The 107,174-nt window shown below is 49.6% G+C and overlaps 2 protein-coding genes and 2 long non-coding RNA genes across 9 annotated transcripts; 1 reads left to right on the top strand and 3 right to left on the bottom strand.

Moving 5' to 3' along the window:
* Positions 1-357: 357 nt before the first annotated feature.
* On the bottom strand, positions 358-8,993 carry NEIL2 (nei like DNA glycosylase 2). Of its 3 annotated transcripts, none has more exons than XM_075086555.1 (5): positions 8,382-8,993; positions 5,130-5,332; positions 3,761-4,092; positions 2,144-2,340; positions 358-1,687 (listed from the first exon to the last, which is right to left on the bottom strand). In XM_075086555.1, exons 2-5 carry the CDS (start codon positions 5,265-5,267, stop codon positions 1,371-1,373), a joined length of 984 nt encoding a protein of 327 aa, XP_074942656.1. In that variant the 5' UTR covers positions 5,268-5,332; positions 8,382-8,993; the 3' UTR covers positions 358-1,370. The 3 variants fall into 3 exon arrangements, with proteins under 3 accessions (XP_074942656.1, XP_074942658.1, XP_074942655.1); XM_075086557.1 differs by having other exon boundaries at positions 5,130-5,315; XM_075086554.1 differs by lacking the exon at positions 8,382-8,993 and having other exon boundaries at positions 5,130-8,168.
* Positions 8,994-9,404: 411 nt separating this feature from the next.
* On the bottom strand, positions 9,405-41,490 carry GATA4 (GATA binding protein 4). Of its 4 annotated transcripts, none has more exons than XM_075086550.1 (7): positions 39,537-41,490; positions 19,813-19,982; positions 17,637-17,717; positions 17,030-17,155; positions 15,745-15,832; positions 15,333-15,475; positions 9,405-14,044 (listed from the first exon to the last, which is right to left on the bottom strand). In XM_075086550.1, exons 1-7 carry the CDS (start codon positions 40,060-40,062, stop codon positions 13,862-13,864), a joined length of 1,317 nt encoding a protein of 438 aa, XP_074942651.1. In that variant the 5' UTR covers positions 40,063-41,490; the 3' UTR covers positions 9,405-13,861. The 4 variants fall into 4 exon arrangements, with proteins under 4 accessions (XP_074942651.1, XP_074942652.1, XP_074942653.1 ...); XM_075086551.1 differs by having other exon boundaries at positions 19,813-19,979; positions 39,537-41,196; XM_075086552.1 differs by lacking the exon at positions 17,637-17,717 and having other exon boundaries at positions 39,537-41,187.
* On the top strand, positions 40,555-44,522 carry LOC142054251 (uncharacterized). Its single transcript, XR_012659468.1, has 3 exons — positions 40,555-40,663; positions 41,478-41,635; positions 43,836-44,522. It is a non-coding gene; the product is annotated as an uncharacterized LOC142054251 (long non-coding RNA).
* Positions 44,523-65,445: 20,923 nt separating this feature from the next.
* LOC142055698 (uncharacterized) lies at positions 65,446-72,056 on the bottom strand. The gene is made up of 3 exons (XR_012659996.1): positions 71,969-72,056; positions 70,455-71,102; positions 65,446-68,000 (listed from the first exon to the last, which is right to left on the bottom strand). It is a non-coding gene; the product is annotated as an uncharacterized LOC142055698 (long non-coding RNA).
* Between the last annotated feature and the right edge of the window lie 35,118 nt (positions 72,057-107,174).

Below are 107,174 nucleotides of genomic sequence, written 5' to 3'. Positions count from 1 at the left end.
GTTTATGGTTGGACTTGATGATCCTGGAGGTCTTTTCCAACTTTAATGATTCTGTGATTCTATAACCCCATTAATTGGATTTTTCAGCAATCCTATAACCCCCAGTGTGCTGCAGTTCACAGGGGAGAGGCTGAGGTCTTCAACTCTAGCATTCCTAGTAGATTTGCAATCCTCCTTTAGATCCAATTCCCATGAAAAGAGTTTTCCTGCCAAGCCACCCATACAGCTGAGGAAAGCTGCTGGTCCCCTCCTCTCAAGGGCAGCACCAAATGCTAGAGTTGCCCTCTACATCTCATTTTTTAACTAAAAATTTTTCAACCAAGAACCAGAAAAGACACACAAAACTCAAGATGAACATCACCAGTTCTAACTCCAGTTTTTATTTTTCACATTCAACAACCTATTATTAAATTAAACCTAGACCCAGAGAGCAAGGACAGCAGCAGCTTCTGCTTACTGCATAGACACACAGAGCTCAAACAAAGGACCACATCCCTATTTCCAAACCTTTCTGCTTTTAGGTTATTTTGTAAGATCATGAGTTTTATGCAATCCCTGTCACAAACATTGTTAGACACCCCACAGATCTGGCAAGGCTTGTGATCCCAGTTGTAACCAGCAACTTGACTGAGCCTCACAGTCCCTCCCCTTAGGGCCACCCCTATAATCTGTTAAAGTTTTTTTTTTTTTAAGATCTAGAGATCTGGAATTGGCAGTTTGCCACAAAAATCCAACCTGTGGGGGCAGAGACCACGACAGGCAGGCAGAGTTGAGCTCCACCAAGCACTGATGAGGCTTATTTTCGCCCCTCAGGAGGAGGCAGACGTTTTTGCAAGACATGACAGAGGGAACAGCCACTTGCTTTTAACCACACCTAAATCGCAGCCCAGCACGCAGGTACAAGCAGAGGCAGGATTGTCTAGTACCAAATTAATCAAGCCATTTAGGCAGAGGGACACACTCCTTTCTGCTGACTCCACCATAAGCCATTGCACCCGCGCCAGCATCAAGGGACAGGATTACTTCAGACCACAGTCATCACCCACTCGACAACCCACGCTTCCCATTCCCTGTAGTCGGAACAGGGGGACCAAGGCACCTCAGAACTGGTCAAACTATTTACACTGTTAAGTCACGGTGACAGAAAAAAATAGACATTTACAACCGCTTTCCTTTTTGCACCCAGAGGCACAGAGTACTTCAGTGACTCTGTAACCTCCACTGAGCACTTAACTCCGCCAACTCACTGCCCCTAAGGAGGAAATTCAACAGCCTCAAAGAAACCATGAAGCACTTTTCAGGACAACTCGGAGCGTGGTTCTGAGGCCACCTAGACACCCTCCAGAGAAGGGGGAATGCAGGAAGCCAGGTCATTCAGTGGCTGGGGCGGGATCCCCATCCCCTGACGGCACCACAGGCTGGCACTGAGGACACCACCACGTAAGTCTCTTAAAGCCACCTGAGGCTCCAAGGGTTCCCTTCATCACTGCGTGCCCAAGGGGACAGTGCTCCTTCTGGTAGATCTGAGGGTGCAGCCCTTTGCCACGCAGCTTGATGTGCAGCCAGGCTGCGCTGAACTGAACGGCGCAGTCAAGCAGGCGCTCCAGATCCGGGAGCGCCAGGACAGAGCCTTGTGTTAACGGATGGATCTTGGCCAGGTACAAGATCTCATTCTTAATGATGTTCCCTGGAAAGGGTCAGAAATAAGGAGATAAGGGTATTTCTTATCAATAAAGACCTACAGCTCCAATCACTATGACTTCTGCCTCAAGTATCACAGCTAGCAATGCCATTCCCCATACAAGTAAGTAGACTTCCAGTCCAACCCCAGCTCTAAGAAAGTCTCTTCCCACTGACATGGGAAGTGGGAAGCACACCTTCCCTTCTTCTACAAGTACAAGGCGATCCATAGTCACACACGAAGACAGTTCGCTGTGCTCACATGGTGCACTCGAGCATCTGCAGCCTGTGACTACTGACTGCAAGCCTTGTCCTCAGCCAGATGACCACATACCCTCAGCTGGATCAACCAGAAGCCACAAGGCTAAGGAGCAAAAGGTTCAGACACACAGCTCTGGATCTGGAGACATCCCACCCACCTTCCTTCATTATATTTGCTCTACTACTATGCCCTGGAACTCACCCAGTCCTGAAAAATATTTTTGGTTTAAGAGAGTGTGGCAGATGGGATCGGGTGTGCGGAGGGCATCCAGTGCCCGGCCGCGGTGGAACTCCACAGACAGGATGTCGGAAGCAGGATCAGCCCTCGGAGATGAGCACCAGTGGATCCGGCAGTTATAGAAGACGAGGAAGCCTCCGCTCTCAAAGTGCAGAACCAGCCTGAGAGAAGCAGAGAAGTTAGACTCACGCCAGAAACATCCCTGAACCACTTGTTATATTCTGCTCTGGCTGAAGGACTTGCACAGGAAGGAAAGAGCAGAGAGAGGCAGCAGCGTAGCAACGGAGTGAAAAACCACTGGAAGGTGAGAAGAGAGCCCGTACACAACATAAGCTCAGGCAGAAGCACAGAGCGAGACATCAGCCCATGGAAAGCCTGTGCCTACTCGTTCTCATGAAAGCCAGGGAGACATCCTGAAGTACCAGTCCCCCAGCCCGGTACCTTAGTCCAGCTGTCCCTTCCCTGCAGCTTATCACTACCCACGCTTGCGTGCACAGGGTCACAGCAGGCACTCCGACACACCAGGTCACCGCCTTAAGGCAAGGGAGCTTCTTTAATGATTTCAGCCAAGCAACTTGGTTGTGAACCCACACAACTTGTGGGCAATTTTTTCTTCTGCTGCCCTGCGGACCCCAGCCAAGAGACAGCAGCGGGCAGAGATTGGTATCAGCATCTTAGCTCTCCCCAGCAGGCAAGCCAGGTGACCAAGGGCTCCAGCAGTAGGGTCCACAGTCACAGAATGGCGGGGGTTGGAAGGGACCTCTGGAGATCATCTCGTCCACCCCCCCTGCTTGAGCACACCCAAAGCAGGGGGCACAGGACCATGTCCAGGCAGGGTTTGAGTATTTCCAGGGAAAATATTTCCAGTCAGGGAAATATTAGTCAGGGAAACTAATGCTCAGGGTAGCACAAAACTGACCATGTCTGAAACTATTTGCATTGAAATAAAGCAATCTTTCAAAAGACTGCAGGATGGGGGAGCGGGGAGTGTGCCCTACCAAGCCCACCGCATACACACGGGCCAGACACCCACCTTGTACATAATTAACCACTCAGGTTAAACAGCTCACAAGAGCAGAGTCCACACTGTCTTCCAGTATTCACCCCTTCGTCATTCAGCATGACTCCAGTGGGACTTAGGACACAGACCGTTGCCTGTGTTTTCAACACACTACTGCCCTTAACAGCATCAGTCCAACCAGCAATTCCAGCTGCCCTAGACATATGCTATTTACCCAAGGCTTTTTTTAAAGGTGTGATTGGGAGAAACTGGTGTTTTCAGGGCATGGTTCAGTCTGGCATCCTAAAAATTCTCTCTTTGAATAAAAATCTTAACTGAGCTGGTACTGTGATCCCCAGGCTGGCAGGCAACACGCATCCCACAAAGCGCATTGTGGATTCCCTTGCTGAACACACCCCACACCCACTCATGCCATCTCTCATGCCTACTTATCTTAGGAATTACCAGAGAAAAGACAGGGCTAAGAGCATCCCCAGACAAATTTAGTCTGAGACAGAAGAGTGCCTCTCCAGAATGAGAGGCAGGGAGAAAGCAGGATTTGTGGGGACTCAAGCAAATACCTGGGTATAGGGTCTTTCCAGTCCCCCCTCTTATTGGCTTTGTTTGCTCTTGAGAACTCATTTGCCCGAATGCTGCCAAACAAGCCGAAGTGGAAGCGTAGCCAGCTGCCAGGACCCTCTGCTGCATCTGGAGCTTCAGACCTGGAGCGCAGGAGTCCCTGCAGCTCCTCCTCCTGGGGGCGTGCCTGCGGACCACAAACCTGTTCCTGCCCACCCTGGGCAGGAGAACTTGCCCCACTAGCAGCCTCTCCTTGCAGCACTGTCTCTTCTGCAGTTGGTCCTAAGGGACTGTCAGCTGCCACAAATGCCAGGTACAAGTTCTTCCCATGAACCTGAGAAAAAAGGTGGGATATACTGAGGACCCACGTAACCTCTGGCTGTTTCCATATAGGTGACTATTTTCTACAACCTTTTTTCAGTAGAAGGCACCCTGAACATGGGATTCATTAGCATCTGAGCCATGCCCATCCGAGCCACAGTCATCCCCTCAGCATCCCTTCTCTGTCTACATGAAGCACAAGGTGTTCAGGTGCCACTCCAGCGTGAAACCCTCTCAGAGGCTCCTCTCAGGCCAAAGAGACATACCAGGACAGACACTCAGGGTTTCAAAGTCTGTCACCACAGCTTCTTACTCACCTCCCCACTTTGTGCTGGCCTCAAGTGTGTCGGGCTAGGGTGACCTAACTCAAGGGTGGCTCTGAAGCCACAGGCTAGCCACAAATAACTGTTGAGGCGCTCACATCTGTGTCCCCAGCTGATACTATTGTGTAATCAGAGGTGAGGCTGCACCAGCATTTGTTCAGTCAGGGCCACATCATCACCTGAAGGACATCAGACAAGCGAAACCCCCAGCAGGACTGAGCCAGTGTGACTACTTCACCAGTGCCCACAGCACAGACATTTCAAGGGAAGCAACTGTGCAAGTTCCCAGCTGATGGAAACAAGGCTGCTGCTTCTGACATCCACATGCTGAAGACATCAACTCTTTTCTTCTACAAACAGCCCTCACCAACACCAATTCCTCATCCCTTGAGAGGCACAGAAGAGTGCATTAACATGACTGTCTCAAAACTGCAAATAATTCCGGGCATCTCTGTGTCTAGCCACATCACTGTGGCAGCCTCTCCCCACAGTAACCTTGATCCCAAACTTTACAACACAGAGCGGTACTCCAAAACGGGTATTCACATCTCTTTGGCCACATGCACCTATTTTGTGGCTATAAACAAAGCCTACAGTCCACCTCAAACACAAGCTTGATGCCATTTCTCAGGCTCTGCACCTTCTGTAATCCAGATGCAGGACAACGGTGGTTTGCCTTAGACTTGCCTGGTAATGGACCAGTAAATTCATCTTTAGTACAGCTCACCTGGGAGTCATGGAGCCTCAGGGCATTCAGGTCATTCACGTTGATCTTCCGGCTGCTTCCCCCCACCTTGGCCACCACTTGTCCTACAAAAGGGGAGGTCAGCAACTGGAACTTCCTCACTGATGGGCCCTCCGGCATCGCCAGCAGATGTTGAGGGAATAGCAGGTCCTTCTAACTCTTGGTGCCCTAGACTTGAAGGAAAGCTGCAACTCAGAAATATACAAAACCAGTCAGAGGCTGAGCTCACCACAATCTCCTCACCCCGGTTTTCCTCCTCAAGTCCCTGTGGCAAAGTCCATGGAGAGAATCAGGTTCCTTTCAGGCCCTGGGAGGTGGGGGAATTCCCATCCTTGGGGACATTCATCATTCAATCAAATCAGGCCCTGAGCAACCTGCTCCAATGGTAGTTTTCACCCCACAAAAGCAGGAATTTGGCCTGGGGATCTCCAGAAGTCCTTTCCTACTGCAGGTTCTCCAGGAGTCATCAAAGACCTTAAATTACTCTTTAGTACACCTCTCCTCAGCAGGAACGAGAGCTCATCTAATTCCAACCGTTCCCTCAGTCACAGCCTTGACGTGCCAGTACCAGGGAGGAACACAACCTTACATAGAGGTTCATGAGCCAGAACCAGTGCAGGCCACAGTGAGCCATCCTTTTCCTGATGCAGCCACCAAGGCACGCACTGCTCCCTCATGGGCACCAGAGTTAGCTCATCCCCTCCCCGTGCTTTACCAGCTGCTTGCCCCACTGACTGCGATGGCCTGGGGCCAGTTAGAGAGCGTTCATTGGCTCCACGAGCAGCATCTGGGATCAGAAGGCTCTGGATGAGGGGGAGGTGAAGCAGCACCATCCTACAGCATGCTGTAGTTCCCTCCAGGAAGTCACCCCAGTACATAAGGGGTTATTTCTGGCATGAAATCCCAGCCGCATGTCACTTGCGGCTCTTCTGAGGACTTCTGCCACGACTGAGTGTACAGGAAAGCAGGCTCCAGGACATGGAAATTGTGGTTTGGCTTTCATCCCACAGTGCCAATTCCCCCTGCAGACTAATCCCAGAGACCAGCACTGACCAGAGGCTCAGCTTCAAACTCCACAGCAGTCAGTACAAGGCTCTGAGCTACCTGGCGCGGCTCTGAGATAGCTTGATGTGAAAATCAACAGTAATCTTGTACATGGTACCCCACCAGAAGAGGCATTCCCACCTCATGCTAACATCTCAGCTTCTCCGCGGTCTGGGCTAGCTCAGATACAGCAGCCCACACTTGCACCAGCTCAGAGCGACTGTGGAACCAAAGCCTTCAGTGCCACACACTCCTGCCACAGCAAGGGGACATCCTTGTCCACTGAAGCTTTTAGCCCAGAAGAGACATTTAAGCCAGCAGCCGCCTCCACGGGGCTGTGAACAGCAGCGAGGTGTGGACACGTGGACATACCCTCTGGAGGAGCAGGCAAGGCAACATGGCTGTGAAAGCCCTCCTGTGCTGCAGCACAAACCAAATCCCTTTCGGAAGAGCTCAAGAGGAAAACGTGTCAGGGGACATTACCTGGATCCAAGACATGAAACTAAAGATATTAATTGGTCATACAAATTAGCTTTACCAGGAGTAAAAGACTGAACTTTATTCCTGTGTCTCCTAGGGCATGGGAGAGTTACTCACAGGCCTGCTCCAGTTCACCTAAACAGGCCGCACAGTGTGTTCAGACTCTAGTCAAAAGCCAGTTGCAGATCAAGAGTCAGCCAAAAAGATGCTCCTGGTACCAAAGGCACCAGCAGCAACCTGGATCCCTGGGAGCGGTGTTTGGCCACTGGACACAAGGGGCCTGCCCATGCCCCAGGCGTTTGGGTCTTCCTCCTGACTATCCAGGCACTGGCTCACGTCAGGCAGCGTGGAGTGAGCCCAGGACAGCTCACACAGCCCAGAGCTCAGACCCCCAGGAAGATCATCACCTGCAGAGCTTCACAGCTCTGATTACTGCTGATTCAGTTCACAACAGGCTCGTTGTGAGAGACAAGCGCTGAGCACTTTGTAAGGTTTTAATGCACACACTTCCCCAGCTGTAGCCACTCTGGGACAGCAGGGTAATGCTCCTTTTCCAGAGGAGAGGCTGCCCTTTCCCCCAGGGCATCAGAAGGGCCAGCATCTGCTCCCCCTGGTCTCCCCACTCTCTCCATGGACCTCCATGCTTTGCCTCTTCATTCCAAGCCTACTTCAGTCTCTTCCAAAATGCTCCCTCCTCCAAGGGAGAAGAGGAGGAGAACAAGCCCCAGCCCTCTGCAGGGAATGACACCATCTCCCCAAAAGCATGACCAGGCACCCCAGAACCTGCCCCAGCAAGCCACCTGAGCAGGTGCCACTGCAGGCCTGGGGCAGGGAAACAGGCCTCCAGGAGAAATCCTTCCCATGCACAGGCTCATTTCCAATCCCTGTGCTCAGACACAAGCCGAGCACCCGCACCAGGACATAACGAGTGCAAGGCTGCCAGATTCATCTACCTCAGCCCAGTTTTACCTGCACACCCACATGGCCTGCTCACCTGCACCCAGGGATTGCAGCCCTGCTGCAGAGGAAGCCCTGCCATGGCTTCACGCCCCAGCACAAGGCTCCTGCAGGGATTTCAAGGCACAGCCCTGACCCTCCCCATGCAATTGCTGAAGCACAGAGCTCACCACCTCCTCACAGTCAGCCAAGCATCAACTTGCAGCTCTCCAAAACAGCTGACCCCCAAGTTCCCCACCTCGCCCCATCTTCCTGGGGCAGCAGAGGCAATCTGCCTGCACCAGAGCACTGGGGAAGGAGGAACCACCCAACACCCTCACATGCACTGCACAGAGCCCCAAAGTGGGCACCCATCACACACACACACCCCCCTTGAGCCCCACATCCCTGCATCCAGCCCTCAAGCCACTGCCCTTCCCAGGCTCACCCTGGGCATACATCTGGGGAACAGAACCATACAGCCTTTCTTCCCTACTTCATTATCCCCCTTCCGCTCCTCCATGCACCAAACCTCTTCCTCTGCCCCCAGTTCCCCTTCCAGTGCCCAGCCACCCCCCACAGCACCTCTACCCTCTCCCTAACCAACCCACCCACTCTCAACAGCACCTTCTACACCCAAAACCCTTCCACCCACCCACCCACTTTTATAGGCAAGGAGGACCCTCACCCCCCAGCCCCCCCAGATACCAGGGGAGCTCCCCAGGTGGCTGGTGTGGGAGGAATGGTGGGGTTTCAAGTGCTGGCTACACTCACCAGTTGCACCACTGTTCAGGGGCTGGTTAGACTGGGAAGGAAGCTGGGCACCCTGCGAGGAAGGTTGGGTGCTCGTAGGAGGACTGTGTCAGTCATCACTGTCCTCTGCAAAATACAGCCCTTGCCAGAATCAGGATTCTGGTTTAAGGGCGGTGCCTCTCAGTTCAGCTGGAAGCAATTAGGCTGAACAAGAGCTTACTCTGCAAAACTGTGTTAGTGAGCAGACCAAAAAGGTAAGACATGATGATGTTAAAGTCTCCTAGGGAGCTTTTCCCCTCTCTGCTGTGCTAGGGGGATTACCTACTGCATGGCAAACATATTGGGTGCTTTCCCCCTTTTATATTAAAATCATAGAATGTTTGGGTTGGAAGGAGCCTTAAAAATCATCTAGTTCCAAACCCCCTGCCGTGGGATACCTTCCACTAGACCAGGTTGCTCAAAGCCCTGTCCAACCTGGCCTTGGAATTCTCCATTGCTGGGTCTGTCATCCTGCGTTGGCCATCCCAGCTCCTACCTACATGGAATCATAGAGTCATAGAATCGTTAAGGTTGGAAAAGACCCTTAAGATCATTGAGTCCAACCGCTAACATGTCCCCGCTACATGAAGGGATTCTGTGTGACTCCGGGGCTTGGAAACAACCTCTGGTCTCCTGCAATGACTCATTGCTTGGGAGTCCCCAAGTCCGAGCAATTACTTTACCAATGATTTTTACATTTTTTACCTCACATTAGAATCTAACATTTATTTGGAAGAAACATTTCAGCCATGAGGGTGGTCAAACAGTGGAACAGGAGGTTGCAGGATTTCCACCCTTGGGGATATTCACCACTTGACTGAACAGGGCCCTGAGAACCCTGATCTAGCCCCTTCTGATTTAAATTACTCCGTACTTCCATTGTTAGGAGCTCCCTAGGACAGGGCCCGCTGCACCACTGCTTCTCCAGGTGCATGTCATATGTGATCATTTACCCCCAGCCCCCTCCAAGAAGCCCGCAAGGGTAGTCAGAGTCAAGCAGCAGCCTTTAGGTTTTATTATCATTTTTTTATTTCCATTAGTTCTAAAGGTGTAGAAGTTATGTGGATTGGTAGCCATACTACTTCTTAATATATATTTTTTTACATCTTTAAATAATTACAGCTTGTTCAGTTGGTTGGTTTCCCTCTCCCCCTTACAAGTAAGTGTCTGTTTCCATGGGACCTTCCCAGGTGACCTTGGAAGCTTCAAACTTTATACATGGGGAGAAAAAAAGCAAAACAAAACACCACCCCGATGTAGTCACAGCTTCAGTGTTACATTAAGAGTTGTCGATCGGTTTTAAAGCTCCCTTACAATATTCCTGAGCTCCTCCTGATTGCACCATCGCCATCCAGCCCGTAAGATCGCAAGTGAAATACAGATCTCTTCTGATCAATTTACAAAAGAATAACTGGAGTGGATCAAGGTATTGCACTTGTACAGAGAGGAAAGACATTTAGAGATGGTTAAATGCCCCCTCTGTCTCCCCGTCCTGGTTCTCATCCGCCCATCTCGCTCTGGTGGCCGCTGAGCCATTGCAAAGCTCTGGTTTGGCACAACCAAACCTTGTGGCGCAAACCTTTTGACATAAAAATTTGCATGTGTGATTGATGATGATCTCTAAGGGAGCAAGTCCCGCAAATGCATTTATATACATGCCTAAGTTGTTTTGCAGGACTGCGCCCTTCCCTCTTACTCCTCAGGGCAGGGATAGTTCTTGGTCCTACATTTGTGTAGGGCCTGGCCTGGTATGGTCCTGACTAGGTTCTCCAGACATGCTGCAATGAAATAAGTTATTGCAGTAATAGCAAGAATTATCTTTCCTTAATGAGTCTCTAATAACTGCATCTAATCTCATTAACAAAGCAGGCACTAAACGCCATCATGGGAAGGAAAGCAGAACTCAGATGGAACCCAGAATTTTGTAAGTTGCCCCTCTTGCTAGGATGAACTGAGCCTCCTGAAACTGGCAGCACTTTTATCCTCTCATCCTGTGAGTATCCCTTCATCTGTCGTTTCTGGTATCTGTCACCCTGCGTTGGCTGTCCCAGCTCCTACCTACATGAAGGGGCTCTGTGTGACTCCGGGGCTTGGAAACAACCTCCGGTCTCCTGCAATGACTCATTGCTTGGGAGTCCCCAAGTCCGAGCAATTACTTTACCAATGATTTTTACATTTTCTACCTCACATTAGAATCTAACATTTATTTGGAAGAAACATTTCAGCCATGAGGGTGGTCAAACAGTGGAACAGGAGGTTGCAGGATTTCCACCCTTGGGGATATTCACCACTTGACTGAACAGGGCCCTGAGAACCCTGATCTAGCCCCTTCTGATTTAAATTACTCTGTACTTCTATCTTTACAAGCTCTGTAGAACAGGACCCATCTATCATGGTGTGTTTGTACAGCACCTAGCATGATGGTGCTCCATCTGAGGTCAGCCTCTTGCCATCCTGATATCAGTGTTGGCTGGAATATGGCAAACGCTCCTGGATCGACAATATCTCTACAGCAGTTTTGAGTGACTGAAAAGAACAACGGAAGCAGGTGCATCTGGACATCTACTGCTTAAGGTGCAAAAGCGGGGACAAAAGAGCCGATTTCTACTACTAATGAGAGCTAACTTGTCCTCACAGCCCCCAGAGCCTCACCTTTTGAAGGCAGACATTATGTTCTGTTATCAGGGTCCTTCTAAATGCTCCTCACTGTGTTTCAATAATTATTTTTAAGGTTTTGAGGAAGGCTGAGAACCAGTTCACTCATCTCTATCATTTAGAAAACACAAGGGAGCATAAGGCAGGCTTATGTCCTGCAGGGGTTTTCCCCTCTTGCACTGCAAGCAGACTCCCTTATGGCATCTCAGCGTGTGTTTTAAGGGCATGAGAAAAATTCAGCCAGGGAGTTTAGCTCTGAGGGCAGTAGGAGGAGTGCAGTAATAAGGCGAGGTGGACAGAGCCTCTGGGAGCATCCATATGGAAAGAGAAATGGGGCATGTGGTTGGTCTGGACTTTAGCTCCCCCCTAGGAGGCCAGCTGCTCCCCTCTCTCTCAGGTTGTCCAGAGTATCTCAATATGTAGGTATCTCAAATATGTGTGTTGGACAAGTGGCACCTTTGTGGTGCATGCTTCTCTGTAACAGACAGGAATTCACAGCCAGATCCTCAGAGAGCTCAACTGCTGTTTACAAGGAGGAGGCTGGCTGAAGACCTGCATGCCTGGGGAGAAATACCTTTATATTTCCACCCCAAATTCATATTTTTAGGTGCAAGTTCTGGTCTTTTCTCTGCAGCCTAACAGGCCTGAGCAGAACCACAGAATTTCATTTATTTTTATTCATGTTTCATGAATGTCTTTTTCTTGTCTGTAATTAACACTAATGAGGCTAGACCCTGCATTCGCTCATCAAGACAGAGTAGAAACTCTGGAGCAAACACCATCCTGCTATTCCCATGGCATCGCTGCCATGGGGTTTTTCTCTGGGGGGTGCAGAGGCTCTGTCACCCCTCCAAAACCCTGCAAAACTGAGTTATGCAGAGCAAGGGAATGTGGAAGGGTCCAGGTCTCTACTCTGACTCCAGTCTCAGTCTTTATCATGACCAGTCCAGTTGAATCCTTCTCCTTAAAGAAGCTTTTCCACCATCAGGAGGAAAACAGTGAGTTCAAACAAAAACAATAAAATGCCATTCTTTTGCTTCAAACATGTATGTGGCTTTCCTCTTCGCCAAGCCATGTATCTTGGTGTTTGGGTGGAAACACTCTGAATGTTAAACAGTGGGAGACAGAGGATAGCACATTTGGGAGGGATGCACAATCCCTCTTCTAGATTTTCACTTGGTAGTTCCATACTCGAGTTCTGGATGCAGGGAGGAAAGGGAGGAGCTGGGAAGGCAAGAAGAGTAACGGAGTTTGGGAGTGGACAGAAACAAGAGTGGAGAATCTTGTAGGATGAGGTCTCCCAGAAATTCCCCTCCTGGACAGGCAAAGCTGTCCCTCCTCAGAAATGTTGATGAAAATGTCATGGCAAGCATCTGGTGAAGCACTTGGATGGCACAAAGGAGCTGTGGCATCTGCGATGCTGGAGGTTGTTAAGCACATGCTAGAGAAAGAGCAGTCAGAGCGAGGTTAGGTAGAATTGATACCTTTGGGAAAAGGGAGTGAGTCGGCGAGCTCTCAGCATCTCTTCCAACTCCATTTGCCAGGATTCCCTGGTCTCTGAGAGCCTTACGGGCAAGAAAAAACACAAGTCTTGTTTAATACTCATGTACGAATGGAGTTATGCTTCTCTTGCAGGCAAGCAAGTCTATGCACATGTTTGGTAAAGAAAACAGCCCCTGCCTGCCTCTGTTAGAGGCTGAAGCCTTTGCTTGTTGCAAAGGGTGAAATCCTAAAGGTTTAGATGTATGAAACTGCCATGAGCCAGCTGTTAGGGGGAAAGTAGGAACTCAGAGTACAGCCAAAAATGGATGACAATCAGATTTCATCAATGACATCAAAACCAACATAAAAGTATGCAAAATAATTAAATTAACTGTCTCAAAAGCAATGGCACAGCAGTGTTAGAAGAGCGTCTTTCACTTGCTGTGCTCTTGAATAATCTCTAAGCCTGGCTCGTAACTATCCATAAGGGAAGAGCCCAGCAATTTTCTCCAGGATATGATGACCAAAGTGGGTCTCCTCTACCTGCTTCCAGAAGGTTCGTCCTTCCAAAATCCCCCTTTGACTTTGGACAGACCTTCTCCAGGCTCAGCCAACAACCTTTGGGAAACACAGTCCCATGATTTTGTAATGATAAATAGGAAAGGATTTACTGTTAAATACATTAACTTTTCAGACCACCTAGGAAAATGAAGACAACGCTCTAGTCGTGTGAGCTGAGGATGTGTGTAGGGGAGGGTCTCTTTTTTTTCTCTGCCCTAGATCATATATAATCGAGTAAAGCCACCACAACGTGTCTAGTGAAGTCTGTTCAACAAACTGTTCTGGAACTGGCTCCATTTGGTGGAAGATCACTGAATTTGGGTAATGAGAAGATGGTGGCATTTTCTTCTGGTCAAGAGAAGAACGGATGGTGACAGAAGAAAAAAAGAGTCTCTGTTCCATTATTGTCTGAATCTTAAATGCCAGATATTTTTAAATAAACAAAACTCAAGAACTGTATCCATCTTTGTGTTTCTGGCTATTTCATAGAAGGTGGTGGCAATCAAACAGAGAGGCTCATTTAAAGTGGGGAAAAAGGCTTCAAATCCATTAGTTACTTTGGGAGTTGAGTCTTCTCTGTTCATTGCATAAGAGCTCTCCTACACCTCAGAAAAATCCTCTTTACCTCTTTGCTGGAGCATCTCACAAGAGGAGAGAAGGCAGGAGAGCAGGGGAGGTGGGAAACAACATTGACTTGATGATTACGTGGCATCTTCTTCATCTCTCAAACAGATCAGCCTGAAGTCCATGGATGGAAGACCAGGTTATGCAGTTATGATGTCCCCATGGTTTTCAGCTAACACGAGGCTGTTCCAGGAGTCCTGTTTGGAGCTGTTTTGAGGAGACTGGCTGATAGCTGACTGGTAAGCCTGCGGGGAAAGCTTCAGAGCTGAAATCGCAGGGTGAATAGATGATCCGTGTCCAGACATGGCAGAGACTGAGAATGCCTATGGAAGAAGGAAAATCCTCTTGACAAAGCTTCAAACCATAGAGGACCCTATGAATCCCTTTGTGGGGGCTGGTGCTGTTGTGATAAAATGTCTGTGGATTTGCTGTAGAGCTGCACATTGCAGCTTATGCATGATACTTCGGACAGGCTCTTTCCTGCGTGTTCCAGACCCTGTTCATTCCTATTTGTTCCTAGCATCGGCACCAACCCTGATGCTATTCAAGAAGCGCTTGGACAAGGCCCTCAGAGCCATGGTGTGAATTTGGGGTGTCCTGTGCAGGGACAGGAGTTGGACTCGATGGTCCTTGCGGGTCCCTTCCAACTCAGGACAGTCTATGATTCCTGCATATCTTGTTCTCATCTAAATGTCAGAAAAGATCATTTTACCTCCCAAGGCTTGAGATTTCATTGGCCTTGGGCTCTCCAAGCTTACAAATAGCCTCCTGTGGATTGCAGGGCACATAACAGTGATGCAAAATGCTTCAGGTGCGGGATCAGTCCAGCACAACACTCAAACACATATTTTTTTCCTCCAGGAATCATTTTGTTTAAACACTGGAGGTCCCGTATGAACCCAAAAGGAGAGCAACTATCCTATACCTCTGCCTCTTAATCGTGCTGTGCTATGGGGATCCTTAACCAAGGCACAGTTATTAAACCTGCGCAGATCAGCTTCCAGATCCGGGTGTTGCTCAGCAGGATACACACCTTGTGTGGATGCAGTGCTGGTCCCAAGACATCTAGTGGTGGATGTGGTACAGAGCACACCACCTTACCCTGCAGCGCTCTGCCATCGTGCTGGCTTGCTTTACCTTTGCAGGGACTCAACTCAGTTAGATTTGGGTTGTGTGAGTTTATTCTCCTCACACTGCATTTCTCGTATTGCTCAGCCCACAGCCAGCCAGTGCAGAGAAAGTAGGGTAATATTGCAATTTTTTCCTTGCTCAAGACAAATCAAATCAAATTACACGAAGAGAACAGGCATTTTCTTGCTATGGGACATATATAGCTGCCCAACTAGAAGGAATTTCATGTTTTCAACAAATCTGCTACTTCTTGTTGTCCATTCAGAACTGCCACACATGATTAAAAAGCTACATTGTGCTATAGACATGGTGTCAAGAATGTGGGGTTTTGCCCCATCCCAGGGGATCGATCCCTCACTGTGAACTCCTAGACCCCTGGGTTGAAAAGAGGCAGCCTTTTTCCACAGAGGATGTTCTTCTCACCATGCCTACTGTCCTAGTTCCCATCTTGGTCCCACTGCCAGCATCTCCCCTCTGTACCTGAGAAATTGGGCTGGGGTGCCCGTAATGAGATGAGAGTCCAGGTTCTGTTTTTATGGGGCGCATTTCTTCAGTGGTCGTGGCGCTGCTGCTGCTGCTGGTGGAGCTGGTGGTCGGGGTAAGACTCTCGCTGCTGGAGGGACCTGTGAGAAAGCAGATGGTAAACAAGGCTCTTTCCAGAGACCTTTCAGCGTAGAGCTGTACCCACCCACACAAGGTTAGTGTAGGTAAAAGTAATTAAAAATAAATAATCGTAAGGGCTTTGTTGCTGCTGAAAGGCAATCAGACATCCCCCATTTTTGAAGAATCAGCCCATTTTGTGGCTGGGTGTCTGACTCACAGGACATGACGGTCAGAAAGACAAGTGCACACATGTATACACGTACAATAAGCTCCCTCGTTCAACACTTACCTGCTGGCATCTTTGTTTTGTTAAGGTTCTTTGGCTTGCGCTTCCTCGTCTGAATGCCCTCTTTTCTCATTGCTAAAGGCCTTGGAACCTACAGACCCAAATATAAAGGCACATTGGTTTCTGTATGTCCATAAAGTCATCTAGGAGAACAAGATTCCAGCTCTACCTTGTAGGCTCCATGAAAACCAGTTGATTTAATTGAAAGCAACAACAAGACAGAGGCCAAAATCACTGGCCAGCACTACTGTGTGACGAGATGTGTCAAAGCTGCAAGATGTGCATCCAGATGGGAGTAAATAGGGTTTTGACAGCACAGGTATAGAGTGTTTTAAAGCCAGAAGGGAACAACAGCTCATCTGATTTACTTTCCTGTTTAACTTGGAGCAGAAGACGTTTTTCTGGCTAATGCCTGCTTTCTGGAAAGGTACCAATCCTGTGCGGGGAGACCTCCCTTAGGAACTGATCCCACTGAGGTAGTCATCCTCACGGCTAGAAACACGCTGGGATTTATAGGAATAATCTGTTGGATTAGGGGAGGTTTCTCCTCATCCACCTGACTTCCAGCTTGGACCTGTCTCTCATGAATGCTCTTCCATCTGCCCTGAACCACTGGAAATCCTGGAGAGCATAGATGTGTATAAAAAAACCCCCTAAGAATAGCAACAAGAAGCAGAACGGGGGTTTGCTGCTAAGCAATCACCAGGGTGTTGAAGGCATCTCTCTCTGCAATGGTGGGTGGCCCTGTTGCCACTGACTGGTGGGAGAAGGACTGGAGATTTGCATCTCGAAGTCCTGCTATGCCTTGGACTCCAATGGGACTCTTCTAGATATATCAGACATGACATACATGCCTGAAGCCCCCACTGACAGGAAGAGTCTATCTGGACACCCGTGCAAGAAAAGTCATCGATCACTCCCATGACAAGTCTACAACCAAGTCTTGGCTGGGATCGCACATCCCGTGTGGAAGGGCAAAGCCCTTCTTTGTGCTTCTGACTCAGATTTTTCACTAAAGTGATGGAATTTAGGTGGGGAAAACCTGGGCCTTGTTTTACTGAGTTTTAAGACTTGGATGCAGGGTAGCTAATGACTATGTGAGAAATGCCCTGCATGCATTGCCCCTTGCCAGTATAAAACATGATGTAATGTTGAGGGGCACTAAAGCCCAGAGGGACAGCAGGAAAAACGGCTCCAGGAGAGCACCAAGTTGTGCAACGAACCCAGTCCCCAGCTTGGTGCTATCGATACCCTCCCCATAAAGAGTAAAGATCAACGAAGGCATTACCCCATGGAGCTTCATGTAGAGGCCGCAGGCATTACAGACGGGCTCTCCCTCGGCATTTCTGCGCCAGAGTGTGGTTGTTGTCGTGTGGCAGTTGGCACAAGAGAGGCCGACGCGGCGGGAAGCCGACTGCGAGAAAATGCAGAGGAAGAAAACACATCAGCCCTCCACTGCTGCCACTGGCGGCATCTCAGATCCCAACCAGCTCGCTGCAGCATGCCTCAGGTTTTCCTCTCCTCGTGCCACTCTTATTTCTCTGCCTTTTTCTCTTCTCACCTTGCTGCAGTGGATAACACGGTTACCTTTTTCTTCCCCTCTTGCCTTTCGACTTCTTCTCCACTGTCTTTCCACTGCCTCCTGCCTGCCGGCACTATGCAGGCATCTCAGCTGCCCTGGGCATCTCAGCTGGTGCCAGAGACATCTCCTGAACAGAGCCCCAGATCTCCAGCGGGTCTGGTAGCAGCTTAGAGACCCACTGCACCTGCACACACCTACAGTAAGGTGTCTGGATCTCAGACCAGCCTGCCCTTTCAGGCCCCCAAGCCCTTCACCTTCCAAGCATCATGGCATATCCCAAGAAAACTTTATCAGTGCCATGAATGTTACATACTCCTTGCTGGCTTTGCGTGATGTTGCTCGTGAGGCTTGAGTGGGAGATAAGAAAAAGAGTGCTTCCAGCAGCATCGTCTTCCTAAAGATAAAGAGGGATAATTAATAGGAAACCACACTAATGAAGCAGTACAGGGAACAGGCCTTTTGAGGTTCCCTTTCTGGGTCAACTGGTTTAGCCAGGCTCAAAAGACCACAGGAGGAAGACACTGGGCTTGAAACTATAGAAAATACCAGTTTTGTGCTTGGAAGCAGAGTGGGAGGTGAGGGAAGAAAAAGCCACACCTACACCTGCATGACGCTTCCCAGCATCTTTCAAAGCTCAGGTCTTAAGAGGCTGAGGATAAAGCCTGGAAGAGCTGGGGTCAAATTCTCTCTTTGCTTGCTGATAAACTGGGGACTGAACAGAAGTGCTAGAACTGCGTGAAGATGCCTGTTCTCGTCGTCCCTGATGAGGAGCCTACAGGGAGGAAATCTGGTGGTCTTGGACATTTACCCAGCTCTGCAGGCCCAAACAGCACAGCTGGCAGCTGTGGAATGGGGTGAAAGCCTGGGAGATGAGGACCCAGCAGCTACCAGGGATTTCCTCTGTGACCTTTGATACAGCTTCCTTTCTGTGTCTTCCCCCTCATTATAAAACAGGATCAGTTAATCTACAGCAGCAGGACAATAAAAAGTGAAATTCAAGTACTTCTTAAGACTTTGAAAGCTGGAAACCCGTTTGGTACAGAGAAACCAAACACTGCTTTAGTTGTAGCCTCAACATGCATTAGCTTCAATCATTGGCCTTTGGAAGCGGATGGAGAGTTAAAAGAGACCTTGCAGCAAAGGCAAAGGTCTCCCCTTGCCAGGCTTTCTGGCATATCTCAGTCTGCGAAAAAAGGGGTTACAGTGACAGATTAAATCAAATCACTTATACTGAATATATTTATTCAGTTAGACCAATTGTCATTAGTTTAACCACACCCGTACATTGCATCCCTAGACGCATTCTCCTTTTCTTCATGGAAATTCTCTTCCAGAAGAAAAAGCAGGAATTTGGCCATTTTTTGCAAGATTTCCAGATTGCCATCTGCCCAGCCAAGTGGCAGGAACACATGTACAGACCTGCAGAGCTCATGCCTTTATATTTCACATGGGGTTTTCCAAGCTTTACTCCAAGGCTGTGCAGCGTTAAAAGCACACATTGCTGCTTGCTCTGAAGGACCAAGCCTGGTACCCAGTGGGCCATTCCTGGCTACAAAGATGTGCTCAAAGACAACATGGAGACCTGCAAATGGAACAGGACAAGGGCCTGGGTGCAAGGATGCAGAAACTGCCTGGCTCAGACAGTGCAATATCTAAGCAGGGGTTTTCACAAGAGGGCGCTGGGTGGCTGTGGCTGGTGGCAGCACTCCAGCTCCCGGTGTCATTTTTGACACTTGCAGGGGACGGCTGGGTTTGAGCACAGACAGGTCTGGGTGATGAAGGTTGGGGATGGAGCCTCATGGAAGACAAGGAGTGGGGAAATACGGCCCTGAGGCATGGCTTGCTGGCTCTTTGGTGCCCCACGTCCCTGGGGCCCAGGCTACAGAGACTTTCCTAAAACCCCTCACCAAAATGAGAAGGGACAGGCAGGATATCAATGCTGAGATGTTCCCATCCCCTAGGTTCCTCAGGCATACCCCATCCTGACCCCACAGGCTTTGGGATGCCCTGACCTGCCCCGTAAGCTCTGTTTCAGCTCACCCAATGGAGCCGGGATCAGGGTATCCAGAAAAGGTGGCCAGTCACTGTGAAGCGACCAGAGAATAAGGACCCTGAGGGTAAGAAGAGATGCACTGGTGGTGTGGTAGAGCTGGAAAGGGTTTCCATTCGTCTTAATATGCCTACAGGGATACTAAAGCAAAGACTGGCTTTTGCTAAACCGACAGCACGGTACTGCCCCTGTGTCCCACAGCCCCTTCCACTGCCTGGCCTGGGCGTCTGCAGAACTGGTCCGCACAGTACAAGGACTTGGAGTGTACCAAGCACAAGGCAGTCTGGCTTATTTTGGAAATCTGGACCAAAACCACCTAGGCTGGGCAGATGGGGGCCCAAGGAGTTGAAACACCCCTGGCATCTTAAAAAGCTGAGGTCTTTCTGCCTCGTCCTCACGCACAGCTTTGCCCCACATGCGTTGTGTGATCTTGACTTACCAGCCTCCTCTGAGGTTTGAACAAGGGCCGGTTGATGCCATTCATCTTGTGGTAGAGCCCGCAGGCGTTGCAGAGGTAGTGTCCTGTGCCGTCTCTCCTCCAGAGCGGGGTGGACATGGCCCCACAGTTGACACATTCTCGCCCCTCTGAATAATCATCAAAAAATTCTGCTGCCATGATGGGAGAGAAGGTAAAAGACTTGGTTAATTAGGCAGCTGTACATTTAATTTCTGGTCTGGTTCTCCGTATTTGAGCCCAGAAGTGACATTTCAAGAAATCACAAACATTCTGGTTTTATAGGGTGCAAGAAACAGCTCTTCCTTTCTCAGGGAAGCCCCTGGGGTTTTTGGGAAGAGGAACCCCTTTCCCTGCCATACAGTGTTGGCTGCAGGACTTCTGTGGCAGCAGGGATGTGCTGGGACACAGATACAAGGAGACAGAAATAGAAACCTTCCCTTCTGCTCTGACGTTATCCAATTTTCAAGATTGGACATAGCCAGGGCAAACAGATTGGGGCGGGCGAACAGCCGTGTTTCCAATCAAGACAAATTACCCACGACCACAGACAAACACAAGCCCAGACCCACGAAGCAGAACTGCCCAGAGATCAGACAGCTGCCCGAGCATCTCTCAGTGGGGCTCAAGCAGGTGTGGGGAGGGAAAGCCATGCCGTGTGCCCTGCTACCCCGCAGGACTGCTCCTCACCCAGCCCGTGCCAGCTCCCACCCAGCCCTCCGGCAGCGGGAATGGCTGCGGAGAGCCAAGGGGGAGAGATGTTCACGTGCCTTTGCCCTGTTCTTTGCACGAGAAGCATCTCCTGAACTGCAAGAATCCAAATGTACAACCCCGGTTCAGGCTGTCAGCTAACAGGCGTCACTGGGCATTCACAGGTGTCAGAGATGCAGCTTGTGATGCAAATCTCCATTGTGCTTAATGTCACTCTGCAGGGCTTGATGCCTTCACCCACCACGTCCCTGGTTCTCCCTCCACCAGGGCCCAGCTGCGGCTGTGATGTGAGGGTGAGGACAACCGCCCTGGGCTGGGTCAGTCCAGTCCCTCAGGCTACGACAGGTCCATATCATCTGCAAGGCAGTGCAGGCGTCAACACAACACACCTTGACTGCATCAGCGTTTGGAAAGACACAGGTCAGCTCACCCTTGGATACCATGCCCTCCAGAAGCCAAGAACTTCGCCTAATAAGCATCAGCTCTAGGCCTTGCTGAGATGCAAATATAGCTGCATCCAGTTGGCATGGTCCTGAAAACGTGCGTTCCTAATGGTGATCCCACCTGGAGAATATCAGGTATTGAGTTCAGCTTGTAGGTGTATTTCTTCTGTTACAAAACCATTCCTTACTGCACATGGACAGGTTCTTGTTGTGGACACCAGAAAGGGAACACTGGATGGAAACATAACTGGGGAGAAGAACTAAACTGCAAATGACAGCAAAGGGGTCCACTACTTAGCGTAGGCTGGGAATAAACCAGGCTGCTGAAAAAAATTCCCAGCAAACTGCGGCGCGCAGGAGACCTGTGGAGGACGGCAAGAGATCTGCATCAGGACCTTCAGCCATTACAGACCAGCGTAACGTTAACTCTTCTAATGTTATTGTGCAACTTGCTATATTTTGTGCTTGTTCGCCTGCTTGTTATACGATATCTCAGCTTTCTGCTAGAAGGTAATAGTTCCCCAAACAGCAAACCAACAAAATCTGGCTTCTTGCCAATCTGTGTCTCAATCCCATGTGCATTCGCCGAGATCTAATAAGGGTTGTGTTCAAACATCAGCCTTATTTTCTCTTCTCTCCAGACTATTTCTGGAAAATCTGTAGGAAACTACATAACCATGAAACAGCCAAAGGATTAAAGAATTACTAAAGTGGCGCTAGTAAACAGAGACACAGAGAAAAAGATTCACGTGAGCCCAATCCTCCCTAGAAAACCAGTCTAAAAATGGCAAGAGATTACACCATGTGATGGCCATGGGGAAATACTAGAAAACAGTAAATGAGCATACCCAAGGGGTTCTGGAACCAGAAAAGAAGGAATCCAGTATCTTCTGAGAAGTTTAGGAAAAATCTCATTACCTTTGAGCAATTCTGTGGTTTAGGAAAGATGGGAATCCCTCCAGGTGAGTTTTGTACACGTGGATTTGGTGATACTGCAACCATAATGCCTCACTTTCCCCTTTAAAATCACCATTGAGTTGCAGCCAAAATCTAGATTAAATAAACTTCCTTTGGAAAAAGAAGGGATTAGAGCAGCTGGTCAGGAAAGAACTAATTTCCTTGAAAAATCTCAAGAAAGAAAAACGTTTCAATATTTTTTTTTTCATCTCAGAAGTTCTTGAGGTATTTGACTATTATTTTCCAAAGAAAAAGCCAAGTTACTTTCACAATATTTTTTGTCCTGTGATAAAATCCCTTTTTCTTTGAAAATACTTCAGTACAATGTTAACATAATCCAAGGAGGTTTTAGCAGAGCAGAGGTAGTCCAAAGGTAACAGTTAAAGCTCTTGACTGATTTGTGTCTGTGACTAATTACAAAATGTCATCTTTCCTGGAGATTTTCCACTAGAAAACCAAAATCTGAAAGTTTTTACTCAAAGAAAAAGGAAAAAACTCCCAAGGTTGAACTAGATGATCCCTGAGGTCCCTTCCAACCTGTGATTCTGTGAACAGTCCCTCAGAGCTGTTAAGAGTTGGACTAGCTCTTGAATGAGAAGGTCCCTCAAAATGGGTATGATAAGAAGAAATGTCAAGTATGGGTATACTTCTGGTTTTAGAAAAAACCCAGGGGATGTGGGGTTGAAACCAGGCAAAGTGAAAGCCTCTTGTTTTCTGACAATAATCAAATTTGCTACTGAATATTGAGTGCTATTTCCTAAGACTTAGTGTGACACCCAGCTCCACTGTCCACATTATTTTTACTGTTGGTTTTAATCAGACACCCAAAACACCAGAACAAAGCAGTCTGGAGACCTGCTCTCCTTTTTCATCCAGATTTGTTTGAGCTACATCCTTCACTACTTGTTTGGTTGGTTTGGGTTTGGGGTTTTTTTTTAGTTTCCAGGGGATTTGGACTGGAGCTTCTCTCTTGAGGGACTTTCACTGGTTTAAGTTTCCAAAAGTCCTCTTCTGCTTCCATAGTAATAGCATTTGTGTGATCTTCCCCTCTCAGCTGCAGACGAAGGTGATCCTTGTGAACAACAATAAACAGGAGTCACTGGTGCTTGAGACAGGGAAGGAACAGACTTTGTTCCCAGGGCATGCTGAGGCTCCACGCAGTGGGTGGCTCTCCCTAATCACAGCCCTCATGGGGCGATATCAGATGGGTGCGTCCTGTGTGCACCACCTAGTGCTGAGTCAGAAGATGAAATCTGTGGAGTGCAACCTCATTAACACCATTCCTGGAGCCCCGTCAGAGCAGAGGGAGCTCCTTGACCTCAAGAGATCTCACCTAGAGGAGAAATTTCCTCCCCTGCTTCAAAGTATGCTTGATGATGGCGAAGGATGTGTCTTGGACACTACTGGACACTGGCTCAGAGAAGATGACGTAGGCTTAGTGCATGCTTTTTAGTGAACAAAGGGCATTTGGGCCGCAGTGGAGAAGTAGAAGGCGAGGGACTGGATTTCTTTCTACGAGAGGTGCTATAATTTCACAGCATCACAAAACTCAGGGATGAAGTTCCTGAGGGGAGCTCTCTGAGCTGACCTGGCCACACCGCTAAGGCATCCCAGCTGCTCTTGAAAACGTGAAGGTCTACAAAATAACGAGGAAGTATCACCTGAAGAGCTGCAGCCCATGCATTTTGACACGGGTGTGTGTCCAAGACCTAGGAAACCCAAACGTTCCCCGGGCTCAGAGCCCACAGGAACCGTGATCCACTGGCAGGGTGAGCTATACTGGGCATGGAGGTCACTGGGCCTCAAGTGCACTGATTGTTCAATTTGCCATTGTTATTAATAACAGGGATTAAGGAGGGTCCCCAGGAAAAGGCAGCAGAGTGTTTTCTTGGCTTCTGTCTCAGGGCTGGAGCTCTAAATCCTGGCATTATGAGATCCCCTGACACTTATTCCTTGTACTTAGCAGCTGAGAAAGGAAACGTTTATTCAGGCAGCAAACTGTCCGACCAGCTCCCAGAGGCCCCTGAACAATGCCGGGGGAAGGAAAGGCTCCCCCAGTCACACTCAGGGTAATAATTTCCGTTTTGTGGCACAGGAGCCGCTGCCTGATAATGGAGATTTATGGGTCCATCCAGTGACCTCTGTAATAGCCTTTCTGCTGGAAAGATTTACTCCCTCTCCCAAAGCCAGGTATGGCCACAGGGACAGGGTTGAGGAAAGGATTATGTCTGCCAGTTAGGCTGAGAAGGACACCTGCCCTGGCTGGTCTAGCCTCATGTGTGCTGAATGGCTTCATCTTCCTCTTTGAACATTCAGCTCCCCCAAGGGCCTTTGCCCAGCCCTTATCTTGGATATTATCAATCTTGGGATCAGTCGCAAAAGCAGATCATGAAATCTCGCTGAATGACCCAGCCAGTGGAGAGGAGGGATTGGGTCTTGTCCCTGTCCTGGTCATCAGCTTGCTGTGTAAAAGTAGATCTTTTTCCCCTCACACCTATAGTTTATGAGTACTGCAAGGTCCCCAGGGCAGGAAATGTCACTTGTGTGTTGCACAACAGTCTCCTAATCTTGGGTGAGGCCTTGAGCATGCTAATGTCAGAAATACTTTCCACAATGGGACATTCAGTCCCCAGGGAGCCAGGAACAACTCCTAAGTGGGGCACTGGGGTCTGGTAGGGGAAAAGCATTCTTGGATATGGCCCTTCATGGATCTTAGTCATTGGGAGTGGTCCTTCACATTGACCACGGAGGTCAGAAGAGATCAACTGGTACAGACAATGCAGGGCTCAACAAGAAAGCAGATCTGAGCGCCGCCAGCCAGCCCACACCTACAGGCACATTTTCCAGCATGGCTAGGACATGACAGCATCTCTGACCAAGGACATGGCCCACCCAAAGTCTGAGGACTTTTGCCTTCCCAGCCAGGAGAATCAGATATGCTGTCACAACCAAGTCAGCTGGAGATCAGAGGAAGGTTGCCCAGGGCTTAAGTCTGAGGAATAGCTTGACCTGCCTTCTCTGGGTCTTTCCACCAACTCTGCAACCCCCAACTCTTCCAGCCTGACAGCATGCCTATTCCTAGGTCCAGACCTTCTGGGTTTGTCTGGGCTTTTCTTTAGCAGCCCGAAATTTGTTAACCTTGGAGAGATCATCTTGAACACATAAACAAGACAGATCAGGACCCGAAAGAATAATAACAGTAAAAGCACCTCTGATAGAGAGATTTTGAATCCTTCAGTTCAGAGCCAACAATCAGTTTATAAGTTTCTGTTCCCAAACTTGCCTCTAGAAGGGGACTAAGAGCCCTCCCTCCACTGGTTTGGGTCAGATCCTGTTGCTGCACGAGAAACAACAACGAGGTTGTCTACCTTCTGCCCTCCCGTCCTCTCCCACCTTCCACCCCCTCTGGGTGAAGAGGAATGGAAAGAGACTTCCATTAATATAGCACTGGAGTTTTGTTTACAGCCAGAGGGATATTTAATATCAACATTTCCCCCTGCAAAAGCATCTTCTCAACCCAATGAAGGAACTCAGCAAAGGAGAAGCTGTCCTTCAAACACAGCCAGGCACTTACAGGCTCTAAACAGACCCTGAGAGCAGTTTTCCCCACAGAGAAGCAGTTTCCTAAAACAATTTGTTATGATAAGAGGTGAGAGCCACGTTCCTGTGCATACACGAATCTCAAATGGACTCTCATGGGCACTTGCAGCTGAGGCACAGGACATTGGCCCCTCGGACACATGGACACCCTGGGATCCCACCCAAGGCACCCTCACCTACTGCCTCAAGGGACAGCCACAATAACACAGCACGGGGAAACAGGATTTGCCGTTCCCAGCTGCTCAGGATGGTTTGTCCCAAATCCCAAGATTGTTTCCATTAAAAAGTGACGGTGTGGAAATCCTTCCTACAGTTCAAGCCTTTAGGGTTCCTTTTAATAAGTGTATTGCTGCAGCTAGTGGAGCTGGAAGTCACATCTTCTATTTCTTTTGAATATGTAGAAATTCTCCCATGAATTGCATGACTCCAGAAACTGAAGTTTCAAGGAGAAAAACCCACCAAAAGGTTCCTGGTCAGATCACAGCAGTTAAAAGTGCTGGTTGGTCCAGTACCATAGCAGAGCAGGGCTGAGCTGGAAAGGAAGGCAGCAGCAAAAAAACACAAGGAGAGACAAAAGTAGAAGGGGCAGGGAGCAGCTGTAAATAAAAAAGCCCAGATTTATTCATGGGAGAGATTTGTAGCCAAAAGAAATCTGTCAGTGAGCCTTTCCTTTTTCAGTGGGGGCATCATCAGCTTGACACACAGACTGGGATCAGAAAGCCCACGTGCATTATCTTACCCTTCAGCTAATGGAGCTGAGGACATTTCTGTAAAAACAGGTCCTGCCCATTGGCTCTTGCCCCGCTCTCCCTTCTCTGCCTGTTTCTCCCCTGACAGAATTTGGGGGAAGTCCATCCAGGGCCCCACTACTTTAGAGACTAACGGGACCTAGGCATGGGGAGAGCAGGACAGTGCCCGTTTGAGTAATGCCCATCGCTGGGTTGGGAATGTGGCTCCCTACTCTCCTCTCATCTGGATTAACAGAAGATATCACCTGTGTGATTGCTGATCTGCAGGAAATGGAGAAGCAGGTAAATTCCCTACGCTTAGCGAGAAACACAATTTCAAGCAAAAAGCATCATTATGCAGTGTCACAGAAAAGGGTCGATGCTGTCCCAGAATATTTTGGGGTTTATCTGACACGTCTACGGTGGAGAAAATGGTTGATTACTCAGGTGGCTGCCTAAACCAACTAACTTTCCCCCTGCAAACCTAAAGACCCTACTTATTGCTTAGGAAACATTCAACCTACAATCTGGCTGAGCCACACGCTGCTTTCAAAACGGCAAAGAAATATGTTTTTTCCTTGCTTCATGAAACTCCACAGCGAGACTGTTCCTGTGCAACCCGTCCCAGGCCAAATGTTTCACGTCAAGGCAAAGGAACATTGTGTCCCTCCCTTGCAAAGCTCCCTCCTCTGCCTGCGGCAAGCCAAGGTCTATGGCACACCCCACTGCCAACAGCCGAGAATACTCCTTTCCTTCACGGCTATGTTTTCCCTGGTTTGAAGGACAGTGGAGGTAGAAGCAGCCAAGGGACCAGCTGAGGTCACGTGCAAGAGGGACATGATGGGAAGGTTAGTCAAATCCTGAGCCTGGATTTGAGTTCGGTCTTGGCTCTGCAGTAAGCTTCCCTTGAGCAAGGCTTTTCATAGAATCATAGAATGTCCTGAGTTTAAGGGATCCACAAGGATCATCAAGTCCAACTCCTGTCCCTGCACAGGACAACCCCAAGTTTACATTTTCATCTCCTTACAACACTGTTCTTCCTCCGTGAGAAGGAGCAAAGGCTCTTCTCTGCTCGTTGGAGGGGGTCAACAGGGCAACTTTCAAAGGCCATAGTCATAGAAGTGGAGACAAGCAGTGGATGGAAGGAGGGTTCGTGGAAACAGGCTGGATCCTTCTAGAGCAGATTCAAACAAACTCCTGTTTTGGGAAAAGGGGCAGGAGATGGTCCTGGGGGACTGGCCATCCTCGTTGCTTGGAAAAGCATTGACAGCTCTCTGGCACACCAGAGCCACCAGACCCCAAAATGCCAAGCCCAATGGTTGTACCACAACTGAGTGGAGAGACTGTCAACCCACACACTGACGTACTATGTCCCACATCCGAAAGGTACACAGTTGGCTATACAGGAGACAGGCATGCAAACACCCCAGAGGATGTAGGGTGCTTTTGGTCAGAGCTCTTGCTGGCCACCCCTCTGATAGCAACCTGGTGTCCTGCAGCAACTTCTGCTGACTGTCAAGCTGTGCGTGACTGAACTCCAAGGCCTGCTTTCTTTTGCTGGGATGCATGCCTGATCCCACCCACCAAGGTGACCTCCCCTTTCTTACTCCTACTTACAATTCTTACACTTTTAAATATCTGGGGCTCTTCTGAACAACAGAAAATTCCTCTGCTTGTCGATTGTCTAAATATTTTTTAACAAACCTTAGATTAGCACGGAGAGCCCAAGGAATGGCCAGGATGGGGCCATCCACAGCCTGGGGTCTGCTTGGCAGGAGGCACCTAGAAATGGTCTTTCTCTCTTTTAACAAAGGAAAAACAGCTACAACATTATCCTCCTTGAAATATATCCCGTATCCAAATGGATGTGCCCTACCAGAGGCTCTTTTTTGATGACTGCAAGGGAAGAGTCACAGAATCACAGAATGGTTTGGGTTGGGAGGGACCTCTGAAGATCATCTAGTCCAACCCCCAGATCATCTAGCCCACAGTGGGGAAAAAAATGTAGAGGAACAGGAAAGCTTGGGATTTGCAATCCCATGTTCCCACCTGGGTAGCTGTTTCTGAGTCCGGCACAGGCAACGGATCACCTCCGACGTGGGCAGCCATGTCTGATGTTCCCGCAGGGGACCACAAGCAGGTGTGCTGTGGAGGTGTGCCAAGCTGCTGGTCCATGGCTGAGCCATGGGAACTGGCCTTATGGTTATTGGGGAATCGGTGGATTGGGGCCAGTTTCTGGGAAACTGGTAAACCCTGACCTTCAGCCCGGAGTCTGGCCGTGTTCAGGTGCTCTCGGACCCCGGTCTACAGCCGTCACATCCAAATTACTTCCCAGGGCTTGCACCAGGAGATGCTTGGGTCAGGCTGAGATGGTCTGTGCCTGGACCATGCCAGGGGCCATGCTAACAATTGAAGAGCATGGTCTGTTGGGTTCCCATGGCTGGCATCTGGCACTAGATCATTACCAAGCATCAAGCATGATGCCATCATCAAGCATGACACAACCTTCACGTGCTCTTGGCCCACTCAGGCTCCTACAGAGCAGCTGATGAGCTAAAACTCCTTAAACCATAGGAACCCAGTGGTTTGTGGTGTACATCCTGTCTGATGGTGACCATCTGTCTGTCTGCAGAGGTGACTACCAGCACCCAGGTGGACCAAAGCCAGGCCCAGCTCTGGGCCCAGGGAAATTGGTGCTGTTTGGGATCATTAGAAGGCCATCAGCTAGCCAGATGTATGCAGACAACAGAGCCAAATTCTTCTCGATAGTGGGAGAAGGCACAAGGGGACGCAGCACGCACCACAGGCTGGGCAGTAGGAAAAGCATTTTTACTAGGAGGTGGGGGGATTTCCATCCCTGGGGATTTCCAGGCTTTATCCAGGTAAAACCTCAGCCACTGCTAGTGGTTCTACTGCTTCAAGCAGGAGGCTGGACTAGAGATCTTCCAACCTGCATTTCTGCAATCCTGCAACTCTGGAAATTCAAAGTTGGTCTGTTCTGTTTTTTTCCCCCAAACTGATGCAGATCAGAAGGAAAGACATTTATCCAAGTCAAATGGGCAAAGTCCTGCTTGAAGGAATACAGTTAATTGTATGATCTTAAAGGTCTTTTCCAACCTAAATGATTCTATGATTCTACGGTTATTATCATGTGTGTGTGTGTGTTATACATGTGTATGTATATATGTACATATATTAAAATGTATTTATACATATATACCATGTCCTTAGGAACACCATTTTATCAAGCTAGGAGTCATCTCTAATCAACTGACTTTGCTTTTGGTATTAGAATTATTATTCTATGGCTATCCAGAACATGACTGTATAGAACCTTGTATATATATTTATCATAGAATCATAGAATCATAGAATCATAGAATCGTTAAGGTTGGAAAAGACCCTTAAGATCATCGAGTCCAACCGCTAGCCTATCACTGCCAAGCCCACCACTAAACCATGTCCTCAAGCACCACATCTACCCTTCTTTTAAATACCTCCAGGGATGGAGACTCCACCACCTCCCAGGGCAGCCTCTTCCAATGCCTGACAGCCCTTTCGATGAAGAAGTTTTTCCTAATATCCAACCTAAACTTCCCCTGGCGCAGCTTGAGGCCATTTCCTCTCATCCTATCGCTTGTTACTTGGGAGAATATAAATGTAACATGCACCCGCACACACGTATATAAACACTGCACACACTTTATATGTATAAAGCATGTATATACCATGTATAGGTGTAGATGGTTTAGTGGTGGACTTGGCTGTGTTAAGTTTACGGTTGGGCTCGATGATCTTAAAGATCTTTTCCAACCTAAACGATTCTATAATTCTATGTGTAGGAATATATGAAATACGTAGGGTATATACTGCTCGGCATGTCTAAGCCCTCTCTGAGCATGATGGCACTAACCAGTGCATATCCAACCCCAGTCCCAGTTTTCTTCAGCTCATTAACTTGGACAGAGGCTCTGACTCCAATTTGGAGGTGTTGCACTGATAAATACCACTCAGAGGAGTTACACCAAAATAAGTTAGGCCAGCTCCTGGCCTCCCTACAGGACGCCAGCCAGGGACAAACAAAAAGGTGTTTACTATGGTTCATCACGTTATAGGGGACAGTCAGTTTGTCTAACCCCTGCCCTTCTCTTTTCCTCTTTTATTAGTTATTCTGAACGTTAAGTCAACTCACCCCCTGAGCAGGGTGGGAGGATGGAGCGATTCTCCCAGCTGCCGATAAAGCATCTGCAAAGGTCAGTTCGCACAGAAACTGCAGCCCAGGCCAATAAAACGGCAGGTACCGAACTTATCAGGGCAACATATAACTTGCAGTTTTTCTAACTCAATTGATTGGACTTTTTATCTAAAATAACAGGCATTATAAGATAGGCAACAGTCAAGATAAGGAAGAAAATTGAGTAGGTCTTGAATAGAGATCAGCTTGGGGACAGGTTCAAACTCCCACACCTGCCCCGGAGGAATCAATGAAAGTTTCTTGGCATTGTCCTCTCGTTTTGAAACGCTGCTGAAGTTGAGTGAACTTTGAGACTGTGGCGTTTATTCTGTGATTATAATTAACCTGCTCACCCGTTGTTATTGATTTTGTGTGAAGGGAGGTGACAGAGTCTGACTGGGATGTTGGTTTAGGGATAGAAATGGTTGTTGGGGAGGGCAGGCAGCGGCGCAGGCAGCGGGGCAGGCAGGTAGCCCTTCCAGAGTGAGACCCTTCCCCAGCTGGGGGCAAAGGGGAGGGGTACAAGGGGGATTTCACCCTCCTGCTTGTGGTCCTGCTTGTGCTGGGATCTGGGAAAACCCTCGAGGCCACACCTTCACATCCAGAGGATCAGGGTAAATCACAGCCTCGGCTATCTGCCCCACTGAAGCAATGAAGGATCGAACGTGGGAAGCCCCTGGAGAAAAGCCTCGCTCGTAGCCAGGATCCAGGGCATCCCCCCAGCCCAGGGCAACGTGAGGAGGCAACACCCCCCAAGCCAGCCGCCTCTCTCACGCCCCACATCACCAAGGCATATCCCAACTTAGCGTCCTTCCCAGCAGCCAGTCCCCTGAGCAGCCAGCCCCTGGGGCCAGCACACCCTTCCCAAAATAATCTCAGACATCTGGGGCCAAACATGTCATTCGGAGGAGTCCTGATGTCTGGGGCTCACCGCCTTGCTGATTTTTTACAGCTCCAGTGCTGCAAGCTCTGAATATTAAATAAGGAAGGCTCCCTGGCTTGCAAACCTAAGATCCTGCCTTGGAAACTCATCGGAGTTTAAATAATAAATACTAGAGGAATTTTTTTTTGTCTCTTCTAGAGTTTCAGCATGAAGGAATAAGGGTTTCCCAACTTTTCTCTTGCCCAGAAAAGCTGGTCCTTTCCTTCCTGCAAAACCAGAGCCTGACGTACGATAACATGACTCCGGAAGCTGGAGCTTGATGGAAAACCTAGGCGCACGGAGGCACGACGGCAGGCAACAGCCGGAGGCAGCCAGCTGAGAAGCAGACAAGAGGGAGAGGTCTCCCAAACTGTTCAGAGATGTTTGTGGGGCCAAAGGAGACAGCCCACTCCCCCGGCCCTCGAGGCCGGAGGACAACCTGGAACGTGCTTAAATATTACAGACATGGCCAGAGAGCACCGCGCAAGCAGGAGCTGTGAAAAAAAAAAGCAAGAATTGGCAAAATATTGCTCTGAGGGAGCGGCATGGTCCTCTTCTCCCCCGCTGCTCCATCCCTGCTCACAATCTCTTCTGCTGGGCTCGGGTTTTAAGCTTTTAGAAGAGCCTGACGGCGACAGGCCCCCAGCCCCACCCCGGCACCCCATAAATACGCCGCACTGCAGCTGGAAGCACCGAGCGGAGGAAAACGGCTGAGCTTTGGGAGGAAGAAGAGCAGGCAGCGGCATCCCACTGTGGGTCCTCTCCTGAAATGCTCCCCCAGCAGACACCGACCTAATTACCAGGGATTAGGAGGAAACATTTCCAGGCAGCAATTCTGTTATCCCAGATTCAGAAGCATCCAGTACCAGTCCCTGGTGGAGACGGGAGATGAGCGCCTCTGCGCTGCTCATCCGGCTGCCCTCACCCCACCTCTAATGGAAAACTTACTTTCCCTTAACTTTCCATGAATTATTTTTTTTTCCTCTTTCACAAACAAAATGAATTTCTGAGTCTCTCCCAAGGCTGGCGTGAGCTGTTCGAGCCCAGCTGGCTCCGATAAGGGGCTCACCAGCTTTACAGGTCACTAAAAAAATAATTTAAAAAAAAATAAAACCGACCACAAACCCCTTCATGCTGCAACACATAAACCAAGTGGCCACTTTCCGGAAAGGAAAACGAAACATCCCGCTGGATTTTGGGGAGCTTTCCTGTGCGATGGGCTTCACCTCCCCGAGAAAACCTGTAGGTTTCCAAATATTTTGCGTCGAGCTGCGTTTCTTCCCCATGGAAGGTTCTTGCGAGGGCCTGATCCTGCACCGGCTCCTGGCAAGCCTCCCGTTGCTTTAGAACAGGGACGGTTTCGGCTCTGCGCAGGCAAGGTGGGTTTTTTTTTGTTTGGGTGGGTTTTTTTTTTCACAGCCCGTACTGAATCTGCTTCATGGCGAGGGCCTGATCCTGCAGTCCTTGCTTGGGTGAAACAGCAGGATTGTTCTCAGAAAGACAGAGAAAACAGCAGAAGGACATGGGAAGGACCCAACTTTGCCCCCTCCCCAGGCCAAGGGGGCATCCTACAGTTAGGTGTCCACCTAATTAAGCAAAAAACCCTCAGTACCAGCAAATAACTGAGAAAAAAAAAAATCACCGGGCGCTTTTTGGAAAAGAAACGCAATATTTTATCACTTACAGTTGACGCTGCCCCAAACTTGGCTTTAAAACCCAGCCCTTGCCAAAACCCAAAAGCTGAAATGTTTCAGCCTTGATGGCAGTGTCAGATCTATGTCCAGCTTCAGAAATCTCTGCCCAGATCTTCTCTCCTAGCAGACCCAGCGCCTGCCCGCCTGCGCTGTTTTTATTGGGATGAGAAAACCCAGCTTATCCTATTCAAAAAGAAATCAGCACCGAGTGCCCCGAGTGTTTAAAAGGGTGCAACAGCACGGGGAATGCTGCACACTCGCGCGTACCCTGCAGCAAGTGACCTTCTGGAAAATTGCAAGGGATCAAAAAAAACCCCCATTTCTGCCATTTGAGAGCTTCCGACGGCATCGCTCGGCGCGGCAGAAACATGGGGCTTCTCAAAAGAGCCTTGAATGCCACTTGTACCAGCCGCTGCGAAGGCAGTGATGATGATCGAATTATTTTCAAGCGCTGTCACGCACGTGTAAGCACCCATGTATAAAGACCTCACTGCTCAGGCACGGCAGATAATTGGGTTTAATTTGTCATTACAGATGTATTTACAGCTTGGACCGGTCACCGTGACCGATGATGTGGGGAAGACTTGTAAAGGCCAGAGAGATTTTAATAATTTGCCGTAATGCTGGACGTTATTGTAGCCAGCTGCAAGGTTTTTGCCCCACAAAGGGGACCCACAGGGGTTTTTTCTTCCCCGCCACCAAAATAAAAAAAAAACTCAGTCCAACATTATAATGAAATTTGCTCTTATAATTCAGGTTAATTTTGGAGGTAAAAGCATGTTCTCACATATTTCCTCGGTTATTTAAGCAGCATTTCTCACTTGCCCACCAAAGGCGTATTTACACCTTCCTGCCAGACAGCAGCATGAATTCGGGATCCATCAACAAGGTGAATATTTGGCATTCCCAATCTCCTTTTCTGCAATCCTCCAGGCATAATTACACGCATCCCCCTCCCCGCCAAAGCAAGCTGCACCCGTAACAACCCAACCTTGCCATTACGGCTGAAGGGTTTTGGCAGCATAATTGCGTTATTCGGGGATCACAAGTCCCCGTAACACGGGGCCGGCACGGCTGCCTCAGCAAAAAAATCTGCATTTCTGCCTCTGCCCTCCCAGCAGGAGCAAAACCAGCCGCTTTAAGCCCACGATTTGAGCTCTCGACACAGATCCCCGCTTGGTTTTGCAGGCAGCGGTGAGCCCCAAATGGGAGGCAGACGCTTTGTGAAGTCTTTTTGTAGTAGGGTTGCGAAAGGTTGGAAGGACCGGAGATGTTCAGTGCCTCCCCCCACATTCCCCTGCCTTGTGCCCCCCCCTCCCCGGAGCGTCGCCGAGCAGGGGGAGATCCTCGAATACCCCATTTCTGCACCTCCTTTTCAGTAAGGAGATTGTAGGGAGGGAAGGACACACCGGGTTGGCATGCGGAGCAGGGAATTTGGGAACAAAACCTCCCAAAGGAGATATATTATATTTGCACCCCCTTTTTTCCTACATGTGCAAAGCTCTGTGGGGTTCGAGGAGCAAAAATTTCAGCCCAGAGCCCTGTGCCGATGAGAAACAAGGTCTCTGTAGGTTTTGGGGCTGTACTATCAGGGTTTTTGAAATTGCATTTTCCTTAAAATCGCATTTTCCCACCTTTATTTTAACAGCCCTGGACACACACCCTCCCCAGGAGCAACCGGCTGCTGCCCTCCGGGCACAAAACTTGCTCATCTCACTGTGCTGCTGCTTTTTTTTACCCCATTTGGGATTTTATTTGCTGGTTGGTGCTTGGTTGGTGGGATTTTTTTGAGGCATCCTTAATTTTACAGCTACTGGGAGCAAAATAGTTTGTCAGTTCAACATACCCAGCTGCGATTGGGATAACCAGCCCTGGGGAGCCCTTCTCTGCCGGCTGAGGCAAGATTTCTCCATCATCAGAGAAACACGGAGGCAGCAGAATCGGGTTCAGTTTGCTTTGGGAAACACCAAATAAACCCTCATCTCTTTCCAAGGATTTCGCCTCTTTCCCCAAAAAATGATGGAAATAAAGAAAGAGCAAAACAGAGGCTGTCTCTTAAAAAAAAAATCACTGTTATTTTTACAGGGACAAAGGCACACACGTGAGTGGGTGTGTGGAGGAGAAAAATAATTAATCCTGGCTTAATAAAGTTGGAGATTCAGGGCCGCTATCCGCTGCCTTAAATTTTACTGCTTTACAAAAATTCACAAGCATTTATAATGTATTATATACCACACCACGGCTGTTCTATGCAACACATATGCATTTGTATTCGGTAATAAAGTACAGTTTTCAATGAAGGAAGGAACTGTATTATTAATAGGGGTGATATAGTGCCCGCGATGGTGATTATTATTAATCACCATAACTTTTATTATTATTATTGTTGCTTTATTTATAATTTAAAATACGCTGCCTGGGGTCTTTGGGGGGGTAAAAACCAGTTGTGTGTTTGAGTTCGATCTTGTATCACCTAATTGTGTGCGTTCCATCCCAAATCCCAGACTAACCAGTGACAATTAAATTAGGCGGGAGAGCAGAAGGCGGCTTGAAACCCATGGGGGGGAACAAAGCCCTGGGCCAACCTTCCCCGCCGCGGAGCCGAGGTGAGAAATGCAAAGCGGGATGTAGCGTCCCGTGCAAAATGCAGGCACGTCCTTGGGTCCCATCCCTGGCTCCTACGCTCCCATCGCTCCAAGGGCAGGGAGAGCAGAGATGCTGGGCTCCCCCCATGGCCCGCTGCCCCACGGGGAGCAGCCACCTTGTCCTTAGGTGGGTGGGGAAGGTCAGGGGCTGCTTGTAGGGCAAAGGATTGTAACAAATGCCGATGAGTCACTGGAAATGCCGGCCCCGGGGATGCTACGGGGCAAATCTCTTAGCATCCCTATGGGAAAACTTAAGATCTGGTTCACAATCTCTCCCCCACCAGCAACAGAGAAGACATTTTCCAACCCCTCGTCTGCTCCAGGCTTTGATCTTCCCAGAAGCTGCTGCTGTGTTCAAACAGTGCCTGTTTGAGGAACCCTGATTTCAACTTAAGTCAAAACAGAATGCAAAGCACCCATCAGAAATGCCCACGCTCCCTCGCCCGGATTTACTCCCAACCCATCAAACCTCCTCGATGCCACAGCAAAAGAAAAACCCTGCTTTTCTTTTTTTTTGTGAAAAGCAAAATTACAGGGGGTGAGGACGGCAAACCAGGATCTGGCCTTCCAACCCCAGTCTGGAAACATCCAGGAGGCAGCAAGCGGCGGCGGGCTGGATGCGCTCGGGCTCCTGTGCCGCCCTCGATCCCCACTCCCCTCGGCCAGGCCAAGGGGGACGGGGAGAGCTGCTAATTCTGGGACAGATTTCAAGCAGTTTTTGGCTCTGGCAGGGAAGTCTCCTGAAAGGGGACTGTGCAGCGGGTCCTTTTCATGCCTCATTAAGTCGGGAATTCACTGTAACCCCATCCCAGGCAATGCCTGGAGGCAAGTTCACGGCCTCGGCCGCAGGGTCTGATCCTGCCCTTCAGGGTAATGAAATCATTCGCCAAACTTACACTGAAAAGCCCAAATTTGGCATTTTGAACTCACACCAGGGAAAGTTTTTCAAATAGGCCCATGTGATTTATGCCCCCATCCTTCCCAGCCCTTTATACCACAGAGCTGCATTGGCATATTTTAACCCAGGCCAAAATTCCTCTTATCAGGGACAAACGTGATGATCTTTATTTCTTTTAGTGACATTTTATTTGAACACATTTTCACTAAACTTCTTTCCCCAGTGCATTGCTTTACAGCGGGGGAGAAGTGCCGTGCCCAATTGCACAGACTGCATGTCTATGTCTGCATATTCAGCTACACCTGCACAGACATGATCTTCATTATTAAAAAATTATAATACTTAATATTCTAATGATCCCAGGGGTGCTCTGCAATTAACACTATCCCAAGGTGACGGTTCTCCAGGAAGCAAAATCACTGGAGGGAAATGAAAGCGCTGCAAAAATCACTTGGTTTAATATAGCCTTGCGTGAGGGATTTTGCTTCCAGCACAGGATTCCTCGATGTGCAGGGAATAAAAATATCTTTAGCCCTAAGGAAAGGCAAAGGAAGGATTTCACCATGCCAGGGACCGCTCAGGTGCTGAGCCAGACTCCGATGGGTTATTACAGGAGGTCTGTGACGGGTGCAATCCACGATGGTGTTTCACTCCTACTGAATCTTTCAATGCCTTTGATTTTTCAGCCCAACAGGGCTTTTCACCCTTGCTCATAAAAAAACCAAACCCTTCTCCCCAGTCAGGAACCACCAGCCAGCCTTTACGTGCTTCACACAACCCCCTCGACACCCACAGCCTGTGCAAAGCATCGCCCCGGCGTTGAGAAGGGCCCGGCTGGGAGCAACCCGGCAGCGGCCGCGTCCCGACTCAGGGAGAAGGGAGAAAGGGGCAGGTCTGGACCTTAAACTACTTGCCAGGAGAGCTGCCTTCCCAAGAATCCATTTTAATCCTGAATTTAAAATTGACCAGCTTTCAGGCAGGTTTGGTTTGGGTTTTTTTTAACCAAAAACCAAGCACTTTTTATTTAAAACCCGAGTGCTTTTTCCACATTCCAGGCAGGGGCATAATTAGACCCACACTAATAAATCCTCCGGTTTCTGCCACCCTGCCCTCGGCGATGCCGGAGGCGATACCGTGAATCCAGCACCCGAATCAAGACCTGGCAATGAAAAGGGGTCCCGGCTCCTTCCTCCTCTGTTAGCGACCGCTAATGTTTTCCGGACTGGCTCAAGGCATCCCCCCTTCCCAGTGCTATTTAAAAGCCTGGGTAAAAACCCCTTTTTGCCACCAAAGTGCCGGCTGCGAGACCTGCAACGCAAACCGCTGCTTAACGTAGGGCTTGAAACCCCCAAATCACCATGCTCAATCTCGGGCACCGTAGGAGCTGCCGGGTATTTCTACGATTTCAATTCTTCATCTGCATAATTTTGATTTTAAGTTCTTTTTGTTACCAAGAGCCCTTTAGACCACTGCAAAAAGGTGATGTTTTTGCAGAGGAAGAGATGGCGACACGGTACTGCAATACAAATGCGCATACGTCCTTGTTGATAATATTCAAGTATTATTTGATTATTTGATTCCTCCTGCTTTTTCCCCATACTTTCCACCTTCTCAGGGCTCCCCAAAAACATTGCCTGGTTGGCCAAAACTTTACCCTTAAAGATAATCAGTTCCCCATTTTAGGCAGCTTTGTAACTCCCAAAGGAAAGCAAAAGGCATTGGCAAGGCCAAGCCTTCACCGACACCCAACTTTCCTTTCTTTAATGTCTTCCAAAACTGCTAAAGATGAAGCAAATCTTGCTAGACACGATGGAAAGTTTACCCTCCAAAATTCAGGTTAAAGAACGCAATCTTAAAATGTATCCGCAGACAAATTCGAGACATTTTCTTTGTTAACCCAGACCCCGAAGCCGACAGAAATACCTTCATGGAGAGAAGGCGGGGAGGGAAAAAGGGTTTATGAAACTGCGACGGAGAGACGTGCCCCGCGCTTCTCTCCCCCTTTCTCCCGCTTCTGCCACACAAAAATATAAAAGCAATATTTTAAGCCATTCAGGCCGATTTCTGGTCATACAACCCAGGGGCCCTTAATGAAATGAAAGGCTCCGAGGTCAGGATTGGCACAAGAGATCAGGGCTGAGATTTTCTGGGACATGGAGACACCATCTCGCCCAGAGCTGGGTCATTCAGATGTGCCCGCGAGTCCCCCAAAAAGCATGGTAATAAATGTAAAGGCATTTCTTTTTCTCCTTCTCCCCCATCGGCACCAAATTTCCCTTCGCCTTCCCCTTTTCTAGCCTAACCGACCTCTCAAAATACTAAAAAAAGGACGTAACATAAAACTGCGTAAAGGGAAGATCTGGGATTCGCAGGCCAGATTTTCATTTTCCCCATTTTCCAAACAAATTTCCCCATGTTACACCTAAACCAAGCTCGGGAAGGGGCTGCCTGCACGCCCACGGTCCTGCACACCGCAGCCCTCCCCATGGCAGCCCCCGAGTCCCCACGGAGCTGTTTGTGGAGCCAGCAGGCCCTTGCGCGGGAGCTCGGCACGTCGTTTCTTGCCACTCCAGGCCTACCCTAAATTATATTTATTTTTCTGAAATTGTGATCCTTGAGGCTGTTTTGAAATGACGTTTTTGTAGAGAAGGTGCGTGTGCAGGGGGGCAACCACAGCACGGCCGGGACCCCCACGTTTTGCAGCCAGAGACGCAGCTCCGGCAGCGACATCCCAAATACGCCGTATTTCTCCCTCCTGCCCTCCCGCCTCCTCGCCCTACCCAAAGAGGGGTGCGAATGCCAAAATTTGGGGGGCGGGGGGGGGGGGGCGGTGGGGTGAAACCCTCCCTCTCCCATCCCAACCCCGGCTGCGCTCACCTATGTTGGTGTGCCGGGCGGCTGCGGGCGTCCCTCGGCTCTGCAGGTTGTGCAGCATGGGGCTGTCAAAGGGTGAAGAAGTCCAAGACGTGGCCATTTCGGGGCTCATATACGCTGGGTAAGGGCTGGAGTAGGAGCTGCCGAAACCCCTGCCGTATTGCTCCCTCCCGTTAGCAGAAAGGTTCAAGGAGCTGCTGTAAGCCGCCGCGGCTTCCCGGGAAGAGGTGGCGGGGATGGGGGTGCTGGTGGAGAAGGAGAAGCGAGGTGACACGGGCGGGTGAGAAGATCCAGGGTTGTAAGCGGCGCTTTCGGCTCCGGGTTGAGTCCAGATGGAGTGGCTGGAGACGGGGCTGCCTTGCTGGGAAGAGCCGCTGCTCTGGAGGTACGGCAGGCTGGGGAGCATGGAGGTGACCCTCGTGGTGGGCACGTAGACGGGGGATGCTGCGGCCGTGCTGTGCATGAAGCCACCTGCCCCCTCGTACGCCGGAGGACCGGGGTTAGCTGCCATGGCTAAACTCTGGTACATCTCGCGATGGGCCCCCCCAAACCCCAGCCAGGTCCCCGGTCACAATCCGGAGCGATGAGGAGCGGGTGAAGAACCCCAGGCTCCACTTTCCCCTGCAGTGAGCGGTGGCCGGAGCGGTCTCGCGTGGGTACAGCCTTCCAGCCAAAACCAAAACACCACCAGTGATGCAATTTTCCTCCACCCCCCCCTTCCCCACCTCCCACCTTCCGCACCTTCAGCAGGTCCGGCCGCCGCTTCGAGACCCAAAGCAAGAAGTCCAGGTCCCTCCGGAGGAGAGATTTAGCTCCCGCCTGGATTTAGCTTCTCCCACCGGGTTCCATCCATCACCTCCCGCCCCCCCCCCCCACCCCCCGATGGGGTTGGGCTGCTTAAAACCCTCGGTCAGTCTCCTCCCCGCCTTTCTTCAAACCCCCCCCCCCCCGCCCCGTCCAACAACTCCCCCGGGGGAGGCAGGGGGAGATGCGGCCGGGCGGGAGATAAGGAGGTTAGAGCAGTCCCGGGGGGCGGGGAGGGGGGTGTCAAAGGGGGGGTACACAGCCGGGAAGGTGAGAGACAGCGATGCTCTCTCCAAGGACCTGGAGCAAAAACCTTTGTCCCGCAGGTACGATCGGTGCTTTAAGTTGTTAATGGCCTCCGAGGCCGGCGTTTGATGTGTGCTGGGGGGGGGGGAATTAAATTAGGCAGACGGTGGGGAAAGGAGGAGGAGGGGGGCTGGCTCGACCCTCCCACCCTGCGCCCGCCTCACGTGTGTCTGCAGCCCCCCCAAAACGCCGGCCACGGGTGGAGTGGGGGGTGCTTAAAAAGGGAGGGGGGGGGGGAAATTACCGCCGCATCCCCCCATCAGCGCTACCCAGCCCCACTCGCAAGTGGCAGCACCCACACAACTCCCCTTCCCGGGTGTTTTTAATCCATCTCCCCCCCCACACACACGTCTCCCCGCTTTTCCCGCGTGGGGGGGTGGGGGAAGCTGGAAGTACAGCAGGCTGACCCACTGGGGACCGGGAACGCCGTGGGTCGGGATGGAGAGGCGTTTCTCAGGGCTGGGTGGGCACGGTGGGTGCTTTTTCCCGTGGGGGTTTGGTTTGTGATTTGCGCTCCTTTGGGTGGGTGGCGGGGGGTGGGTTGGGGTGGAGGGGGTGGATTTCGGGCGCGGCACAGGCCGTCGTGCGATGCCGTCGTGGCCTTGCGTGTGGCTTGCGATGCCGAGACCCCAAAAAGCCACTTGTGGAGGCGGGGGTCAGGGTGAAATACCCTTCCCACGGAGGGTCTGGGAGCGGGGTGAAATGCTCTGAGACGCTGTTTTCTCTGCAGATCATGGAGGGATCCTAGAAAACCATCTCACACCCGGAGAAAGGCTGGATGGGGGGTAGGGGGGCGAATTATGGCCGGAGAAATAACTCTTGGGACTGATTTAGATTTAACCAGCAGATTCCCCAGGCTGAACCCCTCCGCTGGGCTGAATTTAGCAGCAGAAGAGATAACCCGGAGATAAGGACTGATACCCGGGAGGACAGCGGGAGACCGGCAGGCGGCCGAGGAAAGGGGGAGAAGCCGGAGGCAGCGTCAGAAAGGGGTAAGGATGGAAGCGAGCCGGGAAGAAGGGGGTTTTAAGGGAGCTCTGCTTCCCCCCAAAACCCAGGGGACGGAGGAGCGGCTGGTGCGTGTGTGTGTAACCGGCCTAGGATGGAGCGTTTCCATGGGATTCTCCAAGGAGGAGCAGGATCCATGGGTGGGGGTAAAGGAGTGAATTCCCCTCCTGCCTTAAAAATAGTAAAAATAAAATACTCGACACCCCCAAAAAGCAAAATCGAGTCTGTTTTCAAGCCCAAGGAGACAATAGGAGGAAGATTTCAGGGTAGGCCCGTGGGAAGGGGCTCGCCGGGGTCCCGGCGTGACAGCGAGGAAGAGGAGCGAGGGGACAGAGAAGCGCTACCCACCTTCGGTGCTGGGGGGGGCAAGGGGTGGAGGGGGGGGCAGGACACCCCCTCGCTGCGGGGAAGGCAGAGGGCTAAATGCCTGGCTCCTGCTTTGCAGGCGGGAGTTAGGGGCAGCGGGGCTCTCTCTGCCCCCCCCCCCCGCTTGGCTCCCCAGTATGGCCAGAATCCCCAGTCCCACTCACTGACTGGTTTGCCCACGTCACGTGGAAATGGGCGGTGATGGGAGGAAGGTGGAGGGGTAAGGGGAGGGTGGCTGGTATCTGTTGCACCATTAGCCGGGCGCCAGGTTTCATTGCCGTTCAAGGAAAAAAAAAAAAGGAATAAAATAATAAAATCAAACCACCACCCCAGGCACGGCCGCACGGCCGGCCCACGCTGCAGGCAAAGTCCAGCCCTGCTCCGCACCTCCCCACGCACCCACAGCGACACCCGCGCCCGGCTCCCAGAAATAAGAAGGGGTATTTGTTGGGGGGGAGGACACATACGCGACACCCCCCGCCCCCCCCAGCTCCCCAATCCCTTTGGAGGCAACCCCCTCTTCCGTGGGGGTATTGCACGGGGGGGGGGGGGGGGGGGTTTGTCCAAGATCCTGCCCCAAATCCGTCATGGTCCAAGCAGAGTGAAGAGGCTGCAGCCGCTCTCCCCTTCACCCCAGCCTGTTTGGGGGTGCCCCCCCACCCTAAACTGGACACCCATCCCTTGCCCCCCGCCACCTCCCCGTGCGCTGCAGCGGCCACCGGGTCTAAAGGGAGAGCCCAGGGCTGGGTTCACCCCTCTGCAAAGTGGGATCCCACCGGGCACAGAGCCCACGGAGGGGGGACTGAGCCCCCTCACCCCCCCTCCCCCTCCCGGGGGAGCATTTCGCCCATTTCCAGCCTCTCGTCCTGCGAGAGCCGCCGGGGGGTTCCCAAAGTCCTGCTCCCCAGGAATGGCGCCTTTAATATTTCCTACACCCCGGCTTCGGGGATCCCCTTGGAAATTTGGGGGTCCTACCCGGCCGGGGTGGGGGTAGGGGGAGGCCGGCCCTTTTGGGACTCGGAAAGAAAAAAATCTCGGAGGACATTAAAAATCTCCGTATGAAAGAGGCAGGGGGAGAAGGGGGGGAAAAAAGGGGGGGGAGAGAGTGTTGATTTATTAAAGGGGGGTGCAGGAGGCGAAGGGAGAGGTTGGGGGTTCCCCAGGGCCGGGAGTGGGTCCTGGGGGACGCGGGGTCCCCCTATCCTCCACCCCGGAGCCTCCCGCAGCACCCCCCGTTACTCCGGGGCACCCGCGGTGGGGTGGGGGGGACATAGGGACCCTGACACCCCCCCCCCCCCAAAAAGAGGGCTCCAGCCCGGCGGGGATGCCTGTGGCAGAGGCTAAAACCCCGGCTAAAAGCTAAATCCTGGCAAACCCCATAAATACAGGCATGAAGGCGCTTATAGGGACGTATAGAAATACAATTACAGGCGCATAAATACGGCACGGAGAAATACCGGCAACGGTGCGGCTGCGTGCGGTGCAGGTATTTGTGCTTTAAGCACACGGGGAGAAACCTGTATTTATTGCTAAGTAGGTAGTTATATACATACCGATACAACCACCGCATGTAGGTGGGACTTGATGCATGTTGGACGCTCACGGGAACGGGTGTTACATATAGACGTGTATGTACTCCCATACCTAAATACGGTGTAATTTCTACCACGCTGTATACATACGTATATATACAATATATATGTGTATATATATAAATAAGCTTAAGAACATAGCGCTATCGGCTTGCAGAGAAAAAATGGAGAATAAAATATATCGATGTCTTTTTATTTTTTATTTTTATTCCTTCTCCCAAAGCAGCTGCGTATCCAGATGTGCTGGGCTTCGGACACGCACCTCCCTCTCCACTCCTTGCAAAATCTGTGGCGATTTTTTTTTCTACCAAAGCGACGTTTTGCTGAAACTTCGGTGAATTCCTACTGAATATCGGCGCTTTCTTTATTTAAAAAAAAAAAAAAAAAAAAGCAAAAATCCAATTAAAACCAATTAACCCCCCAAGCAGTTTCAGCAGGAGCAGAGACGACTTCAAGACTTCAAGGACCTGCCTTGGGTTTTCCTTTTCCAGAAAAACAGCCCCTCCCTCCGAAAAATAATCCCGCGGTCGGTTTTGCTTGTGCATGGCCGGATCCAGCCTCTTTCAGCGGGGAAATACCGGTCCTTAGCACCGAGCATCGCGTCGCTGGGGGGAGGGGGGGTCCGCACCCCGAAAAAGCTGAGCCAAGCCCCAGCTTGCTGCAAAACCAACAGCCGGGAGGGTGAGGATGGATTTCGGACAAGTTTTTATCCCGAAAAAACAGCAGAGGATGGGATACAGAGGGCAAGGAGAAGAAAAAAAATCCCTGCTCTCCACTCGGAGCCTATTTTTTGTCCGCCGCGGTTAAACGAAATCTGGCTGAAAATAACCCGGCGGAACAAACCTCGGCCTTTCCACTCTCCTTTCCAGCCCCCTTTTCTCCCCCAGGGAGGAAATAAGTCCATACGATGCTGGGTTTTCTTTCCTTTTTCCGCGCATCGAAGTGAATTCCGCTGCGATTTTCGAGTTAAAACTCGATAGACGCACCCGCGAGTGGCAGCGAACAACGAAAAAAAAATATCCCATAGGAACTGGGGGTGAGGGGAGGGAGAGGGGGAAAGAAGCGGATTTAAAAATTTCTCCGTGGGACCGTGTGAAAGTTGATTTTTTTTTTTAAATTACGAAAAAGAAAAAGGGGATGGGGGGAAGCGGCGGGCAAGTGGGGTTTTAGGAGAGCAAAAGGCATAAAAGCAGGCGGCGGCTGCGGTACCAAGGGTGCGGGGGGTGTGTGTGAGAACCTTTTTTTTTAAAAAAAATACTATTTTAATTATTCCGTGCCTTGTTTGCCGGCCGGGAAGGGGTTTGGGGAGGGGTGTGTGTTTGTCCGGGGGCCATCCCGGGGCAGCGGGGGCCTGCAGCTGGGCTATTTTTGGGGGTTTTGGAAAGAAGAAAAAAAATCTCCGAAAATACCAGTGCCCTCGGCTGGGTGGCATCTGCGGGCGGTGTGTATCTATAGGTGTATCTATAGGTGTAGGGGGTATGGAGGTGCAGCCGGCAGGGTCTGCACGGCTCTGGTTTACATTAGAGCAGCCGGTGCGATCTGGGAGGTGGGAGCGGGGGGGTCCAAGCCGGGGGAGGAGACCCCTTGGAAACCCCCTGTTTTTGGGGGGCAGCGAGGCAGGACCAGGGGGTGCTGCAAACCTGGAGACGTCCCGGGGCGGCACCGGGGGGGAGCACCCCTTCCTCCCCCCACCTCCCCCCGCCTTCCCCGGCCGCCTTTGGGGGGGTTTGGGGATGGGGCGGGGGGGGGGGGGGAGATGCCGCTCCTCCCGGAGCAAGGGGACGACCCCGGAGCATCAAACCCTGGAGGAGCGCTGCTGGGGGAAGGGATGAAGCAGTCCTCCTCCCTCCGGGGGACTGATCCCGGCTCCCCACCCCTCGGTGCCCCCCCTCCCCCCTTAGCCTAGTGCTCCGGGACCACCTTGTGCCCCTGTCCACAGACACGTGTCGGGACGTCCCGGCCCAAGGAAACCCCACAGGAGGCTGTGGGCAGCCAAGCCTACGGGGGGGAACACACCAGCGGGACACCCCCCCACCCACAGCCAGGGGAGCATGTGGTCAGGAAGGCGTCAGAGCTGGAGCAGGAGCCCTGCTTTTGGCTTCCCCCCCACGACTTATCAAAGTCTCACCTTCAGAGACACTTTCTGAAACAAATGTCACATCTGTTTACAGGACGACAGTGGGTCCTAAAATGCTCCCCCCTCCTCCCTGCCTACATCCCCCCCCAAAGGCCAGGTACTACCCCTTGGGAGAGGGGTGTCCAAAGAGCATCACGGTTCAGGGATGCTCCAGGGGCATTTTAAAATCCTTTTTGACTGCCCTCTCCCCTCCAAAAAAATATTATATTATGGCTTTTTCTTTTTTTCTATTTTTTTCCCCCCAGTGGAAATAAATACAGATGACTTCCTCAAGGACAAAGCCATGGGACACAGAGGTGCATGGAGCAGCACTTCATGCTTCGATGAAGCAGTTTTGGGGGGTGGGAGGCTGAGAAATGAGGGTCAGCGCCATGGTGATTTGGGGAGAGTCGGGATCCCAAACCTACCCGGAACCGGGATCTTTAGGGAAATGGGGGCTGCAGGATGAGAACACGTGTGCTGGATCACACCGTGCGTGATGCCACGTGTGTCTGTGCCATCGCGTGTGTGTGGCGGATGCCTGCTGCAGGGGACAGAGGTGTCTCAGGGAGGGCACTGAAAATACAGCACGGATCGGCATGCTACACTCCTGTTCAGCTTTATTGCCAAAATCAGGCAAATTGAGCCTAAAATCTCAGCCTAAAATCACATTTCCCGCCGCTGCCCCCCCGCGACGTGAAGAATGGCTGCGTGGGAACCTGCGGGCGCACGTCACCAGTGGGTGGGGGGGATCCCCCGAGTCTGCCGGTGCGGGGTTGAATGGGCGAGCATCACTTTCAGGGCCAGGGCATCCCGCCGGGTTCCTGTTGCCTACTCGCGCCGCCATCCGCACGCGTGGTTTTATTGTCAGTATGTCCAAATACCGCGGGGCTTTGACCTAATAACAATAAAACCACATGGGTGGAGCATGCCTGCGGTAGGCTGTCACCCCACGGCTGTGAAATCGCCTTCCTGGGGGCTGGGCACCAGCCGGCTGCTCAGGCCGGGGCACGGCCACTCACGTCCTGCTGTAATGGCAGTGGTGATGGAAAGCCCCTTCCCACGTCGGGGAGGCTGGAAAAGCCTCCTGCATCAGGCAGAAGGCTGGCAGAGCAGAACCTCAGCCAGTGTCACTACCAATCCACCCGTTTATCCATCTATCCATTTATCCATACATGCATATATCAGTCTATCCATCTACCCATATATCCATATACCTGTCTATCCACCTATTCACCTACCCATTTATCCATATACCCATATATCCATTCCATATATCCTTCTATTCATCCAGGCATGTTCCCATATATCTATGTAACTTTCTAGTTATTCCTACATCTATTTGCCTGTTTGTGCCCATCTACTTGCCGAAATACCTATTTATTTATCTATACACATCTACCCGTGTGCCTTTATCTCTCTTACTTACGTGTCTGTCTGCCTATGCCTAGTCACTCTATGTCCTTATCTGTTACTGCATCTTCGCGTGTGGCTGCATCCGTGTATCCCTCCCTGCGATGCTCATTGCGCTCTGACCCACGCGGCTGTCAGCACTACCCCCGCTATGGGGCTGTCGGGGCCCTGAGGCCCATGGGGCTCCCTACACCCCCTGAAAAGTGGTGCTGCCTGTACCCCCCTCCCCGATCCATGGCTTCCCAGACCCACAGGGCAGTGTGCGCCCCCTGACAAGTGATGCTGCCGCTACCCCAGGCCTGTGGGGCTGCCTTCGCTCCCAGCCTGTGGGCAGCTTGGCCCCCCAGGGCTCACGGGGCTGTCTGTGTCCTGACCCACAGGGCTGCCTACACCCCCGATCAATGGGGCTGCTGGCACCCCGACCCACAGGGCTGCCTGCACCCTGACTTACAGGGCTGCATCCCGGACTCCCGGCCGTACCGAGCCGTGCCGTGCCATCAGCGGTGCCGTCGGGGCGGCGAGGCCGCGGCTGTCAGCCCCTATTGATGAGGTGTGGGCTGATGGCGGGGAACGGCGGCCGCCAGCTCTGCTCCAGACTCCCCGGCGCTGGGGTCAGCGCCCCGGCCAGCCCCGCCGCCGCCGGGAAGGGAAGGGCTGGACTCGGAGAGGATGCTCCTGCTCCCCCTCCGAGCATCACGCACCGGGCACTGGGCTGTGGGAACTGCAGTGGTGGGGAGCTGGGGTTGGTTATGATGAGAAAGCACCAGTCCTGACCCAAATCCTCCACCCCTGAATGGCAGATGTGGTGTCAGGATGGAGGCGTCGTCACTGATTTCCTTCTGGGCTAAAAAACCCATCTCTCTCTCTCTGCACTGACACACCAGGAGGTCGCACGGGTCTGAATGAATCCACCTATTCTGGAGAGGGAGAAAAAAAAAGAAAAAGAGAAACAAAAGTGAAACCACAAAACGAAACAGCAGTTTTTCATACTGACGCTCAGCGCTCCAAGAACTGAAGCTCCAAGTGCCAAATCCACGTGAAATGCTCTCACATGAGCAAAGGACAAGTAGGGTTTCACGTGCAGGCAAGTGCTGGCAGGGCTGAGCAGCAAAGCAGGAGGTTGGTTTGACCTTGGATAGATTGCCAGTCAAAAAACACAAAATATTGACGATTTTAAAAGTGGAAAACTTGAGGAAAAAAACCCATAGAAGTATCTAGTCTTTTTCAACAAGTATAAAAAACCCCTCTGGTTCAGGATGAGCATGTGAGTGTGTGATAACAGAAGCAGCTGGGAACTTATTGAGAATCTTCCTGACTTTACCTGGATCTGTCACAGATGAATTCCCCGAGCTTGGGACACCAGGCTGGGACCCAGGAGACACTCACACAGCCTCCCCCAAATCCCCCGGCCTCAGCTTTGCGAAGGAAAGGAGGCCCCAGACCCCTGCGGGAATCGGGGACCTAAAAGCCTCAGACAACGTGGGAGGTGTTAGGGTAACTGCACGTGGGAAACCTGGGGTGAAGGTGGCGTTTTGTCATCTGCGGGGAAAAGCAAGAAAATCCACAGCGCACTGGAACCGTAAAAGGTAGCGTAACGTGAAAGTTCGTTTTATCCCAAAATGATATTGTTATCATTAGGCAAAACTCCAGCGCAGCACACTGCGGAAAGAATCCTCAGGTATGTCAGCAAATTTATATCTAATTAGCCCTCATTCTTAGATCATTAACACAGTTTTGATATTATTAATAAACAGTAATATCTGTTAGGCGATGCGAATGTTGCGCTGGTGAAAAGATGTGCTGACAGCATTGCAAGCAAAGGGGCTAAAGCAGACTCCGATTTGGTACGTAACAGCAAAGACATTGCAAAAGCATGGGCTGGAAAAACGTGTGTCACGGCAGCGTCACCCTTGCTGGTACCCAAGAGGCAAAATGAAGGGTGGCTCCTGTGCTCTGCGACGATACCTCCGAGAGAATCATCGAATCACAGAATGGTTTGGGTTGGAAGGGACCTTTAGAGGCCATCTAGTCCAACCCCCTGCCGTGAGCAGGGACATCTTCAACCAGAGCAGGTTGCTCAGAGCCCCGTCCAGCCTGGCCTTGAGTGTTCCCAGGGATGGGGCATCGACCGCCTCTCGGGGCAGCCTGGGCCAGGCTTTCACCACCCTCATTGTGAAAATTTTTTTCCTTATATCCAGTCTAAATCTGCCCTCCTTTAGTTTAAAACCGTCACCCTGTCCTGTCACAACAGGCCTTGCTAAAGAGGCTGCCCCCACCCTTCCTACAGCCCCCCTTCAAGCCCTGAAAGGCCGCAATAAGGTCTCCCCGCAGCCTCCCCTTCCCCGGCTGCACAACCCCAGCTCTCCCAGCACGGCCTCGCAGCAGGGGGGCTCCAGCCCTCGGAGCATTTCTGTGCCCCCTCTGGCCCCGCTCCAGCAGCCCCGTGTCTGTCCCATGCTGAGGAGCCCCGAGCTGGAGGCGGCGCTGCAGGGGGGTCTCACAGAGCGGGGCAGGGGGGCAGGACCCCCTCCCTCGCCCGGCTGCCCGCGCTGCTGGGGATGCAGCCCGGGGCACGGCTGGGGGTCTGGGCTGCGAGCGCACGTTGCCGGCTCCTGTCCAGCCTTTCACCCCCCAGCACCCCCAAGTCCTTCTGGGCAGGGCTGCTCCCCACCCCTCCACCCCCCAGCCTGTGCTGATCCCGGGGGCTGCCCCGACCCACGTGCAGGACCCTGCACTGGGCCTTGTTGACCCTCCTGAGGTTCTCCCAGGCCCACCCCTCCAGCTTGTCCAGGTCTCTCCGGATGTCATCCCGTCCTTCTGGTGTGTCGACTGCAGCGCCCAGCTGAGAGGCAGCTGAGCTTGTGCTTGCTTCTGTCGATCAGCTGTAGCTCCCTGGGAGTCGCTCCTTGGCCACAGGAGAGCAAAATGAGGCCAGGTCATGTAATTTTCTTTTTCTTTTCTCTTCTAGAAAGCATCCCTGGACAGTTTATAAAGATTACCAAGTTAAGCCTCACAACAACAGTGAGGGGTAGGTAGATCGTATTATCAGGGAAGACAAGGGAAAGAGTGACTAAGAGGCTTGCGGGGAATAGCAGATATAGGACAGGACCCATCTCTCCCAGAGCACTTAGTCCCGTGCCTTAACGCAGGATTATGTATTTTTGGCAGAACAGCTGCGAAGTCTCACTGTAATGCCAGCGCAACATCAGAAGCATCAGAGAATATTCCAGTTGTTAACACCCAAAGATACGCAAACCACCGTGGAGGAATGGCTGCCTGCACCCACTGAGGGCTCCTCTGCAAAACACATGCTTTTGATTTACTGTCCTCTTCTGACATGCAAAAAGGACGATTTTTAGCACCTTCCCGTACAGGCTGTGGCAGAGCTGTACGTCTGATGTTCTCTCCAGAAAAACACACATGTAGAAGTAGAACTCATTAGGAAATGCATTTTTTTGGTTCAGTGGAAAATCGTCCCAAAATTAAGAAAAATGTGTTTCATCTGGAAGAGGCAGAAACACAAAATCAGCACACTGGAAGGTTCAATATTTTTTGTATCCGGATGAGCAAAGCTCCGATGTGTAATAGCTTTGCCCAATTATTTTTTTAAGTTTAATGGAATTTCATTTTCACTTTTGGGTTATTGGTTTGATTTTGGTTGGTTTGCTTGTTTTAAGATTTGAAGACATTCCCGGATGAATTGCTGTTTGAACTCAATAAAAGGAAAAGCTAGGCTTGAACTGCTATAAGGAAGAAGTTTAAACATTTCTAATTGCTTTCAGCTACGTTTAGCATTGAGGTTTTTGCTCTTGAAAGGATAGGAGCATGAATTCCGATGGGCTTTACTAATTTTAGATGAAAAAATTTTGAAATATTTTCCTTAGTTTCTAGTAAAAATGTATTTCCTCTTCCAAAAGTCTTCATTTTTGGGGTTCATATAGAGAATAAAGAACATTTTAAAAATTCTGCCTTCGTATTGCATGCCTGCAAGATGAAAAAGCCTTGGCTGTTAACAGCGTGCAGTGGGAAAGACACAGAATGGGCAAAAGATGTTACATTTTACATTGTTGCAGGCAAAAACCAAACACACAAACAAAAAACCCAGCAGGGGACCTTTGTTGTTTAACTATTTATTTCCTGGTTTCTCATCTTCCATGGAAAATGATGTTAAAACTATATGAGAGCCACAGCTGTCCACCTCAAACACCGGGGTAACACAGAATTCTTCAGTGTTTTCTTTCTCTCTTGTTTGCGTAGGGTGCAGATTTCTATCATCACCCCTTGTAGATGCTTCTTATACTCACCTGTTCTTCGAGCAAATCTCAGCATCGTAGCTGGGTCACATCAGCCCTGGCCTTAAGGTTTTAGGGGAGACGCACTTAGTAACAGAGGTTTTGCACTTTGTTCTGCACATCTTCATATCCTGTTTGGAAAAAATCAGGTTTTTTTTCCTAGGGCACCCTAAAATCTTTCATTTTCCAGTGACCGGTTGCGTGAAGAGCATCTTTGAGCCGTAGCTGCGCCTGTCTTGTTTCCTGCCTTTTGTCTGTCCTTGCTATTTCAGCCTCAGATCAGAGGCGATGTGAGTTAATATGCCATGCAGAGCCGTGCACATCTGATGGAGCCTGGGCGCTGTGCTATGGGAGAGATGCCTGGAGAATCGCTCCCACCCTATCTACTTCCTTCAAACACTCAAGGCTGTGGGCAAAATTCAGGGGTTATTTGTAATCATGGAAATCTCTCTGATCCGCTCCTTTCCTCTGCTGTCCAGATAGCTCCTGTGAATGAAAATGGATGTTTGGCTTTCATCCTCAGCTGAACAGGATCAAATCCAGCCACACACCCCCGACATCTGCAGCAGGCAGGGACCACGGCCGAGGTGCAGCTGGTGCAAGCAGGGCCAGAGTCAGGCTCCGTATCTTCCAGTGCTCATCCCTTCCCTTTCTCCAGGGGTGCATAGACAGAAGCTGATGGAGTCCCATCACATGTGGAGAGCAGGAGATGGTTGCATCTAGTAGTGGTGTGTCCACTTTGCTCTGCTATTCACTGGGAGGACGATCTCTCTGCTAAGGGCCTCCTGCCAGATTCTGAGCCAGGATGTCTCACAGAATCCCAGACTGGCTGGGGTTGGAAGGGCCCTCTGGAGCTCATCCCGTCCCACCCCCTGCGTGAGCAGGCACCCCCAGAGCAGGGGCACAGGGCCGCGTCCAGGCGGGGGGTGAATGTCTCCAGGGAAGGGACCCCACAGCCTCTCTGGGCAGCCTGTGCCCCTGCTCTGGCACCCGCACAGGGAAGGGGTTTGTCCTCATGTTCAGGGGGAACTTCCCATGTTCCAGCTTGTGCCCGTGGCCCCTTGGCCTGGCGTTGGGCACCACTGAAAAGAGCCCGGCCCCATCCTCCTGACACCCGCCCTTCAGATATTTATAGGCACTGATGAGATCCCCCCTCAGCCTTCTCTTCTCCAGGCTGAACAGACCCAGGTCTCTCAGCCTTTCCTCACGAGGGAGATGCTCCAGCCCCTGATCCCCTTGGCAGCTCTCCCCTGGCCTTGCTCCAGCAGTTCCCTGCCCTTCTTGACCTGGGGGACCCAGAACTGGCCGCAGCCCCGCAGGTGTGGCCTCACTGGGGCAGAGCAGAGGGGGAGGAGAACCTCCCTCGCCCTGCTGGCCACACTCCTTTCCATGCACCCCAGGACACCGCTGGCCCCCTTAGCCCCAAGGGCCCGGTGCTGGCTCAGGGTCACCCCGCTGCCCCCCAGCACCCCCAGGGCCTCTCAGCAGAGCCGCTCTCCAGCGGGTCCCCCCCAGCCTGTGCTGGTGCGGGGGGTTGTTCCTCCCCAGGGGCAGGGCCTTGCACTGGCTCTGGCTGAATTCCCTGAGGTTCCCCTGGGCCCAGCTCTCCAGCCTGGCCAGCTCTCGCTGGGTGCCAGCACAGCCTCTGGTGCATCAGCCGCTCCTCCCAGCTTGGTTTGGCCATACTGGAGCAAGGGTGCTGGATATCAGCCGTAGGGACAACCAGACAGACATATCCCAAACTCTTTGTGGGAACACGCCACAACTGTTCCCACGAGGTGGTTGGCTGCTGCCACTGTGAGTTGGGAGATGGAGTTTAATAGGATGGATGTGGCCACCTGGGCAAAACCCAAGCCAGGCTTTGTTATGATTTACTTGATGTTTCTGACAATGCTGTGGCCAATTCCCTTAACTCTGCTCCAAGCTGCCCAGGAGCCTCTAAGCAAATCATGTAGGCTTAATGTGCCTCTGCAGTCACTCCAGAGAGGTGGGTGCTTCTCAGGTGGAGGAACTGCCCCTCTCCATTGGTTACTGACAATAATTTAGTCACCACTGGGAAGTGTCTGAAGAAAGTCCAACTGGGCCTCCAGGCCAGGTCCTCCTCCTCTGAAAGGGGCTTTGTTTCCTTTTCTTGTATGAAGTTGGCCACCAGTGTTAAACACATGGTGGAGGGTGAGGACAACTTCAGTTGGTGATGGATTTTTTTTTTCCAAAATTCTTGGCCAATTTCACATTTTTTATGTTTGAAAAAAAAAAAAAAAAAAAGAAAAATAAAAGAGGTGAAAATATATAGATGTTTTCCCCATTTTTATCCATTTTTTCCTAGTTTCTTTTTCCCCTGCTTTCATTCTTTTCTCTCTGCTCCTGGTTCAATGTTGGAGCCCAAATGCCTTCCATTGCCATTTCTGAAAAAAAAAAAAACAAAACACACACAAAAAAAAAGAAAGAGCAGTATTTGGGGGAGAGCTCTGCCCTTCAGATTTGGCCTGGTTTGGAGCCTGGATCAATGAGCTTCTACTTTTACTTTTTCTTTCTTCTTCTCCACTCTATTCTCATCCTATCAGATGAATCCTGATCTCATCAAGATTGTGCTTATCTCTGCTCCATTGACTGGAAGAGGGCTGCTCAGTAAATAAAGCTAAGCAAATGGTCACGTCTTCAAAAGATATCAGGACTTTAGATGGAAGGGTGTCTCTAGCCGAGGCTCCTGTATTTGGCCATCAGCACAATGCCCTGACTGGGCCAGTCCTTTACAGCACTCTTGGAGGATAAGGTTGTCCTTAAGGCTTGGGAAACCCCAGCTCAATTCTCAACCATCCTGAGACCTTGGAGAGGCAACCGCACCTCTCTCGGGACCTCAGTTGCCCGTCTTTCTTTTAAAATAGCCTCATGGGGTACAAACAGTGAATCTTTGACTGTGACGTGCTCTCCATGTCGCCAGGCTCTGAGATGGCACGAGCCGAGGCGACGTTCATCCCAACCTCCAGCTTGCAGACAGGGGAGGGAAGGATTTGACCATACAAACAGAGATTAGACCATTGATCAAAACAATTCTGAATGGGGTTATAGATAGGTCTATCAGCGGCTAGAACGTGGTGCCCTCCCTACAAAATACAGAGGGCTGATGGCTCGGCAGTGCCGCTGTTGCGGTAAGACAATAACGTTGACCAAAGGAGTTATCAGGGTTGAGGACAATGCGAGGACAAGAGCAAATACTGGACATCGGCATCACAGCGAAGGCTTTGGGAGCCCGTGGGGTGATGCTATCTCGCAAGGCAGACCCTGGGAGCTGCTTTCTCTGCCCAGCGGTGTTGGGAGGGGATTGGTGACTGCGGTCATGAAAGACTGAGGGTACAACATGATGGTGCTTGGGCGACAGCATTGGAAAATCAGTGTGAAAAGCAGATGCCTTGGACTCTTTCACCAGCTGCACAGAAATCATCGGTTCTCAGCCCAACTTTTTGTAAGTTTGGGCTGGGGAAGTCTGTTGGAAAACAGGCTTGGTGATATCTCCATGTCTGTAGCTTCCCTTTTAAAAATGAAACTCTGTCAGTGTGCTGGCTGTATGTTTGTCCAGACAGCGCTTAAATTTACTAATTATTTCAAGCCAGGTTTGGGAGAGGGGTGGAGACCTGTAGGTAGGGGTAGGGCTCAGTACAGGTATCAGGATTCATAGCCTCTGGCTAGAAGCAAAGCTGACCCAGGAGCTGTTTGCATGTCTAAGCCATGGACAGGCTGCAAGACTGGCTAAAGGTGAAGTAGATGTTCCGGTCTGTGGAAAATCACACTATTTTATTTCCCCCCCTAAATGAAGGGATTCTAGCTTACCCATGAAGAGAAACCTGGTCTCTCAAGGTGGTGTTTTGAGACAACTAATTTGCACCTATTTCCACTGAGGCTATAATTAAAATGAGATCCCAGAGCTAAGAGCTGTCAGCCAGCCCCTGCGAAGTTCACACATTTAAATGTTCCCATCAAAGCGAAAGGAACGTCCAGAAACTTGGCAGTAATTGGATCACGAAGTGCAAGCTCCTGTGATTAGATCAGGAGTGCTCTGCCAGGATTATACTAAATCAAAAGAAATAATCAGACAGCTAGAAAAGGGAGCAGCTCTTCATTTAAATGTCATTAATTCCCTGTCCACTTGGCAGACCCCACGAATTATGCATGTAAAGATGTGGAGGTTACTTCTGGTGAGCACGGGCTATTACTGCAGTAAGAAAAAACCTTCATAATCCACACAAAGTGAAGAAGCAAAGTCCGTGCTCCAATTGTTCCCGATATGCCTTGTCTAAAGAAAATATTGAGCTGCCTCATGTATTTTCTATTACGGTCGGCAGGTTGCTGCTCGGCTTTTCAGGGTTCCTGGGTCAGCTGAGATCCTTCTCTGCTGGCCAAGCCGTGGCATCCCCCAAGGGCGAGAGGAGGGAGATAAAGGCATTGACGGGGTCGGCTGGACAGGCTCATGCAGAGCTAGAAGAAATACTACAGAGGAGTGACCATATTATTTTTTTCAGGATAATCTAAGGTTGCTCAGTAAAGTTTTTGGGGTCTCCAGCTTGTGCTCGGCTAGATGGACGGCTTTCAGCTCTTACACTGATGCTCAGGAGGAATTTGTCTAGAGGTAAAGCCACATGCTTCCTGCATAAAAAGAATTTTACTAGCAAATACTGGGCATCCTCACGTTTAGCCCTGCTTAGCTGTCACTGAGGTAATTTTTCACCAATGATAATTTGTTTTTATCTTCATCTAAACCAGGTAAGTCCTGATGATTTCTTGGCAATGCTACCTCTTGGAAAGATGTACAGCAATAGAATCATAGAATCATAGAATGGTTTGGGTTCGAAGGGACTTTCAAAGCTCATCCAGTCCAACCCCCTGCCATGAGCAGGGACATCGTCAACCAGAGCAGGTTGCTCAGAGCCCCGTCCAGCCTGGCCTTCAATGTCTCCAGGGATGGGGCATCAACCACCTCTTGGGGCAACCTGGGCCAGGGTTTCACCACCCTCACTATGAAAAATGTGTTCCTTATATCCAGTCTAAATCTGCCCTCCTTTAGTTTAAAACCATCACCCCCTGTCCTGTCACAACAGGCCTTGCTAAAGAGGCTGCCCCCACCCTTCCTACAGCCCCCCTTCAAGCCCCGAAAGGCCGCAATAAGGTCTCCCCGCAGCCTCCCCTTCCCCGGCTGCACAACCCCAGCTCTCCCAGCCCGGCCTCGCAGCAGGGGGGCTCCAGCCCTCGGAGCATTTCTGTGCCCCCTCTGGCCCCGCTCCAACAGCCCCGTGTCTGTCCCGTGCTGAGGAGCCCCGAGCTGAAGGCGGCGCTGCAGGGGGGTCTCACAGAGCGGGGCAGAGGGGCAGGACCCCCTCCCTCGCCCGGCTGCCCGCGCTGCTGGGGATGCAGCCCGGGGCACGGTTGGGGGTCTGGGCTGCGAGCGCACGTTGCCGGCTCCTGTCCAGCCTTTCACCCCCCAGCACCCCCAAGTCCTTCTGGGCAGGGCTGCTCCCCACCCCTCCACCCCCCAGCCTGTGCTGATCCCGGGGGCTGCCCCGACCCACGTGCAGGACCCTGCACTGGGCCTTGTTGACCCTCCTGAGGTTCTCCCAGGCCCACCCCTCCAGCTTGTCCAGGTCTCTCCGGATGTCATCCCGTCCTTCTGGTGTGTCGACTGCACCACCCAGCTTGGTGTCACCTGCAGGCTTGCTGAGGGTGCCCTCGATCCCACTCTCTGTGTCATTGTTGAAGATATTAAACAGTACCAGTCCCAGTACCGACCCTTGAGGGACACGAGGCGTGAGCCTACCCCTTGTGCTACATATCTGTGAGGGTTGACTTTGAGCTGAATTTACAGCTACCTTGTCTTATCCAAGCAAGTAGCCCCACAGAATCACATGGGAGGACTTGAGAGAGCAAAAGTTGATAGCGCTGAGCACGTTGTTTGGGAGGTATCACCAGGTGGTGCTGTTATATACTTGTCTTCTGGCAATGTGCGAGCAAGTGCTCGGTCTTAGGAAGATATATACCTTGACAAGGTTTCTTGTACCAAGCTTTGTGTGTCTTAGAGGCAGAGTTTCCTGGAGCTTGGGTGGCAAGCCACACTTGGGTGGCACTGGCCACACCATCTGAGTCACCGTAACTTTAAAGAGGTCCAAGCCCTCAGTTCCTCATTAGTGCATTGTGGCAGGTAAGCGAAGGGATGTTGACCTGGTCACAGGCACCCTAAAGTAGTCCTTACCATAGCCTGAATTTATGTAGATGTTGAAGGACTGGGCCTCTAAACCTGTTGGAGCAGGAGAGACCAGAGATGTTCTGGGCCGTAAGAGTTCTGCATGGTGTAACCTCCCCAGCAGGATATTGTGGTTTTCGCCAGAGTTTTTCATGACAGAAGCTGAACACACTTTCTACTATGAGGAAGGTGGTTTTATTTTTTAAAAAACAGAAAATCCCCTAAAATCCCATCTATTTCAGTTTGAAAGCAAAAAGTAAGGGAGTTGCTGTCAGCAGAAGGCTCATTCATCTTAAAAGAAAAGACATTCCGGCCAAATTAAATAATAAAAGAGGCGATAAAACCCACCTGCTTTTTAACTCCAGGTTCCTGTTTCTTTTTAAATCAGATCAGTGTATTAAAGATATTCAGACTGAGAATTTTTTTTGTGGAATTATTGGGCCAGATCTGTATCTGTTTCAAATGGGAAGAGGCATGTAATTCTAATCACCGTCATTTTATGATGCTGCACATCCCTTTTCACTAGCCAATCTCAGAGGAAGCAGATTTCACTCCTGTTTTACAGGAGGGGAAATCAAAGCAGGAGACTTTCCTGAAGTTCCCCAGGAGGTGAGCGAGGCAGCTGGGAGGACAAGCAGGACTCTGCCTGTTTGTTACTCTGGGCATGAGATCATGCTTCAAACCAAGACCTCTTGGCTCCCTCAGAGATGGATCTGCTGGTTTCCACTTCCTGAGATTTATTGGCCTCCTGGTCTACAGGTGAACACCGGCTATGCAAGAGGATGGACTAAAAAGGAGGAAGGAGTTCTAACAAACTTCTGGGCACTCAGCACCATCTCAGCCCCCACAGCTGTCCCCCAGTGGATGTCCAACCGTGGCTGTGTTTCACCTCTGGCAATACCTATTTTGACACTTCTCTATAGGCAGAACTTCACAGTGGCATAATGCAGCTCATGCAGTCTGCCATAGAACTAAAGATATGTTGCCCTCTCTATTTTTGGAAAACCTTGGAAATAACAGCTTCTCCTGAGACCCAGTGTTGAACATCCATACCACCTTTGAAAATGAGGCTGCTGCAATTCCCAGCTGACTGCAGAGCAGGGACCTTCTTGGATAGATGTCTGGATCCTGCAAGGAAGGACCTCGAATGTTTGGGGTTTTTTGTTGGTTTTTTTTTTTTTTGCTTGGTGTTGCTGGAGACAGCAGGATGCTGCAAGGAGGTGGGCTACAAGTAACCTTAATAAAGGCTATAGCAAAAGAACCTTCATGTGACCAAAAAGGACAGTAGCTAATTTGGTTTCAAGGGCTCTAAACACTTCTGTGCCTACCAGGCTATTCTTAATTTAGGGAATAGACATGTAAAACAATGACAATGCAAACCTAATAAACCTGGCTTAAGTGAGAAGTGCAGCTCTTGGCTAACTCAGTTGCAAAGTCTGGGATGCACAAACACAAAGGGTGTAAGAGGGTGATGATACCTTGAGGCAAGGGAGGACTCGGAGGGAACCTGGAGAAAGGTATGTGAATAACTCTGGGACAAGACACTAATGAAAAATCCAAGGATAAAAGAGGTTTCTTAGTTAAGGGCTACCCTAATTAGGCACAAGTATTGCTCTCACCATGGCATGAAGAGGATCAGTTTGAAGTAGGAGCCTCGGTTGTGTTTGGTGCTGGGCAAACATATCCTGCTCCCCCAAAACTGGCAACCTCTATAACCAAGGTAGAGACTTTGATGAAGGTGGAGAAAGAGGTGCAAGTAAGTGGGTATTTTTGCCCAGGACTAAGCAATAAGTCAGTGGTGGAGTCAGGGAGGGAGCTGAGGGAGCTTGGCTCCTGCTGTTTGCACCAACCTGTCTCAGGAGCCAGAAACAAGTACTGACAGTAAATAAGGAACGGGATTGGTGGTTTTTATTGCTTACCTTTTCATGACACCCTTGGAGGCTCACACATGTGAAGGGACCTGGACCTTTTCATGGAAAGAACTGTCCCTCCTCCACAGAGGTCATACTGCAACCACTTCACTGGGGTTTGTAGGAGATTTTGGGAGCCTCCACACTAAAAAAACCACCAAGATATCCAGAAAAGTGACCTATTTTGTGGCTTTCCTATTGCTGTTACCCCTGTATGGTTGGGTTGAGAGTGACAGGCTGTTTTTTAACAAATCTTCCCAGCATTTCCATGCAAGCCCAGGGGAATGGTGGGAAGGCGAGCTGTAAAATGGCATGCCCTGGCTGTCTCTGAGCTCCCAGCCTTTGCCTTGGAGTTAGATAACAGTAACAGCAGATAAGAGGAAAAGCGGTTCTTTAATTCAGCCAGAATTTCACTTAGTGTGAAGGAAAATGTCTAGTGAGAGAATTAAAGTAAGCCAGGAAATAGCCTCTTAAACCTCAGCTCTCTTGTGCTAAAAGTATATTTAGCATTTTATATACATTCATATCTATATATCTGTCTTTCTCTATACCACCATAAAATCCCTGTCTTCTAGCAGTGTGGTGGCCAAGAAATTCTTTTAAACTCATAAAACAAGCCAATACAACACTACCTCTTCAACTATGTAGGCTGGAGGGTTTTTTCAGGTCTCTCCCAATATCAAATATTCCTGGCCTCTGAGGACACCTGAGACCAACCAAGCTGTGATCTTTGCTTGCCAAGAGGTGCACACCCAACCCATATCTAGCTCCACAGAGAGGGGCCTTGACCAAGCATGGCCAAGTCAATGTTTCAGGGCATGCATGACCTACTTACTGCACCCTAGAGTCCAGTACTTGGATGGGGGGACTCAAGCAAGGCTCTACCTTGAGCAGAAGCTTTTGGGGAGGTTGAGGAGAGACAAGGCTTTGAGTCTTACTCTTTTTGAAGACCTGGATCCCACATCTGGGAAGAAGACTTTATCAACCCTGTTGCTCCTCTTATTTATCCAGTCCTGAGTTTTTGCTGGCAGGAACCAATGTTCCTCTCATCTGGGCAGTGGCATAGGATTAACGTATGGGATATCACTGTGGTTTGGAGAGATGTGCCATGAATAGCCCTTTCATGGCAAAGCATTGCAAATGCCCAGCTGGGAGCTGGCAAATCTTTGATTTTGGGAGGGAGATACATCCAAACAGCCTTTTACAGTCCTTGTATGAGATCTTCCCAGTCTGCATCTCACTGACTGATGGTCTTCTAGCCCCTCTACCAGCAGTTTCTGAGAGATCCCTGCAGTCCTGTGCTGCTGCCCACCCCTCTGCCACTCCAGGGGTTTTGGTGGGGCCCTGGCTTATGCCAGAGAAATAATGAAAAGTTGTAGGCTGATATTAAAACTTGGGATGGAAGCAGAAGAGAACATCTTGGTGCTAATGACTGACTTCCACTCTGCTTCTCCACTTGAGGTTCCTGGGCATGGCTCTCCTAAAGACATCAGGCAGAGAGTGAGAAAAAACTAGGCAGCATCTGGGGTATTCCTTATCCAAAATGAGCATTTTGGTTAGTGATTTGTATTTCGTTTCTTCAATCCTCTGGCCCTCAGAGCCTGCAGGTGGGAGATTCAGGCTCTTTACGGTCTTCCCTTCTTTCATAGAATCATAGAACTATTAAGGTTGGAAAAGACCTCTAGAATCAAGTCCAACCCCCAACCCAACACCCCCAGGCCTCCTAAACCATGGCCCCAGGTGCCACGGCTGCACGGTGTTCGAACCCCCCAGGGACGGTGACTCCCCCACCTCTCTGGGCAGCCTGTGCCAGGGCCTGACCGCTCTGGCAGGGAAGGCATTTTCCCTCATCTCCAACCTAAACCTCCCCTGACGCAGCCTGGGGCCGGTTCCTCTCGTCCTGTCACTGGTGACTTGGGAGCAGAGACCAGCCCCCCCCTCACTCCAGCCCCTCTCAGGCAGATGCAGAGAGCGAGAAGGGCTCCCCTCAGCCCCCTCTTCTCCAGGCTAAACCCCCCCAGCCCCCTCAGCCGCCCCCCAGCACACTTGTGCTCCAGACCCTGCCCCAGCCCCGCTGCCCTTCTCTGGACACGCTCCAGCCCCTCAAGGGCCGTCTTGTCCCGAGGGGCCCAAACCTGAGCCCAGCATTCGAGGTGGGGCCTCCCCAGGGCCGAGCACAGGGGCCCCATCCCTGCCTGGCTCCTGCTGGCCACACCACTGCTGACACAAGCCCGGGGGCTGGTGGCCTCCTTGGCCACCTGGGCACTGCTGGCTCGTGCTCAGCCGCCAGTTTTTTTTTCTAGTTATTCTAGTTATGGAAGATCAAGTGCTCTTATTTTTGTCAGAAGTAAAGCACTTGTCTCCTGGGACACTGGCATCTCATTAAAAGTGGTATAGGCCAAGGCAGGAGCTCTGGTGTCTCTTCTGAGAAGTCCTGCTTCCTGGCAGTCAACAAATCCTTTAGTGGGCTCCTTTTCTGATTTGTTTTTAGGTTGCAGACTTATCAGGCTTTGAGGTGTCTTAGTATCTCTGTCATCTAGTGCAAAGAAGTCTTAATGTGCTGAGGGTCAGAGATTGCTGCTATCGTACACGCATCAATAATAGTTTGTTTATACTATAAGCATGAAATGCTGCTCACTAAGATAAATAATTATATCAGCAAAATAAGGATATGGTAGCACCTCTTTGCTAGACTTTGCAGTCTCCACCAGTCTTGGCCAAGGATTATGCTGAACCCGAGGTGGGACTTTGGGTTTAACTTGGGATTTTTCTTCTGTAATTTCTTCCCATCACTGTTTGAACGCACATTGACTTTTAGCATCCGCAGCGGCCTGTGGCCACCTCCGTTAGACTGTAGAGAAAAGATGCTTCCAGGCAGCTTGTTGCAACACCTGGGGGCCAATGCAAAACCAAGAGACATTCTCTCTGCACCTAGCAAGGAAAGGTAAAGTCGAGCTTGCCTGTGAACTGCTGCTGAGATAGCAGTTCAGTATCTAAACAGGTAACACCCAATTACAACAGAACTGTGTTGACTTACACTTTCCCTTATCAGAAGAATCAGGTATTCATGTAAATCACAAAAGAGTTTGATGGATGCCAGTTCACAGTGAGTCCCACACCAAGAACAAGAGCCTAGTTAAACAAAATGTATGTTGCTCTTATCTTTAAGCTGTGACTATTGGTATGAAATAAAAAACTATAAAAGAAAGTGCCTTATCATGGGGGCTATAATTCTTTAATGTTCTCCAGGGGCTGTGCCTGTGCTGGAATCAGACCCTTGGGACCACTTTCTGAACCCCACAGAAGTAATTTTCTCGCAGACAGATGATCTTTCCTTATCACGCGTTGTCTTGGCAATAAAAAAGTCTCTTTCTTGAGATGCATGTTTAGACTGAGCCTGGTGAAAAAAAGACAAGGAAAAGAAGGGGCAGCTAAATTGGTCTTAATTCTGATGCTTGCCTAAAAGTAAACAATGAGGTCCAGGGACAATCTTCATTAGACCCTCCTGGGCCTGAAAGTGTGGTGTGGAAAGCACATGTGGTAAGTAGCCTTCAGACAGCTGTACCGGAGACTAGCTCAGAGCCCGGTCTGAACGCCACGGCTAATCAGACTTTCTTATCACATTTACTGGGAGATGGGTGATGCCAATAAAACCAAGTCAGGCTGAGTGCACTTAGTGGAGCCAAAAAGCCAATTGTTAATAGATGCCTACAGCTCAGGGAAAGCCATCTGGCCCCCTCCGCTTTCCTGCCCCTGTCCTGGTGGGACCTCAGATTTGGGTTAGATTTTGGTGAGCCCTGCCAGGAACGATGGGCTGGACACATATGATTTTATTGGTATTTAGCTGTATTATGGGGTGTACAGGTGCTCTATTTGAGATCAAGGCCTTATTAACGTGACAATGGTCCAGCCACCTGGGGCCTCCGAGGGTGACAGTAAAATCAAGCTGGTGCTTTGCACTGGGGGAATGCTGAGCCCTGATTTTCCCAAATATGGAAAAATAAAATGTATAATTTGTGGCAGTGATGGACAGTGTTTATACCACCTTCCTCCAGACTGAAAATAGTAGCTGTTAGGAGGTATCTGTGGAAAAAGATGAGAACAAGGTGAGCTTGTAGTGATTTTCCCCTGGTACCCCCCCCCACCCCGCCTCTAGAAAATTCAGGTGATGGATGTCTAGAACCAGAATTGATATAATTGTGTTTAAATCCTTACCTGATATTTTCCCCCAAGAAATGCCTGTGTGTCTAAAGCCTTGTCTGCTTTTACATCCAGTAGTTTAACAGGGATATTTACACCTTACTGCAACACTTGCCTTCTGAAGGACACAGTCCCATTTTGGACATCTTACAGCTTAAATGAATATATGTCTTTTTAAAACCTGATAATTCAAGCTGCCTAGCTAGATTGATCAACACATAGATGAATAGATCCTTAAAAAGCAGCACCAAAACTGCAGGACCCAGATGTGAATGGTAGGTAGAGTTTTCTAGCTGTACACTCTCCCTGCAGACTCGCAGACTCCAGCGAACGCCTCCCACATCTCCGCAGCAATCAATTCCCCCGCCGGCTCCAAGGGGAGCCTCCAACACCAGGTCCTTTGTCCGGCAGTTTTGAAGGTCCTTCCTTGTGCCTGTGTGAGTCTGAGCATGCAAAACACCTCGGGGTCAGGCTGCCTCCCTCCATGATTTGTATCCAGCAGAGGCATGAGGTGGGAGAGCCTTTCCTGGTCCAGCTGGTGCTTATTTTGACGGAGGGGCTGCTGTGTTAGCAGAGGGCACAGACCTCGGTTTCCCCAGGCAGCCTTGAGTGCCTGACATGGATATAGGTTAAGGGCTGTGCTTTTGAGAAGCAATCATTTTGCACTTTCACTAGCTGCTTTCTCTTTGTCTTGCTGATGCCCCTCAAGACCGTCATCATTTCTGAACCCCAGTGAAGCCCCTTTATCACGGGGCACACAACAAGCAAGTGATGGAGACTTTAAAGTTGTTCTTGGAGACAAATAGCAGGGCTGTCCTTTGGGCGCACCAGAACAGGAGGCCAGGTGGCATCTGCAGAGGCTTTGCAGAATTATTTCCAGTCACTGAGGCCCTCATTTGTTGGTATGCTTGCTACCATTTGAACCTCCCTCCCATTTCACTCCATCACTAGATCAGAAATCCGGTTCCCACATGCAGAGACTTGGCGAGCTCAAGCCATCAACCTGCAAAAAGGGGACCAGGAAAACAGCTGGTGGAGAAGGTGTGGGCTGTGAGTGTATGACCATTGGCATGAGAGGGAGATTGGCTGCAGGTGTGCAAATACAGCTCATCCCTGGCATCTGCTGGGAACAGAGTTGAGCAGGGACCTGCTGCCTTTATCTCTTGAACTGCTGCTCCTTTGCCCTGGGGATCCAAATGCAGTGGGTCCAAGCACATCCCAGCTAGCCTGGATGGGCCCCACGCCACGGGGAATGAGATTCCTCAAGGGATCTCTACTTGGCAGCACTGTGGTGGGATGCTGCTTCCCACAAAAACATATTTGCACCCAGTCCTACAGAAGTACATTCCTCTGGATGCGTCTGTACCCACCACAGGGTCTTGTGCCAGCACATCTGCACCATCTGGGCTCACATCTGCCCGGCAGCATCTGCAACAGGCAGCTGTCGAAGCTACTGCTCACAGGGGCTAAGCTGCCTTTATTGCAGGTCACACACCCTCTCGAACAACAGTGGATTTAGATGCCATAAAACCCGTGGTCTAACACACCCTGGGAGTCTCCCACCAGCCCGTATGTGTAGCAAAAGCATCCTTCATCGTGCTGGCTGAGGCGGTCTTGCTCGGGATCCTTTGCCAGCAGTGCTTCATGTATTATTCGGCAGCTGAGAAAGTCACAGCAGCCCACGGCCCCGTCTCAATCCCTCTCTGCCATTCGCACGTGTCACTTCTGTGGCCGCCTGGCTTTATTTTTCTGGCAATGGAGGCAAAAATAGCTCATGTAAAAATTATTTATTTTGTATTAATAGCTCGGAGTCAAAGCCTGAGCAGACACTTGGAATAAACAGGATCATTCAAAATACAGTTCTTTCTTTGAAATCAGAGCTTTGCTCTGACCCTGGGCTTTCCAACTAAAGCCAGAAAACCTGTGTATATAGAATCCCTTAATTTTTCCCCCCTGTTAATCCACAGTACAACAAGCCTTGCTTGTAGCCAGAGGACTTTGACCAGGATGATTAAACCAACAATTCATTTAGGTGGTCCAATGCGCGGTTGTATAGGTGGTCGAGATGTAAAATAATCCTCCCTATCTGACCAATAACCCCCTTTGTACTTCCAATCCAATTTCTATTCAAGCACATCCCGCTTTTTCTCGGCCATTCCTCTCCTTTCATCATTTCCCCTTTCAAAAATGTTTTTTAAGTGGGGGCAGCTGTTGGGTGAAAACATGTATTTTGGAAGAGATTTTCTGGACTTGTTTTCTTGAGAAGGAAACAAGGAAAACCAGCACTTTTGGGTTTTGTTTTTCCTTCCTCTTTCTTTTGTTTTCTTTTACTCCTTGCCCTGCACAGTCAGTTTTCCACCCTCATAAAAGGAAGAAAGAGGGGAAATAAAACCACGAGCGAGTTTCTATTTTTATCTGTCTTCAGCGTGGATTTTCTCTCTTCCCCTTTTTTCCACCATATAACAGAAATATTCCCAGCTGAGGATTAGAGCACCTCAGCGCATTTACATGATTGTGCAACGCTGAGCACATCCGTTAATGTATGCAGCTCTCTAATGGTGGCTGGCCCTTGCTACTGATGGATTAATTAAGGCACAAGGGGGAAGAATCATCTATGCAGGGGTTAATGCAGACCTTGAGAAACCCGGGTTCAAGGCCACAAGCTCCTTTACTGGCTCTGAATCATCCACATAGATCCTTTTTGTCTCATTTCTTTGTGAAATGGGGGTGGCAGCCCAGACCCTGTGGCTTTGGCAAAGAGCAGTGCATGGGATCCTTGGCAGAGTCTCGAACCATGACGATGCAGCCTACAGCGTATCCGCAGGCAAAGCAGAGGCAACCAGGCAGGGATGCTCCCAGAGCAGCCCTAATAAACCTATCCCATCCTTTTCCCTTTGCAAAACCCTATTATTCCACCTTTGGACTGTGATTAAAAGGCTTTTAAGGGGCAAGCGCTGGCTGTGCCTATCACTCTCCCGCCACCCCGCAGCATCTCCGATGAAGACGACTTCTGTGGGATGAGCATCAGGCTGCTGAGCCTTCACACTTGCTACGGCTCTTGGAAAACCTCAGCTAGCAGCTTTCCCTATCCCAGAACGCTGTTATAATCACACGTTGTTCCTGGTCTCTGCCTCGTCGTTTAACAGCACTTGGAAAATGTCAAATGTGGGAGTCCGGCAGCCTTAGGTTAGAGTAAAAACTCCCAAACATATTTGGAGGGCTGCCAGCACTTTGCAAACCCTCTGCAAACTCAGATAAGGGGTGACCTTGCAGCCTGCGTGCTAGGCCAGAAGTTTATAAATTCTCCATTTGCTTGGGTTGAGCTTTCTCAATATTGTGATCATCCTGTCCCCTTCCAACGTCGGCCGGTGCCGCGGGTTGGGAAAACAACATGCGAAAGCAGGGGCTGCTGGCGATGGTGACCTTCGCTGAGACATCCAGCATTCAAGGTGGAAGAACCCGCTGGAAATGTGACGTCTAGAGCTGGTGGGGACAGGACCCCCCCCAACGCCCCGTTTACGGGGGGGCAGAAGGTGCCTGGGGCTGGATCTGTCACGGCCGAGTGAGCAAACCCAGCGCCCGGCTTTGTTTGAGCTGGAGGTTACAGACATTGGCCCCAAAACCTGTTTGGTTTTGCAGCAAAAGATGGTCCTAAAAGCACGGTTGGGGAAGGATGGCAATGCTGCTTGGTGAGGAGGGGGAGGAAGGGTTGAGTTTGGGGTTTCATTTTGAACTGAAATGAAATCTAAACATTTTGAAATTCTTCCCCAAATGACAAATAATGTCAAATACTGAGATAGCACTGGGCTGGATTTGAGCCGCGAGGCACCTTCTTATATTCCTAACTTCTGATAAAAAGGATGGAACAGAGTCAGGAAAACTTTCCTCTCCTTCCCCTCATTATTTTTCTTAAAAAAAAAATAAAAAAAAAATACACAACCTCTGTGAAATCGGCAACGTCTCCTGAAATGTTCCAGTTTGGATGGGAGAGCCTTTCGCAGCAGGAAATGTTTCCCTCCGGGTTTTCCTGGCCAGCTCTGGCCGACTGCACGTCCCCGACTCACTGCTGTTGGGCTGGGGGTCCAGGCTGAGCAAGGCAGCTCAGCTCAGGGGTGGGTAAAGACCCCCTCCCAAAATCAGCTCTCGGGGAGCTGGTACCCCGGTGTGCAGAGAAAACAGTTTGAAGTCCCAGTAAGTAGCAGGGCTGATTAGCTCAGAGGCAGGACAGTACCTATATTAATTAAAGAACGTGGGTCATTAAGACAGCATTGTTAATTTGCATTTTTCCCTCTTTTATCCTTTCCTTTAGACTCAAGGCTTTCTGGTAAAACCTTTGCAGGTCAGTTAACCAATATTTATATATTTTTGGTCCACGAATAATTTATGAACTCTTTCCCCCTGTATCCTTTCCCTTATATCCTCACTGCATGGTTGTATGTGGCTGAATTAGTTCTCGCCCATCCATACATCACCTAGTGAATTCAGGCTCTTTTGGGGCCTGTTTGCAGTTGGTTGGCAGATCATGCTTTGCTACTTACAAACATATTTGTTTTCGCTCCAGGTCAAATAACTCATGTGAAAATGTCAGTGTTTGAATTACCTGTGAACTATTTACCCCCCAAATCCCACCAGGGACCCTCCGAGCTTCCCAGTGCATGGCCAGTCACCTGAAACACCACGAAAGGGTTAGCATAATGCAGGATAAATGGCCAGAAAAGCATCCAGGTGGACTTTTGTTTGCTTTCACCTTTGTAAGAAAATTAAGAGCTGTTTTCCTGAAAAAAATTGCGGCTCCCAAAACTAAGCAAGATCAATGCTTTTATGGGAAAAAATACTCACAGCCATCTTTCTGGGCTGCTCGGCAAGCTAGACCTTCCCTGCTTGTCCTTAGCTCCTCTCAGTATAAGAGTTTTTTGTTTGTCTCCAAAATTTGAAGGAAAACCCTGCTGTTACTACGTTTTTAGCTTCCTGTTCCTTTTTCCACTGCGCCCTGCGGATGGCTCCGTGTCTTAGCCCTTTCTGGGCAAAGTGCACATCCCGAGCTGTGCATGGGGATAATAACCCGCAGGCTGTCATGACATGGAAACAACCTCTGCCTGCATTTCCTTCAGGAAAGGTGAAGAAAAGACCCAGCCCCTCTAACGCCATATCCCCAGCTGCTCTCATCCTGGGGGTGGGGGGGCAAGGGGAGATGATGCAGTTTAAGCACTCAAATACACCAAGTCTAGGTTTTTAATTCCCTTGGGTCAGGATGGTAAAGCCATGTTGGGTAAGCACTGAGGGTCTCCAAAAGGGAGAAGAGACAATCTGACAATCTCTGTCCAGACCACGCAGCAGACACCTGCTCCTTCCCTTGTACAAACCAGCCTGCCTTGGTCCCCCATTTTTTCCTTCTTCTTTCTCCCCCCTTTTTTCTTGTCTCTCCTCCCTTGGGCCATCGGTGGAGCATTCAGCAGTTAATATCCTTCTGTCTCCAATTGAGCTTTAAGAGATGTAACATTTGATAAGCCCCATTTAACTTGGCTGTACTACATCGCTTAAATAATTCAAATACAGATTGCCCCTTTAGAAGGATTTCTGCTTTATTGACCCTGCTGGTCATGAGTTACCAGGAAGCCAGGGAGGGACTTCTAGGGCTGAAAGCCTGGAAAAAAAATCAATTCCAGCTCTTTAGTGCCCCAATCACACCCCATTATTCCCCAGTAATCGCAGACCTGCTTTGCTGTTAACTCTTTGGGAACAATATGGCCTTTGATGGGAAGAGGGAAACCAAGGAGGGTTTTCTTTTCTGGCTGGGTCCTAATCTGCATGAGCAGTTTCATGTGTTTATCACTAGGGTTTGGATGAATAGTTTTTTATAGGTAGAAGTGTGAAATTGCTTGATGGGTATTTTTTCCCCTTCCATTTCTTAATACCTGGTTTGCTGGAGGTTTGTTGGACTGCAGCATTAATAATGCATTTTTTCCTTTTGTATCTCTTTCTCTATGTGCATTAATTAATCAGAAATAAGGAACGGGATCCTGTAATATGGTTATCCCTTATATAAATGCTTGTTATTCATGTTTGGGCCCCGTAGAGTCCCTTTTCAATGGGTGCTGCACAGTCACGTGGCAAGTCCTATGCAATAGGTTATGGAAGAGCAAGAAGAAAGACTACATCAGCCAGTGGGGTGGCTATGAAGAACTAGGTCAATGTAGCCAAACGGATGGTCTGGAGCATGTGATGTTCACACCGCACATATTTCAGCAGGGATTTCCTCTGGGCCAGCCCTGCTCTGGTCTCATAGACAAAAGGACCCCTTAGCAGCTGTAGTCCATCTTTTGGGTTAGTTTCATTCAAAAGGAATCCAGGTTTTTAGGAACAATCGGATCTGAGGGGTAATTTTTCAAGGCTCAAAACAGAGACTAGAGTGTGGTGATGCTTCAGAAATTAACAAAATCAACCCAAAAGATGTGCTTGAATCTTTGACAGATAGAAGAACCCCAAATTTTGCATGCCTAAAAATTCCAGCTAATCGCAATGTCCTTTGTCTCCATCACTGCCCTTAACACGTGAAACCTGCCCTGATGAGAAGGGGGCTGTTGTCCTGGCATCTTTGGCTTGTGAGAGCCTGGGAGCCAAGCCTGGGAGATATAATGAATTAAGCTAGGAACCCAAATGCAAGTAAAAACACTCAAAATCCCACCTCTGGGGTGATGCCTTCCGTCTTCATTCAAGCCCCTTCTTCAGCTCATGCTCCTCCTCTTGACACAAAATAAACAGGACAGGATCCAGGGCTAAAGACTTCTCAAGACATGACGCATAAAAATCTGTCCTTCCTTCCTGGTGCAGGAGCCTAAAAGTCATCCACCCCATCATCCAGTCTGATATGGCCTGCGGCAAAAGACACAGCCTCACCCTGTCACCCAATGTGAACACATGGCTGCTGGTGGTGGTGCTGGGGGAGGAGATGCCAGTCTGGGTAGAAAACTTCAGGTGATGGGGAACTGACCACACTTACTGAGGCTGCTCAGTCCCCACCCCTTTTACAAATGGGCACCTTATCGCTGGGCACTGTTTATCCAGGAACAGGGCACAGAGGACAGGGAGGAGCAGCACCAGCCGCTGCTCTGGGTCACCACACCAGCATCTGCTCAGAGTCCATCTCTAGGTTGGGTGGCTTCTTGTCCCATCTGCTCCTCCTGGGAGGCCAATGCTTCACTCCTCTGTAGGTTAGAAGCTGTCTTCTAATGCCCAGCTGACATTTCCCAGGCTCACTTGTACCTTGGAGCACTGCAACATTCCTGGTGCCTTCCTGAAGGGTCTCTGGTGTCTGTCTCTTTGGTGATCCAGCCTGTGGATAAACAACCCTTCTGGATTTTGGGGTGTTGGCAAGGGTGAGGTGACATCTCAGGGTAATCAGTGAAGTGATGTGCATCCTGGCCAGGCTGCAACATGTGATGTTTTCCTGGGGTCTCTTTGTCATGAGGGTCTTCCAGGGGATGATACAGAGCAGGAGCCTAACTTGGTGTGCTAAATTGCCCTCGGGAGCTGCCACTGTCTATTCCTTCACCGTAGGGGGCCTACAGAGACTGTCTGGCTAATTTAGCTGGCTAAATAACTGTGAACAAGTCAAAAGCCTGAAAACCTTCCTCAACTTCATGTTTCAGGGCTGGAACACACTCTGCCACGTGGCGCTGAGACTAATAGACTCAACAGTCAGGCAAGAGGGGGGCTGGTTTTGCCATGGAGACACCAAGCTGGGGTAAATCCTGCCTGCTGTAGGCTGCAGCAGGGCCCTTTGCCTGTGGTGCCATGTTCCCAGGTGAAAGCTGGTGATGAAGAGTGTGACTAGTTAGTTCTGTCCTGTTCAGAGTGGAGATTGTCCTGTTATGGATGTCTACAGCAGCAGAGGAACTGTAGCCACAGGCTGCTTGGGGAAGCTGTAGGACAACCGTCATGGTGTGAATGCAAACAGTGCCTGAAATTTGAAACAGAGGAAGAAAAGTTTGTGATAATTTTTCAGGGCCAATGATTGGGATTTTCAAGGCATTTTAAGGCGGTTAAATACTTAGCTCCCATTGAAAAGGGGTGTCTTCAGATGCAGGTACAAAATTAATTCCCTAAGCAGTTTGAAGCGGATGGGGGATGTCGTTTTAGAAAAGCCCTGGATGCAAAGCAGGGGGATGGTATCTTAACCAAAGTTCAGAGAAGACTTACCCCTATCTCTGGCTGGTCTGAAGAGGACTCCCTGGACGCTGATTTTAGACAAAGAAGAGCTATTCTCACCTCTTCCTCCCTCCCTGACCTGCAAAGGGTTAAAGGGTGGGGGAGCCCTTTGATTAATAGATGTCGTGTGAACATGCACATTTGCCTGTGACTGCATTCCTGGGGCTTTCGGCTGGGTGATAAGCTGCGACCAAAGTCCTCCGGCTCTGGGCAAGGAGAGCAAACAGGGCCCCAGTGGAGCAGTTATTAATTCCAGTCTTGCATCTCCCAGGGCTGTCTCTCAGCAACGGGACTCCTGGGCGGCCTTTCACACACCAATCGATACAGCTTGCCTCTCCCTTTACCCTCTTCATCCTCATCCCCCACTTCTGCATGCTCACCATGGTCCCTTTCTGTGCCAGGACCCCCAGCTCCAGGATCCTTTCCCAGTGGCAGCACGGGAAGGGGAGCATGATATTCCCTTTGGGGTGATGGAAACAACCGCCAGCACCCAAACTGGTGTTGTAGCTGTCCCATCCCACCATGACCCCTATGGGTCTTGGTGTGGTGGGGAAGGAACCAAAAAAGGGGAAGTCTGCAACAATATCTCCAAAGCGCATATCTGTCCTTCTGTACCCATGAAAGGACACACCCTGAGAGTCATTGCTTTTCTTCAAAATACACTTATAAAACAAACACACCTGATTTAGAATTTCTTTGGCCTCAAAATTTCCTTTTCCCTTAGGGCAGTTTCAAATTGATTTGAGCCACGAGTTGTCGTTTCGAGTCCAAACTTTGACATATAGATGCTGATTGAAAACTAAACTCCTTTCCCTATGTGAAAAACTAAACAGACTGAAACAACCTGGACCTTTCAACTTGCTTGCCTTCAGATAGGACATCGTCATACTTGTAAACCGGCTTTCAAGAGGGCATATGTTTAGTGGCAATGATTACTGCATGGAGAATTTCTGCTAGCCCTGATTTGGTGTACCAGGGCAAAAAGTGGATTTCTGGTTGCTGGTGTGTCTCCTAACCCCACAGCTGTTCTCAGGAGCCTGGTGGTGGCGATGCTTAGACCATGAGGTGTCTACTTCAGGAAAATTAATTTCTTGAGATGGCCCAAGACTTTCAATAAAGGCTTTGGGGAGATTTGACTCCAGCCACTTCACAATTTCATCTCAGGACAGGAGAATGTATTTGGTGCTGTATGACAATAAAATGTTTTTAAGGCAGGCCAAGCTGATCACTTCCAAAATGAAGTCAGCTTTTAAGTCAGCCTGTTTTCCATAAAGAAGGCAATTCCAGATTTCATATGGAAAATATGGTAAATAATGGTAAATAATATGGAAATCTTCTAGCTTCACACAACATCATAATGGATGCTGTAGTCACACATATGCAGGCAGAGGTCATGGAGAGGTAACACCTGCAAGCGCCGGCACCTTTGCTCTGTAGAAGACTTTTCATTGACTTTGACAGAGACTGGACCAGCTGTCTGAGAACACAGAAGAGGATGAAGGTGAAAAGAGGTGGACTTATACCAAGGTATAAGTCACCTGCATAGCTGAAAGGTGTCTTAAGTGTTCACGTCTGAAGTGTTTTTAATCCTTGAGGACAGAAGCAGGGATCACACCACAGTCTGCTCCAAGCCACAGATGCCCTCCCTTTCTGTGGCTCCTTCAGAGGACGTGGTATTGCACAGGATGCCAGGACCACCGGACTATGAGAGGTTTGGGGGGAGGCAGCCAACATGCTTTAACATTTGGTCGTAAGCAGCAAGCCACAACCTGTCACAGCTTGCAGGTGAGTGGGGGACTGGAAAAAACTGGTTCCTCTGCCCCCTCCCCAGCTAACATGGAAAAAACCAAGAAAGATGAGAAAACAACACTATCACCAAGAGCGTTGGGATGGGAGACCTAATATAAGCTGCTGCTTTTTTGACAGGGTGCATGTTTCCTTTTAATTTTATTTCAGGACAGGCGGAAAAGGTAAAAGTTCATTTGGGGCTCTGAAATCTGGAGACCATTTTCAGGTAGGAAAGCTGTTCTCTGGCTATTTATTCGCAAAGCGGTAGGCCCTTGTGCCTAGCCCTGCATTGTCATGGTGAAACATTAAAATGAAATGTCCAAAGAGTAAAAGCTGATCCCTAAAATGAAAGACTGAGAATTAAATGCCTGATTTGGATTGTAAAGGTCTTCAGATCTGTAGGATGAGAAAATTGACCATTTTGACCAAAAATTCCATCCAACACTGAGAATTTTTACAGGATTCACTGAAAGAAGTATATTTCTATATAAAAGTATAATAATAACAACAACAACAATAATAATAATAGTAATAATGATGCAGCTAAATTAACTGGCTTCCTCCATTTAAAAAAAAACAAACAACAAAAAGAGTAGTTTTGTCCAAAAATTCCCAGCAGGCTCAAGTTAGGCCTATATCTGTGGTAGCAGATATGAAAAAGGCATACTGAGGTCATCTAATCCAGGGGCCGGAAACCTTTCAAGGGTTGAGTGCCAGACTGTATTTTTCTTCCCCAGCAGAAACTCAGCAGTCTCTGTCTCTCTTGGAAAAGGGTGAGCTGATGGCTGGGATCTTGGCTCTCAGGATCTAAACTATCTGCAACAGCCCAGCTGCACTCTCCAGGGTTTATCCTTGTAGCTCCTCTCGCAACATGTGTATGATTTAAATGGTTTTGGAGCTGGCTTCAAGCTCAGACCCAGTGGTGGGGTTTTTATGTGTAAACAGACCGACAGTGGGAGTAGGCGGTCAGTAGGTCACCACTGTAGGCGATGGTCTGAGCTCTTTGGTGGCTTGCAAGCCTTGAGCTGATGTGGAGACAGCTATTCTCAAGTGTAACTGGAGGGATAAGAAGAAAGGGAAAAAGCCAAGCCTTTGCTAGGTGAAGATCCATGATAACAATACCATGCTTAAAATGGGCAAGAGTAACCTTCCCTTCTGCTTAGTCTGAGGCCTCCCTGTGCTGGCAGAAGGGGATGGAGGGAGAGATTGAACTTGCAGGATCAGAAACCTGCACTGGATGCATCCATTGGAGAGGCGTCCATAGGCTACGCTTGCCTGAGCTCCCCTTAATAGTCATCAGACACCCAGACCATACAGGCAGAGCAGCAGATCAACTCACCCTAATCCAGGCACCAAATTTAGGACACCTTTTGGATATCCCCATTTAATACCCGCTTGCTGGACAGAAGGGCATGAATTACCCTATGTGGGCATCTTGGCTGCTGTAGTGCATCTTACATGAGGACAACCATCTTTAGCCCTAAATTTAGGTTCCTGAATCTTTCAGCTGAATCCCATCCAGGATCTTTGCAGGAGGATAAACACCATGCATTTCTCTGCAGATAAAGAATATCTCCCAATGGGTTTTGTACTGTGAAAGGTAAAGGGCTTTCCATGAGAGCACAGTACCCCCACAGTCATATCGATAAGGAAAGCTCATTGACTTCAAAAGTTCTTTGAGGATCTGGTCTGGAGACTCACATGTTTCGTAACTATTTCTGCTGAAGCATTTCCAAAACACAACACTCGGCATCTGCGAGAATTTGAGACCAGACCCAGGCTGTTCTGTTTCCTGAAATCCAGAATCTACCCCATATCCCCTATCCCTGCACCTCTGAAGACTGTTCCCCAGCCCTCAACCATGTCTGCAGCTAACACAACACAGCTTCTACCTTTCAAAGCCTGATCTAAGGACCAATGAGGTCAGGGGAGGGAAACAGCACAGCACTGAGGTCATTTCAGCTGTAGTTTGAGCGCTTAGGCAGCTTTGATCATTTCAACAAAGAAACATGTCTCAGGGAGCACTTCCTCTTCTGGGCTGCGGTTCGGCACTGCAGAGCCCCTCTTCTTCAAGTAGTCTTGAATCAAAGGTGACATGGTTTCTTCTGGAAGACAGGAGCTGTTCCAGGGACCCTTTCTTTCCAGAAGGGGTGATGCATTTGATTGCATGGAACGGTCCTTTCTTCATAGAAAATTTCCTGCAAAATCTGTAGTCAGTAAAGGTTTCCCCATGGGAACAGAGGTGTTCGTTCATTGCCCTGGTGGTGTTTCAGAGAAGATAAAGAAGTTCTCATGTGAACATCTTCCTGGAGTTTCCGTACAAAGCCAGACATCTTCTCCTGCTCTGTCCTGGAGGCCATCAGTGCTGGGAAACCGCAAGCCCTGATCCATGCCAATGCATGCAGACTGTGGCCTATGTTTGCCTCAGTCAATGATAGACAAGAGGAACCTTCAGGGGCTGGGAACCTCCAGGAGTCTTGAGGGAGCATGGGTCAACCTCTGAAATATGACTTCACCTTGATTGACTCAGAAGCAGCCTTTAACGCTTCAGGAGCACTTACTGGAAAATCGTCTTGGTCCTTCACAAGCACACCTCTACAAACCATGCAACTGGGGCACAAACTGTCCCCCTAGCAGTCCTGATGAGCAAGGTGGGCTTGAGCCTCCATCCCTCTCTTCTTCCAAATGGAGGGGACTTTCTGTCCTTCCTTGTACACCCAGGTACTAAAGCCAAGCACTATGACAAGAAAGTACCTTCCAGCCATCTAGCTGTTATCAGAAGCCAGGCTCAGGCTGGGTCTTTCCATTCTCAAAAGAGCTTTCAGCGGGACTGACATGGGGGGCTCCTTCAGTTGGTCAGCATCATGTTATTGAAACAGAGAGAGAATAGGTAGCATCAGGATTCAAGAGTCAGAGCTCTTTAGTTGACAGGGTCTCTTCCACAGTCTTCCACCTTCAGCAGCTTTGCCTGGACATCTTGGCTTCTTCATAGTCATGTAGATGATGGGCCTTCATCCTCCCTTTTGCACTCTTCAACCTTTTGGGTTTTCCTTCTACCTTTGAATGATGAGGAAGTGGTCCCCAAGTGTCCAGACTGGTAAGAAAGCCTACTAGTTTGGGGAGAAGAGAAAGATTTTAATCAGAATTTTTTTCAGAAGAAAAAATATGTAAGAAAACATTGTTGAAAACAAACTCTCTGTTTACTTTGCACTGAAAGTCTCCACTTTTGGTGAAATAGAAGGGTAACCTATGAAGTTTTTTCAACCATATCTGTTTCTCTATCACTGGAGTTTCATTTTTTCTACCCCTTTGACGTGAAATATCCTTGTAGCTCTGCTCCACCTCTAAGTACTTGGATGGGAGGTAGCATCCATTTCACAGCATAAAACCCATGGTCTGCCCTTACACTGGGGTTTTGGCCAGGGCTGGTCTTGCACCAGCTGGGCTGTGGCAGGCTCTGAACCCCTTGTATTTCAATGGAGGTGTGAGCAGACATGAACAAAAGGACCAGGGCTGGTTCCTGAGCGTGTCCTGGGTTCTGTCTGGCTGCCCCAGATTTTCACTGGGGCACAAAGTCTTTGCAGCACCCACACCACAAGGATTCTCTGGGACCTGTCTGGCCAATGATTGCAGTGCCGGCACTAAAAAAAGACCTCTCAACTTAAAGCCAGGCCAGCACGTCCGCTGGAAAAATGACATAACCCTGTCGCGTAATCTGGAGTTCCTCCTTTGGAGCAGCCTTGCGGGCTGGGGCCATGTGAGAGGAGATCAAAGGGCAGCACAGGAAAATGAGAGCAGAGCCCATAGAGAGAAAAACACCCTCACTTGCCGGCTGGCGGACTAATCACAGCCCTCGGCAGGCTTTGGGAGTTCCCATTCACAGGAGGGATGGAGACAGACATCCTTCTCTGGCTCCGGGCACCCAGCTGGGTGTGGGCATGGCGTCTTTCTCTGCGCCTCTCCCACCTTATCATTCAGACTACTGTGAGATGGCAGCTTGAGATGAGAACCGGCCTCTCTTGTGCCTGCTGCTGTTCAAGCCCCATGGAATAGGTGATCTTGACAACCCAAAAGAGCTTGGGAGACTGCAGTTACCCAGGGCAGTGCCATCAGCATCCCCTCCCTTGCATTTCTCCATCTGACTTCCCACCCTTCCTGACCCAGGGAAAACACAAGAGATGAGTGAGATAGTAGGAGGGAGGTGAAACAGCAGGGGAAAGCCGCTAAAATTGATGGGTCCCATAGCATCATAAAATCGTTTAGGTTGAAAAAGACCTTTAAGATCATCAAGTCCAACTGTTAAATCCATACCAGGAAAGGTGGTGCTGAGGGACCTGCGCTGGGAATATGCTTACACACAGAGCCTGTCAGCCTGGACTGTTGACGTCCTGTGTCCTTGCAGCCGTGGGGCATTTGCCACCACCTGTGCCCCCAACCATGTCCTCCCACCCCAGCTCCATCTGCCCACCGGTGCCCACCCCGGGGGATTTGCACTGCCCAGGGTCTGTGGATTCTGACCCCTGACTTGCCCGCTGCCACTGGAATTCCCTATCGCTCTGTGACTCAGCTGACAGAAAGGGAGACAATGGCATTTTACATCAGCCCAGGCTATCAGGAGCCTGCCTTATCTGAGCTGTGTTTTTCTATTAGTCTAACACTCCATTGTGCATCCCTTTATCAGCTGCAATGTTGATGTAATGCTGGCTTGGAAGTGGTTTCTGCATCCTAGCACTAAGACAGCTCACTTTTATTTTGGGGGGGAAGGGGAGGGCGCGAGAGGAGGGTTTATCAGGATTCTCAGGAGATAGGAGCCCTTCTCCGGCAGGGAGCGGGGAGGGAGGGCTGGCTGGGTGGTGGAGGGGGGCTACCAGCCCGAAGTGAGCAGACTATTTGCAGCCAGCAATTTATTGAACATAATTTCTTCTCCCCCCGCCTTCAGACAGTATTTTTAACAAATATGCTCACTTGTCAGGATAAATCTCCTCTCTGGTTCCTTCTGCAAGTCCCTGAAGGTGCAGACCTGGCTTTCTGCAGCTGGACTGGCCCGGCTGCTGGTGGGAGGGTGAGCGTGGACTTGTCCTGCACTGCGGGTCATCCCTAGCAGCACTTTCCCGGACAGCTTTTCACAGGCTGATATACTAGTTCAGCTCCCACTGTGGCTTCCCCCCAGTTATTTTTTTCACGTCTCTAGACATCTATTTTCAAAAAACAGCCAGCAGCTTAGCATCCTTAAGTGGCTAATGGCTTAAAAAAATTCTGGGGTTAGATGGGAAGGACAAATGAAACTACCTGCACGAGGTAATTACATGACAAGGCAGCCTCATAGGCTTTGCTACCTAAGGTTTAATCCCTCAGGACCCACCTCCATTACCGCAACAAGGGCAGTCACTTCAGCAGCTGCATGGGATGAAAGAAGCACACTAAATTTATGTTAATGCAGCAACGTGAGGTATGTGGCCAGGTAGGATTAAGCGTGTTAGGTTTAGCCTATCCAGCAGCAATGAGAGCAGCAATGGGGTTATCAGCCCAGGGCACAGCCCATCTGGAGCCATACCTGAGCATCATCCCTGAGTACTATGGCCTGATTTCACGTGGCAGCCCTGCTGCGTGACCATCCTTCAGCCAAAGTGAGCAGCACCAGTATTTTCAAGCCCACTGTAACCCCCTGTTGGAGTGGTCTCTGGTGTGAGGGGTGTGGACCGCATCAGATGCTCTCTGCTCCTCCCTTGATGGGATTTCATGCTTATCCTTTCTGCCTGACTCCGTACACAGAGGTAGGATCAGAAGATGTTTGCAGACACATGTGCCAGCTTGGGTTTCCACAGCTTATAATGAACTTGCTCATTTCTTCTTTTGCTTTGCTCAAGCCCAGTAGGCTGGTGAAGAAGCTGCAGCTGGGATATGTCCTCATAAATTATGTGTAGCCACTTGTAGAAGCCATACAATAATTAATGTGTTATTAATAAGAACCTGGTATGACTCATACTTTGGCTGTTTCACTAGCGCCTGGTTCACAGTGTGACCAAGCAGTGGGCAGCATTGATTTTGGACTTTGGGTTCAGCTACTGGGTGACTCATTCTGGGTGAAGGACTGTATTGCGTGGCTCTAGATAGGTGGCTGCTGCACATCCATCACTCCAGGGGGTCAGCAGCTCTGGTGTCAGCTCAGCAGGCTTGTTTGATGTGGAAGGATAAGCAATCATATGTCTCACTACAGAACCCTAAACTCCTAGAGTCAGACTCAAGGCTTTTCTGTGATACATAGGAAGTCTGTGGAGCTCCAAAATGCTACTCAGGACCCATTTACATCCCTTCAGAATTTATCGTTGAGACAAGAGGAACTTACAGTGAACTGCAAATACTAACCCCAGGCAAACTCTCTGCACATGTGTAAGCATCCTCCTCTGGGCCGTTGTCTAGGGTGTGACGGATGTGGCTCTCCCACTGCAGTAGTACTTACCCAAAACATGCTTTCCCCAGAGAAGGTGGGTGGTACGTACATACATACACATCTTGCAGCACTTTTCATTGAGATCTGGTGTTGGAAATTACCTCTTAGATGGTAATGTGTCCTGTCTGCCACTGAGACATGAACAGCAGCACTTTTCAGCCACACTGAACAGGCTTCAGCCTGGGACTTTTGCATTTGCCTACCCGTACTTTTGCATCTGTGTTTGCATACCCCAGATGACTACGCTTGCATGTTGACCCCTGGAGATGTAGGAAGACAACAGAATGTTTTACTTGCAATGGAGAAACCAAAACAGATCTTTCTGAGAAGACCTTCAGTTAGTTTGATTTATTGCTCCTTTGTACAGGATGGCACTCATCAGATTAGTGGAAGTCCCACTGAGATGGGGACTCAACAGACCTAGGTTCAAACAGAGTGTCTAGCTGTCAGTGTCTGAACTGCAGATGAAAGGAAAGCAAGAGTAGAAACAAGAACCATGGTGCACAGAAAGAATCATGGTAAATGGTTACTGCCCATCTCCAGCCACATCTATGGTTTGAATTTGCTGTTGTGTCCTCAGGCCCCAAATAAAAATGTGGAAGTCCTCATGCAATGGGGCGCAGCAGCCCTGGAGAGTCTTGGCTCACAGAATTCCTACCTGGACCAGCCAGCAAAGCTGTCTGTGCTCTCACTTCTTCCTCTTCAGCCTCTGGCTGCCCACGTTGGGGCTGGCTGCTCTCTTTGCTGGGCAAGTGGCTGCAGTTTTGTCTCAGTCATCATTTCTATTGTTATCTGCCCATTATCTGATCCTCTCCCAGGCCAGGCCAGGAAACATCCTTCTGTCTCTGTCTTCGACGGCGCTCCATCCTCTTCCTCCTTGGAGAAGACAAAAGCAAAACAAGCGCATAATGAATCAGACATTTCCCTTCTCACTTTGCCCCTTACTTCCCCCTCTCATTTTTTACACGGACCAATTTCTGCCTTTTCCCTCCTGTTTGTTTGGGATGTGGCCTGTGCAGTTCCCCTGCGCTCAGCATCTCAGGGAGTCTGGCCGGCTCCTTTCAATGTCAGCAGGAGTTCAGCAGCGGGTAAGGCTGATAGGGCTCCTCTGGCCCCCACCACGTCCTCAAACCTAACGTCTGCAAGAAGCTTGGCCTTGTGACACCAGGGCACGGGATCAAACCATGCAAGCTGAACTCCAGCCCAGCTAGAGGTTCATGAGGGTTCAGAAAAGCAACTGGACAGTTGGGTGGAGGAAAAACAGTCTATCAAGGGCCATTAAACATGAGATCAGCTTCATTCAGATCAGGATGTCACGTGGATGTAACTTGCAAGAGGCTGGAAGAGGGTGTTGGGGAAGCATTGCTCTGTCCTTGCTTTGATTTTGTATTCTTTCATTGGCATTGCTGGAGGTGAGGTGGGTCACCCACTTTTACGCACTCTAAGGGTTTTGTTTTGGCTGCAGAACAGGATAGTACAAAGCTCTGCCTGTGAACCCAGCACTCCTTGGCCTGCAGCGACCTTTCACATTTGCTGTGTCTCAAAACAATGTCAGGTCCCACTTCTAATGTTCTATGTGGTATGCGTTGCTTCAAAGCCAGGGTGGTCCTGGTCTGCCCTGGACTTGGTCATGGTAGCTGTCTTGAGGACCTGACAAGAAAGGCACACTTGTGAGGCATCGTCGCTCACCTAACGCATCCACCAGTCCCTATCTGAGCAATGTCTGCCTCTCCTTCAGCTCTCTCCACTACTCAGAAATAATATATTTTGGCTTTTCTAACTTTTCTTGGGGGCCAGAGGCAGAGGAAGGGCTGGAGGTCACTGCAGTCCAGGGTCAATGATGCTGTGGTCAGGCAGTCCCTACTCATGCAGATCATGCCTTCCGGGTAGGACTTAGGTCTTGGGAAGCTCAACTGCTTGTTGAGAAATTCAGCTGTTGGTTGGTCATAGGCAAAGGCCACGGCAAAGACTATGTCAACAATGGTGTGGGTGGCTGTGGGTCGGTGCCAATGGCCTGGCTCTATTTCCTTGAAATAGGTGGAAAGAAGAAAATCTGCAGGAAAAATTCCCATTTCTGAAAATTTCCCACTCTTCTCAGAAAATGAAGGTGAAAAGCAACACCAGCCCCCTTCCCAGACATACAAGTTTCCCCAAATAGATTCTGTTGTCAATTTTTTACTATGATTTTTTCACTGTAAACAGGAAGGAACAAATGAAGGTATCAAAAAGGAAAGATTAAACCATCCTAATTTCTTTACCTTTATAAAACCTCATGGCTCTTTTGCTGTCATTTCTAACCAGGCAACCTATCTTAAATCAGAGAGGTCTTTTCTCCATGAATGCAGACATAGGCTGTTGCTAGACACTGGGAAAGCCACAATGCTGCTTTAAAGAAGATACTGAAAAATTAGAAAGGGCATGGAATAAAGGGCTACAGAAATTATCTGAAGAGTGAAGAGAAAGCCTTAGAATGACAGGCTCAGAAAGCTTGTTCTGGCCAGCTTATCAGAAAAGGAGATGGAGAGGTGACTGGAGAAGAATTGCTCAGGGAGGAAAATGCCTGATGCGAAAGTTCTCTTTAATCTAGCAAAAAGTGGCCTTCCCATGGCTGCAAAGCAGAGCCAAACCACCCAGGCTTGTGGTTACTGCTGAGGGTAATTAGTCAATAGGCTACCCAGGTTCTTCACCCCTGGATGCCTTTAAATTAAGAGCAGATGCCTTTCTGGAAGCAATGTTTTTGCTGAGTGCAAGCTGTTGTGTTACGGGCGGGAGCTACATCTGAGTATTATACTTACAGTGCTGCAATATAAAGGGTTGAGCTATATGGGACGGGAGACCACGGGGGCCTGGAATGCTGTGTTTTATGGAAGGTGAAGGGGGATTTAGGAGAAGGATGTGGGCAGGTTATTTTTTTGGTACGCAGCTGATGGATGGAGATTCCAGCTGGATTTGCTTTGGCAAACCTGGAAGGACTGCTGAGGGAGACCTGGCACCTACTCGCTGGCCGGATCGGTAAGTGCTTACAAGAGCTTATTCGTGGTTGTGAAGCTTCTGCTCAAGGTAAGGTTAAAGGCTCAGCAAATCAAGGTGATGGAGGAACCAGAGTGAGAATTTTCACCAGGAAAGCTTGGAGTAATCCAGTAAATGTTTTCTTGTGCTTTTATACTGCTGTTATTACACTCCTGGTCCTGGTGGGTCTGCAGTTCATAAGCAAACAGGAGGGCTCTGTGATTGAGCACCTCCCCAAAACAGAATTGTCCTTTCTTTATTACCCATTTTGTTCTTAATTTTTTACTTTTTTTTTTTTTAAAAAAGGCATATTTCACTCCCAGCTACTTCATTATCAATATGCAGTGTTCTCACTGGGCACGATTTGCAGGACAGACTTTTGCCAAATATGTTGCTTGGAAAATGCGTTTCCTGAGCTCTGCCTGCCATTCTGAGCAAAACTTTTGATGGATCTTCACAGGGGAGAGCTGCCAGCAGCCAAACAGGGTCTAAAAATACCATTTAGACTATGGGCTGCAAGGTATGACCTTCAGGGGTGCAACTTGAGCAAATCTTCTGCAATGAAGGAATAAAATAAGAACAGCACTGAAGGACATTTTAACAAGTAGGGGCCCTTGAAAACCTCAGCCAGTCCAAACACTCTTCCCTTGGCTGGACTAGACCTCCATAACCTTTCCTCTTTGTGCAGCCTGTTCTTGTAAACCACTGGTGATGGAGACACTGTTCTTCCTCTCTACTCTCTCCCTAGACAGGCAAATGGGGTACATATCGCGTTTACCCTATGTCTTATCTTTGAGCTGAACACTCCACGTCCTTCAACTGCTTCTCATTGTCTGTGTTTTCCACTCCCCTGCTCATTACTGTCTTCTGCATTCTCTCACTTGCTCGCATATCCTCATGTGATGCCCCAAGCTGGACCCTGTGCTCCAGCACTGAGCAATCTGGATGTCCTGTATCCCAGGTTATGCACCAGTTACACTTCCCAGTGTGGAGTTAACCTCCTTTGCACCAACTGACTCATGCTCAGCTTCTGATCTGCAATGCAGTTCCTCTTCTGCTCCTGTTTGTTAGTCTATTGCCTTGTGGTTCACCCCCATCAGTCCTAGCTTGTTGCGTGCAAAATCTCTTTACTAAATCCTCCTTTTTCCCATGACACTTCAATCCATGGAGATTACCCTGTATTCTCACAAATACTCAGCTTCCAGCACAGAGGTCTATACCAAGAAGCCGATGGAAGCACTGTGCTCTCTTCTTGCTAAGTTTCTGACACCCGCAGAACTGGTGGTGACCCAGACCCTTTGGAAGTCAGACTGGTCATCTCCATACGAGATGGAGGTGGGCTCCAAACCCACGGAGGGCATCAAGTATTTCATGCCCTGCGTACACAGCCTTCAGCATGGCAGGGAGGGGCTGTAGGCTCTTGCATATAGAGATGCCCTGATGCACTTCATTGCATGGCTGAAGAAAAGAAAGCCCCTCCATTCATTCCTTCTAAGCAGGTTTTCCAGCCCCTCCTGTCTTGACCCTGATTGCTTATCAACTGGGATATGTTTATCCTAAATCTTTCTTTCCTCCTTTTTGTGACCCCCCCTCCACCTCTCCCTCTCCTGCTTTTTCTCCCGCTGTTTCTCTCTCCCAGCAGCTCACATGCACACCCCCTTTCCAAGGCCAGGGCTGAGCTTGCAGAGGAGTGGAGCTTCAGACTAAACTTTAATTTGCACGCTCCCCCTTTCAAGGGCACAAGGCATTTTTCTGGCTGTTGTTGTTTTCCACTGCAGAACTGGAAGGTTCTGGTTTGTGCCACTGTTGATTGAGACAACACCAGCATAATTACACCATATTCCCTCCCTGTGGAATTTAGCAGAGACCAGCTCCTTTTATAGCCCAGCCGGAGCCCCTCCAAGGGACTGCTCCTGCACCTCAGATATTTTACACTCTCTGTCCCTGGGACTGACATGAAAGTGCTGCAGCCTTGACCTCAAGCCCCGCAGGTCCTTTAAGTGGTTCCTAGAAAACCCTCCTGGCGCCTTGCCCATGGGGTACAGTCACAGCTCTGCCCCGGGAAGGCAGTGCCAGGCATTGGCCCATGTGTCTGCAAAGTCTCTGCTGCTGCGGACACTGTGCAGAGACCAGGTCCTTAAAAAATTGATATTATGGAGGATCTAGTGTGACTTCCCGTGGAGCTCTGCATGTCTCCAGGAGCTCTGCATGGCTTCCACTTCCTAGGTAATTCGCAAGCCCTTTTCCTTAGTATAGGTTTTACCCAAGGAGTATCCATACCATCCCAACCACTCTTGCCTGCAGGGTCCCTGCAGGGCCAATGTAAGGATGCAGATCAGGAGATAACCTCCCTGTGATGGTCTCCTTCCAAAGCAGTGGTGGTGGTGGGGAAGAGGCAAGGTGTGTGTTGAGGTAGGAGGAGTCTTGCACTGCTGTTGTGTGAGAGATGCTTGTGCTGTGGGGAATCTGGGCCTCTCTGGCATCCTAGCAGTCAACAGCAGTGCCTGGTCAGGCTGATTAAATGGAAAGAAGGGAGAACAGCACACACCACTCCCACCCCCCTCCAGCCTTTCAAACCCAGCTTTCAGCCCAGATCACTTGGAAATAACAAAGTGCAAATGAGCATCTTCTTCCCCCATGAACCTCTGCCTTATTTTGTATTTTCATCCTTTCTCTATCTCTGAGAGCCCATCCTCTTGCTGCGCCCATACCTCCTGGTCTTCTCCACATTTCCAACTATTGGACAGCATTAGTAGAAAGTCAAGTGCGTGCAACTCCTTCCCAATAAATGTTTCACAAAGGGGACTGGACACTTCATAGAATCATAGAATATTTTGGGTTGGAAGGGACCTTTAGAGGCCATCCAGTCCAATCCCCCTGCCATAAGCAGGGACATCTTCAACCAGAGCAGGTTGCTCAGAGCCCCGTCCAGCCTGACCTTCAATGTTCCCAGGGACGGGGCATTGACCACCTCTCGGGGCAACCTGGGCCAGGGTTTCACCACCCTCATAGTAATTTTTTCTTTATATCCAGTCTAAATCTACTCTCCTTTAGCTTAAAACCATTACCTCTTGTCCTGTCACAACAGGCCAGGACCTTTCTATAAAGTCTTCCCCATGACCTTTCTATAAAGTCTTTCTTGCTCCTTCTGTAAAGACACAGTCTTACTGAGAAGATATCCTGGAGTGTTTCTTTTAGACTCACAGAAGCAGGGTATTACAAAATCCCTAAAGGGTCTAGGAGATTGAGACTGGATGGAAAACAGGGAGTCTTGTTCTCCTGCATTGCTTGGATGTTTTGGCTTTCTTCAGCCCAAGGTCTGTGGAGTGGGGACAGAGTAGTTTAGGGTTATCCGCAGTGTGTCTTTGGTCCTGACCCTGCCTTCCTCAGGCAACCAGTTTGCCAAGCAAGACGTATTTAGTTACCCACTGGGTAGAGTGTTAGTTTGGGAAGTGTGATGGGATTTAAACTCCCCTCCTTGCAGTGTCTCATCATATGTCCCCTCAGCTGTGAAATAAAGACTGTGTAAGAGTGGGATGAAAAGAGCTGAGCTTTATCATGGACAACAAGAACAAGTGAGTTTCTAATCTTGGGAATGAGATTATCTTTCCCGTCACAGGACACAGCTCTACTAATAAATTAAACAGTGCCAAGCACAGATAGTGGAACTTGATTGTCTATGTCAGCACGACACTTGGCACAGTTTTGACCCTAACCAACTAGGGCCAACTTAAGCCATCAAAAATCTGCACAGGGCAATGTCTTTCTCCTCTGAGAACAGGGATGATGCTTCAGTTGAGGTTCAGGTGGAGGACCCGGTCTTTTGGGGTGCCCCATCTGAACCTCCTCTGGGTGCAGTGAGCATGTGGCCAAAGCACAGCTGAGCCTGTTGGTGTATCACTCCTCTTGCCCTGCTTCTTAAACCTTTTACATAAACATTTGCTAGTGGCCAGGGTTGGGAAAGAGCGCATAAGCCGATAGAGCTCTGCTCTGACTCATTGCGGCTGCTCAGATGTTTTTGCCCTGCTTTTCATGCAGATGAGCTCAGACCATGGCAGAGGTCAAACCAGCATGTGATATCTTTAAAAAGCCCAGAACTGAACCAGATAGTTCTTCCCAGAAGCCTTTTCTGGCAACTTTTTTTTTTTCTTCCTGGCACACCCAGGCCATGCCAGAGTTTCTCCTTGTAGCATCTGAAAATGAAGACACTGCATGTCAGAAATGCAGGGAAAGAAAGAACAACAAAAGAAAAGGGTAGATAGTGCAGGGTAGTTCTTGTTTATCTAACACTGGGCTTGCAAGGTTGCAGAGATCCTCAGGCTGAGCTTGGATGGGGAAGAGGTGTCCATTAGCTCCATTGCCTTCATTCCCCACATAAAGCTTTCTGCCTACTTTGCCACTCCGGTCCCCCCACTCCTGCCCCAGCCCCCTGACCCATTAGGACCCAGCAGGCTGTCGGAAGCATAATGGAAGAAAGAGCTTTCATCCATCATAGACCTTGAAGAGTTCAGCGAGGCAGAGCCATCACAGAGGAGAAACATTCCTCCGCGAATCCCCTCTTGTCTCTCGGGTGGGAAGGGGGAGGAGGAGGGATAGATAAGGCCAAACTAATTTGTCTTTTTTAATTGGCTCAGAATACTTGAACGAAAGCTGGTTTGTTATCCTTGGCTTTGCGCTGGCAGGCATCCAGGATGTAGGGCAGAGACGGAGGCTTCTGAAGAGTTAACCTCTTCTAAATATCCTATTAGGATCCTCTCCATTTAGTGTAAGGACGATGTAAGCAGAGACGGAGTGGGAGGGCCTCTCCATCTTTCTTTTTTCCTCTTTTTCTATTAGAAAACCAGCCTTGGAAGGGACACAGGGATATGTAGAATAGCAAAGGCCCAAGGGTGAGAGTCTTGTGGTCAAATTTTGCCATATGCATTGTAAACATCCAGAGCTGAGCTAATCACCCCGAGCTCACTTTGTAGTCAGCAAAGAGAGACAGGCACTTCTAAGGCACAGTTCATCTCAGCCTAAGGCAGGCATCTCAGAGAGGTTAAATGATTCATGCCTGCTTGTCTGCAAGGGTCTGCAGTGACTGGAAGGAGCCTAGAGCCATCAGCTTGAATGGACGCATCCATTTAACTGCACACATTTAGGCACCTGGTGCCCTCTGAGATGCTCTTGGGTTTATCATAGAGTCATAGAATGGTTTGGGTTGGAAGGGACCTTAAAGATTATCCAGTTCCAACCCCAAGACTGTTTTTTTCTGAGGCATTTGTGCTTATCTGGTGTCACACAGATATGACAACAGATCTGTGGGAGACCTGTGTGGTTCTTGAACAGCAGCTGGAGGCTGAGGGCAACTAAAATGTCACTTGATGCCTACTCATGTGCAATTGAATCAAGCTGCTAAGTCAAAGCAAATGATTCAGGCTATGGAAGTCTGGCCCTAGCTGGCCAAGTTTTGTGTACATGGCTGGGAAGAAGTGGCTCTGAAGTCAGGCTTGAGGCCAGATTGACGGGAAATCTGTGACTTGTTCTTCCATGCTGCAAGTGGCTGTTGAGTGACCATTTGTTCTAGAAAAAAGATCACCAAATGCTTTAAAACAAACTCAAAGGCATATTTACAAGATCATTTAGGCATGAACTGCACCATGTGCATCCTTTGTCAGTCTTTTTGCTCATGATGTCTGGCAGGCAAGGTGGCCCAACATGCTTCCTTGAAGGGTCCCAACTCTATCTTTCATGAGGACAGATGATGTGTATAGAGCTGAGTTCAGGACCATGCTGGTGGGTCTTAAAACAACCCTGGACTTTGCCAGGGCTCTCACACAGCCAGCTCAGGTCCAGCGAAAAGGCAGTTAGCAGGAAACCAGTGATGCTGCATGCTTTGGTTTCCTCTCATGCTCGGATGGGTGGATTCGTTGGCTGCAGATGGTTACAGTCACAGGTCAAGGCCTGTGCCCTCCACATGTCTGGAAGCATCAGATTTGCTTTGGTGTCTGACAGCATTATTGCAAAGTAATTTCTCCCTTCAGGCCATGGGACTCTGGTAGGCAAAGAGGCGAGAGGCAGCGCTCAGCAGCTTGACATACAGTTTGCAAGGTCTAGGGTTAATTCTGTTCTCAGTTATAAATTTCCCGTTGTAGAGCTGGCAGGACTGATTTAGGAGCCAAATTCCCATTTCTCGAAGATGACTTATCTGGACTTGTAAAAACTGGATCTTGCTTTCCACCCCAAAGCAGCAGAGTTAACATCCCTTCTAGATGGTCTGCCATCTTAAATCATGCTAATTAACAGTGTCATTTAATTCATAAAAAAGTCTGATTCTTTTTTTTTGAAACCCACGTTTCTATCAAAACCCATCACGTGGACCGTTTAGTTGTGTTCCTCTGCCTTATGGAGAGTACAAAATCTAGTTTGTGGGGGGTTTGCCTGTGTAAAGAAAAGCCTACAAAGTGAGAAAGTGGAAAATGTCCTGGAGAAATACGGCAAAGCCTGGAATAGTACAGCCAGGGCTGTGTTTGCCAGGGCTGGAAATCCCTGCCCCCCATTTTCATTGACAGAACCTGTTAGAGTTCACCCAGTGTGACCCAAGTAATGCCATCAAGACAGTCCCAGCCCCTGGGACTTTGCTTTTCTCAGATGTCTTAATCAGCTTGTTTGACAGATGCAGGCAGATACAGAGGGCAGCCTTGCAGCCAGACACTGGTGCGGGCGCCCGCAGAGATGGGTCTCGTTCCCTGCTCCACCCCACAAGTCTTGAGATGCCTGGGGCAAGTCACATCGTATGGCAGCTGCCACGTATGGCAGCCGACAAGGGTCAAAGCATTGCGGGATTGGAAGGGTCTTCTTGAGGGCATCTCACCCATCCTCCTCCCTCAGGGCAGAGTCAGCTGAATCTGCCTACTCAACCTTGTCAGAGGCTGTTCTGAAGGATGCTGAGCTTCCCAGGCAGTTTCTCCTTCCTAGGCTTCCCTGTCCTTGCCATCAGAAGTCCCTTCCTTCCCTTCCCCCCTCCCTTCTTTTACCTTTCATGGAGGAATATCACGCCTCAAGTGTCTCTGCAGACTAACCAATTTCAGTGCTTCCTCCTTAATCAGTCATTTCTACTCCTACTCTCTTTGTGGTTTTTGGGGGGCTGTCCCCAGTCCGACCCCTTTTTGCCTTGAAGGCCAGGGCCCAGAAGGGGTCACAGAGCTCCAACTGAGACCTCCCCAGCACAAAGGTTATAACTTCATAGCTAACTTCTAACTTCAGAGGTAAAGCCATAACTCCACAGAGCTCCTCAAAGGCTCAGAAACTTCCCAGCTTCCCAGGGATTGGGAATACCAGCTCCCATTACAAAATAAGACTGGAGAAGGCTGTTGGTCTGCAGATATAAGACACCCACCTTATGGTGTCCACAGGTCATTCATCTAGTTGGCCAAGGCTAGGTCTCTGCTGCTGACTGGAGCAAGTAGCTGTGGTGGCTCCAGTCAATAATGGGGTGGGATTTGCTTGCTGCGTGGGTGTCTAAGGTCATTTTAGCCAGAGATCCTGCTGCCATTTGGGTGGATGTGAGTCTTGTGCTGTATCTTCTGACCCTGTGTTGACATCTCAGGTGCTTTCAGACACCCACAGTGCCTCTGCTTGGCCAGCTGAATCATGCCTAAGGATACCATGCGAATAAAGGGAATACAGAGGGAATTTAGACATCCAGCTCACAGGGAGACACTGGACTGGACAAATTTATTAGTCTTAATCTACAACTGAGTCCTGACTTGGAGTGTCAAGTCTTACAGCCTCCCTTGCTCTGTTTTCATGTTTACTTTCTCCATTTCCATCTCTTCTCTGCATGCAGAGAGACTCCCCTTGCCCTGCTCAGTGGAGGCATTGCAGGACCCCATCCCGTCCACATCCCTGAGCATCCCCTGGGAGCAGGGCACTGAAACACCTGAGAGGGACCCCAACATTTGGGACTTCTGTCTTGTACAGGTGAAAGGGATGTTAAAACACCTTTCCTCAATTCTATTAGCATTGTCGAGTCCTGCATGGAGAGGAGCTGCCTCCTCCTGCATGGTGATGTGCTGGAGGCCAAGCGGAGCCCACCGCTCCCTGAAAAACCCCCTCCCCTTCCCCGTGCCTTGCAGGCACGGGCACCCCCAGCCCTCCAAGAGCTCTGACAGTAACCATGCCACGGGGGGCTGTCAGTCAACGCAAGGTTGGGCAGTGTCAGCCACAGTTCGCTGTAATCTCCCCGGGGGGGGAGAGCGGTGCCAGAAGTGACAGCTACCTTTATCCACATCCCGGGGATATAAACAATATTGTGAAATAATGACAGGGGGAGCATAAGCATCAATATCCTTCAGACACTTTGGCCCCCCTCTCTCCACCCTGGAGCATGTTCCTGAAAAGATTCATTTCCTAATACCTGGGGTTTCTTTGCTTATTAGCCTTATCTGCTGGAGCAAAGTATCTCGGTGAAAGACATTTTTTGGTGCCCTTTTTTGGAATGTTTTTGTAATCCTTGCATTTATAGGCAAAGACAAGAAGATCAAAGCTGCCCAGGGTTTATAAAGCATGTCAGGCTGCAAGTTTGACATCAATTTAAATGATATACATGTTGTCCGGATTTATGAGAAAACACTGATTTTGCCCCATTCCCTGCCCCCAGATCAGCAAGACTCTTTGCAGTGACTTGCATCTCTTTTCTTGGCCTGCTGATGAGTGATCGAGGATCTGAGAGCAACGCGAAGGGGACCCGGTGGCCAGTGGTTTGTCCCAGCTGCAAGTCCTGGTCCTGCGTGCGCTGAGTTGGCCGGTCTCAGCTGCTTCCATTCACTCTGCCCATGGCATTGCAGTGGCAGCAGTCAGAAATTATTCACTTGAAATGTTTTTGGAAGGGAAAAGGGGATACAGGACTGAGAATGCTCTTAATGTGTCTTCTTTTGCCATCTTTAGTGGTAGAAATTGTTATCTGTTATCATGAGAAGGAACGGCTGAAAACTGTAAAGCCTTCATGTTTTGGCTGCAAATGGACAAATTCCCTCTTGAAAGGCTACTGAGGGATTTCCTAGTGAGAGGGGTGGGGATCCCCATCCCACCGTGCTCCCAAATACTGTCCCAGAGTGGACATCCTCGCTGTGACACTGCAGGAAAGGTGCAGAAGAGCCCCGTGTCTGGGCTGTTTGGGAGAGAAGAAGAGGTTCCAGTTCATAGCCCCTCTCAGGCTCAGGAAAGGGAGACTGAAATCACCTGTTTCCCAGGAAGGAACCCTGACCTCCTTCCCAGCCTTCTTGCTAAAGTTGGCCAACTTTACATCAAAAATAAAAAAGTTGTTTGTAGATGGTGAAGGTGACCAAGGGGAGGGAAGGCTGGCTGTGCATTTCATCTTTAGGGTGCTCCCCTGCACACGTGGACTCTGCTGTTGTCTGTGCATTTGCATCGATGCACTACGACAGTAGGGATGGAAGCTGGAGTCTCCCTGCCCTGGCAATCACTGTCTGTAGACACAGACTCCCTCCCCCTATGGTCTTCTGTGTTTTGCACTTGTGCAAGGTGATAAAATACAGACTAACAAAACCTAACCTGCAAGAACGTCTTGGAAAATATTTTTGGTGCTGAACTGTGCGTTTTGCAGCTCCCCTGACTTTGGAAATTTGGTCCATGGAGAAGATCTGAAATGCCAGGAGAAAGTCAGCTTTTCCCCAGCTGGAGGAAGCCCCTAGACATGGATTTGGAAGCAATGGGGCTGCTACCACGTTTCTGAGCAAAACAGATGGCAGGGACTGCTGGGTGAAGCTGTGTACATCCCTGTTGTGCAGATTTCATTCACCTCTGGTTTCTGGCCAGGCAGTAAATCATGGAGGATCATTTTCCTGTGGGTGGCTGGAGTAAATATAAAACCAAACCTGAATATCTGAGAACCTAAAAAAAGGTTCTGGATCTAAAAATGGCCAAAGGGAAGGCAAGGTGGGGAGTGAGGATAATAAATGCAAATTGGATAGTTCATCCCTAAATTAGACCTTGTTTCCATCTCATTTCCCCTGCTGCATTTCAGATATCCTCCAAGTGTTTCCTGGCAATCCCTCTGCATTTTTAACATCATAATTTTGTTCATCTACCCCAGCGTTCACTGCTCTTCCTGTGTCTTGTGACTGAGGGTTGATTGCAACAAATGTTATTGTGCAAGAACAAAACAAGAGCTGATTGTTTCTTTAACCCTCCTGGAAACAAACCCATCTGAATGAAGAAATACTCCAAAAGCACCTGTGACAACTAGAAATGGAGCTCACTGGGTAGAAGGAACAAGAGGTGAAGAGACCATAACAGGGATCAGGGTCTGGCTCGTGCTAGAGACATGGTCACAGCCCCAGTTGCTTGGGGTCTTTCTCCCCGGCAGCCTCAGGAGCTGCCCTGAAGCGATGTTGCCCATCACAGATTTGCTGGAAATCCACTGTTGGTTCAGCCTTTCTGGGAAGCCCCTGATTGCAGCACAAGCTGATGAGCCTACCCTTTCAGCTTCAAAAGCTGTTAATCCTCACCTTTGTGGAGAAAAAGTGAAATTCTTCAGGATGGGGGAAGATACTTGAAAGTCAGCAATGTTTTTAAAACCTTACGGTTTTCATGCTAATCTGATAGCTTCTTCAGGGACTTGAGGTATGGCACATGGGGAAGGTGCCACAAAGCCTGGCTTTGCCTGCATGCTCTCATGTTGCCTCTGCTCAAACCCAGGATATCTCAGGACTTCTGAGACAAACTGACTTTGCATTTCATTCGTGAAAGAGCTGCAGATGTGCCACCTGGATTGCACGGGGGACTTGAAAGAAAACTACTCCTCGACCACCTGAAGCTGCGGGTCCAAAGGGGTGCACTCGCCTAAGCAATCACATTTGGAGAAGAGAAAGAAATGGAAGTGGAGATGCTCTTTGAGGTGTTCTTTTGGTCAATATCAGCAGCAATTTAGAGATGCTTGCGAGCAAACCCATCCAGACACTACGGGTCTAGATCCAGGTTTTTATTTTTTGTGGATGTGAAGCCAGTTTAAAGGTGTCTGGTCCTAGTGATCTCCCTCACTTGGTGCTTGGTGCCCCAGGCTGCCAAACCTGCAGTTATCCCGATGACAAAATTTCTGGTGCTGTGCCAGGTCATTGAAATGACTAAGACTAACATAAAATAATTTTTTTAAAAATAAAATAAAATTAAATAGTCTGCTCTCAAAACAATAGGATGAGAGTCTTCACTTCCCCTCTGTTTTCTGTATACTCTTCCCTGACCCTCCAAAACCACCTTTCTCATCAGAGAAAATGTCACTGAACTGCATCCTGAGTCATGGGATAATTTCTTCTCCTGAGAGACACATGCGTGGTGAGGGCAGCAGGACCTGAGAGGTCATGCTGGGGACCATGCTGGAGAAATGGTGCTTTCAGCATCCCCTAGGAGCTGCAGGTCTCCTTAAAACACCCCAGTAGCTGTGTGGTCCAATGGCAAAAAAATAAGATCATTATGACTTAGCTGAAACTGTGACAGGGGGAAGTGATAAGGCATTTTTTTTTCTTCTCAAACCATAGGGTTTAGGAACTGCTGAAGCCAGTCAGGTGTTGTGAGGAGCTGCTCACGGCGGTGCCTGGGGGAATGAGCTGGGAGATACGTGGTGGTGTGATTTCTACTTTTGCTCTGAACACAAGCAGAGAAGGGAGCAGAGTGGTCTGTGATTCAGGAATTAATGTCCACCATGGGAAGCCTGGCTTTTAGTCCTTGCGTTGTCACGAGTCGCTCAGCCACTCTGCGCCCTGACGGCGCAATGAACACGGCAGCTTCCAGCAGCCACAGGGGCTTTTCCGCTTCCTCCAAGCAAGACACGGTGCTACAAGGAGCCTCCCAAATCTTAAGACACTGAGCCTCCTCCTACACATTTCAACACCTCCCCTGGATCAGACTCCACACTAAGGATAGGATTTAATCATTTATTGCCTTTGCATTGAAAAATATTGTAGCGAAGCAGTTTTTCAGCTCTGCTTTGCTCATGATGGCTGATAATGTGCCTTCCCATTGCTGTCACTGGAGACGTCATCCAGGCAGCCAGCAGAGCCTGGAGGAATTCAGCTCATGCTAAAGCAGGTACCTGCATCCAGCTGAATTTCTCCCCAGGCTCCACTGACTGTATTGGCTGGGATTAATTCAGATGCCTAAACACAGGTATTTAGCATTTTGGGGGATCCTTTGGATCTAATGCTGAGGGTCACATCCTGGTCGTGTCGTTTATCTGAAAAGGGGAGATAAGCAGTAATATTTGACGAAGTGCTGTCCCTCAAGCTAATGCATGCAACCAGCCCATCTGTCTGACCGTCTTGGAGGACCACTCTGAAAATGCCTGTAGCACCATGAGTTTTTGTGTCTCAGCATCAAGGGGTGCTTGAGGATGGACCAGAATCAAAATTTATGTACCAAAGAGCTGATGCAAGGGTTTCCAGTGCAGCTATAGTGGGCTGAAAACAAACCAAAAGTCCCAATGGGAGCTCCTCTACTGTCATTTTGCTAATCTTTGGAGCTATTTAGGACCTCAGGGTGTGCAGGTTTTCTTGAAAGACAACCGGTAGTTTCTGCAGACACCAGTGGCTCAGCACTTTCCACCTTCAGATTTTATAGCGGAAGGTGATGTTTTATCAGTGAACTAAGCTGAATAATCAAATTCATTAGGGAAAGAAATACTAGTTACTGCTTCTGTGCAAGGGATGTTAGAAGGTTGTCTTTAATGTCTTTAACTGTGGTGCAACCACATTCTTTACTTCCTATTTTTGGCCAAGCCAGAAATTAGGTCGCAGGCCTATTCTGCTAATTGCTCACAATTTTTTTGAAACCTTCAGCTTCTGCAAGCTCTGTTACTCAGTCTGTGCGTGCACTTCTTATTTGCAAAGCCATGATGAACAAATTCAGTCTAGGAAAGGCATCAGAAAGAGGGGTCCCTCTTCTAAAGAGCTAGTTGTGAAAAATGGGTCAACACAACCACCAGAGAAAGGAATGCACAGGAGTTCACTGTTGTCTACGTAGCGGTGGGATATGGGGCTGTAGCTTTACCTGTCCTGATTGCAATGATTCTTCTTATGTTTACAGTAGGAAAGGAATGGGAACAAGCATTTTCACCATCAGGGGTGGAAATAGGCTGCCTAGGAGGCAGTGGGGGCAAGAGACGGACCCAGGTTAGGACGGCATGGGTGAGTTTCTCAAAGTACTGTCGTGGAGCCTGCTGGACTTGGTGTCTCTGCTCTGGGATCCCACCTGCCAGCGGTGCCCTTTTGCATGATGGGGCTCATGTCCCTCGCTGGAGGCAAAAACGGTTTGGGGTCTTTCTGGCTGACAAAGACCAGGCTACCCTGAGGGCTGTGATCAGTCTCTTCCTCTGTTCACGGCCATATCATGGTCTTCTGTGAAGCAAATGTATGGGTCCCAGGAGTATCCCTGCTGCCCTCGAGAACCTGGTAGGCCAAATGCTATGCGATAATGCCATTCTCCTACACCTCAGGGCCAACACTTTTATGAAAAAACAGCTCTGCTTTGGCTTGAAAAGACCAGAAAACCAGTCTTCAGGGGTGTCTTATATTACTCTTGCAGCTCTCAGAGGCAGAGGGGACCTGGTGTATCGATGGAAGGAGAGGATAAGAGGAGCGTACAAAGAAACAAGCTATGGCAGTGTGAGCTCCTTCACTTCAGCATAACTATATCTCCGAGTGGATATTTATCTGCTTTAATGGTGACTATGTCCCCATGGCATCTCCCAGAGCTGGAGGTGAAGAGCTCTAGGCCCTGCCTAGGAAATGTGCTGGCAGGATTCATAGATTAGCTGTAATTTATACTGGCACAACTGGACTCTTTCTCACTCAGCCTGTTTTGTTCAGAGGTTTAAGCTGCGGCTCAGCTGCTATTTGCTGTTTTGCAGTGCCTGTTTCCTGGTGTTGTGTCCTGGCATCCCCATCCAGGTGAACTGGATGGTGTAATGGTGAGGAGGGAATGGGCTTCTGCTTTGAGGGACAAATCCTTTCCTCCTCCCACAAGGAATTCAGATCATTCTTTTCAGGCAAATGAAATGATACCAAATATTTAATTTTCTCTTGTTTTGTTACTCAGTCTCACAAGAAATTGAATAAGGGGATCATAGCTACATTTCAAGGCAAAACCATTGCACAAGAAACAAAAGACAAGAAATTTCATTTGAAACTCAGGGCAAAATGCTTCAAAGTTTTCTCCGTATTTTTTTTTGTTTTTGGCTGAAACAGCTTGCCAAATTTGGCCTGAACTTGCAAAGAGACTTGATCTGCCAAAACCTGCATTTTTCAGTGAATTAATGATTGTTATGAAAAATTTCAGCCAGCTCAGACAAAACCCAGAGCTGTTTCAAAGAGATAAAGTTAAAATGGTGCAAAAGTCTTTCCAGACAAGCCTTTATGGTTAGCTTCTTACAGGAATGCGTGTACCTAACTCCCTTTCAGATGACGGAGAGCTAGTACTTAATTCTTGGATGACATTGGCCCTTCATGCTTAAATGGTGATGACTGTTTTCAACAGCAGAAGGGACTGAACCAATAACTACCGAGAGCAAAAAGCGGAGTTCACACTGGCTCTATTCACCTCTGCCCAAGAATTTGCACAGACTTCTTTACAGTAATATTATTTGAGCAGCAGTTGGTAGCACATCGCCCGATGTTAACAGATCTGGCCCCTCTCCCTGGGAGCAAATTTCTGTGCTTGGCAGGTTTCAAGCCCAGCTCGTTTTAGCTATAAAATGCACATTCTGCTGAAAAATCCCAGTGCCCAGCTCTGCTCCTTGGCCTTGCTTCATTTTCAAATCAAAGAACAGCCTCAGCATCCTCCCTCATCCTCCCTTTTATTTCCCTCTTGGCAAAAAATAAACACATATATTTTTCCTAGGACGCTGGTATCTCTGCCCAGAACATGCCATGATATTATTTTTAACTCTGTTTTCTCTTCCTTGCTTTTCTTTATGAAAGAGCCTTGGAAGCCCTGTTTTTTTCATCTGCACCCACATCTGCTTTGCCCTTTCCTTCCCTTCCTCACTCCTTTTGATAAAAGACCCTGGTCTGATTCCAGCAAACTGCCAAATGTAACATGCATGGAGCTGGGCAGAAATACCTTGGCTGATTAAATCACCCTTTTTAAATAGCCCGAGCAGTTAATATCAAGTCTCCCTGCCAAACATTTTCTTGCCTACCCACATCCGTTCAGCAGCACGGCAGCCAACCTCTCTTGCTCTTGACTTGTGCTGAGAAAAGGCAGCTCACAAGCCAGACAGATATGTAGACATCCCCTGGAACAACAGGAGGAGGTACAAGCAAATAGTAAGAAGCATTGCTGGGCAGATCGGGTATTGCATTTCACCAAAAGATTGTTGTTTCCTTGCTGAGTGAGGAATGACTGTTGTGTTACGGGCCATAGAGGACTGACTGCTTAGTTGCAGTGTACCTGGGGGCTGTAGGTGAGTTTGGAGCTTCACTGTGCTAGGGCTGATGTAGATGGATGTAGGGGACCCTAAAATATCCGTGGTGCATCTGCTGGAAGGCTGAGGGGGACTTTGTAAGGTGGGAGCTACCTGAAGACTGGTGGTGAGGAGTGCAGGGCATGGGGCTTAAGGTGGAAAGTAAGTTGTCTCAAAAGCCGCAGGGCAGTGAGGTGTTTTTAGGGACTTAGATGTGTCTTGGTGATCACCAAGGTCCTGCTTTATCTCTGAGACTTTGTGGTGCTTTCTGGTGCCTTGTGTTTTCTTCTCAAGGACCTAGGTCAAAGTGGCTGTCCTGCTCATGCACGGCCGAGCTCCCAGCAGCTCTGAGCAGTTCAAGTAGGGAGGAAGAAGGAGGTGATTACCCCTCGCTGAGCACTCAGGACCTTGCAGATGTTTCATCCGAGAGAGGCTGAAGGTGAAGAAAAGGCATGAGGAGGTGTATCCCTCTGGGCTGGCTGTGGTCACTGGATGACCAGGGACCAGCTTTCTTTTTAGGATGGAAAAGCCTCTTTTTTTTTTCTCCCCATCAATACTGGTGAAGGGTGGGCTGGCTGGACTGCAGCAAAGGCTGAGACGTTGTACTGTGCATGGTGTGTGCAGGTTCAAGTGCACTTCTGCATCTGACCTCCAGGCATTGCAGGGCCTTAACATTTCCTTGTCCTCATTCAGGTCCAGGCCATTAACACTAACAGGTGATTGGGCCTGTAGACCTGGAGAAATCCTCTCCACGAGATGTCACAGGGGCCCAGGTCACAGTGGTTTACAATCCACATGAAAACAGAGTGGATGTTTTTATGGATAGAAAGAAAAGCTAATTTTATACCAGCAAGACCTTAAATAATACACCAGGGCTTTGTGAGGGATACAAACCTTTATGTCTGAAGTTCTAGAAGAAATATTGCATGGGAGCAGCTCATCCTGCTGCTGAGGGTATCTGGCACCTTCCCTCAATGCAATCCTCCACTCCCCAGTGAAACATCACCCTGGAGCCAGCAGCTCGGAGATGAGGGTCTGGACCACAGCATCCTGCACCCAAGCCCCGTTATCGCACGCTGGCCTGCAAGTGCAGCCCTTGCCTGTCCTTCCTGTTCCCAGGCAGAAGTCAAGGTCTCCGCGGCAGGAGAGCCTGACGCAGGCAGCTCCCCCCCGTGACGCTCCTGCGCCTGGGTACAGAACATTCCCGTGGGGAGGCGAGGGGTGGGCAGGGGTGCCTGGGTGCAGACGCACACTGCCTGTTACCTTGAGAGCTGGGGAATGGCTGAGGAGCGTGCGGGGATACGGTCGACTTGTTTTGCAGTCCTAGTCCAAGCAAGAGGAGGAGGAGGAGGAGTGGGGCCGCCGGCAGGGATTGCATGGGAGACTGCCTTGGAAATAGCCGGCACAGCTGGGCCCTGTCCCGTGGCCTTCACCTCGCTGCTTTGCTAGGGGAAAGGGAAAGGGGGGGACTTGGCTGGGGACCCCATTGACTTCTTCTGCCTTCATACTTCAGTTTCCTCCCAGGTGGAGGCGAACAGAAGCACAGGGGGTACGTTCACTCTCTGGTCCCAAAGGCAAGCAGACCAGCATAGACTAGTTATCCATCCTATTAAACACTCCTCACCTTCAGAAAAGGATGGCCACATTCAAAATGGCTATTGGGAATGGTCCCTGGCCTGTGATAACCCCCAAACCATGCCTGGGACTTATCTGGGTCAGTGCTAGCCAGGCCAAGCCAGACCTGTGCCAGACTAAGCAGGATGGACAATTTGGAGCTAGAAGTCGAAGGGGTTTTTCCATGTTTCAGTGTGAGACAGAATAATGCGGTAGCCCCCTTCCCTCTGCCCCTTGTGAGCGCCTCCTGTTTCAGAGGGGACATTGGTTGGGCATTTCCCCTGCAGTGAACCGTCCTGCTATCCCACGCTTTTGCATCCAAGGGGGACAAGGCTGTGAGAAATCCTCTGAGTAAAATACAGCCCATCCCCAGGGCTCAGACCTTCCTTACCTGTGTACAAGGAGTTGAGGTTGTGAAACAGGAGGCATGTTCAGACCACCAGCCTGGTGGGTGTTGCGTTTGTCCTGACAAAGAGCTTTTGATTTGCCAGTCACACCTTGGGGCTAGGATGTTATAGGCACATGCTGAAAGCTTTAGTCTTCCACTGTCCCACTCTTTTTAAACAAAATGCATACAAAAGAAACCAAGGCAATGGTTTAGAAGCACCTCTAAGTGATTCTCTAGCACCACACACACAAGGCTGTGCCTGTAGAACACACACACACACACACACGTTAATGCTCCCATCCCTTCAGCCCTCCCTGACTCTCCAACCGACCATAGCTGACACTAAGCCACAAGCTGAGGCTCTCTTAGCAATTTTGGCTCCAAGCATGCCCCTCCCTCAGGCTCCCAATGCTGTGGGAGTGAGAAGAAGGTAGGGGGATCGGGGGGAAGGGTGTAAATTGCTCACTGAGGATGCTATCACATCAAGCCCACTGTTTACAAGCTGCTGCCAGGTTATTGAAGATCAGAGAGTCGCTGGGTCTAAACACAGCTACTCCTGGAGTGCAGCATGTCGAAGCTGGTTGATACATGTCCACCCACTGCCCTTGGGTTGACCTTTAAGACCTTGGAGTTATCAGAGGGAAGCGACCATGCGGTGGGGCTGGAGGACCACCTACGGTGTGACGTGAGCTGTGTGGCGATCCTGCACAGCTCAAGGAGAGGAGATCTACAGATACAGCGTACGAAGAGGGCTCCTGGCACATACAGATCCAGGGCTGGGAACCTGTGTGAGCACCCAAACACCCAGAATAAATAATTGCCAGTTCATAGATGGCAGAGGTGCTTTTCAGTCTATCCAGTTGGGCTGACTAACCTCCTCTGTGGGGTTGACCCATGGAGCAACGTGGCTCTGTCCATCAGATGAAAAATAATGCTGGTGATTTCAGGCAAAATTGGGCTTAGTGGATATATCTGTACTAGTAAATTCAACACAGCCAGCAATTTGATCATCTGCAGTGCTAAATTGTAACATGCTCCTAGCATCAGCCTGGCCCAGCTCAACTAGCATAGACCCAAACAATCACTGGGCAACGGTCTGGAGACAGCACACATCCAGGACCATTCCCAAAATGTATTTTGGTTATGTCCACCCTGTTCTGGAGGCTAAGAAAATTCAATAGTGTGGATGTGGCTGCACCAGGCCAGCTGGCCTCAGGGTCAGAGGACAGGCCAGGTACTTATTTTTTGTTTGCCAGCACAGCTGTAATATGTAGGCACAAAAGTTACAGGTACTGCAGAGTCAACATCACCCAGAACAGCTCTAGCAGTGTCCTGCAGAAGGAAGGCCCTCGAGGTCCTTCATTGAAGATGACAAAGGCAAGGGACATTAGATGAAGACAGCAAAGGCAAGGTGCTGATAGAGAAGGAAGGTCTGAGCACACCCTCGCTGGAGGGCAGGGTCCAATTTCAAACGCAGAAGGACTTGTGATATTAATTTCTGAACTTCTGGACAGGACAGGACAGTTGTTCTGAGGACTTGATCTGGGTAAGAAAACGTGGGGCAAAGTCTCTCACATTTACCAGTTCAGAACAGCTGAACATCCTTCTGCTTGCAAAAGCACATGCCCCAGTCAAGGCTTAACCATACGGCTTGGAGGTTCTCTGTGTTCGGCCTTACTTCTTTGCGAGGGGGATCTCCTCAAAGCAGTGGGCACTGCTCCATATAGCTCCAGTGTTTACCCTTCCTGATATAACCCTATGGGTGAGCTGGGAGCCTGGCTGGGACCCCTAGCTTGTGGGACACAGGAAAGAAGCAGACCATGCATGCAGGGCTCAGTGGGAAGAAGGTCTGTGGTTGCTCACATCACATTGCTAGTCCTTAGCAGAGGGGAACCTGGAGGCCAGGCCAGACCTTTCTTGCAAGGGTTTCTTCCCAAATAAAACACATGAGGTCAGCTCTGGGCTGGGTTCCTTCATGCCGATCTGCTCTTGGAAATACACTGAAATTCCTGCTCTGGAGTTGTTCCTCTGCGATTTGCTCAGAGCTCCCCAGCAGGCACTCAGATTCCAGGAAAACTCAGAAAACTGGCGGCAGTCCCTATTAACGTCACACACAGAGGGCTGCAGGGATGTGAGCATTAAATGCCTGCGGAAACAGGTAGGTTCAGACTAGGTGTCCTCATTCCCAGACACAAATATGGCTATAGCTCCCATTTCCGGTCCACATGAATGGCCCCATATCTACATGCACTGAACCTTCCTCAGAATGTGATCCTCCTAATCATCTTGGTTTTATCCTTCAAAGACTTCACTACAAGCTGGTAATTGCACCCCACTTTCCTGTTACTGCCTCCTGGCCCTTGATGGAGAAGCAGTGCCCACCACAATGTCTAAATCCAGAACCAATAATGTTTTAGGCCCTCATAAGGCCAAAAGAAAGGCATATTGTTAATACCCAAGCTGGGTATCGACATGAGAGCTAAGCAAGGTACCCCATCCTAAGGCCCACATTGTCCAAGCTTGGCTGCCAAAAGGACTCGGCACCTTGACTTGCTTCCAGGGACCTCCGTTTTGCACCTCACTATGAAGAATTTCCTCAAAAAAGTGGCATCTTTGGGAAGGAAAAGCCAGAATGAAAGCTGCAAGACAGAACCAGAGAATGAAATAAAACTGTTGGTCTCCAAGCTTTGCAAGGGATTTTGTTGTAGGTAGGCTACAGAGGCACGTGGTGGTTCAAAGTATAGAGAGATTTGGAGAAGTGTTTATTTTCCTACTGTTTCAGTATTTTTGAGATTTTGGAAATATTTTCATGGTCTGCCTGAGGCCAAATAAATTTTCCATCCAAATGAGGTGTTAGGGAAATGTGGGTGAATGAACTGTATTTTGAATGGGGGGAGTCCTTGCAGTTGGATTATTTTTTGTTTAATAAGATGTATCCTCCAGTCTGAAGCTTTTTCTGCATCTGGGTTGTTCATAACATCTTTCAGCTCCTGTAATAACTGTGTTCATGCTACAGACTTTCCCTCAGAAAAGACATCCATGGGTTCTCTCTTCTCAGCTGCCCATTTCCTTGAAGCTCGCAGGAACATAGTACCTCTGTGATCTTCACCCTTCTGGCCAGGGAATCAAGGCTATTTATTGAACATATATAACGAACATATATAATTGTATACATGTTCCTTTTCTGGGTTAAGTATAAGTGGCCTGTCCACCTTGGAAAAGTCCAGTAATGAGTGTCAAATTTGGATGGGAAGATGACGCATTATGTGTACAAATCCACTACGATCCCTACTTACTCTCCCCCTCCCAGACAGTCGTGAGACAAGAGACACTTTCCTACCCCACTGGGTGGCCAAAAGACAGGTGATACGGCATTCAGAAGTGCTGCCAGAAGGACATGGGTTCAGAGGAACCGTGTCCCCAAGGCCTTGCTCTCCAGACCCAGATGATGATGCTCTGCCAGTCCAGGACAGCTTCTCTTAACCTCATCCTTTCCAGATCTTCCCCTTTGTGTAGGAGATTTTTTTTTTTATCATAGAATCATTAAGGTTGGAAAAGACCTCTAGGATCATCAGGTCCAACCATCAGCCCAGCACTGCCATGTCTCCTAAGCCATGTCCTGAAGTGCCGCATCTGCGTGATTTTTAAATACCTCCAGGGACGGTGACTCCACCACCTCTCTGGGCAGCCTGTGCCAGTCCCTGACCACCCTTTCAGTGAAGAAATTTTTCCTAATATCCAATCTAAACCTCCCCTGATGCAGCTTGAGGCTGTTTCCTCTCGTTCTATTGCTAGTAACTTGGGAGAAGAGACCAACACTCACATGTGAAAACCATGGTTTTGTCCATATATTTTGGGTGGCATGTAGTGATAAGGAAAGGTTTGGGTGTTACAGCAGTTTCTCTTGGCTTCTTTCTAATATTGGGAACACCTCTATTTTTGAAGAACATACCTCTCTCAAGCAGTGCCACCAGAGGGATTTTCATTCTCAGCTGCCCTGTGCAAAGGTAAGACCACCGTGCTCATTCGTTCCTCCTGGTGAGGTGCAGGTGATTTCCCTTTGTTCTGCCATTACTCTGTTGGCCACATCAGCTACCAGTGGCTCATGCACCGATGTCCGAGTTCAGGGTTGAGTTCAGCCTGGAGGGGATGCCGTGACTGGTACACCAGGGAAACAAGGATGTTCTTTCTCCTTGGGACCAAATTTTGTGGCATAAGTTACTGCTGCATGGGGCGGGAGATGCTTTCCTGGGTTATGGACCAAGCTGGGATTGAGGTCCTGATTCCCTTTACCATCTGTGCCCTTTCCTGGTGGATCAGATGTCACAGCCCTGAGCATCCCCAACCCAGGGCAGGGGACTGACCACAGCAAAACTCCCATCACACTGTCTCTCTGCTATCTCCACCCTGTGGCTTCAGACTGTCCTGGAAAAAAAGGAAAGGAAGATAAGAAGGCTGGGAAGGGGGATCAGGTGAGGACGAGTTAAATATAGATTTGAAAGGCGGGGGGGAACTCTCTTGCTATCGCAGAGACAATTACGACCAGTAAAACATCTGGCTTGGGTACAATGAGGGTGACATATGGCATTCAGAGAATGGTGGTGGGAACTGGAGGCTCCAGGGAGATGCTCCTTTGTCCTGCTTTACTGGCACAGATCTGGAGCTCAGATTTAGGTCAGCGAGGCCAAGCTGGCTGCAAGTCCTTTGCTTGTGACTGTGAGAAGAGCAAGCACAGGCTCCCTTACCTGCAAACAGAGTCAGAGCTGGATCCTTTGACACCAGCTCCCAGAATTGTGAACGGGCCAGGGAACTTGGCTGTCCCTTCTCTCTAATGCTGAATAAGCTGCTAATTTTAACTGGGAGTGACCTTGAACCGATTGGTGGGGAAGGAAACTCTGGAGAAAGGAAGTTTGGAAGCAGCCTAGAAAAGGAGCAGCCATGGCAGGTCACAGCAAAGCCTGTCTCCAACAGTAGGCAATTGCAAACACCGTGGGCAGAACAGGTGAAGCGTGCAACAAGAGCCCTGGGAGAGAGGAACAAGGAAATTGGGAATTTAGAGACTTTCCAATCCAGAGAGGGTGTAGTAGCACCTGAGTCAAATCACTGAGGGATGGGCAATCATCCAGAAATAGCTCCAGCCCTCCTGCCTGCAACCTAGCAGGACTGAAGGGACTGTCTTTGACACATCCCACAAATCTCTCTAGAGCAGCTGTGGGCCCTGACTATATAAAGAAAGTGCTTCCCTTGAGCCTCGTTATCCATGGAGGGTTTTTCTGGCTGCTGGCAGAGACGGGATGTTGCACTGAGTGGCTGGTGGGGATGGAAAGGCCTTTCCTTGGGCAGATTTGCTGGGGGCTCTGTCTTTGCTTCACATCAGTAGCTCATCTCTGCTCTCTGCCACCCACACACCTTGGCTGTGACACACGACCGCAACCTCTCTTTTGGTTATGGGGTGCTCAGGGATGGCCACCCACACTTTTCAGACCCAGCCTAGAGCTTCACCAGCCCTTGGGGATACTCTGAACCAAGACTTCTTGGAGAAGCAAGCCAGCTGAAGTCTCCCTTGGCTGTAAGCACTAGGCTAGCTAGCAGTCTGGCCAGGGAGGGGGCCCTCCTGTCAAAAAAATGGTCATTGTTGCTTTGGTGGAGCAGCTTGGAGACCAGAGCTCAGCCCAACGGGACATTGATGCCCTTGTTTGCTCTGCAGTGTTTGCCAGGGAATATTTGCTCTGCTGTTGTGTGGGTGGAGGTAAACCAGAGCAAGGTGAGGGCTCCTCACCACCTCACTTCCCTGGCAGCCCTGCCTTGCTTTTCGGTGGCAGCGTGGCAAGCTCCAGGCACCCTGTCCTGCATGGAGCGGGTGGGTACACTTGGATCCTCAGGGTGCCAGGCTCTTTATCACCCTGGGAGAGGTCCTGAGCTCCTGGTACATGCCACCGTGCACTGTTGGTGAGGCTATGCTGGCCAATGTTATTATGCTCAGGACCTAACGGGAGCATAGCGTGGGATGGCATTGAAAAAAGCTCATTTCCCAAGATGTGACTTTGGTATACCCCTACTTTGCTCTTGCTTTATACCAGCAGACCAAGCCCACTTCATGGCTCCAGGGTCCCACTGCAGCCTGTGCTGGGTAACCTCCTTCCCCAAAAGGGTACCAGCTCCCCCATTTGCTGGAACTCTGGAAATGTAAGGGACTTCTTTACCCCTGCCCCAGCTGAGTCCTGCACACAGAGGTTTGCAACGTGAGCCCGAGTCAGGCAGATCGGGGTGTTAATATAGCATGGGGAGAAAGAAGAGGGTAGAAGAACTTTACCTGAGAAGCCCTAGGTCTTTATCCCCTGGGTAGGGCCATGTGCTTCTCCTTTTTCTTCTCCCTGTTCTGCTCTTCCATCTCAGCTAATCTTGTCCTGCTCTGATTTTAACCCAGCTTCCTAAAGAGGTTCAGGAAAACCTGTAGCATATGCTATGCTTAATCTTTTATTAGCCATGA

The sequence above is a fragment of the Phalacrocorax aristotelis genome, chromosome 3 (genome assembly GCF_949628215.1).
Source record: "Phalacrocorax aristotelis chromosome 3, bGulAri2.1, whole genome shotgun sequence".
NCBI lineage: Eukaryota > Metazoa > Chordata > Aves > Suliformes > Phalacrocoracidae > Phalacrocorax > Phalacrocorax aristotelis.
Note: the sequence above shows the minus strand (reverse complement) of the source record. Positions and strands in the feature narration are given on the sequence as shown.

Coding starts and splice junctions, on each gene's coding strand:
- NEIL2 (XM_075086555.1), bottom strand. CDS start 5,267: ATGCCGGAGGGCCCATCAGTGAGGAAGTTCCAGTTGCTGACCTCCCCT. Junction 4,093..5,129: donor TGAGGCTCCATGACTCCCAG/GTGAGCTGTACT, acceptor CTTTTTTCTCAG/GTTCATGGGAAGAACTTGTA. Junction 1,688..2,143: donor AAAATATTTTTCAGGACTGG/GTGAGTTCCAGG, acceptor GACCCTTTCCAG/GGAACATCATTAAGAATGAG.
- GATA4 (XM_075086550.1), bottom strand. CDS start 40,062: ATGTACCAGAGTTTAGCCATGGCAGCTAACCCCGGTCCTCCGGCGTAC. Junction 17,718..19,812: donor TCAAACCTCAGAGGAGGCTG/GTAAGTCAAGAT, acceptor CTTTATCTTTAG/GAAGACGATGCTGCTGGAAG. Junction 15,476..15,744: donor CAAAACAAAGATGCCAGCAG/GTAAGTGTTGAA, acceptor GCTTTCTCACAG/GTCCCTCCAGCAGCGAGAGT.